This window comes from Pseudorasbora parva, chromosome 5 (assembly GCF_024679245.1).
Source record: "Pseudorasbora parva isolate DD20220531a chromosome 5, ASM2467924v1, whole genome shotgun sequence".
NCBI classification, from domain to species: domain Eukaryota; kingdom Metazoa; phylum Chordata; class Actinopteri; order Cypriniformes; family Gobionidae; genus Pseudorasbora; species Pseudorasbora parva.
In genome coordinates this window covers 22,816,115-22,934,636 of record NC_090176.1, presented here as the reverse complement: position 1 = coordinate 22,934,636, position 118,522 = coordinate 22,816,115, and the positions used below count along the sequence as shown (strand labels likewise).

General features: G+C 37.5%; 2 protein-coding genes across 3 annotated transcripts; one reads left to right on the top strand and one right to left on the bottom strand.

Annotated features, from left to right (window-relative positions):
• The first annotated feature begins 11,409 nt into the window (after positions 1 to 11,409).
• LOC137075210 (secreted phosphoprotein 24) lies at positions 11,410 to 17,294 on the top strand. The gene is made up of 5 exons (XM_067443533.1): positions 11,410 to 11,450; positions 14,328 to 14,429; positions 15,057 to 15,184; positions 16,486 to 16,611; positions 16,715 to 17,294. Exons 2-5 carry the CDS (start codon positions 14,378 to 14,380, stop codon positions 16,934 to 16,936), a joined length of 528 nt encoding a protein of 175 aa, XP_067299634.1. The 5' UTR covers positions 11,410 to 11,450; positions 14,328 to 14,377; the 3' UTR covers positions 16,937 to 17,294.
• An 88-nt stretch (positions 17,295 to 17,382) lies between these two features.
• Positions 17,383 to 114,176, bottom strand: raph1a (Ras association (RalGDS/AF-6) and pleckstrin homology domains 1a). 2 transcript variants are annotated; one of them, XM_067443517.1, is made up of 16 exons: positions 113,897 to 114,176; positions 84,751 to 84,807; positions 55,628 to 55,747; positions 55,107 to 55,209; positions 52,572 to 53,197; positions 48,920 to 48,994; positions 42,211 to 42,288; positions 36,548 to 36,707; positions 30,777 to 30,898; positions 29,174 to 29,239; positions 28,908 to 29,051; positions 24,455 to 24,565; positions 22,612 to 22,710; positions 22,375 to 22,495; positions 22,088 to 22,227; positions 17,383 to 20,948 (listed from the first exon to the last, which is right to left on the bottom strand). In XM_067443517.1, the coding sequence occupies exons 3-16, from the start codon at positions 55,745 to 55,747 to the stop codon at positions 18,840 to 18,842; spliced, it is 4,074 nt and encodes a 1,357-aa protein (XP_067299618.1). In that variant the 5' UTR covers positions 84,751 to 84,807; positions 113,897 to 114,176; the 3' UTR covers positions 17,383 to 18,839. The 2 variants fall into 2 exon arrangements, with proteins under 2 accessions (XP_067299618.1, XP_067299619.1); XM_067443518.1 differs by lacking the exon at positions 48,920 to 48,994.
• Between the last annotated feature and the right edge of the window lie 4,346 nt (positions 114,177 to 118,522).

Genomic DNA, 118,522 nt, shown 5'->3' with positions numbered 1-118,522 from the left:
AGATGTACGTAAGATTGCTGGAGGTTTGCACAGTCAGACGCCCACAGGCTGTTAGCTGCAGAGACGGAGAAGAGCAGTTATTCTGCTGTAACGCTTCAACCACAATATCTTTAACATATTTAGGCTACATCTATGCATTCACTCAGCGTTATATCATTATTAGGATTTTTTTATTTTGCTGTAAGGATACTATAGAATATCCTTGCAGCAAAAATTGCAACCACATAAAAAAGAGAGCAAGATATCAAATGAGCAGCATTGTTTATCCGCAGTTTGGGGAGAAAAATCGTATTTATAATCTTATACAAAAATCAGTATACAGTGCATCCGAAAAGTATTCACAACACCATCTTTTCCACATTTTTATGGTTAACATTCCAAAATGGTTTAAATTCATTATTTTCCTCAAAATGCTTTGCTAATTATTATTTTTTTAAATCACATGTACATAAGTATTCACAGCCTTTGCCAAGACACTCAAAATTGCACTCAGGTGCATCCTGTTTCCATTGATCATCCTTGAGATGTATCTACAACTTGATTGAAGTCCACATGTGGTAAATTCAGTTGATTGGACATGATTTGGAAAGGCACACGTCTGTCTATGCAGGTCCTTCTCAAAAAATTAGCATATTGTGATAAAAGTTCATTATTTTCCATAACGTAATGATACAAATTAAACGTTCATATATTTTAGATTCATTGCACACCAACTGAAATATTTCAGGTCTTTTATTGTTTTAATACTGATGATTTTGGCATACAGCTCATGAAAACCCAAAATTCCTATCTAACAAAATTAGCATATCATGAAAAGGTTCTCTAAACGAGCATATTAACCTAATCATCTGAATCAACTAATTAACTCTAAACACCTGCAAAAGATTCCTGAGGCTTTAAAAAACTCCCAGCCTGGTTCATTACTCCAAACCGCAATCATGGGTAAGACTGCCGACCCGACCCTGTCCAGAAGGCCATCATTGACACCCTCAAGCGAGAGGGTAATTTCTGAACGAAAATGGAAATGCCAAAATGCCTGAAGTCCAGTGTCAAGTACCCACAGTCAGTGATGGTCTGGGGTGCCATGTCAGCTTCTGGTGTTGGTCCACTGTGTTTTATCAAGGGCAGGGTCAATGCAGCTAGCTATCAGGAGATTTTGGAGCACTTCATGCTTCCATCTGCTGAAAAGCTTTATGGAGATGAAGATTTCGTTTTTCAGCACGACCTGGCACCTGCTCACAGTGCCAAAACCACTGGTAAATGGTTTACTGACCATGGTATTACTGTGCTCAATTGGCCTGCCAACTCTCCTGACCTGAACCCCATAAAGAATCTGTGGGATATTGTGAAGAGAAAGTTGAGAGACACAAGACCCAACACTCTGGATGAGCTTAAGGCCGCTATCGAAGCATCCTGGGCCTCCAGAACACCTCAGCAGTGCCACAGGCTGATCGCCTCCATGCCACGCCGCACTGAAGCAGTCATTTCTGCAAAAGGATTCCCGACCAAGTATTGAGTGCATAACTGAACATAATTATTTGAAGGTTTACTTTTTTTGTATTAAAAACACTTAGCTTTTATTGGTCGGATGAAATATGCTAATTTTTTGAGATTTTTGGGTTTTCATGAGCTGTATGCCAAAATCATCAGTATTAAAACAATAAAAGACCTGAAATATTTCAGTTGGTGTGCAATGAATCTAAAATATATGAAAGTTAAATTTGTATTATTATATTATGGAAAATAATGAACTTTTTCACAATATGCTAATTTTTTTAGAAGGACCTGTATAAGGTCCCACAGTTAGTCCATGTCAGAGCACAAACCAAGCCATGAAGTCCAAGGAATTCCAAGACAGGATTGTATCGAGGCACAGATCTGGGGAAATGTACAGAAACATTTCTGCAGCATTAAAGGTCCTAAATGAGCTGATCAAGAATCCAATGTCTCTCTGTGGAGAGAGGAGAACCTTGCAGAAGAACAACCATCTGCAGCACTCCACCAATTAGGCCTATATGGTAGAGTGATCAGACGGATGTCGTCACTCAGTAAAAGGCACATGAGAGCCTGCCTGGAGCTTGCCAAAAGACACCTGAATGACTCTCAGACCAGACATCTGGTCTGATGAAACAAAGATTGAATTCTTTGGCCTGAATGGCAAGCGTCATGTCTGGAGACTTTTTCAGTGTCAGGAACTGGGAGACTAGTCAGGATCAAGGGAAAGGTGAATGCAGCAATGTACAGAGACATCCTTGATGAAAACCTGGGCCCGTATTTATCAAGCGTCTTAAGTGCCATTTTAGTCTTAAGTGCTGAGAATTCATAGCCTGACAAGCCAGACCCACATCAAGATGTTACCCTCTGCACACGATAGGATAGCGCTACAACCAACCAGACCAACGAATGTGAAACAGAAGCTTGTTGATAGATTAAACATTCAACGTATCCGGTCGGCTAAACTCTGAACACATCTTCCCTTTTTAAGAATGACTTCAGTGCCGTTCTTTGTTCTTTTCTCAGAGAAAAGCTTAACTCCAAGTCTTCCAGAATCGCAGTCAAAGCTGATTCGAAAGACCGCCGCCGTTTGCCAGTTTCTGTGTTTACTAGAAGCACGCAAACGCAACTCAGCCGTCATCATTATGGCCCCGCCCGCCGACTCTATACATGATGTGATTGGCCCGTCCAGATTGTGAGGAATACAGCTCAGAAGGGTATTGAGAGTTCCTAGACGACACTTGTTCTAATCATTAGGGCATGTTGTAGTCCAGATTAAAGCATAAAAATGTTTAAGTTTGAAAATAAATAGCCTATTAAGTCTTTAAGTATTTATTTGGTGCTGTGATGAACAACATTGAGATTACAAAACGAATGGCTGTTTTAAAAACTACAGGCGTTTTTTGTTTGTTTGCGGTGTTTCCGGAGTAATCGCTGCATTCTGCAGTTCATCAGCGCCCTCTGCTGTCACTGAGCGGCACTTCACCAGCGCGTCTCCTTCACTCGTTCATGTGCTTCTCATTTACACCTGAGCGCTTCCCTTTGACGCAGAATACAGCGTGTTGAGCATTTATACGGTTGATGGGCAAAGTATTCTTGAGTACATTATTAAAAAAAATATAAATTGTTAATAAATTATTATTTACGATATTTTAAAGTGCCCACGATAACAATATCGTGCATATTCATTATCGTGATAAATCGCATTATCGAAAATCGGCACATGTCTAGCTACTGCTAAGGTTTAATCGCATACAATAGTCCATAAACTGAATCATGTCCTCATAAACTGCGAGTAAACACACAAATGTTGACAGGCCACTAAATACAGTACATACCACAGAGACGGACGTCCTGCTGTTGTTGCTTCTCCTGTTCACTTTATTTCAGCCTCCGGATCTGATTCTGGATCATATATGTATTAGTTGAATCTGATTGATAGCCATGGTTTATTAGAGTAACATTTCCTTCTCCACGCTTGAGGACGTCACCGCTTTGCTCGTCATTCTTTAGCTCCGCCCACACGATACACCTCCAGCCGCTCGTTTTTTTCGCCCGGAAAGACTCGGTACAGCCTATCTTTCTTTTATAAATATAATAAAACTAAAGACTTTTCGGAGATATGAAGGATGCAATACTACTCTATAGGTACTCAAGATTGACATGAGAGCGAGCTGCGCAGAGGACTTCTTCCCGGCAGTCAAAGCGGCATTATGTCGTGAAAGTGCGGCCTCAGAGGAAGACCGTGCGGGTTTAGGGTGCCATTTGGGACAGGGCCTAAGATGCTTGATAAATACGGGTCCTGCTCCAGAGTGTTCTCTGGACCTCAGACTGGGTTGAAGGCTTATCTTCCAACAGGACAACAACCCAAAGAACACAACCATGATAACAAAAGTAACTCTGTGAATGTCCTTGAGTGGCCCAGCCAGAGCGTAGACTTGAACCCAATTGAACATCTCTGGAGAGATCTAAAAATGGCCGTAAATGGTGGAAAAGGTATTTCAATAAAGTATTGAGCAAAGGCTGTGAATACCTATAATTAATAATAATAATTTGTTACATTTATATAGTGCTTTTCTGGGTACTCAAGCGCTTTTACATTTAGAAGGGGGAATCTCCTAAAGCATGACCAATGTGTTGCATCCATGGATGATGCAACGGCAGCCATATTGCGCCAGAAAAAGCCCACCACACACCAGCTTATTGGTGGAGAGGAATCAAGAGCGATGAAGCAAATCAGTATATGGGGATGATTAGGAGGCCATGATGGACAGTGGCCACTGGGAAAATTTAAGCAGGATGCCGGGGTTAAACCCCTATTATTTTTCCAAAGGAAATCCTTGAATTTTTGAAGACCACAGAGAATCAGGACCTCTGTTTAACGTCTCATCTGAAGAACAGTGCTTGTTACAGTATAGTGTCCCTATCACTATACTGGGGTGTTAAGACCCACACAGACCATAGTGTGAGCACCCCCTGCTGGCCTCACTAACACCTCCTACTTATGTACATATGATTTTTCTAAATTTTAATACATTTGTGAAAATATCAAACACACTTTCACATTGTTGTTATGGGGTATTGATTATAGAATTTTGAGGAAAATCATTTAATCCATTTTGGAATAAATCCATAACATAAACTGTGGAAAAAGTGAAGCGCTTTGAATACTTTTTGGATGCACTGTACATGTTTAAAATGTTTCTGAATGTTTAAATGTTTAAAACCAGTGGGCTTTAAATAAAATAATTGCATTGTCATATTTCCATGGGTAAATGCACATTAAATGAAAGTCTATACCTACCTATATTTTAACTGGGTAGTTACAGACTTGCATATGACATGGACAATGTCCACACATTAACCACACTAACATGCATTCAGATAAGAGTTTACTATACTATGCTAGAAAAGCAGTTCCCAAAATAAGGGTTTTGTTCATAAACAGGTTGGCAGGATGTCATGTTTTTTATGTTGTAATTTATTTCACAAGTGATTAGTTATATCTGTTAGCCAAAACAATTGTTACCTTTAACATTTTCATTCATTTTATGAATTGTTTTATACATTTCATTATATAATAGAGTATTCTGGATTCTGGTCTATTATATACTATGGTCACTTTTTTAACACTTCACAGTGATCACAATGTGGGCTAAACTGGATCATTTATTGTTGCATTGTGTTACGTCCCCAGTTGTTTGTGCTTGTGTGTGTGCTCTTCTTTTTCTCTCTCTCTTTCTCTCTTTCCCTGTCAATTTCTTAGACACACCTAGCCTTATACACGGAACGGCTGATTGGCTCAAGAAACGTTCCTCGTCCGAAACGGGTGTGACGTCATGACTCCCGCAGCGAATCCTGTCCCGCGCCAGAGCTTAAAAGAGCGACAGAGACGGACGCGAGGGCGGCTTGATTTTCCTGTTTCTTTGTGTATCTGCCCGTTTGATTATGTTTGTTAAGTTAGGAATTTGGTTTAGGTTTTGACGTGGTCTGTTAATTCTTTCCTGGGCTATTTTTGGGTGCAGCTGCCTACCTTTGTGGACCGTGGGAAAACTGGACAGGTAGCATGTCACGTGACGTACATTTTGCAATACCCAGTGATCAATGTATAGACACACTAGTTTAGAAGTGAGCACCACTTCTGTATGTTTTGATTTGGTTAGTGAGAGTAGGTAAGTTAGGGCGTGGAAACGCTGAAGACTTGCTTTACTTAATTTTCTTTTCATCAGTTAGGTTAGAGGTTGAACTTGAGTTAGACTTGGGGTTTTCCTTTTTGTTTTGTTCTTTTATTTGGTGCCACTGTTTGTCTTGTTTTCCCCGGTTTAAGTTTAGGTTTGTTATATTTATTGTCTATATTCCTTATTGTTCTTTCTTATCATTATTACTATTATCATTATAATTTATTATCTCACGTCTGGGAAATACCTTGATTTTATTCATAATAAATCGGGTTTGTTCACTAGTAGTGTGACAGCGTTTTTGTTTTACCGCCACCACGCACACACAGTGGTCATAATTTCAATGTTGCTAATTCCACCCTTAGACAGGGATGAAAGATTGTAACAATTGGCATAAGATACATTCAATGACTACATCTCTCAAATTACTTCATTACTTTAAAAAAACAAGTTCAAATACTAAAAATAACAAATAGAGCAATTTGCTACAGTAATACCATACTGAAATAATTTTCAAATAAAAAAAATGAAATACTATGAAAACAATTATTTGATTGCCTTCTATACAATTCAGGGATAATTTGTAATATAAGCATGGACAATGTAATATACACCAATCAGGCATAACATTATGACCATTATCACCATATGAGATGAAGTGAATGACACTGATTATCTTTTCTTCATATCACCTGTTAGTGGGTGGGAATATATTAGGCAGCAAGTGAACATTTTGTCCACAAAGCTGATGTGATAGAAACAGGGAAAATGAGTAAGCGCAAGGATTTGAGCGAGTTTGACAAGGGCCAAATTGTGATGGCTAAACGACTTGGGTCAGAGCATCTCCAAAACTGAAGCTCTTGTTCCCGGTCTGCAGTGGTCAGTATCTATTAAAAGGGGTGAAATGAAGGAACAGTGGTGAATCAGCGACAGGGTCATGGGCGGCCAAGGTTTATTGATGCACTAGTGGAGCAAAGGCTGCCCTGTGTGGTCTGATCAAACAGACAGCTACTGTACATCAAATTTCCCAATTAGTTAATGCTGGTTCTGGTAGAAAAATGTCAGAATATAAAGTGCACCTGGTCTGATGAATAACGTTCTCTTTTACATCATGTGGATGGACGGGTGCATGTGTGTCGTTCGCTTATCTGGGGAACACATGCAATATGGGAAAAAGGCATACGGAGGCAGTGAGATGCCTTGAGCAATGTTCTAATGGTAAAACTTGGGTCCTGCCATCCATGTGGATGTTACTTCGACACGTACCATCTACCTAAGAATTGTTGCAGACCATGTACACCCTTCAGAAAGAATTAAAAGAGTTGAACCTTCAGAAAAGGGTCAGAAAGAGCTGCATTGTGTCTTTGTAGATTTAGAGAAAGCATATGACAGCGTGCCAAGAAAGGAGCTGTGAATTGTATGAGGAGGTCTAGAGTGGCAAAGAATTATGTTACGAGTGGTCCAGGTTATGTGTGAGAGCAGTCGGACAGTGGTAAGGTGTGCTGTAGGTGAGACTTCACGGTGAAGGTGGGACTGCATCAAGGATCGGCTCTGAGCCTTCTTGTTGCCGGGGGAAATGGACAGTCTGACAGATGAGGTCAGACATGAATCTCCATGGACTATGATGTTTGCGGATGACATTGTGATCTGTAGGGAGAGCAGGGAGCAGGTGGAGGAAAGTCTAGAGAGGTGGAGGTTTGCTCTGGAGAGAAGAGGAATGAAGGTTAGTCGCAGCAAGACAGAATACATGTGTGTGAATGAGAGAGAACCAAGTGGAACAGTGAGGTTACAGGGAGAATAGGTAAAGAAGGTGCAGGATTTTAAGTACTTGGGGTCAACAGTCCAGAGCAATGGGGAGTGTGGAAAAGAGGTGAAGAAGCGTGTGAAGGCAGTTTGGAATGTGTGGAGAAAAGCAATGTAGTGAGACCAGCAATGTTTTATGGTTTGGAGACAGTTGCACTGAGGAAAAGACAGTAGGAAGAGCTAGAGGTAGCAGAGCTGAAGATGTTGAGGTTCTCTTTGGGAGTGACGAGGATGGATAGGATCAGGAATGAGTACATCAGAGGGACAGCACATATGAGATGTTTTGGAGACAAAGTTAGAGAGGCCAGGTTGAGATGGTTTGGACATGTTCAGAGGAGGGAGAGTGAATATATTTGTAAAAGGATGCTGAGGTTAGAGCTGCCAGGCAGGAGGTCAAGGAGGACCACCAGGGGAAGACCAAAGAGGAGGTTTATGGATGTAGTGAAGGAGGACATGAAGGTAGTCGGTCTGAGAGAAGAGGATACAGAGTATAGGACTAGATGGAGGCAGATGATTCGCTGTGGCGACCCCTAAAGAGAACAGCCGAAAGAAAAAGATGATGTACACCCCCTTTCATTGTAACGGTATTCCCTGGTGGCTGCGGCCTCTTTCAACAGGATAATGTGCCCTACCACAAAGCAAAAATGGTTCAGGAATGGTTTGAAGAGCACAACAACGAGTTTGAGGTTTTGATTTAGCCTCCAAATTTCCCAGATCTCAATCCAATCGAGGATCCGTGGGATGTGGTGAACAAACAAGTCCAATCCATGGAGGCCTCAACTCGCAACTTACAGGACTTGCTATTAACTTACAGGATCTGCTATTAACATCTTGGTGCCATATAGATACCACAGCGCACCTTCAGGGATCTAGCAGAGTCCATGCCTCGATAGTTCCGGGCTGTTTTGGCAACAAAAAGGGGGACCAACACAAAATTAGGAAGGTGGTCATAATGTTACTTGATCAGTGTATATTAGAGTTTAGATTCTCTGCCCGAGCCCGAACCTGACCCGAACCGACCCGCGGGCCGGGTCAGGCTGAGATTTCCCTACACTCTCCTCGGGTCGGGTAGGGCCGGGCCCGTGATCAAGCGTTTTTTTTGTTTTTTAATCATTAGCCTACTTTACTTGTCTAATTGGGTGGGCAGAAAGCTATGCTATAATGAGAAATTATATATACATATTTAGCAAAGTAAGAACTAATACAACAACTAAGAAACAAATGTGTAGGCTACAAAGTTGCACAAGTCAGGATTAGTGTAAAAATGCGCGTTAAACTCACAGCTCGTGCAGTGATGGAGCGCAGCATTATAAACAGAAACGCTCTGAGTCAAGAGCTGCTCGCGTGAACACTGCACTTTGCTTAATTAAATATCTTCGAATCGTTTCATTTAAAAGCGGTAATTTCAAGCTTTCTATACGCATATTTCTCATGTCTGTGAGGCAAGTATAGCCTGCTGAGTTTCGGTTTATTTATGAGACGCGCGCTCCAGTTCATGAGCAATGAAAACAATCACTCCCACAACTTCACCTCACGATTATAGTCTGCTATTTGCTTTTTATTTATTAAATCCAGGCAATTGGCCTAAGAAACCTTTTTTAAAATTAAGATACAATTTAAACAAAATGAAATAAATGCTTTCTACACAACAAAACTTAATATTAAACTAAATATAACCACCAAAATCATTTCTGACCCACTCGCATCTTTTCACTCATCATAATCAGATAAAATGTAAAAATAATATTATAATATTTAAACATAAATATGAAGGAAAAAACACATTGTTTAATGGCAACAACAAAGTAAGCTACAGATAAATGTCTGAGCTGGATTTGAGCAAACATCAGTTTACCGGTGAGCGGTTCATGAGCGTGCGCCTGCGGATTATTGAGCGGAGTCAAGTCAGCTTTATTTATAGCCTATGGCGCTTACAATGATGATCGTTTCAAAGCAGCTTCAAAGTGTTAAACATGAAAATATTGCAACAAAATGTTATTCGGCTGTACAGTCGCTGTGGAGAAAACCTAAAACTAAATGTAGTTTTATCATGAGCCTCACCAGTCCGCTTCGCTGCGCTTTGCTCATTACAGGCTCGTTCTCGTCAAAACGCCCACGTATTGAAAAATGGTCGGGTTTAAATCGGGCTCGGGCTCATAATTACAGTTAATGTGTCGGGCCGGGCTCGGACACAACGTGCACGGGCTCGGGTAGGGTCGGGCTTGATTTTTTGAGCCCGATCTAACCTCTAGTGTATATGACAGAGCATTCTAGAGAGAGCTGTCTTTTCTTTTCTTTTTTTTAAAAGAAATTTTACAGGATAAATATTTGTATAATGTGAAACTTGTATAATGTGAAATTTGTATAATGTGAAAACTTAATTCACATCTCGAATCACCTCATTCTTCCACAACTCATAAAACAATGACCTGACTTTAACTGGTAGGTTAAAGTCAGGCCATTGTTTTATGAGTTGTGGAAGAATGAGGTGATTCGAGATGTGAATTAAGTTTTTTGATAGTTTTAGTGCATTTTTGATGCGAAATGTACTGCTATGCCAAGTTGAACGTTTGTTTGTAAGAAGAACTGTGTGAAGAGTTTTGAAAAAGTGACTTAAATATTGAGAAATCTGTCCTAGTTATTTTAAAAAATAAAAATGTAATTGTGTAGTCTTAGTTGTAGATTCACTGATAAACTCACCCTATAGTGTGAAAACATGCCTTGCTACTGAGGCATGTTATTATAAATGTCGGTTCAAATAAGAACTCTGCTTTTTTTTTTTTTTTTTTTTTTTTGCCTAGGCAGTGAACATAATGCACAATAGCTTTTTTTAATATCAACGGCATTAAAGAATGTGCATGTGCTGAAATTTAGCACAAAAACAAACAGACTGAGAAATAATCCCTCGAGTAAAAAGTGAAAAATTCATTACTGTTGATATTATATTAGATAAATTAGGAGTGTATCTTTTTTTATCACAGAGATCCAAGGAGTGAAATTGTGTGAAATCAGTATTGGGGATAACACATTACAAGTTACGTAATCCGATTACTTTTTAAGTAACTAGTAAAGAAACGCATTACTTACAACACAATATCTGTTTATTTTTCAAATAAGTAACAGTTACTTTATTTTCTCCATTATGTACTGACGAGCTGTCCTCATTTTGAATGAATCCTGAAGGTTAGAGGAATTATGTGCACTGTGTGAACATGATGGTTATTGTAGTCTAGACTACATATGTGAGCATGCATTTGCTAATCTCACTTGCACAATATTTAGTATTCCTCAAAATGAATAAAATGTGTGAAGTGCAAAATCAAAAAACTATGCAAACCTCCAGTATTTAAATGTTAAATAAATATTTGGCAAGGCTTAGTTCACCCAAAAATGAAATATATGTAATTAATTATTCACTCTAATGTTGTTCCACACCCGTTAGACTTCCATTCATCGTTGGAAAACAGTTTAAGATATTTTATATTTAATCCGAGAGGGTATGCAAGTGTATGCACACTGTAGTGTCCATGTCCAGAAAGGGAATAAAAACATCAAAGTTGTCCATATGTGACATCAGTTAGTTAGTTAGAGTCTCGAAGCACCGAACATACATTTTAGTCCAAAAATAAGAAAAACTATGACTTTATTCAGCATTGTCTTCTTTTCTCTAAAAATTCAAACGGTCATGAATCAGTGTATTGATTCATGATTCGGATCGCGTGTCAAACTGCTGGAAAATCATGAATCAATAGGCTGATTCATGACCGTTTGAATCTTTATTTGAGGTTTGAAAACAAACGCGGAAGAGAAAACAATGAATAAAGTCATAGTTTTTGTTATTTTTGGACCAAAATGTATTTTCGATGCTTCAAGAGATTCTAACTAACTCATGTTATAGGCCTATGGACTAGTGATGATTACCTTTCTGGACATAGTAGTGTGCGAACAGAGGTCTGGGTGTGGAACAACATTAGGGTGAGTTAATGACATTTATTTCATTTTTTGGGAGAACTAACCCTTTAAATAGATTCCTCTTCCCAGCGCTGATTTAAGCGAAGAATCAAAAACCGGCTGATTCATGAATCATGACCAACACCACCACTGTGCTGCAGAGACGCAACTGTTCTGCTTTGTTGGTAAAAATTAGCAAAAACCGTCAGACCAATGCTGGGTTTAAATGTTTTCATTAATATCCTTACGGTTTATTGAATTGTATCAAAACATTTGCAATCATGATTCGTGACTATAAAAACAGCTAGCCTAGGCTACTCGCAAGATTACCTGCTGTTTCATATAAAAACATAAAAGACAAAATCTGACACCCATATGGAAAATAGGCTATTGCATTTTGCAGGCACTATTCATTTTCGTCAGTTGCCATTTCCGACACGCACGTGTACGACGCCAACGCCAGACTTGCTGACTATATTTCTCCAAGACTGTCTCGTTCTATGTAGATATTTTAATAGTGGTTTAATTTGACAAATAATGTGACAAAAAAAAAAAAAAGCCAAAACTTAGGGTAATCACTATACCTTGCTTGCTGTCACCACCAGTGAATGCCGGCCACTCCGCTTATTTTGCGCGTTCGTTGGCCAAGTCGTGTCGTCGAGTGATGCAGGTGTGCAGTGCACTAGTGATGTCCGGTTCGCGAACGAATCGTTCTTTTTAACCGGATCTTTATAGTGAACCGGTCGAACCAGTTCACCAAATCGAACTGAATCGTTCTAAACGGTTCGCGTCTCAAATCAGGGCTGATCCCACAAATACTGTAGATATTAACTTTCTGCCATCAGTGACAGTCTCTCAAACTAGAAATAAAACGAATATCTTGAAGTAGATGCTGTAACTCCAATCGTTAGCTGAAGTGAGGCATGTTTTGCTGAGAGATCTGATGAACTCACGAGCAGCTGATACTGAGCATGCGCGTGTAACCGAACGTACCGGTTGTCGGATCCTCGGATCAGCAGTACAGAATCAAAACCGTTTCTATCGGACACGTTCGATACTGAGAACCGATGAGCCGATGAGCTGCGCATGCGTGTTATTTGTTCAGAGGAACGAAATGCAGTTTAAGTGTATTTAAAACTAATCACGTTTGGAAACATTATAACAAAGCTGTCACTGTATTATTTTAAAGTTTTGGAAACAATAGATTGTAAAACGGTCAAATTAAACATTTTTTGTTTTATCAATAATGCATGATATTTTCAGGAACAGCTTTTATCTTATTTAATTTCTAAGTCGATAAAGATTTTAAAATACATGTAATCAAAACAGTAGGTTTGATATTCAGCTTGCAGCAGTTCGCAGCTCAGCACCCTGTGCTCAGCACACACACACACACACACACACACACACACACACTGATACAGCGGTTCTCGAGTCAGATCGACCGGTTGCAACTGATCACCGGTACAGAATCGAGAACCGTTTCTATCGGACACGTTCGATCTTTCAGACATGTTCGATTCTGAGAACCGGTGAGCTGAGATACTGAGCATGCGTGAGAGCGTCGTAACTGAACTGTTTCTCTCGGACTGGGACAGCTGATGCTGATAATACATGAGCCCGGGTGAACACTGAGGATTTGTGTAAGTAGGCCTATTATGTCAATGTATGTTTATTTAATCCGTGTAAAACATCAGTGTTTGTACGACAGTGACAGTGACAGTCTCTCAAACTAGAAATAAAACTAATATCTTGAAGTAGATGTTGTAACAATCGATTCAGTTCGATTTGGTGAACTGTATTTAGAGCTGTTGCAAAACATAAATGAAAAAATGTTTCCAAGATGATGATGATGTCAATTATAATTATTACTATACTAAGTTTTGATTACAAATACTTTATATGGATGTGTTTGAATGTATTTTCATCCGCCGGGATGATAGAAATGACGTCATTACGTAAAGACGTAAAAGAACCGGTGATCCGGTTTTTTGAACCGGATCACTGAAACGAACTGTCCGAAAGAACCGGTTCGCGGAAAAGAACCGAACTTCCCATCACTACAGTGCACGTGCTGCGAAAACCAATGGGTGGAGCTTGCTTGACGCCTCCCCTGGAGCGTAATGAATTCTGTGGTAGGCAAGGTCACGAAGGGCTCTACACTATGGGTGCGTCTCAATTAGCTCCCTAGTTCAGTTGTCAGGGCACTGATCAGGGAGTCAGCCCATTGAATTATGTCCTGATCAGTGCCCTGACTAGTGAACTAGGGAGCTGATTGAGACGCAGGAGCTATGATTCTTCTTCTTCTTCTTCTGGCTTTTCCTTTCAGGGGTCACCACCGCGAATCATCTGCCTCATAGTTCTTTCCTCTGTATCCTCTTCTCTCAGACCGACTACCTATATGTCCTCCTTCACTACATCCATAAACCTCCTCTTTGGTCGTCCTCTTGACCTCCTGCCTGGCAGCTCTAACCTCAGCATCCTTTTTCCAATATATTCACTCTCCTTCCTCTGAACATGTCTAAACCATCTCTACCTGGCCTCTACACTACTGGACACTACACTATGGCTGTCCCCTTCAAATAATGCCCTTTTGGATTCAGCCTCAGCGTGTTTGTTTGACGGCGCTGCGCAAACCGATTTTAAGTTGAACACACCTACTGGCTCTGCATTCAGAAGCCACTGCTCCCTAAAACCTGTGCCACATTTACCACCACATACAGACATTGTGAAATAATCATCTAGCATTTTCATACCGTAAATCACAATGTCCGCAGGCATATGAAGAGTTCAATTAAAACTGCAAAAGCATTTCATTTGAGGTTAAATTCAAGGCAGGGCTTGCAACATCGCATCTTTGGAAGATTGTTAACTGAAAACTGCATGAAAATATTCACATAGAAAGAACAGAAGCGAGTTACCAAAGAAATAAAGAAAATAAGGAAAGAAAAATGACATCAACCTTCATTCTGCTGCTCTTCATTCAGTGCTGCTGTGTCTCAGGTAAGAAAACATTTATGATTAAAGTTCCTAAAATGAGGATAAATACAGAATCAATGTAAATGTAGTCATGTATGATCTCAGTTGTTCAGCAACATTTATAGCTTTAAGAAGTCATTAACAGTGCTTAACAAATTATTGCACATTCAAACAGAATAATGTCTTGAACATATATATTTTTTCTATTTTCACTAGCTACTATTTAAAGGTTTGAGGTTAGTAGCCTAAACTTTTTTGAAGAAATTAATACTTTTAGCAATAGATGTATTACATTAATCAAAATAAATGACCACAAGTTTCAAATAAATACTGCTCTTTTTAACTTCATTTATCAAATAATCCTAATTTTTTTTAAATAATGGTTTCATGTAAATGACTATGCTGCAGACTGATAATTTTATATTGATAATGTTTGTTTGAGAACTTTTTTAATTAAATAAATGCAGCATCCTTTCAATATATATATATATATATATATATATATATATATATATATATATATATATATATATATATATATATATATATATATATATATATATATATATTAAAAAATGTTGAACAGCATGTATGTCATTAACAAGCCCAGAATGTTATGCATGGAGTGTCATCATTTACTTTATTAAACAGGACAGCTTTTGATGAGATATAACTTCAGTCCTCTGGCTGACCTGGCATTGAAGGTTTCTTTTGATGAAGTCAACAGGCAGTCCAGATATTTCAACCTGCACAGGCCAAATAACAGAGTGGTCCGCCAGGTAATAATGTACTGCAAATGCACACATGCTTCACACTCACCAGCACTCTGCAGGACACATGAGATGGAGAGATTATTATTTTTTTTTTTAAAGGAAAAAGTATTTATATGTAGGCTAATTTGCAGCCTCAGGAATCCTCTCAGAAAAAGTAAAGCAGTTTCACATAGTAGCCTACCGCCCTCTAGTGGTTATTTGAATAAAATTAAAGTCAACAAAGCTACAACATCCTTTCAAATGTTAGTTCAGAGAAAGTTTTGTCATCATTTACTCTCCCCCATGTCATTCTAAACTGACTTCCCCTTTTTTTTTGCTGTCAAACATAAAATAATATATTTTGAAGAATGTTGGCAACTAAATAGTTTGGGTTTTCATTGATTGCATTGTATTTTGCCTATACAATGTAAGTCAGTGGGAACTGACAATGTCGTACAAGTTTGGTGAGGTTCCAAATCCACTTATCGAATACAAAACAAAGTGTAAAAGATAATTTTCCTTTTCACACACCTAACAGCACTTAGAAATAAATAGGCTAATAGTAATAAACATTTTATATTTTGAAAACCATGCAGCGATTTCTACCTTAATCCGACTTAAAGGGATATCCCTTTAAATCTGATTAAGGTAATTAAGAAATCGCTGAAATTACTCAATTTAAGGGTGAGTAGCCTACCTAAATCAGAATTTAAATTTCGGGGTGAATAGTTCACCCCAAAATTAAAATTCTGATTTACTCACTCTTAAAGGGTTAGTTCACCCACAAATGAAAATTAGATGTGTATCTGCTTACCCCCAGTGCATCCAACATGTAGGTGTGTCTGTTTCTTTAGTAGAACAACAAATGAAGATTTTTAACTCCAACCGTTGCTGTATGCCAGTCATATAATGGGGTGAATAGGTAACAAAACAGACACACCTACATGTTGGATACACTGGGGGTAAGCAGATAAACATCTAATTTTCATTTTTAGGTGAACTAACCCTTTAAGTTGTTCCAAACCTGTATGAGTTTATTTATTCTGCTAAACACAGTTTTTTCCCTGTATGATATGGTTGCTCTGTCTGCTTTGTTACAAACATTCTTCAAAAATGTTTTGTGTGTGTGTGTGTGTTCAGCAGAGGGTGACTAAATGACAGAATTTTAATTTTTTGGTGAACTATCCCTTTAAATCATACTCGACGTAAACACAAATCGAATTAAGACGTGGAGTAGGCCTTTCTATTTTATTTGCATTATCGAAGTGCATTAAATGCGGATTATAAATGAATGGATTAATGGACTCTTTTGATCTTTGTCCTCTAAGATCACACTGGTACGTGATAATACGTATGATGTCCTGCTTGATTTCGGAATAAAGGAGACAGTCTGTCAGAAATACACCAGAAGAACATACATGGACAGTTGCCTTTTCAAACGCGGACGTTTTGCGGTAAGACAACCCGACTGTCTTCTGGTTGTTGCAGGTCAGATATAGCCAACCCTTCACTAAACTCATACTACGCTATTTCTCACCTTTTCTTCTCTTTTTCAAGTCTACGAAATTGTGCTCGAGTCTTGTGCGTATTGGCAGCATGTTTGCAGCTCCTCTGGGCATCAGTTGTATTGCTAATACAGCTGCCGCACTTGGGTCCAGCTCAGAGTCCAGCAGTGAAGAGGTCATTATCCCGAGCACAGGACGGGCTCCACTGGGCTCTTTCTCTCCAGGAGTCATTCTATGTCAAGGAGAGTTGGACTGTTCCAGATTACTGCTTTGATTTCATAAAATGTTATTAAAACAGAGAGACCGACCTCTTTGATGCTTCAAACCAATAACCTGTTGTAATTTAAACAAGATGCATTTTCAACCAAGAAAATACTATAATCATTTCCTTATTTCTATGTGCACATTTCTGTGGTAAACACACAAGGACTGCCTGTTATGAAATAATTTTAGGCCTAGTAGTTAATTGCTGTGGTATAGCCGTAATGTCTTGAGTAACATTCTTCCCAAGAAACATTCCTTTACAGTTTAATCACTCACATAAACTTGTGCAACACTTAAGTGTATATTTTAAAACCGTATGCATGTATTATAAAGTTTATTCCATGGTCCATAAAGGACTATCCTTGTTATTCATTGTAAATCAGAGGGTTTACCATAATAAGCTTTTAATATGATAAAGAACCATCAAAATAACAAGAACTTGGACAACATTCCGTGTGATTTACACATTTATATTGTTCAGTTTAAATGTAACAGACATTTACTTCCCCATTTATTTAACTAAAGGTTCCTGACTTTAAGAAACCGCATTAGCTCTGTATTTCTCCCTGTAAAAAGATCTGTTTCAACATTTCACTGCCATGTTTAAGGAATACGTTTTTTTTTTGTTTTCATATTATTAAAAAACTTTTTATTTTATTTTTTAGATGTAAAACCAACAGGTACACATTTTCTCAACCTACACATTTAAGTTTGCTAGATGGATGATAATGAGAGTAGGCACACAGTGATTTTTTTGCATTGTAACAAGTCAAGCAAACTTGACATGACACCTTTTATTTTGTGGCTATGATCCTAAAACCCAACAAAGTGTGCAATCTTAGGCAACCATACAATGGAAGCATGCATGCTAAATTAATGTCAGTACATTTTGACATCGCCGTGACATGAGAAATAGATGTTCCAGATATGTGACACATTAATACAGCACTGTGTGTAGACATAGGTCAAAATAAGGAGAACGACATCACTTCCTACTGTGTGTTCACCCATGCAGAGCTAACGCACATTGATAAAGTCAGGAACTGCAGCTGTATGTACAGATAGATCGCAATGTAACCAATATAAACAGACAGCACATCCGATTCCAGATACAGACCAGTTACACACCAAGCTATACTCAAGTGGTAACGGGCTCATTTTCATCGTTGTAAAATTTGGACATCTTCATGAAAAGTAAGGGTCCACAGCGACACAACATAACAGATTTATCAATAACAATGTTTTTTCTTTCTTGACATTTTAGTGGAAGGTTCAAAAACCATTTAAATTAAACGTGGAAAATTTGGTAGAATACTTCATTTAGAATGTATGCTACACCATTGCAATTCCCACATTGGGATTTGCACATCTAATGACAAGCAAGGGGGGCATTATTACCAGGCCCTCACTATTTTTCTGAGAGTGGATCAACCAAATCACTCAGACAAAGTGCGCGCACGCACACACACACACACAAGCATCGGTTCAACAACCCTGATTTTCTATTCACGTTTAACGTTTACAGTCAAGGGTTTCAAAACTAAACTTTAAAATAAGAATATATTTCAGGTATTAAATAATTTCATATAAAAAAAGTACAAGTTCCCTCCCACCCCAGAGTTCCACATATATATATTTTTTATACATATACATTAGCCCCTTTCCTCACAGCAGTGTCCATGCAGTACCTATAATAACGTCAGTCTCTTTATCTCAGAATTGTTTTATATCTGCTACACTTAATAGCAAAGCGACACAAACACGCAGAGAAGCTTATGTTATAGATGGTTTGGCTTTTTCATCTTGTGGCTATAATCTGGGGTTAAAATTAGTATTTTGAATGCAGACATTTCAGCCGTTGAAGATAAACAGAGTGGAAAAGGAAAGTAGCATATCCAAACTGCACGTCCCAACTACCAATCGCTTGTCAGTTTAGTGTTTTGGTCCCGTTTGGGTGGAGCCGGCGGAGGACCCCGCCGTAATGTTGCATAGCCTGAGATGTTGGCGCTCGTATATCCGCCCTTTTTCTGCTGGCCCAGCAGCAGCTCTGGAGGAGGGGGCGGAAGGGCCATATCGTCCATGGTGGCTACTGGCTCCAGCTTGGCTGAGATTCGTGAGGAGGTGAGGGAGCCATGTCGAGTCATGGACTTCCTTTTGAGAGTTCTGTTGAGGTCTTCCAGAAAGTTGGGCTGGATGGACAGATTTGCCTTGGGGGATGTTGGTGGTATCTGAGAGTTAAAAGAGGACAGAGGCATCTGTTGAGGAGGTGGAGAAAGGGCAAGTGGCTCGGGTGGGCCACTGCTGCGGCGATGCATAGACAGAGGCGGTGCTTTCTTCAAGGAGCTCTGTTTCCATGAGGAAGTGGAGCTGGAGGAGAGCTGGGGTTGAGGGTTCACCACAGCCACTTTGGGAGCCCCAGTGTGCAGTTCTGATGGGAGAGGTGGAGGAGGCAGGAGTTCTGAGTCTGGCGGTGGAGGGGGAAATTCACACTCTAGAGGAGGGGAGGGGAAGTCTGAGCTGGACTGGTGATATTGACCTTGCTTCCCCTGGAGAGCCAGTGGCAGATTAGCCAAGTTGATCTTGCCTGGTTTTGGTGGGGCCCGAGGTCCTGCAGAAGACTCCTTGGAAGGTGATCCTGTTGTAGAGGATGGAGTTGAAAAGGAACTGGGTGGGGCTTGACTAGTTTGGGCAAACATGCTGACCAGATCCTCCACTTTCTTGGACTCCTGGTACTCAACAGAAGAGGTGGATTTCACGCTGGAGTTGCGCTGTGGGGTTGGAGGTGGTTTTTTCCCTCCTGAACCAGTAGAAGAATTTGATGATGTTGATGGGGACTTCTTAATTGGTGATCCCACCTTGCTAGAAGGCTGTGGGGCAGGAGGTGGGCTTGGAGCAGGAGGTGGAGGGAATTCAAGGGTACTCTCTGGTGGAGGTGGAGGAAATTCGGGAGATTGTGGTTGAGCCTGCCCACCTGGTTGCCATTTTGGTTTGGTTTTTACCACAGGAGGAGATATGGGACATTTGGAGCTATCAAGAGTGTCAGGGAACTGGTTTACAATCTGCTTTACAAGTGATTGGGTGGGAGAGATGGGGGCAGATACAGATGGAGCTTTGGAAGAAAGGCTATATTGCTTTGGAAGGGTCGGTGGAGGTTGATTGGGACTGTGACCACTGGACAGACTCTGCTGTTTCTTCATGGTGGCCGAAGGAGTTGGAGACAGAGAAGGTGGCACAGGGGAAACGGGGGAAATGCCATGGCCAGGTTTTGGAGCGGTTTGGGGTGGAAACCCACCAGTAAAGGTTTTAGGTGGGGCAAGTGGACCTGAATGATGAGATGGCAGAGAGAAACACATTGGAGGTGGTGGAGGGGGCTCTTCATCTTGCTGGACAGATGAGAAGTCATAGGCCATATTAGGGAACTTCTGTGCTAAGAACTGCTGGAGGCCATTGGTGCTGAGGGGAGGTGGGTATTTCAACTGTTCTGGGGGTGGTGGTGGAGGCAAGTAGCCATTACTGTGTACGTGAGAGGGTGGTGGCAGCTGGTCTTCCTCTAGAGGTGGAGGGGGAGCGTAGTGGGGGCTGAGAGGGGCGTGCTTCAACACAGCCATGGCTGACCCTGGCACTGGCATCTCTGGAGGAGGAGGTGGTGGTGGGGGCGGAGGATCACTGTTGGCAGTTTCTGCCAAATTATTCAGAACAGGTTTGAGACACTGTGCAGGTGGCGTAGGGGGAATAGGTTGCTGCTGTACTACCAATAAGGGGGTCTGTTTGTAATGATTTGGAGCCTGGGAGATATTTTGCAGCCTAGCCAGGGTGCTGTATTTTGTGAACTTAATCGGGGTAGAGTGGTGCGTGGGGTTGGGGAGTGGGGGAGGTGGTGGAGGTGGCGGTGGTGGAGATGGGGGCGAGGAAGGGGACACTGGGGACACACCGCTATAGCTGCTACGAGACTGGATAGACTGGGGAAGTTGTAGAGGGTAAGAAGCTCTAGCAGGGTGTGTTGGTGGGCCATCCATTCTCATCTGTGGATATGACAAAAATCGTTTAATTAAAACAGGTTGTTGAATGATATGTATTTATTAGTAGTGTGCAAGAAGATATTCAGCAGACAGTGCAATTAAAAGAGTGAAATGACATTAAATGTTATAAAGTCTTATTGGAGAAACCAATAACTGTTAGTATCGAGATCTGTTCTTTCAAACTCAGACACTTTTGTTCTTACAAAGTCAGTTAATTGAGTTCAATCTAAAAATCACCAATTAAGACAACTGCAATTCAGTATGTGCATCACAAAGGAGGAGTTAATCCCTTTTCCTGTTGTGCTTACCTTCTCTGAGAATATGTCCCATTGATAACACACACCAAACCAAAAACACTCCAACCATTAAGTAACAGGTTATTTAAAATACAACACCAGTGCACTGTCAGTTAAGAGTTAACACAAACTATTACAACAGGTGTCTTACACCAGTCCCCAATTACCCAACATTCACAAAAATAACCGAGATGAGCCGCCCGCCACACACATCATATCAGTGGTTAGTTGCCTTAGAGGTTCACATGTGAGGATTATATCAAATATAAATGGCTAGAGTGTGAGGTGTTACCACACTCCTAACCTCAATCCCCACCAGTGTATAGCCTTTCCAGACTTGACATTCTCATCCTGGGTAGACAAACAGAGAGGGGACCAATTACAATGGAATATGACTGGGGACTGTGCGACATGAGTGTGTTGTCCCACAATCACGTAAAGGATCTTTATTGTGACTCAGATTGTCCTCGTCCTCTGAGTATTACAATTTAAGTAAATTGGACCTACAATTAAAACACTGATGCCATCAAACCAAAATAAGCCTTATTGTTTTCCTTTCGTTTGGAGTATGCATTTGTTCTTTCAGGTTTTTAGTGTGCTATACAAATAAACGAACATACTTTGTGTCGTTCCTAACAATGCCATTCAGCCATGACTGAATTCACAATGTAGTGATGCACAATGGCCTCTTGTACTGTATAGCTTACATAAAGTATAATAATGGAAACAACTGATTTTTTCTTCTTCAAATGGATTAGGATATAACAATGACACCATGATTGAAGAAACAGAAGCGGAACGAAGCAGAGCAAGTAAAGATTTAAAATTAATTTCTTCAATGGTCACCTTGGGTTCATCTGACTGATTGCCTCTCTTCCAGGCCTCAGAGAAGATGGAGCTGACCACACTCTGAGAGCGCACATGACCAGAGGATGTAGTCTCTGACACGCCACTGTCTGATTGGCTGGAGTGGTTGGATTGAGATTCTATAGGCAAAAAAAATATAATGTATCAAAAGTTGAGTAAAGAGGTGAACATAGAATCCCAATAATCTGTCTTATAGACAGTAAACATCAAGTACTGCCTCATATCTCAGGTTACCTATATTTCTGCTTGTGCATTGCTGAACTCACCTGGTAGACTGGAGGAGCTCGATCCAGACTTGATACTGGAGCTGGACAGGGAGGACCAATCATGAGCAGCCTCTGTGCGTCTCATAGCTTCCTGGTAGTTCACATACAGCTGCTTGCCATACTGCATTAGAAATCACATAGATTTAGCCACAAAACCTAGCATTATACATATATTATACATGCATACATATTAGATTATACACTAAGCAGGGGGATGTCATTATAACAAGATATTACCTTAGCAATGCGTATTCCGTTGACCCACTGATGCAGTGTTCTGACATCGTCACAGCACAGATACTTGATGTACTGTGATTTCTTCTGAATCTGAGGGTGCTGTGGGAGGAAATCAAAGACATTACCTCTCGATGCATTTATTGTATTTCTGGAAAGCATATAGCAATAGTTTAATATCCTCATATCAGTACTGTCAAAGACATATCAGCGCATTTCCATGCATCAAACTATAATCGTTTGGCTCTCCCACAGACCGCCTACAGTTCATTCACTCAATTTCTGAAACACAAAACTTGATTACCTAAAAATGTTTCAAACTGATTGATAGGCCTTTATGCAATTTGCTAGAGTCGGGGTTGCACTGGTGCACCAGTTTAGAAACTATCAGTTTGACACAATAAACACTTCTTTGCAAAACTTGCATCAGTGAATGATATGACATCATATTTTCAATGACATTTTCCATGCTGGTATAATATTGTGGTATCAAGCATTTTAGATAACCCATCTCTAAATACAAGTTAAAAACAACAACAAAAAGTGCTTCAAAATGGTTTGTCAGACAGACTCTTCCTGTCTAAATAGGCGGTTCTTCACACGAATAAACGGCAAAGTGGTAAACCCTTTATGCTACTCAAAAATCTGGCTACACGAGACCTATATGAGGTCAGACAAGTTCAAAAGAAAGCCAAACACTGACCAAAAACAGTTTTTATTTATGTTTATCTCACTTCTGTGGCTGATTTCCCTCTGAGGGCATCTGCACAAGCTGAAAAAAACATGTCGTTCAGTCTAGATTTGTAAATTGTAATGCAGACTGTGATCTGGCTTTTGCAGATCCCAGCACTTTAAACATTTTCTGACAAAAACCTCTTATCGCTGACAATTCAAGTAGCTTATGATAAAGATATGCAAGGATAAAAGCTTTTTTTCTTTTTCTTTTTTCACTACTTTCAAATAACTCTGTTGTCATTTAAGTAAATGCATTTTTAAGAACACATGGCTTTAAAATATCCTTTTCCTTATATGGGTGTTAACAGCGATGATGTTTTTGTGGACGAGCCTACCTGGAGACAGAAAATGACAATTCTGCAGTAGCAATCTATGGAAGCCACGGAATAAAAGAATAATAAAGGTAATTTCAATTTTATATCTCACAATTCTGATTTTTTCCCTCGCAATTCTGAGTTTATATCTCGCAGTTCGGAGAATAAAAATCAGAATTGCAACATATAAACTTTTGTGCATTTTTCTTTTCCTCAGAATTGCTAGTTTATATCCCACAATTTTTGTATATCCCAGAGTTTCTTCCCCCTCAAAACTGATATAAACTCGCAAATTGTGAGTGGTATGCGTTATAAATGTTGTTCAATGTGAAATATTATAGGTTTAAATATTATTTCATGCTGTAACTGTAGTGCTAGTACATAACATCCCCAAATAACTGCATATGTGAATATGATGTAGACCTATTGTTTACATCTAAATCATGATTTAATAGACTAATCATCACAGGTTTCATCAGTCCAGTTTGTGGCTTGCAATCTTAAACGTAGAGTTTTAAAGAACGTCTTCGATCACAGTATTCCATAAAAATATAAATCCGATTCTGATATCCAAAGGCACAACAAGACTTTTTTGTCCTCTTATTCAGTGGATTTTGCCCATTTTCCTCCACTTGTTACCACTGTTTTTCTGTGCACACATAACCGTTACGTCTGCTCCCAAAAGGTCTATGAGGAATGAAAACTTTGAATGCTTTTGATGCTTTGAGTGAATGCTTTTTAGACTGCTTAAAATAGAATGTCTGATACAATGCACAAAGATGTTTGCTGTAACTCACCTTCAGGACCATGCAGTAGTCAGTTGGGGCTTTATACTTGCTGCGGTAGTCCTGACCCAAGTAAATATTAACATGATCCAGCTGCAGGAAGCAAACCAGGTCTCTAGAGGCCTACAGGTAACACCGGAAAACAGGCAAAAAAAAACCACGTTAGAACAAAGGATTTCTTGTAAATGAATCTGTAGTAGGGACTGCAGGTAATAGCTCTATTATCTTATGCTCTTACTATTATCAGAGTGATCTATTTTAAAATTACTTTAAAAACATGCCACACAGTTGACCTGCTGACAAAATAATTCCTTTATTTCTATTGAGCCAATGAAAATTATCTTTTCAATTTAAGCAAAAATAAAAAAATAAAAATGCCTAAAGACCTGAACACTACTTCACTGTTAAATCCACTAGAGGGAGCCCTACATTAGCAGAAAGTTACATTGAATTCGTGCATAGAAACAGAAAAGACAGGTTGAATTGCATGAATGTTTTTGTTTTGTTTTTTTGAAGCATTAAGATTCTGAACTCAATGAGTCTTCTTCTGAGTCTCATGTAGAGTCAGACAGTCATTTGTGATAAGCATCATCAGTGTTAAGTCTGAAACCGAATGAGTATGTTAGGGATGCAGATGGGCAGCAGCTGTCAGACCCAGAGTGATGACCTGAGGATGTACAGCAGCTGCTCTTTTATCTCTCTCTCTATCACCCTCTGCCTCCCTGTGGTTTGTAGATAATGAGCAGTCACTGGCCTATGTCTACTCTGAACTTGACCTCGTTAGCTGATCTCTAAAGATGGAAGAGTTAAGCGGAGACGATGGGCCCTTTATCTCCTGAAAAGCACAGGAAACATGAAATGTGACTGACAGCAAGTGTGTTCATGCGTCAGAAGACTCAGAACTCAAATCTCATTCACGTAAAGTGTGTATATACAGATATGGTCCATCAATGATGTCTGGTACCTAATCACGATGCACTTCATTTGCATATGGCTATTTACATAAGGGTATGGAGCTGGCCAAACCAGTGTTATTTTAAATTATGTACTATTATAACATTCATTCATTTCTCATTTTCAGTTTTTAATTTGAGTTTGCTTAAGTAATTTTGTTAAGTGCTCATGTCATTTTTATGTATTTATTGCTTTCATTATATAATAATACTGCATTATTACTTCAACATGTTTACTTCAATGAGCTGCCAAGAAAGCATTTTTAATTTTCATTTAAATTAAGTTTATTTTATTTTATTTCAGCCTCATTTGAATGACTGAAAACAATTATTAAAAGATTTAGTCAACAACTGCAGAACACTAAAAATATAAGATTTTCATTGAATAATGATTTTGATTTCAGTCTGAAATCACAAAGAGATTGTGTATTATCACTGCTGTCTAAGTCAGCTCCACCTACTTTATAATGTAGTTTAAGCACGACAGTTCTGGCAGGTCACGCTAGTCAAGCTTGCATTAGCTGAGTGTGAACTGATCAAGTTTACCTATATGAATATGATGTCTATCACAGCATACATATATATAAGCTCCTTCAGTACTATCAGTTTCTCCAGACCTCATTTGCCCTCCTCCATCCCCAGCTCCTCCTTTCATCCCCTTGATTCAGACTAAATTGCCAAATTATTTTGTACATGAAATATTGACATTAAAGGAGACATACTCCTACATTTCATTTGTACAGAGAGCCTGGCCATTCTCCATTGACAAGCATTAACTTCCTTGGAGACGGGTACTGAAGTTTAAAAATAATTGGATCTGCGCAGAGCCACTCTGGATTACTAACCAATTACTAACGTTTGGTCTTGACATATGTCATCTCAATCCATAAACTGTAGCGCACATCATCATCGTTCTCAGTCACTCCCTCTGTTCGCTGATTGGACCGGTTAAAATTTGATCAGAGAAAACCAGAGAATATACCGCAATCCCAGACGGAATACTGCAGGAAAATGAAAATTGAGCAAAAGTACTTAGGAGGGTGGAGCCAGGCTAACGTATTATGCCCCTTTTCACAAGATGTAAAATAAGTCTCTGATGTCCCCAGAGTGTGTGTGTGAAGTTTTATCTCAAAATACCCCACGATGACATTGACGTTAAACGATGACGTTCTATAGCCTGTAAAAAGTGCCACTTTTTGTGGTAAGCAAAAACACTGTTTTTGTGTATGTCCCTTTAAGTGCAAATGAGCTGATGCTCTCTGTCTGTTCTTTCAAGAAGAGGGCGGAGTTTCAATAAGTTAGGCGGCAACAACAACAACAACAATATAACAATGGTGTTCAGTTCAAACCGGACTCGGACAATAATGCCTGCAGAAACAGAGATTAAATGCTGCAAGGAGATGGAACAGACTTAGACCTGTTTTAACTTGTGTTCCCATCTGGCTTTTAAGTTGGATCACAAATAGATGGTACTGATCCATCCCTGAGCTTTAAGTTTTTAGCAAAACCTTACTTGAATTGCCCCTTGTTCAGGCAATACCTGCATTGTCCTTTTTTATTAGTTTTCTGGGTTGGTAGATGCACCAGGGGCTGGATTATAGCAGTAAAAATGTCATGCTATGTCCCCTTTAATGATATCTGCAACACATTATGTTGGTTCTGTTCTTTTTACCATAAGTTTTTTTTCTTCTGCTCTCAATGTTAGGCTGCATGAATGCGCAGGGAGTCCTGGCCCAGAACGGAACCATACCGCCAATCTAAACTGTATGTTAATTGTCAATCATCTTTGAGGATAATGTTCCTGACAGAAATATGTTTGTGTTATACTTGTACTTATAAGTATTCACAACACAAAAGTGCAAGCATAACACCAACATATGTGCACATAATCCTACATCTCTGTCATATGTGCACATAATCTTAATTCCACTCGTCAACTAAGAGATATCTGACAACATATAGAGGGATTCTGAGATTATGCAGCAGATGAGCATCTCGGGTCTGGGAGTGGGAGTGAATCCGCAATGGCTATATGTTCACATGCACACCTTTAATTTCAAACTTAATTTATTTATTTCCGACTGATGAATCCTTAAGAACTTAATATTTATCTATTTCGGGTCCTGATTAGAAAACAACAAACATATCAACTGTTGTACTGTGCTTATATATATATATATCAAACTGTAAAAACAGCCATTCTCATGCACAAAATAAAATGTCTGCAGATGAGAGTATGAAGTGAGGACTGATGGGACATTGTTTTGTTCCACTTCACATCTGATAAGTGGTTGGAGAATTTTATGACATTTTATTTAAAGGGGATCTAATGCTATTTCATGCATTCTGACTTACACTGTTAAAGAGTTGGATTCTCATGCTAAAGATGGGCCAAATGTATTTATCATTTCTGTGCCAAATACACAAAGTTTTTTTGAGAACGGCCCTGTATGACGTCATAAAAGGAGGAATTCTTTGTATGGGTACTTCTCCCGGATGAGCGTGCGCACATTTACCAGAGCGAGAGCAAAATTTTATTTTTTAGACCACAAAATCAACAATGTCACTAAAGAAGTGTGCTTTTGGTTGTGAGGGAATGATAACCTTGTTTAGCTTCCCAAATAACCCAGCATTAAGGAAACAGTGGATGCAGTTTTTTTTCCCCCAGAGCAGCAACGGAGTGTGTTTGTTTGCAGACGATGAGTGAAACTGCATCAAAATGCCAGGATGTATTTTTTGTGTGTGTGCTCGTGTCTTTAGCTCCGCCCACTGCACGTCTCCACAAGTTCGGCTGTTTTCAGAAAGAATCAGTACAGTGTGTCTGTCTTTTATAAATATAATAAAACTAAAGACTCTTCAGAGATAAGAAGGATCCAATACTACTCTAGAAATACTCAAGATTAACACAAGACTGGCAGAAACTGTGTGTGTGTGTGTGTGTATGTGTTATGTAACCTTTAACAACAACTCCTGCTCATTCCGTGCATCATATGTCCTTATGCCATTTCTTTGATATTGCACATCCTCTCCAGTTTTGGTTTTCAATCCGATCAAGTGTTTACATGTTCTCTTGGTCAAATTAGAAAAGGAATAAACCACTCCTTTCAATCTGATCGAAATTTCATTCAGATAGAGCTCAATCGGATTATTTAGTTGCATTTAAACGTAGCCAATGTAATCTAAAATCAAGCACTTTTCAGTCACTTTTCATCAGAGAACTTATTAGTGCTGACTGTATTTGGCTCTTTACTAGTTAGTGTAAGTATATATACGGAGCCCCTAAAGGGACCTTTGAAAAATTAAAAATGTACAGCTTTGTACATGAAATCAGTATTACATGTGGAGCTCTCTCGAAAACGTTTTCTACGTTTTTACATTCCAGCTGTCGAGATTGTCGAGCATGTTTTTGTGTGTCAGTCAGAAAGTTTGTGTGTGTGTTTATCAGTCATTGAGTGTATGAAAGTGAAAAGATAATGAATTTCAGAGCAGACAGAGACAGACTCAAAACTGACCTTCGCTTTACCCTTTGGCACGTAATATAACCCAGAGGCCCGTAGCAGGAAGTATCGCTTCTTCCAGGATTTCTTGCCGTCGTCTTTGAGCCAGAGCACCCCTTCCATCTCAGGCACACTGATGGAGCTTCCACAAAAGCACTCCTGCTCAAAAACACACACACACCGTTATCAGTGAGTGCAACATGTCTGACATGACCTAAATAAGTCATGCTGTTTAAAGCACAAGAGAGAATGTGTACAAGTAGGTTCACATTCTGCCTCACCTCCAACAGAGCCTCCTTATTTCTGTCTGCCATTTCACACGTCTCCTTACGCCCCAGCAAATAGTTCTGAGGAAACAGATGATTTAGGGAGATATTAATCTAATATAAGAACACTATCTGTGACTATCACGGATTTACAGGTACATATACCAAAGCATTAGCCAAAACAAATCTTTATATATTTAAATGTGTTATTTTAGAAGGCATTCAGCAAAGTGCAACATAACAAAACGAAGCAGTTAAACACATGGATTAACATCTTGTGTTCAGGGTCGCATCGAGAGACTGGGCAGTGAACACACTTTAACCAGCCTCTGCTGAGATCAATTATTCATTACAGCTCAGCATTTACATGACATTGACCTACATCAGCCCCACGTGCCGATAAAACAACTGATCCATAGTGCACTGATGAACTAACCTATTTTACTGTCATTCTATATTACTAATACACCCTTTGGTGACAGAACTGCACAAATCAATTTCAAGAATTACTTTGAACATCACACTACTTCATTGCATGGGCATTAAGGGACAATTCACTCAAAAATGTAAATTCTGTAATTCTGAAAATGTACTTTTACTGAAGCCTTCATATTAAACAATTTCATGCACAACACCAGTGAATAACTAACTTACACTTTGATTTAAAAGTTTGGGGATTGTACGTTTTTTTTTTTGGTAAAAATTTAAACTTATATTTAGCAAGGATGCATTCAAATCATCAAAAGTGACAGTAAAGATATTTATAATGTTACAAAAGATTTCTATTTCAAACAAATGCTTTTCTTTTTAACTTTCTATTCATCATACATCACATTTTCCCAAAAAATATAAAATAAATAAGGAGCTCAACTGTTTTCAACATTGATAATAATAAATGTTTCTTGAGCAGCAAATCATCATATTAGAATAATTTCTGGAGGATCATGTGACATGGAGTCATGTGACATGATCATGTGACATGGAGTAATGATGCTGAAAATTCAGCTCTGCCATCCCATTTTAAAATATATACAAATCTATTTTTAATTTATTCTAAAATGTAAAGGCACACTCTTAGCTACATGTAGCTAGGGAATTAGGGAAAAAATACTATGGTAGCAAATGGTTGCTCTATCTCCTTGGTTACAAAAAAAATTCCACATATCTTTGTTTTTGTTCAGCAGAAGAAAGAAACTCTTACAGGTTTGGAACAACATAAGGGTGAGTAAATGATGTCAGAATTTTCATTTTTGGGTGAACTATCCCTTTAAAGCAACAGTTTTTCATATGTAAAAGTAAGGCCCCTCTGCTGTTGGGAAGAAGGCACAATAATTAACATGATAAATATAGCTGGCTGACTTTTCCACCTGTGACATGGTTATATTCAGATGTTAAATATCATAGATTAAGTTGCATGTCCACCTTATAAATAATCACCATATTTAAAATGAAACAATCATATTTTAAAATATGATATGAATTAGCATAAGAGACTATTTTCAATAACTTTTGAACAGTAGTGTATATTTCAAAATGCTACTGTATGCTTTGGAAGACTTGAAATGTAGTGGCCAAGGAACTAAACAGATGTGGTAACTATTGAAGGATTTAGCATTACCTGAGGGTTCTTGAAAAGCGCATATTTCTCAATGCGTTCAATGAACATCAGTCTGTTGGTGCTGTCCCTGGTCCAGTTTAGCAAGTTCTCCACCAGGTTCTCATGATCCTCAAAAATTCTTTCTGGAAAAACAAATATGTATACGAAAAATTATTACAGACATAAAGACATGTATAATAAAAATGTGACTTGCTGTTCATAAATAAATGGGAACAAGTACTTTCACTTCTTCTTGAAAATTTTTCCTGATGTGGGAAAAAAAGTGATTGTAAACTAAAGATTTAGTTGTCCGTTATCTCTAAATAAGTTAACAGGCCAACAAGAGCTCTGATAGTCAGTGAAGAAAAGTGACATTTATCCAAGCGACTATAAGCATTGCTGGCCAGCTCTCTTTACTCTCTATAAAGAGAGAAAGTCCCCTGAAGACATTTATGTAACAAATTTCATGCACTAGACAAATTTAAAATAGGTCAAAACCTAAAACCCACTGAGGTAAATAAAATCGATTTATACATGGGTGCTGCAAGTTCTATGAAATCAAACATATTATATTATTATTTAACCAAAACTTTTTTATATATATACATTATTACATTTACATTCACACATATACATTTTTTTATATAGGCCGTTGTGCTGAGCCTAATGTTTGCCTTGTACATTCAAAAGTATCCTGTCAGACATGAGATTCTTAAGACAGTCAGTCTATAAAAGGCAAACCCTTCACAAAGATTAACAGTTCATTAAAGATGATAAAAAAAAATGAAAAGAGTGAAACCACTAATCTGACAGATTAGAGGTCTGTCCATTAGGAAATGAAAGCTACTTGAGGAATTAATGATCACTTCTATTCCTCTTGATCATAATACCAGGATTACGCCAGATTCCATCAGATTCAACATGGTTAAAATAGTCCATGTGATTCAGTGGTTCAACCTTAAAGGGGTGGTTGCATGCAATTTCACTTTCTTAACTTTAGTTAGTGTGTAATGTTGCAGCTTGAGCATAAACAATATCTGCAAAGTTACAGCGTTGAAAGTTCAATGCAAACAGAGAATTTTTCTTTTAAAGTAATAGCAGTTTATTGCCTACAAAAACGGCCGGTTTGGACTACAACGAGCTTCTTCCAGGTTGGTGATATCATAAACCCTTGCTGGTCACCACAGGTGTGACTTCTGCCCGTAATGGGAAGGGGCGTGACGTTTCTGGACAACCTGTGCTTGGCACTTCAGCCAATAAAAATACATGAAACTACATTTGGCCATCTAACTAATCTAAGACCATTGCGTTTTTAGGAAGGGTGGGCTTCATAGAAGCAGGAAGCAAACGAGCCGTTCAAAGGACAGTGGAGACAGCGGTGTGGAATAAAGGTCAAATATAAGAAAAAACATTAAGACATGTTATACTGCGCCCCATAAAAACAACCAAGCCTAGAAAAACCTTGGAACCACCCCTTTAATGTTATGAAGCGACGAGAATGCTTTTTGTGCGCAAAACTAACACTAAATGATTAAATGTAAATGTAATATTCACAGTGCAGAGATTCTGAGTTATATGGCAGAACAGCAGTTTACTATTGGACAAGCACGATCACATGCATGCGTTGTGGTGTTTATGTGAATCACGTAGGAGAAGAGCTTGTTCAGTAAAGTCGTTATTTTGGCTTGTTTTTTGCGCACAAAAAGTATTCTTCCCACTTCATAACATTAAGGTTGAAGCACTGCAGTCACATGAGCATGTTTTTACTACATTTCAGGACCTTTAAATTAGTCATTGTGTTGCTGCCTATGTGGGGTCAGAAAAACCTCTCGGATTTCATCAAAAATATCTTTATTCGTGTTCCGAAGATGAAGGGTGGTCTTACGGGTTTGGAACGACATGAGGGTGAGTAATTAATGACAGAATTTACCTTTTTGAATGAACTAACCCTTAACGCTAAATGAGTGACCTTTAACCTCAACATGCTCAATGCACAAAAAAAGTTTGCCAATAAATGTACAGTTTGACTATAAGCTGACAGCAAGACAAATAATTCAAGAACAATATCAAAATTAAATACAACAATGCACTGAAATACGTGAAGGCGTATTTTTCTCATGAATATACGAGTGTGCACATACACTCACTCACAAAATACCTCCTACAAAAGACTGCTGCTCATTCTATTAAAGGGATTTAGCATAGACCATCCGGTGGATATTCTACATGCAACCACTGTATCTCCTTGTCTTCCCCACTCTGCCTTTTTTGCCCTCCACTGAAAGAGCAGAGAGTGGAAAAACAGAAGCCCTGGAGATGTAGGCTACGGCCACACGCATGATCGCTCAGGACCTACATAGAGAGCAGCCCAGCACATGAGGCCTCTGACTCACACATACATATCAGACACTGCAAAGTAGGGTGCAGTTCAGTTCAAGGCATGTTCCCGGTTCAGTACACCTCTATCAACAACATTTCGATTCATCACTCAGAGCGTACAAAGCACACAAAAAGTGTTTAGAGTAATATCTTTACAATGGAAGTGTATGGGGTAGTGCATTCAAAAATTTAGGGTCAGTAAGATCAGTAAACCTCAAAACTAACATTCAGCAAGGATGTTAGCCTAGAAATCTAGACGAAACCTATCGGCAGCAAATATAATTTGCAGCCAGGGCTTCTAGCAACTCTCCGTTGACTTGCGAGCTGAAAAAACCAAACTCTGGTCAGGCCAATCACATCGTGTATAGAGTCGGTGGGCGGGCTTAACGTAATGACGGCAGAGTTGTGACGGTTCGACGTGCTACTTGAAAATAAAGAACCTGGCGAACAGCGGCCTTTCGAATCGGCTCCTGTCGCGACTGGAAGACTTGAAGTTAAGCTTTTCTTTGAGAAAAGAACGGCACTGAAGTAAAAAAAAGAAAGATGTGTTTGAAGTTTTGCAGACTGAATACGACAAAAGTTGAATTATCAACTAGCTCCGCTTCACCATCTTCATTGCTCTGGTTGGTTGTAGCTCTATCTTATTGCGTGCAGAGGGAATTTGAAGGACAACCGTTTATCCTGCCCCACGGATTGAGCCCTGCCAATGGTGTTCCACATCTCAAGTGATGTGGGTCTGGCTTGTCAGGCTACAAGGATATATTAACTTGATCAAAATTGACAGTTAGGACATTTAATGTTATAAAATATTTATATTTCAATAATGTTTCAAATTCTATTTATGATATTCTTTTGAACTTTCTATTCATCAAAAAATAGTAAACAAAATGTATCAGAGTTTCCACAAAAACTCAGTTATTATCAACATTGATGCAATGTTGGTAACACTTTAGTTTTAGGGTCCAATTCTCTTTATTAACTAGTTGCTTATCAGGATGCACATTGGCAGTTTAATTGTACTTATAATGCTAATAAAGGGGTAACACTATTTTACAGTGTCCTGTTACACAATACCTGTAGTTACTATAGAAATTGAAATAAATTGTGCATAATTACTTGCAACTAACCCTAAACCACAACCTAATCCTAACCCTATAGTCAGTACATGTAGGTAATTAATAATATTTAGTACTTATATGTACAATTATACTGTAACAAGGACACCTTAAAAGAAAGTTTAACCGAATCATATGACACTGAAGACTCGGGTAAAAAATGTACCATCTCAAAACTGTTATTTTAAATCATAGTAATATTTCACAATATTAATGTTTTTTACTAGCCTAGAAATCTAGACGCACCCTAGCGGCAGCAAATTTAATTTGCCCGCAAGTGTGGTCTAGCAACTCTCAATTCCTATCTGAGCTGTGTTCCTCAGAATCTGGACGGCCCAATCACATCGTGTATAGAGTCGGCGGGCGGGGCCATAATGACGACGGCCGAGTTGCGTTTGCGTGCTCTAGTAACACAGAAACTGGCGAACGGCGGCGGTCTTTCGAATCAGCTCTGACCGCGACTCCGGAAGACTTGGAGTTAAGCTTTCCTCTGAGAAAAGAACAAAGAACGGCACTGAAGTCATTCTTAAAAAGAGAAGATGTGTTCGGAGTTTTGCTGACCGAATACGGCGAATGTTTAATCAGTCAGCGAGCTCCCCTTCACCTTCGTTGCTCTGGTTGGTGTAGCGCTATCCTATCGCGTGCAGAGGGATTTTGAAAGACAACCGTTTATCCCGCCCCTCGGATTGAGCCCTGTCTATGGTGAGTTTCCAGACCAAACATCTTGATGTGGGTCTGGCTTGTCAGGCTAGTTTTTTACTGTATTTCAGATCAAATAAAAGCAACCTTGGTGAAGCATACTGTAAAAAAAAAAAAAAAAACATTAAAAAAATCTTAGAGCCCAAACCTTTAAACAGTAGTGTACAGTAGCATGTTAGAGTATGAATTGCTGGGTGGTGGGATTCAGGTTCATACAATATTAAAACATTTTCATAAAATCAGTTAAACCCAAAATTTCCGTATGCCTTCCACAACTGTCCTGAACATCATCAATTCTACTGCCTCAAATAACAATTTCTAGTATTACTAGTGTGAAATGAATGGAATTAGTTATAGTAATATTTCCCTGTCTCTAGTGCTACCCCTCTCTCAGACCGCACATGATTGTATGGGATAATCCTATTGGGATTTCAGATATAGATTTTGCTAATCTATACTCGTTGCTAATCTGCAGCGATCAAATAAATCAAATAGGACTGCTGTTATGTTTTTGAAGACCAGCGAAAAATAAAAAAAGATGTGCATTATCATCCAGATGTCGTTGTGCTTGATCTGGGGCAAGCCTGACCACATGACTTAAATCCCTTTTTTCACTTGTCTTTATTGATTCAATCTCTCTTTAGATGATACTTCAGACTAGTGAATGAAGGAAAGGTCTACCACATAACATGCCACAGCATGTGCACTACCTGCCAGACCACTTATGCGTTGACACACGGGTAATCAGTCTGCCTTGTTTACAAGACTCATATACATAAATGATACAGGCTCTTAAAATGATATTTAACGGTTTGTTTTAGCAATTAGCATCAATTTAGCATCAATTAAACAAGATATCTACATGCACACAATTGTATATTCTGCTTTGTTTGAAGTGTTCAGTTAGTTAGCTTAAAGTCGAGAAGACTCTTTTGCTCAAATATACAGTTAAAAAAGTAATGCTGCAAAATATTACTACATTTTTAAATAAACATTTTCTATTGTAACATATTTTAAAGTGTAATTTATTTCTGCGATGGCAAAGCTGTCAGCATCATTACTCCAGTCTTTAGTGTCACATGATCTTTCAGAAACCATTCCAATATGATGATTTGGTGCTCAAGAAACATAATATCACAATCATGATATTATTATATTTCATAATATCCATGTTGAAGACAGTTGTGCTGCTTAATATCTTTGTTGAAACTGTGATACATTTTTTCAGGATTCTTTGATGCATAGAAAGTTAAAAAAAACAGCATTGAGATCTTCTGTAATACTACTTTGTCGATTTAAAGCGTCAATGCTAAACAAAAGTATTAATTTCTTCATACAAATATTACATTATTTTTCTTTACATTGTCAATGTCCACTAATTCCTTTGGTGTAGCCTATAAAACCTTTCGCAGAGATTTTTTGTGCCACTATTTGAAAGAAAGACTAGTTTACTCCATCTTGGTCCAATCCTGTGGTACCAATTTCAAATTTATTTTAAACATCCAATTGTTGGTCCATTTTCATGTCAGTTATAGGGTTGTTCCTAGCCAGAACAAGTCACAATGAGGACCAAACACCGGTCTGTCCTCTGGCTCTTACCCATCTGGAGTTCAGAGATGATTTCCACGAGAGACCAGTCCAGGCTATACCCGCAGTGAGATTTGTCCAGCAGGTTGTCCAGCACCTGACGCACAGTCTGTCTCTCATCCACCATCATAGTTTTTGAGCTTTCATCTGATAGATGCACTCGGATCACCAACTGAGGGGAAAGACAGGACATAACAACAGTTGTGTTAAGGGGAGCCGCTGGGGATTCTGAGCCCCCAAGCTAACGTTCTGTGTGTGAGGTTACAAATGTTTGTTCCTTTTCTACATGTGTTTTCCAAAAATGCACTTCACACAAACAACATTGTTCATGAAGTGCTGAAATGTTAATCACTTATCACTGTAACCTCATTATGTTCTATAACTTTTAGCATAATGAAAAAAAAATACTTATTTACCTGACCATAAGATAATTAGAGTTTATTTTCCTAAATATTCAAGGTAATTATCTACATAATTAAATTTGCGTCTTATCGGGTCCATTTGTTAAAATATTTTTTTTTTTAAATCCGAGACCCAGGGGCGCTAAAAAAAAAAAATTACAAAAAAATGTCCTCATCTAAGTTTTGCACCTGAACCCGCTTAATTCTGGGATGAGACTTCAGGTTCTCGGATCCAAGTGGACCCATGAAGACCTCTACAAGGGCTCTTAGAATCGTCCTATTCTGGCATTTTATTGGGGGATTTTGCCCTTCCTAAGCATCTAAGGCAAACATTTACCTCAGCTCTGAAAAAACCCCCAGCAACAATATCAACTGGGGTGCATTCCAGAAAGCAAGGTTAACTTGGCATCACAAATACCTTGAACTCCCGGTTGATTAATCAAACCCAGCTTACTCGAGGTATGCTGCTTCCAAAAACAAGTCCAAGAGTAAGTTACGCCAACCCAGAGTATGCTAACCGTGAACACACACAACTTCTCAACAGAACAATGAATCGATGATACACCATAGAAACGGACAAGTGCGCCATACTACTTCTTCTTTTGTTTAATGGAGATTTACATAACCTACTTAATGCACATCACCTATTTGGTGGTTGTGCAATTGTTTTTTCAATCTTTTCGTTTAATAAGTAATCTTTATTCACTAAGAATAAGGAGTGTAATGTTTGTTTGATGCTAATTAATTGAATGCAGATCCATGTGTGAGATGATAAAATAAAATAAAGAATAAATATATCTGAATAGACTTAACATTTAAACATTACCTTGTTATAATAGAGCATTATAATAAATATATAATATTGTATATTATAACTGTAACTACACAAGACGTTTACTTATATTAATATAACTGTTAATTATATAACACACATTTGAATTCCTCTTACTATTATTATGCCTCAGAGCAGGTTATGTTCAGAGAGTGAGTTGCTATGGCTGCTTACATACCCTGAAAGTTACCTCCATTTTTGGAACTGAAAGTTGATGTTATCCGCTTACTTACTTTTAAACATACCCAGGTATGGGACTTAACCTGCTTTCTGGAACACACCCCAGAACAAAAAAATAAATTAAATTAAATAACCCTTCCACATACATATTCTCATAATCCTAGTAGTAAAAAAACAAAAACAAAGTCTCAGCAACAAAAAAAGCCTGTGATGATATAAACCAAATAAGAATCTCACCCCCCTCTCTATGACATTACACACTGACCTACATTTTACATGATTGGTCAAAAGCCACAAAAAAACACTCTGCTGAAAATGCCAGAATCTACACAGGCCATTAATCTAACATCTACTCCAATCTATTGCAACTAAGCCACGTATACAGTCATGTGAAAAAGAAAGTACATCCTTTTGAATTCCATGGTTTTATGTGGACATAATAAAAAAATCACCTGGACTTTAGCAGGACTTTAATTCAGGAAAATACAACCTCAGATGAAAAACAACAGGACATATTATGTTTCATGGTTTATTTAATGAACAAAAAAAAAAAAAAAAAATAGGGAGAAGCAATGTGTGACAAACTAAGTACACCCTATGATTTAATTCCTTGTAGAACCACCTTTACCAGTAATAACCTGAAGTCATCGTATTTTTGCCTTTATCCAGTCTCTCACGTTGTTGTGGATGAATTGTGGCTCACCTTTACCTTCACCATTTAGATTTGTGGGCAACTGTTTATGCACATCTCTCTTAAGTTCCTGCCACAGCATTTCAATTGGGTTGAGGTCTGGACTTTGAGCAGGCCAGAGCAACACCATGATTCTTTTCTATTTACTGCCATTTTGGTGTAGATATGCTGGTTGCATGGCCCAATTCTGGCCAAGCTTTAGCTGTCGGACAGATGGTGTCACATTTGACTCTAGACTACTTTGGTGCCCAGATCATGTGGCTGCCCAAATCATGTCCAAATCATCACCACTCCACCACCGTGCTTGACAGCTGGTATGAGATGTTGTGCTTTGGTTTTTGCCAAACATGACAGTGTGCATTATGGCGAAACATCTCCACTTTTGTCTTGTCTATCTAAAATACATTGTTCCAGAAGTCTTGTGGTTCAGATGCAACTTTGCAAACTTAAAGGGTTAGTTCACCCAAAAATGAAATTGATGTCATTAATGACTCTCCCTAATGTCGTTCCACACCCGTAAGACCTCCGATCATCTTCAGAACACAGTTTAAGATATTTTATATTTAGTCCGAGACCGTATCCAAGTGTATTCACACTTTACTGTCCATGTCCAGAAAGGGAATAAAAACATCATCAAAGTAGTCCATATGTGACATCAGCTGGTAAATTAGAATCTCTTGAAGCATCGAAAATACATTTCGGTCCAAAAATAACAAAAACTACGACTTTATTCAGCATTGTCTTCTCTTCCTTGTTTGTGTTTAAACCTCAAATAAAGATTCAAACGATTGTGAATCAGTGAATCGATCAATGATTTGCATCGCCAGAGTCACGTGATTTCAGCAGTTCGGCATGCGATCCGAATCATTGATCTATTCACTGATTCACAACCGTTTGAATCTTTATTTGTATTGTAAAAATGTATTTTCGATGCTTCAAGAGATTCTAATGAACTAACTGATGTCACATATGGACTACTGTGATGATGTTTTTATTCCCTTTCTGGACATGGACAGTATAGTGTGCATACACTTGGATACGCTCTCTGACTAAATATAAAATATCTTAAACTGTGTTCTGAAGATGAACGGATGTCTTACGGGTGTGAAACAACATTAGGGTGAGTCATTAATGACATCAATTTCATTTTTGGTTAGTTTCAAAACTTCTGCTTTAAAAGAGGTGGTGTTCACACTTGCTAATGTTCAGTTAATCAAAGGCCTTTGGTAAGCAGCGTCTGACTGCTACTTAACCTCTTCATTCCTATGGAAGCAGTAAGGGTGTCCTCAGTTTGTCAAACATGGCATCCCCATTTTGGCCTAGTTTTTGGTAAATAAACAACGATGCACTTATTTTAAGACCTGCTAAGGAGCAGATTATTATTTTTACTATGTCCTGACATGTAAAACCATAGAATTCAAAAGAGTGTACTTTCTTTTTCCATGACTGTAAATGGTGTTATTGTTGATACATTTGATTTATTTCAACCAGTTCTTTCTAACTGTCATTTCAGCAGATCTGATTCAATAATCAATTTCCCTCATTGCACAAAGATATACACAAACATATTTATCGGATTAGTGAGCAATCCTTTGCGCAATATCTAAAAGTGACAGCTTCCTCCCTGAGCACCACTGCAAATCCAGTAGCTTGTTAGTTTCTATTTAGCTTTTATTTTGGATTAACTATGGATTTAAGGAGCGCATTTATAGCGATTTCACTCTAAGGGAGCAGCATTTAAGGAGACACAAGCTCAGATTTTGTACTGTGTGACAGTGACCTGACCCAGAAAACATTCCATCAGGGCTGCTGACCCACACACACGCACTGAGGGACAGTAAGGCCACGCGGGCGCGCGGGCGCACGTGCACAGACACACAACTAATCTCCTCAATGTGTTTAAGTTGTCTTGATCATCCTGTCTTGGCTGTTTGTATCAACACAGCCATGTTTGACCTCCACAGATAACAGCACAGAACTCAGGAAGTCCTGACACAGGACATCAATTTATGACTGCACGTATATATATATATATATATATATATATATATATATATATATATATATATATATATATATATATATATATATATATATATATATATATATATATGCAGACTATATCGAACATAGAAAGACACATACAATAAAGTCTAAAGTCCAATATTATTTTTAACAACCAATGCCTAATGATTATTATTGATTATAGTGTCCAATAAATGATATGCAGAATCAAAATTATGAACAATATTGTATTTTTTTTTTGGACAGCAACTAAATAATCATTATAAAACAGATAGTTCTGGTCTTTTATAATGACTGACTTAGCTGGGCTCAAAGCTGTTGTAAAATACTCTATAAACACACACCTGTGACACACCACACTCACTGCATCAGTATTACTGCTCTGCTGTGTCTGTGTCATTGCTGAAGTAAACTAATTTGACTGGTGGAAAAACTATTGCATTATAATTTGCTCTACATTATGCTTAATGAATAACTGTTATTCACTGTAAACCATGGCTTTTTGAGGCGTATTGCTTTACTTGAAAACAATAATACAACTTTAGTTGAACATGTGAATATCAGATATCTTTTTGAAAAATAATTACAAAACAATTTTGTAATATTAAACATATTAATCATATTAATATGTTATTGTTTATATATCATCATCATCATCATCATCATCATCATCATCATCATCATCATCATCATCATCATCATCACCAATAATAATAATAATAATAATAATAATAATGTTATTGTTTATATTTGTTCATCTTAATCATAATCAATAATAATAATAATAATGATAATAATAATAATTAATTAATAATTAATAGTTATAATTAATAATTAGTATGTATTATCACTATTATTATTATGAAAGACCGTTAAAGTTAAATGTGTGACTTTTGGTTAAAAAATATCAATATTACTATATTACTATCAAAAAAATAAATAATAATTATTACTATTTATTATATATTTTATTACTAATATCAATAATAATAATAATAATAATAATAATAATAATAATAATAATAATAATAATAATATTATAATGAATAATTATTTAGTGTTTTACTACTATAAAAGAATCATTAACCAAAGTAAGAAAAATTCATATTTTTATAGTTGCACTGTTATTTTTTGTAATGTTATTTGTATTATTTTATCATCAATAATTAATAATCATTATTTTGTGTTATTTATTATTTATTATTATTATTAATAATAATAATAATAATTACAGAACCATTAACCAAAGTAAAAAAAATAATGCTCCTTTAGAGCCAAATTACTTGGACATTTCTGTGAATATGTGCTATAAAATCATTTCCCGGGTCCCACGAGGGCCTGATTGTGCTGTGTAAGTGTGCTGCATTACACTGAGCTGACCCACTTCTACATACACCACTGCACATGCTGAAGCTGATATGAAAACTACTGTGGAGCACAGAAGTATAAACAGTTCAGGTTGTTAAACTGGAAATATTTGTGAGCGATCTTGCATCAGTACAGTTAAGATCTGTGTATGTAAACAAAAATCTACTTATCATCTCACCTTTTTAACCTGTGCTTCCTTTATCTTTTCCAGGGCTACTCGGATCTTCTCAGCTTTATGTTTGGCAGCTTGTTCCTCCTAAATACACATAAAAACACAGTCACCACATGAAAATACACTCTGATTGTACTGTAATGATGGGAATGGGGTTCCTCATGAATGACTTCCTATGGTTAAACATTTGGACATTTGATGAGCAAACCTCACATTTATCTGACTTTTCCAGCAAGATGCCATTGTAAAAAGGGTTATTTTTGACCGTAAAGAGAACAGTAACTTATTTGGTACAACGAATAAAGAGGAAAATAAAGGCTTAAAAACAAGCAGTACTAAGACATCTGTTGGTAAATACAATCTGAGCGCTCTTCTCCTGGCGTTCTTCCCATTTGCATTGGGTAGCCCTTTAGCAATCCCTAATACAGATTCACATCAACAGATTACAGAAAGCTGCTTTTCAATAGTCACATTTAGAGTTATAGGTCCAGTCGAACAGAAAAATATCCCATTGTAGCAAGTCTGAAGCTGGTCCACATCTATTCATGACTGTTCTGGCCATTGCTGAGGTGTGCAGATCCATGCTCAGAGCAGTTTAACGTCCATGTAAATCCGTAATGGTCAGCTGTAAGATTACTGAAATGACAGGAATCTTTTTCCAACAGCACAAATGATTCCCAGAGAGAAGCTTGTCTGCCCAAGAGCGTAAAGCGCACATACTACAACCAGCGGAGAGGTGGAGGATGGGCAAAACTAGCTACACTCTACTACCTCTCGTCTACTGGCTAAGCTCTTGCTCTCTCTCTCTCTCTCTCTCTCTCTCTCTCTCTCTCTCTCTCTCTCTCTCTCTCTCTCTCTCTCTCTCTCTCTCTCTCTCTCTCTCTCTCTAAAACAAAGAGATGATCCCTCCCCTTTTACTGTCAGATGCACTTCTGTCAAGTCCTCCTCTCTGTCTCTGCGTGTGTATTTGTGTGCAATTGCTTTAGTCTGGGCTTGGGATTGTGCCGAATCACAGTGCATTATCTTCTCACACTGCAGTGAATAACACACAAATACACACAAGAAAACAATACAAGGGGACAGGAAGACTGACTGCAGCTACAGAATCATCCTAAAATTTGGACACGCATGCCTTCCCGTTTTAAATAACAAAATGGCAAATAAGGGAGGAATTACAGCTGAAGCCTCTTAAGAGTACACATCCTCCCCTGACTAATGCTGAGCACAATGGCTACAGTAATATTAAACATGCAATTAGCATCATATTCATAATCAGAGCCATACATTTACTCTTGCTTATATTCATCAGATTAAGAGATTTTTGTCCCTCCACTGAAAGTTAATTTCACCAAAAGCTTCAAAAAGTTCATAAAGAGATTATAAAAGTAACCCATACGAATCAAGCAGTTTAATCAAGTCTTCTGAAGAGGCACAATCAGTTTATCAATTGATAAAAGGAGTAGATTTATTTAGAGTAGAATGAATGAGTAGGCCTTTATTCACATCAACACATACAGTACATAAGTCTGCTCAGAGTAAAAGGAAGCTCAACTGCAATTGCTCGATTCTTTTACGACTTTTTGAAGCATCAATATTTTGGCGAAATGGACTTTAAATGAGGGACAGAAATCTCTCAGGTTTGATTAACAATATCTTTATTATCATTTCAAAGATGAACAAGTAACATGAGTGAGCAACTGCTCAGAGAATTTTAATTTTAAGGTGAACTATCCCTTTAATTGGGTAATGGCAATAAATTAACATATTTACATGGTGTAAAACAGTCTATTTTTGGAATGTTTTGTCAAATTTTGATTATTCTTGAGCAAGGGTGGGACAAAACATCAACAGGGCAATATATCATTGTCCTTCTCCGTGCGATATGAGAATCGATAAGCTGGCGCCAAATATCAATATTTTAATGAATAAAATAACGCGCTCTAAAGAGATTTCCCTGCTCGCTACTTCATGGCTCCTCGAGGTGGCGCTCACCACATCAATAAGGGAAGCCTGAACATCAGTTAACTAGCCTAAGAAAAAGACGTTTTTAACAGGATAGCAGACAGCTGTGTGAGTAAAATAAATGCTACTGCCACGTTTAAGTCCAAAGTCTGGAAAACCTCTACTTAGGCAAGGCAAGGCAATATTGTACATTGATTATCGCAAAATTGCTATATCGTGATATTATTGGTATGCTGAGCCATAGAGTATCATATCCTGATTCCCACCCCTGTTCTTGACCATGTAAATAAAGTGTATGGTCTATTTGAACTTAAATGGTACATTTTTGTAAGGATTAAAAGAATCTGTGAGCTGAACCATCAAAATAAACCCTGACTAATATGCATGTGTGAAACTGTATCGTTTTATTTTCATGTTTCTGTGGCATGAGCTCACCGACTCATGTAGAAACAGGATATCGCTGACACATATTAACATGAAGCATGTCTCCACATATTTTTCTATAAGAATGGCCTGATCGGATGTTAAGAATCCAGATATCATTAGTGGCTTATAATAGTGATAGTGAATACCACTATTGAATTTCAAGGCCTCAATTCCAAAACTGAATGACCCTTTGTTTAAGAAGGAAACAAAATGGTGCTAAAGCAGCAGCAGAAACTGCCCAGCAGCTGTTCTCCTGACCCATAATTCTACATCACAAACCACCTGGCTGCAGAAACTACAATTATCTATATTACTCCAATATCAAGGCTTGTACAGGATCCAAGGTTTTTCGGAAATTCTGAGACAAGTGCAGCTTGTGAGCAGTGAGAGGAGAGAGAAAGACATCTCTGTGAGCAGGTGCGTCCCCTGAGGGCAGACTTACGGTTATCAGTGACTCAAATAAAAGTGGAGAAGAGGCGTATGGTGAGAGACATAAACCCAGGAGCTGTAGGTGTTGGCACCTCACATTATGAACGTCAGCGTAGTGCGTCACAAACAACAGCTGAATCTGAAGACATTTTTACAAGACTGTGAAGTTTATTTACATAAGGATAAAGCAATTACCGTGATAAGAACGGATTCATTTGATTAAAATTAATTTGCACCCCATTGTGAAAAAGAAGTGTGCTTGATGTGCAAATCTTAAAAGTATCTATACTTACTTGCAGATAATATTAATGAAATAAAAGGCCACTTTTACGACTGTTTCTCAATACATTTAAGTTTTAAAAGTGCACTTTTTAATGATACTAAACAAAAAAATTACTTTAAGTACATAATTTTTGTTAAAAAAGTAAAAAAATAAATAATAATAATTATGTGTTGACTAACAAAACATGCACATGTGAAACACTCAATTATAATTTAAACTGTAGTGTGTTATTTGATATTATTTTGAAAGTTCAATCATGACAACCCTCAAGATTTAGATTTAGCATGTTATCAAATATGGCAATGTTAATGTATTTGGTCTTAGCAGACTAGATCTACTACGCTTCCGCAAAACCAATATGGCTTTACTGCTAATAGATACACAGACACTCAACAGACATGAATCCTGCTCTAGGCAGGTGGAGCTGGGGAGGTGGAGGGTTTTAAGGGAACTGATAGCACGCTGCAGGACTAGCCTACAGCAAACACTTAACCAGAGTATAATAATGTTGATCAAGTGATCTGATTGGCTGAATGATCAGCAGAGGCCAATCAGTTTGTGCCATATGTGGTAATGGTGCGACTGCTTGCAGATTGCACGTAAATGACCTATCAGCCTGTGTCCTCTACAGTTATGAGATTGAACTAGATTTCATTTCATAGACTTCATTAAAAATTGGCAATTACATAGTCTAGAATATTATATCCATAATTAGAACTCTTTTTAAAAGTATGCTAAACTGTACTTCTTTTTCACGAGGGCAGTGATGAACACACCAGTGTCAGAATAAGGAATGAAAATCTAGGTGATGAAACCTCCCGAGTGCAAAGAGGATTAACAGCACGTTCACTCAACTCCTGCAACCAATCAGATCTCCTCATCCGACTCCAAGCCTTGCTAATGCCGCCACAACAAAGCTGACACACACTTCAGTGTCCACAACAAAACAGCAAAGAACAACACAAGAAATGACAGTCCAACTTCACTTTAAGCACATTTGTAAACCGATTTCTAAACTGATTGAAAGTCAGCATGACCTTTCTCAGTGAACGGTTTATCCAACCCGATCTCAAAGGAAAATGTATTTTTAATGAGGTGCCGATTTTTTGTGAATTTCTACATATGGTTTTTGGTAAGCATGGTGGTTCACCCAACATAATCAGTGGGGTTTCAGCAGATTGTAGGAATATGCAATCATCAATTAGCCAAAATATAAAATGGCTTCCATGAGTTTGTGTTAGGTTTAACACAATGAATTTGATTATCAGGAGTGGACGGCACTGGACAGGCTTCCATGGGTCTATAGGCGACAGAAAAGTTTAACAGGATAATCCGATCTGTGCTAAGAAAGCTTAAATCCCAAACACTGCTTAATGGAGGTCTGGTTTACAAACTGCTTTTGTTGAGCAGGTAAATCCTCAAAAAAAAAAGAGCAAACAAACACTGGTTGCTTGTGGGAGCGCAACACTTCTGTTGTAATGGGACTGCAGCCTGCTGTTACTGAAGAAACTCAATCTCTTCCAAGAATCCATCTGTTGCGCTGATCATTATGTCACTTGCTACCTTGCGGGTCCGTCTGCCACCTGTCCACAGCTAAACGATCTGAGGGTGTACCTATCTAAAAAACAGGTACATACAAACCCTGAGGGAGCTCACTGTCATCACTTACAGTCATTATCACAGATGTTGTGTTACATAAGCAGTGACGAAACTAAGTTTCCTTCCATAATAACAGAAGCAATAATCTAACAGCAATTATAAATCCTCCATTTCCAGTTTTCATCCTCATGTTCTAGTATTATACTCTTCTCAGATGTCCAAATGTTTAACCTCTAAATGGAATGAGCTCCACAAAATCCCATATTTAATTATTTGATTTGGACACGCAGTGCTGAAGAGCTGCCGATAACGCGTAGCTCGAAACGTATTTCAAAACATGCATGCATGCTCTCCAGATATACCTAAAGAAAGTGCAAAACATAGTGCATAGTGCAAAACAATTTGCTTTCAAGAGAACATCTCAGATGTTACAGAGCCCCTAAGGGAACATGGTGATGAAGAAAAAAAAATTAGATGGGAGGAAAATTTATACTTCAACGCTTTTGCATTCCCCCAGAAAATGTGTGATTTGCTTGCTAAAACTATAAAATTCTCTGGCAAAAGTATAGTGTTCCCTCAAGAAATGTTGTGTTTACTCACAAAAGCATTAAAATACAATTTTTCCACCCATTTTATACAATTAGAATCACCAATTTCTTAAGTGAATGCAAAAGCATAACATTTTATCTTCCCAGCTTCCCTCCAAGCTCTTTAGGGGCTTAGTACAGATGTAGCGTTATGTATCCCAAATAAATGAACATGATGAAAACTAAAGGTCTATTCACACGCACAACAAGATTGTCAAATTAAACTATAAAACTCCATGAAACTTTCTACACCAAATTAATACGTTCCAATTTGACACCTATTTAAAGGGATAGTTCACCCAAAAATGACATCATTGATCCTTAAGCCATCCTGGGTGTATATGAAATTCTTCTTTCAGACGAATACAATCAGAGGTGTATGTATATAATATATATATATATATATATATATATATATATATATATATATATATATATATATATATATATATATATATATATAAGAGCATCCATCCATTATAAAAGTAATCCATATGGCTCTAGCAGGTCAATAAAGGCCCTTTGAAGCGTATCGATGTGTTTGTGTAAGAAATATATCCATATTTAAAACGTATAAAGTAAACATCTAGCTTCTGTCCAGACAATCTTTCCGTATTCAACATACGAAGAAAGTGTAACACCTCTCACAGGTCAAAGCGCTTACACTACATCCGACGTAAGTTGAATACAGAAGGTGGTCTAGAGGAAGCTAGATATTTTACTTTACAAAGATTTAAATATAGATATTTTATATCTTACAAAAACCCAACAATTTGCTTCAAACGGCCTTTCTCCTAATTACATTTTTTTGGTGAAATATCCCTTTAATATTTATGAATTTGCCAGACACCTTTATCCACAGCTCATTGCACATTCGAGAATAATGCTTACTTTGGCAGGAATTAAATCTGTAATTTTGGTATTTATTCACATATACAAGCTTTTTTTTGAGAGTGTTGTGCACAAAAATATTAATGAATATTTTAGATTTTTTTTACTTATCAGGCTTGGTGTGAATAGGCCTTAAAAATTTAGAGCACTATGATCAACAATGCAAACATGGAGAGTTTGAGTTAATAGAGGTCTTGAACATTCCTGTTTTGTTATAGAACACCACAAATATTGTGTGTGATGTTAAGTATCCATGCACATCATTTTGCATCAACCATTTATACTTATTCCCCTAATGTGCTTTTATTTACTGAATTTACTTTTGATTTACTGTATGTAATGAACCAAAATAAAACTGAAATTATAGGAATAAGGTTACAAAGTTTTGTTTCATTAGAAGAGTACCCTTAACTCAGAGTCTTAACTCAAAGACAAGTGATGGAAGAAGAATGGGTGAAAATGATGCTGGCATGCATAGAGGGGTTAGGAAGCCACTAAGAGAAACTCAATACATCCAGAGGTGGAAAGATGGCATCACCTTGGTCAGCAAGTGAGAGGGCTTTCCTGCAATGCTTTGCAGAATGAGAGAGGTCTCCCTGTCCAGATACGAGTGCTTTGTGCAAAGAGAGAGAGACAAGAGTCATTAGTGCTTTGATTAATAAACATTAATGATTTTCCATAGTGTGAAAGCATAGGGGAAAACTGTGAGCAATAATCACTGCAACTAGAAAGAAAATGGTCCATTTCAAATAACATAAGATCACATTTTTCTATGGACAAATCACAAAAACCACTGTGGTTTGATATAAGATGCATGTGGTATTAAGTGCTAAAAGCAGTTTTTTTTCTTGCTTTTTTAAATAGTGTGCATGATTAAATTAAATGCTAAATTAATAAAATATAATAATAATACATTAAAATAATATCAAAAGCATCTGCTAAATGATTAAAACATAATTAAAAAAACAATAGAAATAAACATTTATAATGCATTTTATGTAATTATTGTGACAAAAACAGTTCTGTATATCACTTAATGCACACTTAAAGAACTTTATAGGTATCATTTCAGTTGAGCTTGGAAAAAAAGACTAACTGGCTTGGCCGTTTTAGCCAATCAGAACACTTCAGAAAAGTTTAACCAATCACAAAACACTGCATTTTACATTTTCATATTTGTTTATATGACTTTGGAGGGTTTGGGAAAATATATGTGGTTGAAGGGACAGGGCGGTGTGTCCAGGTTTAGCAAAAGTTTGCAAACGGCTGAATCACTTATCTATCATCTGTAGGTCAATCATGTTTGTCAGTAAAAATCTGTGGGATAGAAGGATAGATTAGTGAAATCCCTCCACATCAATCTGCTGAGAGACTTTTCCACCACAGAGGCAAAGGAAGCATGCAGCTCATTGACTGCGTTTCAGACAGCTTTAAATAGCAGTGATCTGTGTGCCTTCCTAAATCATTTCATCTGTGACCACACCACACACTCATTCTGTTCCACAGATTAATTCACACAAGCTGCCAGACAAACAGCAACAGGGTCAAAATACTAATCGCCCATCAAGACGTTGGAGACATTTCTAGATTAAATAAAAGAGACATCAATTATTCTGAAATGTTAATTAGGAAATTGAGAGATGAAAACACGTCGACGGTCTGAGTCTGTGGTAGTGTAGTGGGTTTAATGCGAAACTCGATTTCGGGGACCAAATCTGCTCTTCCTGTCCGTTTTTAGGTGAAAAATCGGATCTATTGGAGATGTCCAATAGATTACTTAGGTGCACCGAAAGAACACCATAGACAGTAATCAACATGGGAAAATCTCACAGTAAAACATGCAGCTGTGAAAAATATAATACACTGGTGCTTTTCCAGATGAGCAGTTTATCTATGTATCATCTTCTTACTCTTTTAATTCTTCTTATAGCTATATCATATTTGTTTCTTTTTTTAATTCCTTTTAAAACCATTTGAATTGTCCATGTTTTCATTTTGTGATTATTTAAATTCCCTTTTCTGTGAAAAGCACTTTGAATTACCATAGTGCATGACATGTGCCTTGTATTGCCTTTCCTTGATCATTTACTCACCCCCATGTCATCCAAGATGTTCATGTCTTTCTTTCTTCATTCGAAAAGAAATGAAGGTTTTTGAGAAAAACATTCCAGGATTTTTCTCCATATAGTGGACTTCAACGGGGTCCAATGGGTTGAAGGTCCAAATTGCAGCTTCAAAAGGCTTTTTGTAAAGGCTGTTTGATTTAGTCTTTGCACTTTCTCTTTGTTAGAGGAACACTCCACTCTTTTGAAAATAGGCTCCTTTTCCAACTCCCCTAGAGTTAAACAGTTGTTTCACCGCTTTCAAATCCATTTAGCCGATCTCCGGGTCTGGAGGTAATTCTTTTAGCATAGCTTAGCATAGATCATTGATTCTGATTAGACCGTTAGCATCTCACTCAAATATGACTGAAGACTTTCAATATTTTTGTACTATTTAATAGTTGACATTTTTGTACAATTTAATTTTGTACTATTTAATACTTGACAAGCTATGCTAAAAATCTGTAGTAACATTGTATACCGAGACTGACGGAAAAAGAAAAGATTTTCTAATAATCAAGGAACTGTTGCCGTACCACAGGTGCAGCATGCAGGTGCTGTGTAATATCCTAATATCCTTGATTATTACGCAGGAATGCGAATGTAGTTCCTAGCCCTATTGGTCTAGAAAATCACAACTTTTCTTTTTCCGTCAGTCTTAGCACACGTTGTTACTCCAGAAAGTATTGAATAGGAAAAATATTAAAAGTCTTTGGTTCTTTTTTAGTGAGATGCTAACGGTCTAATCAGAATCAATGATTTATGCTAAGCTATGCTAAAAGTGTTACCTCCAGACCCAGAGATCGGCTTAATAGATTTAAAAGCGGTAAAACACAGCAGCCTATTTTCCAAAAAAGTGGAGTGTTCCTTTAACACGGTCGATATTTCTGCCTACATCATGTGACCTTTCCAACTAATTAAATAATCCGTGGCGAATTGCAGAGCTAGTGCAAGATTTTGCAGCATTTCTGGTTACAAAGTATGTTTATTATTATTATTTTTTAAATTTCCAGTTATAGATAAGAGACCTTATTCCTCTGCTGGGATCATTTATTGCCTTTTGAAGCTGCGATTTGGACCTTCAACCCATTGGACCCCGTTGAAGTCCACTATATGGAGAAAAATCCTGGAATGTTTTCCTCATAAACCTTCATTTCTTTTTGACTGAAGAAAGAAAGACATGAACATCTTGGATGAAATGGGGGTGAGTAAATGATCAAGGAAAGGCAATACAAGGCACATGTCATGATAATTCAAAGAAAATGTAACTGATAACTGATGCATCTGAGAAGTCTTCATATATTTAACCATAATCACAATGGGTTGAAAGTTAAACCTTTAAATATTTGGGTTAGACTATGTCTAAATACAACACCAAACTTCTGCAAAATCACTTATCTGTGTAATTAAGTCTGTAGTGAGGGTAAAAGCCGCTTTTATTTGGTTTTTCAGTCAGGGATAGAAACTGCTCTCATTTTAATGCTTAATCTGCCCTGCTAGGGGCTTGATGAACTCGGCTCCATTCCAAAACCTAGTGAGCTGCCAACAAAGGCTGCTTTTTAAGCGCTCCAGAGGCTAGACAGCCTAATCAATGCCAATAATATTCAATATTCTCAACCTTTTGGACTATCTCTAACGTACACAGTGATAACTTTTTCCAGTTTTTTCAGGCATTTACTGGAAAGAATTAAAAACAGTTTATTTATTTTTACCCCATAAATATTTTAGAGCTTAGCATAATTAGAGAAATGTCCTTCATTATACAAATGCCAACAGAATTTTTAATAAAATAAGATTTTATTAATTTGCATGACTTCTCTAAGTCTAGACATGACACTTTTAAAAATAAAGCTACTATATATAGGTTTTTCAAAACAGTGGGAACACTACCACTTCAACAGTCTCTTTTCTTCACACAGGAACAAAGTAAAATAAGAAATATCTTGATGTTACGATTTTAGTTGGCTTATTTTAATACTTCTTTTGTCTTATTTGAAATGATTGCATGTATCCTTCAAAGAGAGCAGATAATGCTCTCTCAGTGGTAAAACTCTATTTGAGATATGAACAATATGAAGCATTGTTTACCTCTGAACTCGGCTGGTCCTGTCCGTCCTGTAACCCGTCCTGCTCAGACTTGGGTTTATCAATGTCCAGCGAGTCCATGCTGGACGCAGAAGCAGAGTTGATGCTAGAGCGAGAGGAATGGACAAAAGACCGCACCTCATGCTCAGTGACTGTACCCACGGACCCTGTCCTGCGATGATGATGATGGGAGGTCGGCCGCCGGACAGTGGCGGAAGAGTATGGCGCTGAGATCGCGGAGCCAAAGGATGTGGAGCTCTGCCTGGCTGCTTCGTCCATGCTTTGGGAGGCCTTTTCCAGCTGGGCTGTGATATCATCCAGAGAGAAGTTGGATGCCAGCGAGGGTCTGCTGGAGGTGCTGCCCACTCTGACCGTAGACGCTGGCGAGGCACGGGTACTGCTGCTGGTGCTGCCGCCACTGCTACTCGCCCCTCCGCTGCCGCTGCCCGTGTGCTTAGCGCTGTGACTGCGGCCGGCCGGTGGCTTCTGACGGACTTTAGGGTCACTGGCCATTCCGAGGCGAGATGAAGCGCTGCTGGGCTTGCCGATGGTGCTGAGCTCCTGCTCGATGGAACAGAGGTCCGCCATCAGAGCATCCAGATCCACTGCGTCACCCTGATTCAGTGCCTCTGTAAGTAAACAAACATTCACACACAAACCAGCTAATTTAAGCATGCCAATATTTATTATGACTAAGTAAGATGTTTATATCTCAAGGGCCTTGAGTTCCTTTGTATAACCAAACAGCCCAGCCAAACTGGCAGAATCTGTGCAAGTGAGAATTCACAAAAATGGAAATGGAAACAAGTAAACTCCTCAGTAAATCCTGTCTGTTTTGGGCGGATGCAGAGTTCTGTGATCATTTTATATTTTCCTAAGGGAACTTTTCTAAAATCATCAGGACTTCTTGAGGGGTGTATCGATTCTGAAGTAATTATTACTTTAGTGTGGGCTATACATGTAAAAATGATTTTGGAATACACTACCGTTCCAACATTTGAGGTCAGTGAGACTTGTTTTTGGATGAAATTAACACTTTTATTTAAGCTGATCAAAAGTGACAGTAAAGAAATGTATAAAGTTGCAAAAGATTTGTATTTTAACAAAATTGCTGTTCTACTAGACTAATATTAATCAAATAATACCGAAAAAATCCGGTATTACAGTTTCCACAAAAATATCAAGCATCAGCACAACTGTACTCAACCTTGATAATAATAATAATAAATGTTTCTTGAGCAGCAAATCAGCATTTTAGAGGGATTTCTGAAGGAACATGTGACTGAAGACCTGAGTAATGATGCTAAAAATTCAGTTTTCATCACAGGAAATAAGTGACATTTTTAAATACATTAGAACAGAGCATTTTAAAAGTGATTTAAAATGAAGTCAGAGATTGGAGAATATGTAGGTGCTTCTTCATTATATCATAATGGGTCTCATTCACTAATAATAGCGTGGATTCTTTCATATTTGTACGCACAGGAGAACTTCTCAAGAAAAATCTCCGCCTGATTCACAAAACGCTCGTACGCACATACATTTATTCACAACCTCGTTCTGATGTTAGTGAATTTGGAGTATTCTAAACGAGTGGCCGTTTGTACAAGGCTAGTAAATTTGCATAAAACACCCAAATAATGGGAGTATATGAAGAAATATGGAAGCCATTTAACTACTACATCAACAACAATAATATTGGTCATTTATTACAGGAGATGTAAATTTGTATAAGTGTTTTTTAGTTTCTGTGTCGCTTTGCAGAAAAATGTAACTAACGTGTAAAGTACAGTAATGTATTTTTGGTTTTAGGGTATCTTGTGATATTTGTTTTGCATTTAGATCGTTTCTTGTTTGAGACTCTTGTATATTTCTATATGGGAGGAATGAGTGATGTGTTCTATTGTTGGGGTGGGAAATAACTGTGACAAATTGGAAATGTGTTTCCCTGTTACCTGTCTTGCATAATTAAAAAACAATAAACACATTGTTAAAAAAACATACAAACAAAAAAAATACATCCAAATCATATATCTGCGTTATTCAGAGAAACCTCACAGCTGAAGCTAAAAATGCAGATTCTCTTACTCTTTATCATTTTATACATCATTTTATATATGGATCATATGATACAATGAATGCAATATCTTTCAATGTAATTATGGTCATGTTAGGATGAAATGTAACTTCTTAACATGATTATAAAGCCATACAAGTTACTTTTGCGTATATTGCGAAGAAAAACAAATATTGCGAAATCTTTGGTGAATTGTGATTTGTTCTTAAAATCGTTAGTATGGACATTTTATGCACAAATTATGTGTATGCGTGCTTAGTGAATGAGACACTGAATTTCAGGGAGAGACCATAATGATCCTTATGGTATTGACAAAATACCATAATGACATTAAAATGTGTATCAATTGTGGAATATATAGTCCCTGACTGAGGTCATAATGATATTAGAATATTAACAATATAACACTGTCAATAATAATAGAACAGAATTTTGTAATGTAGAGTGTATACTGTGTATACCGTTGATGTTATAAATGGAAAAGCGGTAGGCCATGTTGGCCATGTTTGACTCTTGTCGGAGAGGTGCTTTCTGCATCTTCTCTGGTCTCCCATCATCTAGACTCTAAAGAAAGAGAAACAAAGATTGATGAGACTTCATAAATACAGTAGGTTCACCTGGCAGTACTGTTACTGTTAACACTGTGGAGGGATTTCAAGACTGTCTGATTCATTCAAAAATACAGATTATCACTGATGTAATTCAGAAAAAATACAGATTACTGAAGTCATTCATTCTTAATACATTTTGCTGAATAACATTCAAACTAAAAAAGAAGCTTAAATAGTGAACTAAAATGCATCTATGCTGCACAAAACAAGTTAATTGAAAGATTGACAGATTCTTCATGCTGCTTAAAGCCTCATGAGTTGTGACATCACAGACCTAATCTATACTGACAACCATGACATAATCATTTAAATTATCACCATCACTGCACCTACAAGGTACACATCTGCAGGTTATCATCTCTCATCCTCACCTTTGTGAGTTTGTCGAGCTCTCCGAGCCATGCTCCAAACATTTTGTCCAGGTCCTGGTCCTCTTTATCGCTGTCCTCCTCTGCAGCGTGATCCAGCTCATCATCTGAAAACTGCTCCATCTGAAACAGAGCGCAGGACTGCTCAGAATTCATACGAAATAAGACTTTTTCAGCTTGTTAATCAATTCTCTCCCAGCAGTCAATCTTTTTTATCCTTTAAAACGAATCTTTGATCACCAAAATGACACATTTAAACAGTTTTCCTTGAGAAAAAAAAAACCTCATGCCTCAAAATAGCTTGAAGGTAACTCTACAGCCATGCCTCATTTAGTATTCGCGGTTCTATGAACATGTAAATTAGCCCGACATCCACTCACACAAGCTCCGAGATCTACTCACTGACGATCACGTTACAAGAAACACCAGCGATTTCAAACCCCCTTTTTGAGACTGTCTTTGGTTCACTGGAGTTTTAATGAGAAGATACTCAACAATGGTGTTGACTTATGAATTTTCACACGGTTTGTCTAAGCATATAAAAAACACCATATAGACATGTCTGTAGAACAAACGGTACACAGTAAATTAAGCCTTTAAGTTAAATATGGTTAGGATATAAATTCCCTCAAACTAGAGCTGCAGGATTCGGGATAAATTGAGAATCACAATTCTTTTGGGTTCAAACAGATTCTCCCACAATTCTGAATAGACAACTAAACAAAATAACATGACATTTACTAGAGGTTCTGACAAAATCTTAATAGATGCAGTCTATTTAAAATGTTTAATTAATCTGAATTATTTATTTATTAAAAATAAGGTTTGAATGAATGAATTAATGAATGAATAAATAAATAAACAAAATAATCAATAAATGAATGAATGAATGAATGAATGAATGAATGAATGCATGAATGAATGAATGAATGAATGAATGAATGAATGAATGAATGAATGAATGAATGGTCTTTGAACAAATCTCTTGACTGAATGAGTCAATGACAAATAGTCACTTGTCGCCACCTGGTGACGTAACACAATGTAACCGATACAACCACCAAGTTACTTTCAAAACGAGATTTGTTTGATATTGATCACTTTCTTAAGACATCAGGTGTTTATATCCAAACTATAAACTTTTATCCAGTTCTTCTGTGATAATATAAATACTTGTAACACAGATACTGTGATGTTGAAAATCCTTTATGTGAAGCCGTTTCATGCCTATACATTAAGGGTGTTTCCTCCGAGGAGGCAAGGGAGGCAGTGCTTCTTCAAAAAATTGTTTGAGAAAAGAATCCATATAAAAATAAAAATAAAATCATTGCAAAACTTACAAAATGAGACATTAAATAAAGTAAAACTCTCCAACAGCAACACCAGCAGGTACAGTTAGATCAGTAGTCTGGATCTCTCTTGCCTCCCCTGAGCCCATTGAGTTTTAAAAGAAACCTTAAAGAGTGCGGAGGGTTTGTTGGGGGGAAACTGAGAATGAATGAGGGAAGTCATGTGAGAGGAGGCAATGCCTCCATCGTGCTGAGTGGATATGATGGGGTATGACTGGCTTGTGTGATTAATCCTGCCTCTTGTTTCCATGCGTGTTAGCATATGAACAAAATGATGGCATGTCTTAAACGGGAGGACTAAATAAAAAGTAAGCAAACAACTCAGTCACCTAGATATCAGCTTTAAGTCACAACAAAAACTTGAAATGGCCTATAAAACAAAAGACTGTTGTGGTTAATAGTGAGCATTCAGCTTGGTGAAAGTTGTTACACCCATGTTTAACAGAAAATAAAATTAAATCACTGTCTATCAATTGTCACACAAATTTGACATAACCTAAAACTGCTGCTTTTGTTAGGCTCGTGAGATGCCTTCTTGAAATCACACGCTGCCCTCTGCTGGCCATGAGGACACAAAGCCTGATAATACATGACAGACTGCATAAAATAATGTTACTCAAGGCTAATGTTGTCACTATTGTAAATTATGAAGTTCTTATGTAACATCACAAGCCTGTTTTTTCTTTGAACTCATCACTCAAAGTATGAATGATTTATGGATAACAAGAATCCCATCCTGTAAAATCTAACACTAAGCAGGACAGATGGGGACCTGGTGTGTGTGATGTACACATCTGAATACATCAGAGTCTTTTCATCATGTTTATATCAGATGGTTTGGAAATCATCCTCTCCCGTTGTAAATGGTTTTGGCAAGCTTAGCAGCAAAACATTTCAAATGCTGTTATAACACAGAGCCATTAACACTCTCCAGTGTCTAATGTTTCTGTACCAAACATCAACCCTCATAACACACTTTAATAAGCAGTTTCAAGTTTAACTTGTTCATTGAGGCTACAATGAACAAAATAAGCACTGTGTGTAACAGAATGAAAGTAATCCTCTTACGTTATTAAAATTCTTCTAAGGTACTTTGGTTTGAAAATGTCCCATCACTGGTGAGGAAACCTCGTGGACCGACTGTACCAGGCCACAGAAATCTCCAACGTAACCATGTTACGGAAAGAAAGAAAAAGATATGGGCTATTTACAGTTTTGTTGGAACATTTTCCAAGCCAGTCGTTCTGAAGCCAGCATTCCATAGGTTATGTACAATATGCAGGGGGGGTCATTTGCAGTTTGGCAACCCTGTAATTGTTGGTCAAACATGCAGAAGAAAACTGGCCAGTGGGATGATAAAGTGCTAGCCAGATGTTCCAGAGTTTAGATCTTCATCAGAACAGCCGCCAAGATCATTAGAGATGGAGACCAGAGACCACCACAAATGTCTTAAACACACTAGCAGAGCTGAAGAATGATCAACATCACTACATGTCCAATGACCACCTTTACCAAAACAAAACAAAATCTTCTATATTATGGTGTTATCATTGCACAGTAATGGTATCATAAATCATAATACCATGGTAGTTTGATATACATCACGGTTCAAATGTTTGGGGTAGATAAGATTTTAGTGTTTTTGAAAGAAGTCTCTTATGCTCACCAAGGATGCATTTATTTGATCAAAAAAATAAGTAAAACAGTAATATTGTGAAGATTTTTAAACAATTGTTGTCTATTCAAATATATTTTATTCTTGTGATGTAAAAACTGAATTATCAGCATCATTACTCCAGCCTTCAGTGTCACATGATCCATCAGAAATCATTCTAATATGATGATTTGATGATCAAGAAACATTTATTATTATCAATTTTGAAAAGATTTGTGCTGCTTAACATTTTGTTTCCAATAAAACAGAATTAATTTGTAATATTAATATTTTGTAACATCATACATGTCTTTATGAATGTTATTTTGTCTTTTAATGTCTTTTACTGTTATTTTTGCTTAATATAAATATACAATGTATTATAATATATAAGGTAACAATGAGCCCATGCTGACAAAGTATTAGGCTAATTAGCATATGAACAAACTTATGGAATGGCATAAATGGGAGGACTAAATAAAAAGTAAGCAAACAACTCAGTCACTTAGATATCAGCTTTAAGTCACAACAAAAACTTGAAATGGCCTATAAAACAAAATGACTGTTGTGGTTAATAGTGAGCATTCAGCTTGGTGAAAGTTGTTACGTGTTAGCAGAAAATAAAATTAAAGCACTGTCACAAATTTGAGAAATAAATGTTAAGGGCTCTCTTAATTTTTTCCAGAGATGAAAAAAAAATGATATATTTACACACATGCATATATATACATACATACGCAAATACATACTAATACATATATATCTATGATTTATGAGGTAAAACAAATCATTTTGAAGAATTTCATGGTACATCTCCATTAAAAAAGAAATTTTAAAAGTCAAGGTATACGCTACTCTTATACAGTATAAGAGTTGTCAGCTCATGTGGATCAGGGTTCGAATCAGCCCTGGGCCAAATCACAACCCCATTCCTCCTCTCGCTCCTTGCCCCATTCCAAAAGTTTCTACTTTTTAGTGAATACAGTCTAAAAAGCCCCCTAAAAGCCTCAACTACAGAGTGACTGGTTCATGCTAGATTCTAAACACGTCAGCCTTGAGTTTCTGGAAAGTTTTCAGATTCAGATTCCACTCCTCACATATCCTCTTGGCTTGTTTCCGCGGGCCAGATCTTCCGAGCTATATCAGCGATTGTTTATGTTTAATCTGTGGAGAGCGAGTGAGCGAAACCAGGGAGAGAATTAAAGGGAAGCGCCTCAAGGAGCTGTGCTACAATTAGCTCCCTGCGGTTAGCAGCCCTGTGATTTGGGCCTGGACTGGCAGGCCCGGGGTGTGGGCCGCGCTGCGTACGGTACAGACACTCAAACTGTGGTCCCTGCTGAGACACACTGGAAGAAGGACGAGGGAAACATAGTGTGTGTGTATATGTGACAACATCATCATCATCACCAGAAGGTCTGTGATCGCACGTGCTGCGAAGTCATGCCACGGTAGTCTAGTCTATTAGATGCTGGACCGGATTGCTTGGCTCGCACCTTGTCCGTTTTATGCAGATCCCGTCTGGAGAGACAGCGGCCACGTGTAGCGTCAAGCCTGCAGAGGAGGCATCTGTTTCACATCACTGCCTTACACATTCCACACACAGCAAGCTCTTCGCTCTGATGGAGTAAAGCAGGCGCTCCTGCTGCCTCCTACACGGGAGAGCTAGCAGTGTTAATATTTATTAAAAACAGCAACATGTGTCCTACCAACACTGCCACGCTCTCGATGGGTTCACATTCTGTGAACTTTTTGCTTCCCATTTCAGAGCCCTTCAAAATAATTAACATCAAAAGAGATTTTAAAACAAGCTACTGCAAGTGCACCATTACCTTGATGCGTCAACTAGAAGCAATGAAGATTTCAGGGTGCTGCCATATTTTCCGGAAAATAAGCCACACTGAGTCAAAATGTTCAGAGAAAAAGAAACACGATGTATAAGTCCCATTACATTCATACAATACTGGTAAACAAAACACTATAAACACTATAAATGTGTATTTTAGTTTCACTCACTTCACAATAAATCCTTTAAATTTAAAGTATTCCGAACAGAACAGGTATGCAGAAAAACATAAGTATAAAGCAAAAAAATTATAGTAGCATTGATCATAAATAACAACACCAAAACTAAATTGGAACTAAAGGTGTGAGGGAAAATATATTGGGCTCATTCGGCATGAATCCAAATGTGCAAGCTTTGTACCTGTTTTACATGTTTAATTGCACTATATAAGTCACTTTAGAATGTAAGTTGCAGCACATTTTAACTTCCAGAAAATACTGTACTTGGTAGGTTGCTGTTGAGGAGTATCTAGTTCAGATGTATCCAACCCTGGTCCAGGAGGGCCAAGGTTCTGCAGAGTTTAGCTCCAACTTGTCCCAACATACCTCCCTAAAGGTTTCTAGTAATCCTGAAGACATTGAGTTGCTGGTGCAAATTAATTTAATTGGGGTTGCGCCTTCAGGAGCAGGATTCGACACCCCTTTAGTTCCTAAAGAAGGATTCCAAAACCACAAAGGAGTCAGGTGCTGTACTGCCATCTAATGAGTTTTCTCTGTCATCAAATCTTTCCACCTTGTGTATGTCGTACCAATGTATAGACACTTTTGTTGGTCTTTCTGTCTGGCTTCAGATATTTTCTGTTTTCTGTCTTGGGCCATACAGGTACTGGTTTTCTATTGGTAAAGCACTATTATAAGTGTTTTACATTGTCAAATTTTAGCTCTTTGCATCACAAAACAATACTAGTGTGTCTATAGACGCGGCAGCCAATGAGTGCAAAGATTCTCTATTATGTTCAGTGAACCACCACAGGTCACGTTAATTCAACATGGCGTAATACATTGAGGAGGTGACCGCACCATACGTAATTAAACAGAATAATATTTTTTGGAATAAAACAGAAAAAAAACCCTACATAATAGATATGAATACAGTCTTTATCTCATGTGAGTGACACCATTCATGACAGAACACAAAAACAAATGATTTCTAAATGTGTAAACCTTTTTAAATTAGCACCTTACTACTGAATGCACCTTTAAAGGGTTAGTTCACCCAAAAAAGTAAATTTATGTCATAAATTACCCACCCTAATGTCGTTCCACACCAGTAAGACCTCCGTTCATCTTCAGAACACAGTTTAAGATATTTTATATTTAGTCCGAGAGCGTATGCAAGTGTATTCACACTATACTGTCCATGTCCAGAAAGGGAATAAAAACATCATCACAGTAGTCCATATGTGACATCAGTTAGTTAGAATTTCTTGAAGCATCGAAAATACATTTTGGTCCAAAAATAACAAAAACTACGACTTTATTCAGCATTGTCTTCTCTTCCTTGTTTGTGTTCAATCCTCAAATAAAGATTCTAATGGTTATGAATCGGCGTATTGATTTATGATTCGGATCGCCAATGTCACGTGATTTCGGAAGTTCGGCCGTTTGACACGCGATCCGAATCCTTAATCAATTCACTGATTCATAACCGTTTGAATCTGTATTTGAGGATTGAAAACAAACAAGGAAGAGGAGAGGGTGTGGAACGACATTAGGGTGGGTCATTTATGACATAAATTTCATTTTTGGGTGAACTAACCCTTTAAATATGAGCAGAAATATTTGTGTTATCAGGTTAGCAAACATATTTAGCTCCGCTAGCATCTTTCCATCAAGTGGAAAAAAATAAAATAGGCAATTATAATGAAGGGCAGTTTAGAAGTTACACATCATTTTAATTTTTACTGATAACAAATCATAAACAGCGATGGAAACATTAAATATGAGGACTTGTAGCTGTGTGTAGGAGGACAGTGTAATGTGAACAGGAAGTGTGCAGGATGTAATGGATTCCTCATCCCCCTCGCGGCTTGTTGTGTAAGCCATCTCCTCAAGATGAGAGCCACGCCAAACTTATACCATGTCACAACAAACACACACTCCCTAAAGCAGTTAATCAAAAGACGTGATTCATTGTGCTCAATGACATTTTAGATTATGTAACAAACAACCCATCAAATCCTTAACTGATCCTAGGTCAGAAAACAGCGTCGTAATCAAGAACGAGCTCAAATCTCCACTCAAAGCTGCAATTTCATAATCAACCAACCTACCAGAGGAGTGCCAGAGGAATCCAGCATCTATCTGAGATGTGGATTTGCTAAGTACTCTGATAAAGGAGCAGCTAAATCCTGAAGAATGTATTTAATGGTGATTACTGTTGGGCAGCTCCAAAAGATGTGCTATAACGTGCTAGAAATACCAGTGTATTTATTCAGTGATGCAGCCTGACACCAGTGGACGGCAGGAAATCGCATGACCTCTCGACACACCAATGAGACCAATTGTAGTTTGTTACTGACTCAAAGGCTGCCCGCTGTCCAACACAACATTTGAAGGCCCTATATAACATAATATTAACGGAACAACAAACAGTCATATACTTTATATTAACTAACTGGTAACAAAAACTGGGAGTGTCTTTAGGTAAATTAACCACAACTCATTTTCTGATTTTGTAGAATTTAAAGGGGTACTTCAGCGCTGGGAAGATGAATCTGTATTTAAACTGGGTCATTAATGTAGTAGAAATGTGAAATTATTTTTGAATTTGGTGCTTTCTAGACTGAGAAAAGACAGAACATGTATTTTTGTCTCATGGGGATGAAAGACTACAATTCCCAGAATGCTTCGCTGCCCTGTGAGGCCATTCCCAAAGCCACCAACTGGATTACTGTGACTGAGTTGGAGAAGACACTACTAAAAACTGAACATGTCTGTTCAATATAATGAGTGAGTTTACTTTGCATATCGTCAATTTGCATCATAGGAGGAATTTTTCCAGAAATAAAATGCATAAATCTCGTCTCAGTGGGATATGAGGGGGGAGCACGATCATTTGAATATACTCCAGGGTTTCCACTGATACAAAGCCATATGCTAATCGCTGAAGTAAACCTTTAAAGGCCTGCTGAAATCATAATTTAAGCTTTTTAGTTTTTAGTATGACTGTAAAACTGGCTTTACCAAACAGAAAGGCTCTAGTCAAACTGCATATAAACGAAACGCTATTGGCCGTTTCAAAAAAGGGGAGGAGCTGCTAACAGCTGGAGCCATTTCAGGGGAAATGACGTCAACACATTGAATAATGCGGCGCGGGTTCAAAGCACTTCAGTGGGCCTTAACTGTATAGTTCAATAATAATAATAGTGAATGAGGGAAAACAATGTTTTTATATTCACATTTTGATTGTATATTGATAGCATTTTATTACGTTATATTGTTTTAATATATTAATAATAATAATCATAATAATATGTTGATAATATGATGTTGATAACAATAGTGTTGGACGCAAAGCTAATTACATACTGACATAAGCTACAACTGATAAATTTTTAATCAAATTACTATTATTACAATTTATTTTAATTTTATAATGATTATATTAATTAAACTTATATTTATTTACCCACAATTAGACAAAAAACTCCACAAATATCATCACCACAAGCATTCCTGTTATGGTCATCATGGAAAATAATGAAAATAATCATGGAAATTAATTTACACAATGCATTTATTTTTCATAATGAGTAAAGTAATATTGCATTTTTAAAACTAGTATTTCTAAACACTGCTTAATGTTACAAGGCAGATTATTCTCATAACCTTGCTTGTATTCTCAGATGACGTGTCTTTCCCATGATCCTAACTTCATGCTGTTTGCAAATGGACAACAACTGTGTGAATTGTGCTTCCCACTGCCTGACCTTATAATCTTTGATCTCTGGGTCAGAGTTCAGTATGTGCATTAAAATCAGTCCATGAAACCCTGGTGTCTGGGATATCTTTTAAACTGGGAATGCTAAACACTAAGCATCAATTTATGCCATCATCAAGCCCAACAGTGAAAGCATAATAATGTCATTTAAAGTGCAGTTCTGGGATGTGTGGGCCTATCAGAGGCATTAAGCTCAGAGTTAGTCTCCTCTAAAGAAGCAAGCCTGTTAAAAATGGATGTAACGAGGCTTTGAAGTGGGGTTATGACCCCTGTACATTCTTCACACAACACATGGTGGGTTTCATAGAAATAAAGTGTGTGTGTGTGTGTGTGTGTGTGTGTGTGTGTGTGTGTGTGTGTGTGTGTGTGTGTGTGTGTGTGTGTGTGTGTGTGTGTGTGTGTGTGTGTGTGTGTGTGTGTTATTAATAGGAGTATGGTAAAGCCTGGAAAATCAGATAGACTAACACAAACCACAGACCGCAGCTCATCAACAGAAAGCATCACCATATCCGTCACCTGTGCATCAAATGACCGTACCGTAGTACGGTCTTACTTTTACTTTTAGTTCTAAACACGAGTCCACAAATGGTTTCTATTAAATAAGAATAAATCAACAGCAAGATGATACCTTACTAATCAAAAGTTTGGGGTCAGTAAGATTTTTTTTTCTTTTAAAAAAAAGTAAATAATGAAAAAATGTATCATGGTTTCTACAAAAGTATTAAGAAACACAAGTCTTTTCTACAAAAATATTAAGCAACATGTCTTTTTTTTTACATTGATGATAATAATAAGAATTTTTTCTTGAGAAGCAAATCATCATCATATCATACGACTTGAGTAATGATACTGAGAAAATTCAGCGTTTACCATCACATGAATAAATTACATTTTTAAAATATATTCAAATAGAAAAAGAGTTATTTTAAATTGTAATAATAATTAACATTCTTTACTGTATTTTGGATCAAATAAATGCAGCCTTGGTGAGCATATACAAGGCTTCTTTTAAAAAAATTAGGATCAAACTGGTCCTCATTTCAATCATGTTGAAGGCATTACAAGTCCATGACCAGAACATAAAACACAAGTCCATCACCAGCTACAGATCAATAAAAAGGGTGAATTCCAAATGGTTGATGCTACTAGTTTGTACCAAATATCACACTGGGAACATCTGTAATTAATTTGAATTATTATTAGCATTAATTAAGTTAAAATAAAAAGGAAATGACCAATTCCAATTAATCAGTACTACCATCATTTCAGTTGTTTCTCAGTGAGTTTAGCTTAGGGATGCTCATTTTCAAATGAAATTTCCCCCACATTTTGGGTGCATTTGATTAAAAGTATTCCTCTAAAATCATCATCATTACCTTATGTGACATTTGGAGGCAACAAACAGCTTCAACAGCAAGTGTGCATGAAAGCTTCCAATTATACGCCAACATTCAATGAATTTCCTGAAATGTGATCTGATGTATGAAAATTCACAGTCTTGGAAGGAACTGTGGACACGTGGCTCAATCCAAGCAATTCTTGCCCTTTTGCATCCATGCAAACCTCATCCAACCCCAAATACTGAAAAAAATGAGTTAGCAGAGGTGAAATTTACATGAGAAGCCAAATGGAAAAAATAAAGAAAACATTAGTGGGACAACTAAAGGACGTGTACAGGAACTGCCAAAAGCTAATAAGATTGTGCTTATGAAAAAAAGGACTGAATGGTCATTCATATGATGTAGAAATACAGTTTACCATGGTGACTGATGAGCAAGTCTGAACTCTTTGCTTTAATGATGATAAAACCTGATTCAATTCTTTAGAAACCATTAAAGCAGCATTTATAAATGTAATTTCTTGCCCCTCTCTTTTTGAAATCGTTTTATTTAATAAATAATCATTTTATAAAGTACTGGAATTGAAGGCATAAAATGAAGATGTTAAAGGCATTGTAGGTGTTTTGTTTCAGATTGTTTTTGTTATACTGGTTAAAAGTCTCTTCACAGTTATATACTGTACATATTATATATATATATATATATATATATATATATATATATATATATATATATATATATATATATATATATATATATATATATATATATATATATATATATATATTGCGCAGACATCATATATCATCAGCACGTTTCATGCTAGACAGTTAGACATACAGATTTCAGCCACCAATTACAGTTCCTCTTTAACCAAAAAAGGCTTATATTCACCCCATAGCTACTGTAATTTGGAAGAGATGGAAAACTGTGATGTTATATTCAGAGTGGTTCGTGACATAGATTTATGTATTTCAAGGTCAACACTATCAATGGCGAAATTAATCTGCAGCAGTCAGGTGGTACAGGTCAGTGCTCTAAGTTGCTAAAGTGGCTAGTTCCCACTTACCTGGCTTTCAGCGGATCATGTGGGACTTTCAGGATAACTTTACATCAGATAATTCATATTCATGAGCCAAACTGATGGTTCATATTAAATCCCTTTACTTTTCTGTTCTTAAACCCAGTCAGAAACGTTATGGGAATAGAAAAACCTAAAATCAGTGCATTTAGAGAGTATTTTCCATTCATAGGTCCAGCATTCATCTGATACAGACGTGGTTTATTCCAAAAGCTCAGAGCTCTGTGTCCTTGGGGGCTGCTTCAGTTTGCAGATCTCTGGTTTATTCCCCCCAACATCAGGAGTAATAAAGATACAGAGGTGGATTTGGTTTGTTGTTGGGCTGAAGTACAGTAACTCTATGGTGACTGGGCATAGTTACAATGAAGCATCCACCTTCCATGTGGAGCATGAGTGGAAATGTTCCTCCAACCACACCACCAACTCAAATCAATGACTCTCAGTAAAACACAGAGGAGCATTTAAGAGCGTTTTCCCACGACTACGGCACAGCTGTCATCCTCAGGGATGGGTGACTCGGGACACGACCGCAGTAAGCTCTTCGCACGAGGCAGATTCCAGCTGAGTTGTGGTGAGGATACAAGCAGAACGTAAAGGCAGAAAGAAACTGCTTCAAATAAGATCCAGATTTTCCTTCATTCCCTCAGCCTTCATCGCAAAGAGAAAAACAAATGTACTCGTGGTGAGGACGAGCTGGCCTCAGTCATTGTAGGAAAAAATGAAAATGAATCAACAAGAGAGTCCAAGTCTCAGCTTAGTATTCCAGATGTGAGCGAGGGAGCATGGAAACACACAAACACAACACATTCTCTTGCTTGCGTACAAAACCACACTCAAAAATAGACCAAAAAACATCAAACTGGGGGGGGCAAAATGGTTGACAAGCCAGGTTATTGGGTACACATGTAAAGTTTGAAAATATTAAGCTTTTCCTCCCTGCATACCTCTCATTTCCTCCCTGTTCATCTCCGTTCTTCTTTGCAATTTGATTGCGATTACTCCCGAGAGAAAGCGAGGAGTGTCAAAGGCAGAGAGCTCGAGACAGTCTTCTGCATAGTCAACATAAACATTACCAGGGCAATGTTTAGACTGAAGTTCAGGGCACAGTGGTTTTGCGATTAAACTGTCTGTGAGTAGGCTCTTTATAAACGTTCAAAACAAAAAAGAAAGAAAGACAGGGGGGAGAGAGAATACGAGGAAAACAGAGGAGTTTTATCTCTTTCAGTATCAAAGGAAGGTCCCCTGGCGAGCAACCGTTTGTGGACACCACACACACACCAGCATTTAGACGGAGACCAAAATAGAAAACTAATCTTAAGAGAGGTTTGTGGTTCTCACGGACAAATAAAAGCAAGTGGCAGCACTATCAAGGTCATCACCAAAGATCAAGTAAACGTTGACTAAATAAACATTGGAGAACATTTCCAAATTCTTAAGAAAGATTGTTGTTGGGTCAGTGGCAAGAGTGTTCATACGCTGTAAAAAATTATTTATCGCCACATTTTTTTTCTTTCATCAAATCAGATTAGATAATAGATATGGTTCAGATAACAATATTTTGTGTTTCTGTTGATTAAACCCATCTCCCTTCATTGTATTAACTCAAATTTGTAATTTCAATAAACTTACATTTTTAACGCAACTTTACGGTGGCCCAGTAGTGCAGCCGTACTAAATTAAACCACAACACAACAAAATCACCACAACACAAAGGAATTAAATCACAACACAATGAAATCGCCACAACACAAAGGAATTAAATCACAACACAATGAAATCGCCACAACACAAAGGAATTAAATCACAACACAATGAAATCGCCACAACACAATGGAATTAAACCACAACACAACGAAATCGCCACAACACAACATAAACAAGGCACAACACAACGGAAAAGAGCCACAACTAGGGTTGGGCATCGAGAACCGGTTCCAACTTGGAACCGTTTAAAAAATAACGATTCCATTGGAAGCGTTTAGAAAATGTATTTTCGGTTCCGATCTTCGGTTCCAAGCGCGCAAGTTTTGGTTTCCATGGCCACCTGATTTCCGGTGCTTGCGCCCGCTTGTTCATGGAAGCCCGGTAAGCGGCTCTGAAGTGTGGATTTATTTCACTTTTAAAAGCCTGGGTCGGCACAGTGCAACTAGTGTTGTCAAAAATATCGATACTGAAATATCTGAAAAGATACGATAGCCTGCTCAGCCTAAACAATCGATCCCAGCTGCTCTCCTCTCCTCTCCTCTCTGACCGACAGCGAGTTGACACGCAGCCGCATATTCTCACTCAGCCGGTTAACCTCTGAACACGACGGACGCGCGTTCTGCTGGACTTTTCCTTACGACAGCGTGTTAGTGTGTGTGATCGGTCTGAATTTCGCGCGGGATTGCACATAATTCTACGAATCCCCGCAGATTTCAAGCTCACATCTGAAGCGCACACACACACATAGCCTACCGTAATAAAGCCGCCCCTGACATACAAGTGCAAATATTCGCTTCTTTTTCCAGCTTATTATTGGTCAAATACACTCAAACAAATTCTCAGTGCACATTTTGAACAGTAAGTAAACACAGTCGGAAACAAGCAGTTCTTAAAGGGACAGCAGTCATTTGTTATTCAAAGTCAAACTACAAAAAGACAAACGATCACACTGCCCTTGACTGATCAACTTGTCTAACTTTAATGGTTTTATATGAAACTATTTAAGTTTTTGCAAAAACATTATCCAATGTTATTTTAAATTTGTTTAGCCACTTTGCGTTTTTTTATTCAGTTTCTTACCTGAATGTTAGACCTACCTGAAAAAATAAAGCAGTCTATTTCATTTATATCTTTTATTCTATTGTATTTATTTGTGCTATTTTTTGTAATATGTATCTTTGTTTATTCAATTTACCATTCAAAATCAAGCTTACTTGTGCTGTGTGTAAACTATTGCAACACAATTACCCCGTTGTAAAAAATACATTGAGTTAACAAATATTTGTGAGATAATTTTAATAGTAATTGATCAATGTTTATATATGAGAAAAAGCTTAAAAGCTTTATCATATAAAGTGATCTCTTCAGAAGAAATGTTTGATTGCCTAGACTTTCAAAAGACAGACAAAAAAAATTATATAAAAAATATCTAATTGACAGTATATGCAGCGTTTTTCCCCCGTTGTATTGAAAATAGCATTGAATATCGATGTGACATGTTTTGACTCAACCCCTCAAAGAATCGGAATCGAGAATCGAAAAGAACGGAATCGAAAGTAAGAATCGGAATCGGAATCAGAATCGTTCAAATCAAAACGATTCCCAACCCTAGCCACAACACAACGGAAACACGGCACAACACAACGAAATCGCCACAACACAACGGAAACAAGGCACAACACAACGAAATCGCCACAACACAACGGAAACGAACGACAACACAACGGAATTAAACCACAACACAACGAAATCCCCACAACACAACGGAAACAAGGCACAACACAACAAAATCACCACAACAGAATTAAACCACAACCCAACGAAATCGACACAACACAAAGGAATTAAATCACAACGAAATCGCCACAACACAATAGAAACAAGGCACAACACAACAGAAACGAGCCACAACACAACAAAATCGCCACAACACAACGGAAACAAGCTAACCTAGAAATCTAGACGCACCCTAGCGGCAGCAAATTTAATCTGCCCGCAAGTGTCCTCTAGGAACTCTCAATACCCTTCTGAGCTGTATTCCTCACAATCTGGATGGGCCAATCACATCGTGTATAGAGTCAGCGGGCGGGGCCATAATGACGACGGCCGAGTTGCATTTGCGTGCTTCTAGTAAACACAGAAACTGGCGAACGGCGGCGGTCTTTCGAATCAGCTTTGACTGCGATTCTGGAAGACTTGGAGTTAAGCTTTTCTCTGAGAAAAGAACAAAGAACGGCACTGAAGTCATTCAGTGGCTCGTTTCTGTTGTGTTGTGGTGAATTCGTTGCGTTGTGGCTCATTTCTGTTGTGTTGTGGCTCGTTTCTGTTGTGTTGTGGTGAATTCGTTGCGTTGTGGCTCATTTCTGTTGTGTTGTGGCTCGTTTCTGTTGTGTTGTGGTGAATTCGTTGCGTTGTGGCTCATTTCTGTTGTGTTGTGGCTCGTTTCTGTTGTGTTGTGGTGAATTCGTTGTGTTGTGGTTTAATTTAGTACAGCTGCACTACTGGGCCACCGTACAACTTACACTTACTTTAAGTTAAACCAACAATAATCTGTAGTGAAGTGAAAATATAATGAATATGAAATATCATGAAAAAAATAAAATAATATAAAATGGAGAAAATGAAAGGAAAATTTTAAATGTTTGCTTGGCAACTAACTGAAATAAATAAGTTTAAGTTACAAAAAACTAAAATTGCGATCACATTTGATACGAATGTCAAACGCATATAACAATATAACTCAAACTAATGACTAAAAACAGAAAATATACAAAAATATGAAATAATGCTGACCATGACAAACAGTCATGCAGGGGGTCCTCTCTATGACGTCACTTCCTGTTTTAGGTTTTTGCATGTAGGTCGCGCCACATGACTTTGGAAAAGTTCTTCATATCAGTATTTCGTGAAGCAGTTTTCTTAAAACTTTCTCTCTTTTTTTTACTTTATGCCCCCTAAAAATTTCAGAATTATCTTCTTATCATAGAAGAGCTGTATTTAAGTCATTGTTGAAATGGATTTTACTGTATTTTTGAATAAATTAATAGATTTAGAAAAACATCACGAGACCAGACGTAACAGCTTTCAAATGGTAAGTTGCATAAAGTGCATTACACATGGTGGCCTGGCAGTGTGAAAGTCTCCTGCTCAACAGATGGCACAGTCAAACATAAATCATCTAAATCAAGTCAGTGCAGGTTGTAAGAAACCACATACAACAGACACTGAGGTGCAAGGATGCTGGTGCTCAGCCAATGTCGCTGTTTCTGGCAGGATTCCTACATATGGGAGCGATCATAAGCCCTATTCCCACTGATTAGCACTACTATGGCACTGAGATCCTTAAGCATTATTAAAGCAGCCATTTATCTCTAAGACAGACAGAAAAACACAAAAGTATGCATGTGACTGAGTGCCACGTTGTGTTCAGGGAAAACGGATTGAAAATGTGAAAGAAGAGACTGAAAAAACCCCAAGAAAAAAACAAGAATCCAGTTGAGGATGTGTGGTGGAAATGTTTAAGACCTCTCCAGTGGGAGCATTTTGTCCAAGACTGATGGAATATGTCCTACTGAACAGGTCTGACAAACAAAGTCATGATTGCCTTTCCATTTACTGCACGAGGCCTGAATGGTCTTTTTTTTCCACTCCATTTTTTTTTTCACTCTCAGCAAAAGTTTACATTTGATGCCTCGTTCTTGTGAGCGCTACATTCCAGTCCATGAGATCAGCTGCTGTAAGTTTCAGTTATACGCTAGACGCCTAACTGCAGTGTGTCTTTAGTAACATGATGTTCTTTCACACAGGCCTATAAATCTTTATCAAAAGCCAACAATAGTGTGTCAATTTGTCATCAAATATAATAACTTGCCTTTTAAGAATAAGAAAAAAATCCCAATGAATCTGGTTTCTAGCTTCCATGGCCTACGGTAAGACTTTTCTCATTCAGATCTGTCTCTATTCGAGCTTGGAAGATCCACTTTTCATGATCCAATCAAGTCCTGATTAGTACAAAATTCTGCCCTACATTTTTTTTCTCCCCAAATGAAATTTGTGAAAGTGAAAGAAAAGGAAAATGTTCTTTTAGGGAAAATTTTAAAAAGCTGGGGTAGAGTGATTTTAAAGGGGTCATGAACTGAGAAATACAATTTTCCTTGTGTTTTTGACATATAAGAGGCATATAAGTTTCAGAAGTGAGAACTTCCTTGCTAGTGCAAAAGCAGCTTTTATTTAAACCAAGCCCAGCAAATGACTCATTGTGGAATGTGCCTATCTATAGGTGAAAGACTGCTTCTGCAGAAGATAATTAACGCCTAATTCATCATTGCAACTTTGGCCCCGCCCACTGGCATGTTAGTGAGATGACGAAGAGAGCAAAGCAAAACAAAAATCACTGACTGTGCTGAAGATAACATTATACTGTTTAAATTATATATATAGAAAGTGATCAAAGGACACTAAACTGCAATTGAGTTTATCAGAGTTACACATGTCATAGTTAACTATTTCATATGCAAATACATTAGCCAATCATAGCACAGGGTGTTTACATTGGCTTCTCACAGCAGACACACCTCTTCAAACAGCGATCAAATCAGAGGGCTAAAAGGATGAAAAATGCCTTTATTTCTACATTATGACAATTTTTAATGTACTAATCATACTAACATTATAAGTGCACTACAGTAAACATTACAAAACAATAAAACAATGCAGATAATGACCCCTTTAAAGACACTTACCAAGGTTGCAAGACTCAAATCTGGACAGAGACCAAGTGTACAACCTTTTTCACTGGGTTCAATTGTGGCTATTCATATTTCATGACCAATGACACAAAGAAATGGTTGAGCTAATGATTTGCTATCTGCTACTGCTGGTCAGAGGAAGCTGGTGTTAGTAGGCAGGATTTGTTTTACTCTATAGGCCTTCTAGCCTGGATGCCAGCCGAACTTAGCCCCACCCACAATTCTTTTAGGTCGGGCAGTTCGGCCTGAACTCGATCCATAGAGGAGTAATTATCTCCAAACAGAAACTGTTCGGACCAATGAAATCATCAGGGCGGGCTTTAGACGATGACGGACAGATGATAAACAGTAACGTTATCATGCATGTCATCAAAGGGGCTTGGATTATATTTGTTTGAATCCTAAACGGAGAGCTTGTTTGCATTCACCTTCACAATTTCTCTCAGAAATGATGATCATGTTAGGTAAGTACTCTGTGTATCATTAAATTATTTTATTTTTTTACAACACCGGCAAAGATTGTTTATTCCAGCGCACGTGTAGACAGGGTTGCCAAGTTTTTACAACAAAACCCGCCAACTACTAGCCCTAAACAATAGCTTCTCGGGGGCTTCTCCGGGAAAAAAAGGCGTTTGGGAGGTAAAATGTGTGTTATTTTGGCAAGGTTGCCAGCTAAAATTCGCACTCATGGGTCTATATATCACATAATAGTCGCTTAAACCTGCAGACATAGAAAACAACCCGCGGAATAAAAAGCGGCATTGGCAACACTGTGCAGTTGAGCTCTGTTGACATTTGAATGACAATGCATCACTTCGTTGCTCTGATTGGTTGTAGGTCTATCCAATTGAGGTCTTTCCTGGTTCGGTTGAAACACGCCCCATAATCACAGCCCAATGGAGAGTTTCAGACTCATATTCTGACTAGAATTGAGTATGACCACATCAGGCTAGGCCTTCTGATTTAGGCAAACATTCCAGGAATTGCAAAAGATTTGTTCATAAAATAACAACCAAAGTAAGAATTACACTGGAAATTGACTGTAGGTAGACAGATAAGGTACACAAAATTGGCCATTTCTCTGGAAGGCTCTGAAGTCACACTCATGCTGTTACGTAACCATGCGCTGTAACTGCTGTGTTCAATTGCTGTGTAATGTACCAGCCCTGTGTAAAAACAGCAGCCAGTCTGCATGACCTTTCAGAGCTAAAGACAGAACATGAAAACGGTCTCGCTACCACCCGAGCTACACCCATGACAAATCTGTCACTGGACCGCACACTTTTCCAATAAATAGTTCATTCTGGGACATTCTGGAAAACAGTTCAAAGGGTTGTGTGATTATTTATGGCTACTATACAGTATATGGAGGATGTTTTAAAAGACCACATGGAGTCAATGTTTTGTGGATTTTAGTCCATATGTGCTAGCTTTGAGGTCATATGTATGCTTTTAAAGTTGACAAAGTTGTTTGCCAATTTAAAGTTTAGCAACATTTTCTATTTCAGGAAAACAGACCAAAAATATTGATGACTTGTATATGATATTATAACTGTGAGCACAGGCTATTGTCAGTCAGTCTGTCTGTCTGTCTGTCAGTCAAGCAATCCATCCATCCATCCATCCATCCATCCATCCATCCATCCATCCATCCATCCATCCATCCAATCAATCAATAAAATCAATAGCCTAGGCATTCAATATGCCTGGCTCAAACCTTCCGTTTCAATTGGAAATCAACGGGAAGATGGGAAGTGGGAAGATTTTTATTTTTATTTTGTATAAACGCACACACAAGCTCAATATTTGTAAACACAATTATGTGGCAAATCAACCAAACTGTTTGATCATACATTGATTCAGTATGTTCATTTAAAAAAAAAAAAAACATCTTTGAAGATGTTTGAAGAGTTTTTTTTCTAAGGAATGCACCGGATTAAATCTTTATAAAATTAAAGTCAGAGTCAAATAATATCTCAGCGGCACCACAAAGTCTCCATTGTTTATTACCTCTAGAACCAAGTCATCCAATCACAAAGCAACATCTAGAGCTCAACACAAAACCTTGCAGTGAGCAGACAGATAGTAGAGCTGAGCAGGAAGAACGCGAACAAATCATTCAATTTGTCACACGATCCATGTAAAAATGTCTTTACGCTAAGTGCAAAACTTGCAGTACAAAGCAGAAATCTGTGATGTCCCCGCTTCCACAATGAAGGCATAAAGAAACCCATGTGCCAATTAAGTTGGAACAGGACTTTGACTCTTAACAAGTTGCAGGTTTAAATTTTCTACAGACTTGCACAGACTGCACTATTTGCTACATAAAAGCAAGAATTTCAGTGCTCCTTTGCTGGAATGGGGAACATTAAATCCTCCGTTCAGTTCCCATCTCACTGCTCTCATTATTGTGAAACTATCGTCAATGTTTCCCAACTTGATGCCACTGCAGAGCTCCAGAGTCTGTACTAAAATAACCTTGTGAGTTAATAGTAGGAGACGTGTATTTATTCAGTCAGATGTGCCATGCTTCTGTTGCCTGTCATTTCCACAACCCAGACCAGGATAAACAAAGAGCTATCCAATACTCTCCCTGGTCAAACGCCTCTGTGAGGCTCATGGGAGAAAATGGGCAAACCTCATGAAGTCACATACGCGCACGCAAATCATTTAACAGCATCTTCACACGCAACCAACAGAAACAAAACTTACATTTGACATTAGGCTATAATTTGGTTTTATATTTTACAGATGAGAAATGTCTACTAAGTTGGTTTGTTAGGGTGGAAGCTTATACGAGAGGTTCATCGGCCAAAAAAAGATGAAAACAATGAAAAGAGGATGATTCTTTTAAACAGAAGCTATGGAGAGATGAAAAGAGGTTCTTTCCCGTGTCTGCAAAAGCAGGATGCAGGTCATTAATCAATGGTGTGTGTGTGTGTGTGTAGGAGGGCAATACTGTTGATTTGTAGATAGTCTCAATAGCCTATTTTTTTCCAGTACCAAGAACAATTTTATTTCACCAGAAAATCAATACAATAATAGCTATACGGAGATTTCTGCCATGAGATATATGTTCCTAATGCTTCAAATCAGGAAAAAAGACAAGAAAAATGCATAAATATTAATGTAATATAAATTCATGGTTTTAAACTAAAAAAAAAACATGTGAAAGACGAGGAATGACTAAACAATATATTTATATTACACACAAAATATCTTTTTTTTTTATGGTGGTGGGGGTGACTTCCAATTATTTTTCAAAAGTTTTAAATCAGTTTTAGAAAATATTTTTTAAAGATGTTTTTAGTAAGATATGATTTTAAAAGAAGTCTCACCAAGGGTTGCTTTATTTGATCCCAAAATTGTGAAATAATAGTTTTCACTATTTGAATATTTTAAAAAGCAATGTATTCCTTTGTTGTCAAAGCTGCATTTTCAACATTACTCCAGTCTGCAGTGTCACATGATCCTCCAAAATGAATAGAAAAACGAGAAAGCCTATATAACATTATAAATGTGTCCACTGTCAATTTTGATCAATTTAATGCATCCTTGCTAAATAAAATATAAGTATTAAAACAATTTTTACTGACCCCAAATTTTTGAACAGTAGTGTATAATGTTACAAAAGCTTTCTATTTTAAATAAATGCTGTTGTTTTGAACTTTCTATTCATGATCCTATTCATTTTTAATCATAGTTCCACCCCATGATCTCACATAGGGACTCAACAAGCCCATGCATGGGCAGAACCTATTCTAAATATTCACAGCTACAACCACCCTTATAATAGAAAAAGGTCCCTATCAATCTCACCCAATTGAAATAAACTAAAATACTGTCAAATAAATGGTGTAGATACTAAATATGGGAATCCACTGGTAGTGATAGTTTGTGGTGTCTAACCCTAAAAAAGCTGCCTGCCCATGACCAAATTAAACACTGGAACCAAAGCTAGGCCAAGAATTCTGACCATTTGTCTTGTCAATCACGTGGTCAGTTCACATTAGCGAGAGTGCTCCGGATCGAGAGGAAGAGGTACAAAAAGAAGATGTGGAAGCAAAAGGAGGATTCAAAAGGTCCTAAAATCCTGCAAACGAGTGACAAAGCATCACTAATGTCATCATTCACGCACAACAGAGTGCTGCAAAAGGGAGACGTGCATAGAGACTCCCAACGCGGGCTTGGCAACACACACAATGGGACAGTCTTCACACACAGCTCTGCCAATTAGAAGCAGGAGGGGGAAGAGCAGAGGATCCAAAACAAACTCCAAATTGACAAATTAGCTTGCAGATTAGCCTTTCTGCAATCCCGATATAGAGAGGTTAGATGCACATGCAAGCTCAGTTCAACTCATCAGACTGATCATTGCTTGCTAAAAAGCACCAAGTAAGATCTTTATTAAATGCAAATCAAACTCTTTATGCAAGACATGCAGCCTCATAGGTCTACACTCTAGAAGCCCCTTTATACATCTCAAGGCCAAGAAAGGTGTGGCGTCTGCCAAGGACACATATTGGCGATTCCCCAGACTTCACAACCAGCACGGATGCTACAGTTCTTCAATCCTAGCTGCACAGTAACAGGGTCACACCTGCACAAAAAAACACAAAACAAGTGCTTCAAATCTTACCATACGGAAACACAGGAAGTCATACTCTTAAGTTCACTAGCTAAAAAGTCACAAATTGTCTAACACAAAGTAAACCAGGAGCCAGCAAAGCCTCACTAATGTCAAGGCCATATATTTAACCTCTGGGATACGGCTAAGGCATACACTCCAGCTGGGATAAAAGGGGGCAACACTGCCTGCCTCGGGGCACTTAGAGAAATGAGGGGCCCTAATTCAGTGACGGTACAGAGACAGATCTGAGGCAGTCTAGCTGATGCCACCATTAAATTTAATGAGTAAGGAGAAAGAGGGGTTTTCGCATTTGACAGTGAATAAAATTATAGATGACAATTCTGGTGCAGGACAGTCCAGCTGAGACTCCATTTAAGCACAGCAGGGGGGTCTGTGTTCATCCACAGAGACATAATGCAACACACTATGAATCAATACTGTTGCCCATTCTCTTTTCAAGTAAACCCACAGGCTTTGAACACGGGCCAGGCTGGCAGAAGACACATCACAATGACTTGCAGTTCATCGACAGCAATGCTGAGCCTGATTTTTAGTTCATGCAAACATGGCCCAGAGCCGGTCAGAACCGTTTTCAAATGTAGATCACTTGCCATGCTACACTGGACACATTAAATACTGTTAAAAGGATGTAGAGAGCCTTCATTTGCAGCAAGAAAGCAACCGGAAACAGTTTACATGTATACATTTATTTTGACAAAATAAAATAGAAAAAAAAGTAATACGTTAAAAATAACAAATTAAATAAATAAATACATTAAATAGGCATGTGACCCTAGACCACAAAACCAGTCATACGGGTAAAAATTTTGAAGTTGAGATTTATACATCATCTGAAAGCTGAATAAATAAGCTTTCCATTGATGTATGGTTGGTTAGGATATTAAAATATTTAGAAAATCTGGAATCAAGAGGGTGCGAAAAAATTTAAGTACTGAGAAAATCGCCTTTAAAGAGTTCCAAATAAAGTCCTCAGCAATGCATATTACTACTAATAATCATTTTTAAAAATAGATTTACAGTAGAACATTTGCAAAATATTTTATTTTGACCAATATGTATTGTTGGCAATTGCCACAAATATACCTGTGCAACTTATGACTGGTTTTGTGGTCCAGGGTCACATATTAGAATGATTTTTGAATGATCACGTGACTCTCGATAACACGAATAAATGTTATTTTTTAAATATTTTAAAGCAGTAAACTGATATAAACTGATAGTAATTATATTTCACAATATTGCAGTTATACTATATTTTTGATCAGCTTTTGAGAACAGATGAGAGGTTTCAAAAACATTTTTTAAAAATCTTACCAACCCCAAATGCTTGAACGGTTTAGTATAATATAATATAACATAATTTAATATATAACAAAACATTAGAATGGATTTCTGAGTGTCACTCAAGTAATGATGTTGAAAATTCAGCTTTTCCATCAAATTGTAAAATACTAAAATGGTAAACTGTTATTTTAAATTGTAATATTTCATAATATTGCAGTTATACTGCAATAATATACAAATTAATGCAGCTTTTGTACACAGAAGAGACTTTTCAAAGACATTTAAAAAAAAAAACGTACGAACCCCAAACTTTTGAAAGAATTGATAATATAATAGAATATAGTATAATTTGTAATATAATAGAATATATAATACAGAGGAGGGCAGGAGACATTGAGTTGGTAGATAAAAGCACACTGCAATCTTCCACTACGTGCTTTCCTGTGGGTGTACTGACATCATTCCATCACTTCCTGTACCCACTTGCTCTTTTCTTATCTCCAAGAATCCAGTACAATCAAAGCAGTCAGTGTGTATGATGCTGAAAGGTCAAGGTGGAAAAGAATTCAGTAGAATAAGTCTGTTAAGGTCAACACCACTTCAGGATCTACATTTGAAAGTGCTTGTGAGTCAGCCAAAGGCCATTCTTCCAGACAAAAACAAAGATCCTGGTTTGTACATGTTATGAATAGATCAAAAATATCACACCCTCTCCAGAGAGCTGCATAATAGGCAGACACACCAACTGGCCCTTGGAAATGAGACATTTGGATAGAGTGACCAAAATTTAGCCTAGAGATCCTGGAGATCCTCCATTGTTTCCTGCCTTAGTGCCACATAAATGGCACTATCCATAACACGGGTACAAAATAGAAACTATGTTTCAAAAATGGCTTTGTGAAAAGAGGTCATTACATTTTAGAAAATGTCCATCCATCTCAGGAAGTCAAACTAAATAGCTATAGATCTATTTTAAATGGGTAATGTTATAGGGTACAAAAGTTTCAGATTGAACCTAAATTAAGCTTTCACTCGCTAGAGACAAGCCTGTTCGCGTGCTGAACTTTACCAGTGTTGAATTTATAAACATACATAATATATTTTTATAAAAAATATTTTTGGTCTTTGAGATTCTTGTTTTTTCCCCTTGTACAATAACATTGCAACGGGATTGAATTGTGCAACAATAATAAAATGTATTTTCTACACTGAACAATTTCAATTCAACAAATTACATACAATTAAGAAAATGGTTTTAACTGTTAAGACTTCTTATGTTAATTGTGAATTTCTGCATTGATTTGTGATGTAAATTTGTATTAACCTAAATATTTTATCTAAGATATCTAAGGTCTTTTTCCAAAATATTAATGCATTTGTTGAAAAGAAAAAAAATCAGGTAACCTTTTTTTAAATTTTTTATTTGTTAACATTAGTTAATGCATTAACATTTTACAGCATTTATTAACATATTATTAATATGTTAATGTTAGTTTTAAAAGTTAGTTAACACTGCATTATCTAATGTTAACGAATACAACTTTTGATATTTAAAATGCATTATTAAATGTTGAGATTAACGTCGACTCATTTTAATGTTAACACTTCAGTTTAGGGTGCAATTCTCACTACTAACTAATTGCTTATTAGCATACATATTACAAGGATATTTGCTGTTTATTAGTACTTGTAAATCACATATTAATGACTTATTCTGCATGACCATATTAAACATCTTTAACACTGTAAAAAAAACTAAATTCATAATTGATCACATCATTTGTCAAATCAACTTAATATCTTATGATAATAAATGTGGTTCAGACAACATATTATTTTGAGTTTCTGTCAACTTGTCTCCTTTGTTGTATTAACTCAAATGTTTTATTTTAATTAACTCATAATTAAGGCAACCAGGTAACTTGCTTTTTTAAGTTAAACCAACATTTTTTACAGTGCAATACTTAAACTTAACAACTACAACTACCGTACTAACTATTAACAAGCAGTGGTGTAAAGTAACGAATTACAAATACTCTCGTTACTGTAATTGAGCAGTTTTTCTCAGGAATTTTACTTTTTTAAGTAGTTTAAAAACAGTGTACTTTTACTTTTACTTGAGTACATTTTTAGTGTATTGCTGTATCGGTACTTTTTCCCTAAACCTGCTGTCGCTACATTATGTTTATTTATTTTCTTGTCAACATGATGTTTTCCTGTATGTCCATGTGTCCCACGTGTGACTCCCGTCAAATCAACCATAGTGACGAGAATGAGAGGCACGTGCGCTTTATGAAAGGGGGTAAGTGTTGGCTACTGTATGATGACTGCAATCGTCAAATTGCCTTAAACAATTACTAAAAATTGACCGCAGAATATTACATTTTCCAATACATGCACACATGGTACGTGTTCTGTTAGCGCTGCACAAGCTCATGGCGCCATCTGCTGGAAACATTTCATTTAGCTTGATTGTTTGGCAGGCTTCAGTGCATCAGGCATTAACCGATCGCACTGCTAGATTTGTGTCCCTTACATCGATTTCGTTGACATGTAAACGTATTAACCTGCTTTCTGTCAGCTTATTAAAACGCATATTTGAATGTAATGTATTCTCATGTGGCGATTGAAAATTGTAGTCCATGTATATAGCAAATAACTTTCATAAAACATCAGATTTATATGTAAATCTGTTTTTTTTTTATTGCAAGCTAAAATAATCTGTGTGGAAAATTGTTATTCTATTCTGCTTTCTTAAGTTTATTCTTTTTACAGAGAAAACATCTATTGAAATTAAAGCAATACAATGAATGGGGCTTGAAAAGAAATAACTTTTTTTTTAAACGTAGAATTGTTAATGTACAACCTTTTTTAATTAACCGCAAGAAATCCTCTACAGAATGGTTGCCATAAATGTGACCAGATTATTGGTTTCTTTCTCAAATATTACATGGCTGTATTTTTAGTGCTAGCAGTAAAATAAAAATAAATAGTCAAAGAAATATTGAAATACTGTTGGTGATCTCAGCCTTTTTTGTTCTTTCTGAGAATCATCCATAAAAGAGTAAGCTACATTTTTAATTAGCAGGGTATAAAGTGGAATAACATTCATAGAATAATACTCACTACTCGCTACTCTTGAGTACTTTTAAAAAGGCTACTTTTTACTCCTACTTTGAGTAGTATTTAGGACAGGTACTTTTACTCTACTTGATCTACATTTTTTGACAAGTATGCTTTTTCAGTATTCTTTCCACCACTGTTAACAAGCAGTAATTAGGAGTTTGTTAAGGCAAAAGTCGTATAGTTAATAGTGAGAATTGAACCCTAAACTAAAGTGTGACCATTTTAATAAATGCTGTAAAAGCATTGTTCTTTATTAGTTCATGTTAACTAATATAGTTGACTAATGTAAATAAATTAAAGTGTTACCAAAAGTCTGTATCCGTATTATGGGTAGTGCCAGATAGAAGAAGTCGTCTGCAGTGGGCCTGAGCGATCCACGCGATTGGGTCATGCCGGCGTTAGGAAGCAGCTGAACTCGCAAGCTGCTATACAGATGCCAAAAACAGCACACAGTGGGACAGTACGTCTGCCTGGGAGCAGCACATACTTTCAGATTCTATTTCCATCTAAACCTAAACAATTAGAAATGCAACACCTTTGCACAGGCTGTGTGGAAAGCTGCTTCTTCTGCATCTGGGGAACAAAAAACATCTCAGCCTCTCGTACTCCTCTGACAGCCTTTACCAGTCAGTCATGTAATTACAAAAACAAATAATCATTTTAAAATATCTAATATTAGATATAAAAATATATTACGGAAAAGTGCAGTTTAACTATGCCTGAGAATTAAAAAAAAAAAAAAAAACAAATTCCACTAGGTACGATACATCTTGTTCCTTAGACAAATGGTCTAGACACCTAATGCAGAGCCAAAATCTCTTTGCCTCCACCTCACTGATGGGGAAAACGACACTTTGTGTAATTATTGTTCTTAGAAATACGAGACTGTAAAGTCTTCGCTCGTGCAGTGGTGGGGCCCCAGGGGCCTGACGTCCTCTCCCACTGTCCCCTCTCATTAGCCCTGAGCTAAAGCAGGCGCTCTGAGGAGATGACCACACTTCTGAAACTCCCTCCGAGATCAGACATGAAGAGAAAAGAAGCACTGAGGTTTCCTCGAGGCGGGGTTCGAGGGGTTAATGATAGTGTGTGGAATGTACGGCAGGCGGCAGGTCTCAGACCTGATAACAGGGCAGACGACACACAGGGATGTAATTCAGGATCAGAGTCCCAGAGGAGAGACGGTGTCTACTGTTTCCATACATCCCCACATGCTTTCACTTTTCAAATAGAAACACCAATGCAGACAGACTCTGTGGTGAGCGCACAGGAGGATCCGAGGCTTAAAGCAGCGTTATTTGAGATTTCGCTAACTTCCGGGAGGCTTTAAGGGTTGAGTGTGTCCACGGACGTTATGTTCCTTTCCAAACATGCATCGCATGTCTATGGGAATATTCAGAGTGTTATTAAAAAGTACAAGGAATGTTTAAAAAGCCACTCACAGACGTGGAATGAGACCATAACTTTGTCAAGTTCATTGTTTTAACCCCATTTCCAGAAAAGTTTGGACCTTTTTCGTAAAATGCAATAAAATCAAGATTTTGATTTGTTAATTCTCTTGAATAGATGTTTAACTGACAACAGTACAAAGTAATGATTTCCAGTGTTTTCACAGATTAATTTAACTGTATTTTGTGAATAGGGATGAAAAAAAGTATCACAATAACGTTTTTCATATCAGTCGATACCGATGATCATATCGTTACATGTCAAATCTTTATTTACTTCAAGGCTAAAAGCAATATTTTTTGCTCCCAAGTGAAAGTTGTAGAAACCAGACCATTAACTGAAGTTTTGTCAGAACATGACAAACACTTCACGTTTTTCAATTCTTTACACTTTTCCAGTCATTTTTCCTTAACAAAAATACATTTCTAAATATAAAATTTAATTGCTGCAAGAGCAAACAACTGATATCATTTCAAGTCATGAAACAGGTTTGTGTTGCCTGACTTTGAAGGGGTGTATCTTTAGCACAGTTTGCAGTGCATGCTGCAATATTAATAATATTACATGTTTTGTCTCTTAGAAATGCACATTTGACAGTAGCTTGAGTTGACAGTAGATGCTGTTGAGTTGACAGACAATGAAGTTGTTACAATTTTTAGAGAGGTTTCTGTTTTTGTTAATCAGAAACATCTCAAAATTGTAATAACATTTTTATATGGAAAAATGTAAGTATTTTATTAAAATTAACCATTGGTCTTTCTTGGAAGCATACATTTAGATAACCACATTATAAATCATACTTATATGCTGATGACGAATTAATCTCGCATCCTTAATTACAAAAGTCCATCCCTTGAGATTGTAATATCTAAACATTAAACACATTTGTAAAATGTAAAGGAATGTTGGTATACGAACAACAGTCATCTGTTTTTAGTGCTAGCAAGAGAAAGCATACCTTTGGTTCTGTGGCAGTGCCAAGCTGATTTCTGAAGGGAAAAGGTCCTCAATCAATCTGTGAAACAGAAAAGACTAATTAATATGTATTCTTAACTAATTATAAAAGTTGCCCTGGCTCATCATTCACTTAGACCAGAATGAGAACTAAAAAACAGTCCACTTTAACCATCAGATCTGCAGGTTAAGAATACATTATGCAGCTGCTGTAACTGGGGTGACAATGCAGCCCTGACAACATTGAAAAATTTAAAGGGAAGGATTAATGCAGTCAACATTCATAAGCAATCTGATATGACCACAAAGGACTGGCAAAAAGGTTGCTAAATGCAACATGGCGCTAGTGGTCATGACAGAACCTGAGCTGTTACAACACCAATATTCAATTAACGCATAATGCACATATAATGCAAGCATAATAGGTGTTGTACCATAAGATAAAAGCTCTGACGGAATAACATTTCAAGCAAATTGAAACTGATTGATCATATTAAAATCTCCACGCAAGATCACAAGATGTTAACATGGGTATGGCTTCTAATCTAAAGCAGAAAAACAAATGTCAATGTCAACTTTATAACACAATTATAAACAACAGTTGACCAAGGTGCTGAAAAATATATCAAAATAAAACCATATACAACATAACAAATTACAAAAAAGACCAGAAACTATGTATCATTAAAAACCAAAAAAATAGATATGTTTTGAGTTTTGCTTTAAAATCGTGTAGTAGTGTAGAGGCAATTGTAGAATAGAACAGAATAGAAACAGATAGGCTGTTCCAAAGTTTCAGTGCAGCGACTGCAAAAGTATGATCACCTCTCAACTTTCTAGCCTATTTAGCAGTCTCTGGTTGAATGACCTTAGAGACCTTCCTGGATTCTTAACATATAGTAAGTAATCCGTTCAAGGATTTAATAACCAGTAAGAACACTTTAAAATCAATCACCGCAAGAAAAGAGCCTTGAGGGACTTCACAAGTAAGTCAGTCATTAACTCTTTTCATCATCAGTATTTAAAGTTAAAACCTTTGTATTCTGCTGAATGTATAAGGGAAAGATTATATTTAAAATGACAAATTAATTATTATCATCTTAATTATTAAATTTTTTAAACCTAAGTCTCCCAAATAAAAGGTTGTTCCTCCAGATTAAGGGAAATTCTCTCACTTTTTAATCATCCTTGTGTTATCATGAGATTGATTGATTTTATATATATATATATATATATATTATATATATATATATATATATATATATATATATATATATATATATATATATATATATATATATAAATCCTCTCTGTGAGTCTATATAATGCCACTGAATGGGTACCACTCAGTTGACGCTTGAAAAACCACACACACACACACACACAAACTGTTGGCCGTCCATACAACCCCAGTGGATGAACCAATGTCTTCTGAAGCAAAACAATGAAAACACATCTAAAAACGGGAAAGAGCTTTGCAACTGACAAACAGATTTGTCAAGAAATCTGAGGTATATTTTATAGACTGCCAAAAGCTACAGAAAAGAGAAGCAAATGGATCGCTGCAATTCACAAAGAAACAATGTGACTATCCAGCGAAACATGGATTTGCAGTTATCATTTTGTGTCAATATGTTGAAATTGGGCATAAAATCATGCCCAATAAATTATATTGGTATATATTGTATTGACATTGACAACTCATCAATTTAATATTTATCATCATATATTCTGCCTAATTTGACATTTTTGCACAAACACTGACAAAAACTATACATGTTTTAGGGCTGGACGGTATGGCGATATTATAACATTGACATAAGTGATAACCTGGATTAAGACCTATATTTTGTATTTATATAAGGCATTAACAGGCAAAATTTGCCTTATGTAGTTCCCCCGTCGTCGAAATCAGGCACATATAGATGTCAGGAAACATGATCCTGGCTGCCAATGTCAATACCCAGGGATCACTGGATCTTTGGTAAGTTGTAAGGAACACTTATATAAAGTCCAATCTTTAATTTAAACAGAAAATAATTTGTTTTACTCACTTTTTCACAGTTTACCCTATTAACAGTCATGCAGCAGTTCTTCTGCAACTCAGTCTGGCTGACGGGGCTTGTTCCGGTGGGAAAGTGATGTCAATGCATTCACCCTATTGCAATCTATTACACCCCATGTGTTCAGAAGGTAGCAACTATTCACAATTATTTATTTTCATATGCATAAATTATTCAAACGAGAAACACACAGCATTTTAAGCTCAACAGTTTGACTTACAATTGACTTATGCTTATTTTGTTACTAATGCATATAAAGTCAATGTGGCGTGTCATTTTTTGACACTTTTAAATATAGAGGAACATGTAAGTTATATAGGAAGTATAGCATGTCACACTGTCGGATACTGCTGTCATTGCTTGGCATTTCATGTCAACGACACAATTACTGCAAGTAGGGCTGAGGAGCTTATACAAGGCACAGACCATATACAACACCTCAGATATGTTTAAAAAAAAACTATATATTTCCTATAAGGTATACCAATGACTAAATATTATCAAATACTAATAAAATATTAAATGGTGCAAGATCCGTCCTAAAAGGTAATTGTTACCATTAGCTTAGGCTTTAGTGCCTCACATTCTCCAGAAATGAAGTTGAGTCAAATCAACACCACCCACTATAAATAAACAGTCAACTGTAGTGGTGTGTGTGGGTCAGTGGGTTAGGCTATTTATACATAGAGAGTGGGGCTGAAATGCTTTGATACACTCTCACACACCCTTCTTCATGTCTGCTACACAGCTGTTCACTAGACAACTGTCCTGGTTGTACTAAAAAAAGACTAGCTGGCTAGGTTAACTTCCCAAAGTAGTTATACACTCATCTTCTTGCCATAAAAACAAACCAAATCTTAAGTCAAGCAAATCGAAACCACTCACCAATTCACAAACACACTTTCTGTGCACCCAGCGAAAAAAAAAAAAAAAAATCACAACCATTTGCAATTCAAATTCAAGGATCAGCTCTCTGCGGCAGGAAGCTACATAAAGACTAATGTTATGAGCTTGCTACATCTCGTTCATACTGATGGGCACGAGAAACAAAAGAGTGATTATCACTGTGACCTCCTCCAACAGCGGCCCGCATCCTTCTGTCCATGCCCGCGAAAACTGATACACTTCCCTTTTCTAATGATTAACAGCTGAGCAAAAGAGAGATATGATGATGCTAGGAGGACAAGAGCTGCAGAGCACCGTGCACATAATGCACTGTTGCAGTACACAGTGGCAGGTTGGCGGTATGACGGCAAAGGGATGCTGGGTTGGGCCGCAGGACATCGGCGAGGAGCAACAGAGCTGTCATACAGCATCAACGCAAGCAGCAAGCGCACAGTGACCTAATACTGCCTCACCATTTACACGTGACCGCACTAGTGAAAGGATGTAAGCCATTTAGGCTGCTTTCATTCTGAAAGACAAAGACAATGCTTTTTTTAGAAGTGTAAAGCTTCATTGCATCATTAATGTAGAGCTGACTGCAATATTCTGGATAAATTGAGAATCACATATTTTTCTTTTTCAAACAGAGATCCCGATTCTCCCATGATTCTGGACAGACAACTTAACAAAATAACATTTACTAGAGGTTCTGACAAATGTTAATTGCTGCATTCTATTTAAAATGTTCAATGAATCTGAATGATTTGACCTCACTCAATGACTTCACTGACTCTTAAATCACATTAATGGATGAATCTGCGTTTTTGAATGAACATCTTGAACGAAATGATTCAATGACAAATACATTTCTTAAGTCACGTTTCGCCACCTACTGGTGTATCAATAAAATCAAAACAATCATTCATTTGAAGCGCTGTTGCATACAAAATGGGATTTACGACAGTGTAAAAAAAAAAGTCACAGTCTGAAATTTTTCAACTTGGATGTTAAAGTTTGGAAGTTATTTTAACTTAGATTATGCTAAACTGTTATGCTAAATGAGTTGCCTTTTGTGTAACTTATAAAAAAAAAAGTTCAACATTTCTAAAATCTTATCTTATGTTGATGAGTTAAAACAATGTAAAAACACATGTTGTCATAACTTATTGGACAAATAATTTTTTACAGTGTATTTTGATCGTTTCTGTAGACATCAGCGTTTAGCCAATGTCCTAACCATAAACTTGTATCAATGTTCTTCTGTGATGAATATTTGTAACAGAAATAATGATACTGTGTGACTGAAAAGACTTCGTGAAGCTGTTTCCTACCTATACATGACAGCTGTCTGGATCAGCGGCAGCACCAAAATAGGTCTTAGCGTTCGCTGTTTGTTCAAATGGCCCCACTTTATATTAGGTGTGTGTACTATGCACTTACATCAAAAAATAAGTACAATGTACTTACTGTGTTCAAATTGTATTGCAAAACACCTTTGCTGATATTGAGGTGGGATATGGGTATAGTTAGGGACAGGTGTGGTGGTGTGGGTCAGTTTAAGGGTAGGGTCAGGTGTAAGGGAAGTGCCAACTGTGTAATTACAAATGTTACTACAGAAATTAATTACAGATGTAATTACATGCAGGTATTTTTAAAAATGTAAGTACAATGTAAAAGCATGTATGTACACAATAAGTGCATTATATCAAATGATTAATTAATATGTTAGCACGTACACTGTAAAAAATTAAATGTTCAATAAGTTATGACAACATATGTTTTTACATTGTTTTAACTCATCAAAATAAGTTAAGAAATGGTAAACTTTTTTTTATTAGTTATACAATATGTAACTCATTTTTTAAAGTCAGCTTAACATAATTTAAGTTGAAATAACTTAAACATCCAAGTCGATTGTACTGCAAAAGTTCAAAATTTGCCTTTTTTTTTTACAGTGTAGTAGTTAAGGCCAGCTAATATAAAGTGGGTCCATTCAAATCATTTTAGGAGTGAGGTCATTTAGGAATCGTTTCATGGGTGTTTGAATTGAAATGAACTGAAATTAGTGATGGTACACTATTTACAAAGCATATTTGTATTACTTGTGCCAGTCAGTGTACTGATCTATATGACGCTCAGTTTAGCCAAGAATTCACTTTCAAATCAAGAAGCTTTCTGTTGGTCAACACTGCAGAATTCACATGGTCAACTTGAAGCGAAAATTGCTGTGTGGAAATCTTTCGCCCACATGCGCAGCTTCCTATTGAGGTTACTCTATTTCAACTGTGAAAACTATGGCATAAGTATGGCTGCTCCCGTGATTTTACATGGATGCTTCCATGTAAAATAACACAGCTTTTATTAGGCTACTTCTATGGCTGAGTCTTTATCACATGCAAGTGTGCGTAATTGTAAAACATTTTCAAAGGTAATATTGGTTTAATACCCAACATGTCCCACGACAAAATGTATTATTTTACAAATCCTTAAGAATTCCTATACAAATGGTCTAATGAGATCCAGCTTGGTGATTAATGAGTAAAAAAAAATACAACAGCATTCTACAGACTGATGTTTAATAAACACTGTTAGTCACAGCAGCTTATATCAGGTCATGCTTCCCTATTTTCATTTGCAGATGAAGCAGGCAGCTGTGTGTATTTGTTATATTAATGTGTGTGTGTGTGTGTGTGTGTGTGTGTGTGTGTGTGTGTGTGTGTGTGTGTGTGTGTGTGTGTGTGTGTGTGTGTGTGTGTGTGTGTGTGTGTGTGTCTGGCCATACAGCTCTCATTTCAAAGTCAGAGCTGTAGAGAGGAACCGCTCCCCCCTCCGAACAGACACAGATTAAAAGAGGAACGGAGGGAGCTGCTGACAGCCTCTGACTGCACCGCCAGGGGCTTTAGTGTGTCACCTGTCTCTTCAACCTCCAGGGCTACGTTTGGAATTGAAATAATTAACCTGGCAGAGCCTGTGAGCTGCTGGTGGTGTGGAGGGATGCAGTGGAGAGAGTCAGAGTCATTATTAGGTCAATAGGACTTGCAGAAGGAATGGACCAGAGGCCATACTATGGCTTTGATGGGTGTTTAAATGATGAAAGCCGCTACACACGCGCTCTCTCGCTCTCTTGCTCTCTCTCTTTCTCTCTCTGAAGCCCCAGAGAAAAATTACTCTCACCCATTCAAGAAAACACTCTAGTATCATAGCTAGTGGTGATAATTAGAACTCAAGCAGCTCACAAGAGAGAAAAGAGTACTGCAACCCAATGTTTTTCAATGTACAATCTATGGCATTTCAGTAAGCAATGCTTGTAACAGGGGATTGTTTGCAATCCCAAAAAACTATTTCAATGAGAAAAACTATAAAGATTTAATTAATTATGTCAAAATCATTTTTTTAAAATCTAAGCACATTCTTAGATAGGTCACTGTGACAAGCCAGAGGGCAGAACAACTCATTTGCAGTGTTTGCGAAGGCAACCATCACTATTACTCATACTTATTTTTGGAACCCCCCAACCCCATATTAAACACAAAATGTCTGACCTATAGCCTACTGCAATTTTAAACAGTTTTTTTTTTTTTTTCTGGAAAAAAATAATACTTTAATTCAGCAGAGATGGCTTCCACAAAATATCAACAAATGTTTTCACCATTGACGATAAATGTTTTTTAGCAGCAAATCAGCCTATTAGAATGATTTCTGAAGGATCATGTGACACTGAAGACTGGAGTAGTGATGCTGAAAATTCAGCTTTTCCATCACAGGAGTAAATTACATTTAAAATATATTAGAAAATGTTATTTGTTATTTAAAATTGTAATATTATTCTACAATATTGCCATTTGACTTTGTATTGTATTTTTCATCAAAAATCTGCAGCCTTGGTGAACATAACAGACTTCTCTCAAAAACATTTTACTGACCCACACTTTTGAACAGTAGTAGTATTTTTCTTTTAACTTATCCGACTTATGCCTTTAGTCTGGTGGCAAATAAAAAAAATGCAAAAATGTCCCATAAACTTACCATATCTAGATACCAGAATATCTTTGGCACTCGAGGGTGGATGGCGGTTTTAACTTGGGCCTATAAGCAACCACCCAAACACCCAAGCAACCACATAGCAACACCCTTAAAACAATCTTTTTAAATACACACGCATTTGACTGATGCTGCAATCCAAAATGACTTACAGTGACTTCAAATTAGGCATTTTAATTGGCCTGTGTTTGTTCATCTTAGAAAATCTTAGTGTGTTTTTACAAATGTATTTTGCTTTGCTTGGTTTGTTTGGTCCGGACCGAAAAACAACAACATTTAGTCCTGGTCTGCTTAAAACAACCTAAAGATACCAAACCTAAAGGCATAGGGATATCTGATACACAACTGGTACACAACTGATTGGTCAGCTTTTATTATGTATATATTTTGCAACAAAACTTACCGAACATCCAAAACAATGCCGTGTGCAGGACTAAAAGTGATTGTTGAATACTACCAGTCAAAAATTGTAGAACGGTAAGATTTTTAATGTTTTTAAAGAAGTCTCTTCTGCTCAACAGGGCTGCATTTATGTTTAAAAATACAACAACAAAAAGCTGTAATATTGTGAAATTTAAAAGTAAAATAATAGTTTTCTATTTTAATGTTTTTAAATAATTTATTCCTGTGATGGCGAAGCTGAATTTCAGCTGAAGCTGATAGTGTGGCCATCTTTTCAGTGGTCTCGGTCTGCTTGTTTGGTGTACACCAGGGTTCAGATGGCAGTGTTCACACTTATTCACATGATCCGCACTAACAGAGCAATCGCAGCAGGGTTCATTTGAATCCAACCAAACATGCCAGGAGTGAATATACCCTCAGAATGCCCTAATGGCACCACACTAGCATACCCTCATTAATGCAATTAATTTCTTAATTTATTTCTAAATTAATTTAATGCATAATTTCTCATTAATGCAATTATCTAATCAACCAATCACATGGCAGTTGCTTCAATGAATTTAGGGGTGTGATCCTGGTCAAGACAATCTCCTGAACTCCAAACTGAATGTCAGAATGGGAAAGAAAGGGGATTTAAGCAATTTTGAGCGTGGCATGGTTGTTGGTGCCAGACGGGCCGGTCTGAGTATTTCATAATCTGCTCAGTTACTGGGATTTTCACGCACAACCATTTCTAGGGTTTACAAAGAATGGTGAGGGAAAAAACATCCAGTATGCGTCCGTCCTGTGAGCGAAAATGCCTTGTTGATGCTAGAGGTCTGAGGAGAATGGGCCGACTGAATTAAGCTGATAGAAGAGCAACTTTGACTGAAATAACCACTCGTTACAACCGAGGTATGCAGCAAAGCATTTGTGAAGACACAACACGCACAACCTTGAGGCAGATGGGCTACAACAGCAGAAGACCCCACCGGGTACCACTCATCTCTTCTACAAATAGGAAAAAGAGGCTACAATTTGCACAAGCTCAACCAAATTGGACAGTTGAAGACTGGAAAAATGTGGCCTGGTCTGATGAGTCTCGATTTCTGTTGAGACATTCAGATGGTAGAGTCAGAATTTGGCATAAACAGAAAGAGAACATGGATCCATCATGCGTTGTTACCATTGTGGAGGCTGCTGGTGGTGGTGTAACGGTGTGGGTGATGTTTTCTTGGCACACTTTAGGCCCCTTAGTGCCAATTAGGCATCGTTTAAATGCCACGGCCTACCTGAGCATTGTTTCTGACCACATCCATCCCTTTATGACCACCATGTACCCATCTGATGGCTATTTCCAGCTGGATAATTCACCATGTCACAAAGCTCAAATAATTTCAAATTGTTTTCTTGAACATGACAATGAGTTCGTACTACAATGGCCCATACAGTCACCAGATCTCAACCCAATAAAGAATCTTTGGGATGTGTGCCCTGGATGTGCATCCCACAAATCTCCATCAACTGCAAGATGCTATCCTATCAATATGGGCCAACATTTCTAAAGAATGCTTTCAGCACCTTGTTGAATCAATGCCACGCAGAATTAAGGCAGTTTTGAAGGCGAAAGGGGGTCAAACAAGTATATGGTGTTCCTAATAATCCTTTAGGTGAGTGTAGTTGGAAACATTTGGGATGTTTCCAACATCCCAAATATCACCCTGCAGCCCAAGACTGGTTTCCCACTGAAGCTAAGCAGGGCTGAGCTTGGTCAGTACCTGGATGGGAGACCAAATGGGAAAACCAGGTAGCTGCTGGTAGAGGTGTTAGTGAGGCCAGCAGGGGGCGCTCACCCTGTGGTCTGTGTGGGTCCTAACACCCCAGTATAGTGATGGGGACACTGTACTGTCAAAGAGCACCGTCCTTCGGATGAGACGTTAAACCGAGGTCCTGACTCTCTGTGGTCATTAAAAATCCCAGGATGTCCTTCGATAAAGAGTAGGGGTGTAACCCCGGCATCCTGGCCAAATTTGCCCATTGGCCTCTGTCCATCATGGCCTCCTAATAATCCCCATATCCTGATTGGCTTAATCACTCTGTCTCCTCTCCACCAGTCAGCTGGTGTGCGGTGAGCGTTCTGGCGCAAAATGGCTGCCGTCGCATCATCCAGGTGGGTGCTGCACATCGGTGGTGGTTGAGGAGATTCCCCCCTTCTATATGTAAAGCGCTTTGGGTGTCTAGAAAAGCGCTATATAAATGTAATGAATTATTATTATTATTATTATATTGTAAGAACTCAACTGAACAAAATATATAACACTGGCCTAGTGGTTTTTGGATATTTTGCAAGCTAAAGCGGCCTTTGTCTACTGTCAGTAGTGTAATGATGTATGAAGCACAGCTCACAGAGTAATCAAAGTTTGCAGTCGATGCTCTGAATCTGTGCAAAATCAGTGTGAGGAAAACTTTCGTCCAAACACAAAATTCCTGATTTCCTGGATTCCTATTGAATGTATTGAATTACATTTTGGAAAATTTCTGAACAATACAGTACATGGGACTGCACCTTAAATGTGGCTACTCCAGCTGTTGCAGATATGCAAGTTACATTAGCCACTGACGGAGCGCACATTCTGTGACCATGTGACTCTTGTAAAAAGTGTGAAATGGCTCTTGTTGCATATAAGACACACATAAAGAAAAAAGGAAGGAACGTGGTCCATCTAGACTTAGAAATGTCTCTGGCCAGTGACATAGATGAACATAAACACAAAAATATGACTCAACAACCACCCACTACGACCTCCAACAAATCTCACACAAAAGCCTCTCTGTGTACTTGTCTTTTATGGGAGGGTTATGCTTTGAGTGGCCCAACTCCCATGACCACATGTCAGGCTTTCCTATCCAGTAGCCTAAACTGGGCCACATGGACAGAAAGTCAGTCGCACCACCTTCCCTGAGAGCTAGCTAAACCGGGACGGCCTTTGTGTTAGTGTGGCCACTGATGAAAATAGCATCAGTCAATAAGGATAAACAAGAGACAATCACTTATACATAGGATCATAGCAGGAAAACACAGCAACAAGAATGGACAGATTAAAAGAGGTGTTAAAATAAAGCTGGTGGAGAAACAACACAAAGCAGGAACAAAATTGGTTGCAGCCATTTCCTCCTATACAAAAATAGAATCATATCCGGAGGATGAAGCGATGTTATAGAGAAACTAGCGAGCATGTACAAATGGGATTTCTAACGGCATCAGCAGAATGTGTCAGTATTTCAGAGTAAAAACAATTTAGATTCAAATGTCAGAAATGTAAAGACTCATAACAACAGAGATCACTTCCTGTTTTTCCCTCTGGGTGGTAGATAAAGCATGAGAAGATACCTCATCCATATCGATCTCTCTGCAGGCTATTGGCCTTTCCCGGAAATGCTGCAACTCAGTGCACTGGGATCTGCCGGTAGACATGGCATGGCGTTGTGAGGCATTATTCATAACCATCTATACGCAGATAATGAACATTTGTAATTCATAAAATTCTATTAATTAAGAACGTCCAGTTGTATTTTTTTGTTTGTTTTTTCAAACACTCACTTAAAATGAATCACTAAAATACTACTAACTTAATAATACTTTCATTTTCTTTTTAGTTTTTTTTAGACAAAATATTAATACATTTTAATATCATCTATTCACCAGCGTCAACATAGAAATAATAATCAGCTTTTTGGTACTGGACAAAATTTGAATAAATCGCTTCTTCCACAGCATCACGCACACGCACACGCACATGCACACACGATGAATATAGCAATGAAAATGAAAGCAAAACACAAATGACAAGCTATTCCAAACGAGCAAACGCCTTAGGCATGAGTCTACTGAAGACCCATCATATGAACTCCAGATCTGCTTTGAAATTCTATCCCATATCCAGGAGGAAGGAGCACAAATACGTGAACCATCTCTACTTTCACACTACAGTAGCAATCTGTGTTTATCACCTTTATACAAATAATGGTGTGCATTTCTAGGTTTAATCGCAAAGGAGCCCATTAGTTTCTGCGCACCACTGATACCTTTTCATTGTGCAGCAATCAAACTCACATTAAGTTTTGACTACAGTCAAAGCTTCGCATGAAACTTTTGCTCACCAGCCACGGTGGTTTTCCAAAGATACTAGCCACAATTTAGACCGATACCTTGGGGAAAATGCCTTATATAGATATTTTTAATATTCTCTGGTACATTAGGCTGATGACACTTTAAGACCTGACACACGGATCTATTTTACCAGAGTTCCCATGAAAATATTGAAATTCTGGAAAAAAAAAGTAAAAAAAATAAAGGCTAAAAAATAAGAATATATCATTGTGCTGTCGTGCCGAAACCTTGAATCTCTACATTTCGTCATTGTTCTATAAAATTAATGCTACTGGTCATCCATTACATCTGTGTATGTGGGTTTCACTAATATATTTAACAAACAAAAGGCATTTAAAAGAGGTTGTGACTAAACCACTGGCTCCTCAAGCTATCAGTCAAACCTCATAACTCCACCGCCTCCATTTAGAATGTGTCAGTCACAGTTTGGAGATCTCAGCTTGTTTGTTTGCAATGCATGGGTAAATAAAGCACTGATGTTTGAGTAAGGTACAGCATTTTCTTTACTCAAGAAACACTATCTCCATAAAGGCTAACGGTTTTTGTATTTGAAGAGCGGAGAATCTTAGTCTGGTATTTGCCCTCAAGTTGAAGCAAATGTACCGGTACTGTTTTAAATATCTGTGCATAGCTTCCTTTGTATCATGAGATTTTGAGCATAAGATTTCAAAAACAAGAAAACTGAGCGCCTGTCCAATGTTCCCATATAGCGACAGTTAAAACGTAATGCAAAACACTTACTGCCTTATATGCGGCTGTTCCAGTGAAAGACTAAATATATGTTGTTCGCTGGTCAAAATGCTATGGCTATGTAAATTTCTTGTTTTATCATCATCAATATCATCATACTATTGTGTTCCTACCTGACTTAAGCTCAAGTTTCTCATTAAATGGGAGTAGTACTTTTAATATAATATCTAGTTTCTATATGCCATTTGAGGCAATTAATGTTTGTGCAAGGACGTGGCAAAACAAGGTTGGGAGACATTGCATTACACATGCTGTTACACATGCATTTTCTTTCCCAACTGTTTATGTTCACTTAAAGGTGGGGTAAGCGATATTTGAAAAACGCTGTTTCAAAAGTTGGTTGGACCAATAAAACTAGACACAACAATAAATGCAGTCAATCAGCATTAGGAGGCCTATGGCGGTGGAGGAGAGAATACGAGCAAGAGGAAGATTTGAAGCAAAAAAAAAAAAAAAAAAAGCTCACTAGAAAATGAAGGGTTATGATCATCTTTCCAATGCTGCAGTGAGCCAAGCGCAAAGGCCTGAAAAACAGATGCAGAGGTTGCATGTTTAAGCTACATGCGTGACTAAGTTTTAACTTTTGAGTGTCATTTTTTGTCTGGAGCTGTCACACTACAGGAGTTTTTAAATCCTATCCGATTGTAAAATCTGGTTGCAGCACACACTTCAGGAGAATCTTTGCAGATTTTCTCCCCTCAAATCTTAAAAATGTTCACACTACAATGTTTGAACATCGAGGAGCATCACTATAATAATGTTTTGCACAGTTAAAAGTTTACGTTGTTATTCAGTTTTTGTTATATTCTAAAATGTCATTAATGAACCGGTTATGTTCATAAGTGAATTGTTGTTGTGGACACCTATTTTGAAAGGAAGTCTGAACTGTTGTGTAATGATGTAATGTGTGGAAGGGAAGGAGTAAACAAGATAAAGTTCGCTACTCCTGTCTCGTGTGCTTCGTTCATTGTTTAAAGGGATCCCCTGGTGTTGAGACTTGTATGGCTTAATATAACATAAATGATGTCTCTTACTGAATTATGTAGTAGAAAACCCATGAAAGATCTACGTTATTTTAAAAATCGATTTTATATTTGGACCATGGGCGGCGCCATTTTGTTTGCGTTCTAGGTTGATGACGTAGAGTGGTTGAACTCCTCAATCAGCTGGCATTACCCGTAGCTATTTTTACCAACTCGAAAATTGTTTCAGAGTTAAACAAAACCAATGAATTCCTTTGTAATTATACTTAAAACACACTCAAACATACATGTGCACACAAACTCACCTACACAAGTCACAAACAGATCGGCGGGCGCGCACACGACAGGCTCTGTCTCAATCGAGATGTTGGGCTGCTCAGTCTCCACGACAGGGGCTGAATCTGAAATCGACCCTATACCCTTAAATAGGGCATTATTTGAAGGGACGGACATTTGTAGTGTTGTCCGACACCAGTGGACATGTTCGAGTGCAGTCATTCAGTCTCACGTTCCACCGCAATAACGAGTAAAGCCGATTTACAAACAGCTGTCCGACTTCACTCACTCAAACATACATGTGCACACAAACTCTCTCTCTCACACAGACTCACACACACCCCAACAGATCGGCGCGAACACACACACACACACACACACACACACACACACACCCCAACAGATCGGCGCGAACACACACACACCCCAACAGATCGGCGCGAACATACACACACACACGCACGCACTGCGCGCGCATACATAACCCTCAATCTATTCCCTGTGTTGATATCCTGTTCAACACATCCTGTTCCCTAGATAGACTGTTGATAGTAGATTAACTATAATGCCTAATGTAACCAGCAGAGGGAAATATCTAGGTAGGACGATGGGATAAAGTAACGTGAGGAAGAGAGGATGTTTTGGTGATGATGCATGCGATTGAGACAGAGCAGTCAGGTGTGTGTGTGCGCGCCCGCCGATCTGTTTGTGACTTGTGTAGGTGAGTTTGTGTGCACATGTATGTTTGAGTGTTTTTTAAGTACAATTACAAAGCAATTCATTTGTTTTGTTTAACTCTGAAACAATTTTCGAGTTGCGTTGTGGTAAAAATAGCAACGGGTAACGCCAGCTGATTGAGGAGTTCAACCACTCTACGTCATCAACCTAGAACGCAAACAAAATGGCGCCGCCCATGGTCCAAATATAAAATCGATTTTTTAAATAACGTAGATCTTTCATGGGTTTTCTACCACATAATTCAGTAAGAGACATCATTTATGTTATATTAAGCCATACAAGTCTCAACACCAGGGGATCCCTTTAATAACTACTGACATATACCCCAGAACTCTCTGGTCTCTCTAGGCTTCAGTCACTGTTGGAATACTCTTCAATCTGGCAGCAATATCAAAATATATATTGTGATAAATATCAAAATTGAACAATATGGAAAAACATATTGTGATCATATTTGTTGCCATATCGCCCATGCAGCCCTAATTGCACCCTTTATGACTTTAGGACTGAGGGCATGTGCATGAAGCTGTCTGCTGTGTCAGACATTTAAACTCAGTAAACACACACCCCTCTTCAGCCACCCACTGAGAGTCTGGGATGGTGTAAGGAGGGTCTAGGCCATGACGACACAAAGGAGGTGAATCCTCATAACACACACACACGTGCACACACACACGCACACGGACACAGACTGCAAACAGGGGCTTTAAGAAGGCTAGTGTAGTCTAACAAATTATATATTTTAAACATAATAACAGATACATTTAAATATTTTACATTAACAATAATTACATTTAAATTTTGTTTAAAAATAGTAACAGGCAACAATATGCTTAATCCAACTTATGTGAAAGAGGACAGCTTTAGTCCTCGATACACGTTCCTTTCCCTTACTAAAGACTTTCTGTCTCAATTTCTCCATTACAGCTTTCAGAGAGATTGGAAATTTCTTCTGAACTTTGGCCTACATCTTAAACTTTTCTGACAATTTTCAGAGAGCTTCCACAGAATGACGCTTCCTCCTGACAAAAGCAGGCAAAACCTTTTTTTTTAAATACATTTTCAATAAACAAAAACAAAAAACAAAAAGTTTCATTCTGAACAAACTTCAACAATGAAGATCCAGGATCATTTGCCTCTCCTTTAGCTGGATGTGTTATAGGGAAAAACAGCTGGGATGTAATTATGTCTCTCCTTGCATTACGACAGCTGTTCCAGACATGTCATAACACGATCAAATGATTTTCGGTAAGGAGTTCACTCTTAGAGCTGGATATATAGAGGATACGGTTACTCCCAGAGCTGAAATTTACATTGAATTATGAGAGTAACTTGTAGCTTGGGAAGCTAAAGTTTCAAACTACAGTCAAGCTACCCTTTTGTAATAAAAAAAATCTTGATTTTAATGGTAAAAGACTGTAAAATACTATGGTGAAAAACAGTTAATTGGTTAATAGAAAGTTTCTGTACTATATATGATGATATACTATATAGATATGACCTTACATTTAATGTTATTTTACTGTAAAATACCGTTACATTTTTGGAAGTGAAAGAGAACAAGTCACTGTAATTTACAGTGGAAAAAAAAAAACGTAAATTGAAATTCCTGGCATGACACTTGTATTTTTGTTGAAATAACTGTTTCTTAGTTTTTTCTAATCAGTTATGTACAAAGTTTAATGTTACATCTAATGTTGATTAATTAGTGTTCACTGCATTTTTACGTCGTGTGTTACCAGGATGGTGTTTAGTGTTTGTGTCAATGACACCGTGGACCTGAAAAAGCTGCTCTTGTTGTAATGAGCTTTGATTCATCATGTGTCTGTGTTTGGTGGTTGTCAGTATATAGCAAAGGTCCATAACAGATAATATATTCAATAGGTTGGTAATTTAACATTATTTCAGTTAATGAAATAAGTTTTTCTTACTGTAAACTTTACTTATATCTGTAAAACCTAAAATCTTGCTACTGTATTTTTTCACTGTAAATTTCTGGCAACCACAGCTGCCAGTTTTTACCGAAAAACAGCAATTTTTTTGTAGTTGCAATAAAAGTTAATACAAAAAAGTAGCTAAACGGTATATATAACATCTCTTTAGAGGGGAAAATTTTGTTAACATGTATTTCCCATACTGATCTCAAAATTAATGAAACATGAATTTAAATAACAGTCGAAAAGCATTAAAGTTCCTCAACTCAAAAGGCAAATGAATTGTTTTGAATGCGTATTCATTAACATGGACGGTCTGAACGAATCCATTAAAATGAATCATACAAAATTCTCTCTCTCTTCATCACTACGTCAGACAAATTAAAATACTGCCAATCTCTACATTTCTCATTCACCTTCAACAAGAGTTTGACCTTAACCAGCTGACACTGCTCACAGATTGAGCTAGTAAAATAAACGCGCAATGAATCAACAAACAGAGAGGGAAGAAGAACATAAACCTGCATCCTGATCTCCATCCTCTCATTCTTCCCCCGGTCCACCACACAGGGAATAGAGCAGAAAGCTTGGCACGACGGAAACGACAACATTAGACGAGTGAACCAAAAGCAAATGAGGTTAGATTTTCCAAGCGCGGATTTCAACATTATATCAACTCGCCAGAAAGTTTCTTCTATTCATACTCTTTTTTTTTTTTTTTTACGATCAAGGCTTTCTGGCAAGTCTACAATTTTGCTGCTGAGAGATCACAACTTTTTATTTAAACCACTATAAATACAATAACAAACTGGGTTGCGTGGTTACATCAAGGTAAGATCTAAGAGATTCAACCACTTACAGGTCAAAACAGAACAACTTGTGAACGCTCGGATTGCATCAACAAGGCCAAGCAAAGATTTGTTTGAGCTGATATTTGGGAACACAGATAACTGTGGTATTCACGCAGTCAGAGACACGTCTGCCACTATTTGAGCTGACAGAGAGACCGCACAGCAGTGATGGTTGATGCTCTATCATGCGAACTCTACCCACATTGTCACTCTCTCACTTCTCTGAACACACTTGGCTGCCTTACGAGAGTAGGTCAGGACTAACACAGTGGGTCGCTAGAATTAATAGCCAACCGCTAGCAAGTCGCTTCTTTGGTCATGTTGAACAAAAATAATACACTCTTGCTAATATCTAAAATATCCTATAAAACCGACCCTCTTCTTGTGGTGTTAATGAAATATATAGTCTGACACTTACACTAATTCTAATAGGGGTGCAACGATACACTCTTAGAAGAAAAGGTTCTATATAGAATCTTAAAAGGTTCTATCGGCGCTACGTAATCAGAACCCATAAAAGGTTCACTGCAAAAAATGCTTTTCTTACTTAGTATTTTTGTCTTGTTTCTAGTCCAAACATCTAAATATTCTTAAAACAAGAAGTATTTACTAGACAAGCAAAAGTTGTCTTGTTTTGGTGAAGAAAAAAAACTAAAAATTAAGAGTTTTTGCTTAAAATAAGCAAAATAATCTGCCAATGGGGTAAGCAAAATAATGTTGTTTTAAGATTATTTTACTTACCCCACTGGCAGATTATTTTGCTTATTTTAAGCAAAAACTGTCTTAATTTTGAGTTATTTTCTCCCAAAACAAGACAATTTTTGCTTGTCTAGTAATTGTTTCTTAATGTAAGAATTTTTACATATTTAGACTAGAAACAAGACAAAAATACTAAATAATAAATGCATTTTTTGTCAGTGTTCTATATAGAGCCCTTTTTAAGTGCCAAAAGGGTTCTTTCTTGTCATTATACAACATTTTTAGCATTAAAGGTTATTTTGAGTATACTCAACTATACTTCTATATAGAACCTTTAAGGGTTCCAAATATGTAGTGCCGATAGAACCTTTTCTTCTAACAGTGTACATTCGATACATATAACGATATTGTCAGGATATATATATTCTTGAATTTAGATATTCTCTAAGACATATGGTAAAAGGTTAACAAAAAATGTACTGTTGATCAAAATGCTTAATTGGTGACGCCAAATACAAATTTTCATGATTCTGAAGCTGAAAATACTATGCTTGCATCTATCACTGAATAGATAGGCTACATGTAAAATAATGTTGGCCACTTTTTACTGGTAACATAAGACAATCTATCGTGGATAGTGACAATCAAACGTTCAAGTTTACAGAGTTTTAGTGTCAGTATACATTAAGCTTTATATATATATATATATATATATATATATATATATATATATATATATATATATATATATATATATATATATATATATATATACACTGTAAAAAAATTTTTGGTGGTTTTTGTTGGTTTAAGTAAGTAAGTAACCTGGTTGCCTTAAAATTTTTAGTTTATTGAAATTAAAAATTTGAGTTGATACAATGAAGGAAATTAGTTTAATAAATAGAAACTCAAAATATTTCTGTATCTGAACCACATAAAAAATGTGATAAATCATGAAAATAGCACAATTTGGCATGTTTCACTGCGTCATCAGAAATAACACACACATTATTACCCAATATGCTGACAAAATCTTTTAATAATCTTTTAATAAAGGTTGTGGAATCTCAAAAAAAATTCATTGTATTAACTCAAAATTTTAATTTCAATGAACCAAAAATTTAAGGCAACCAGGTAACTTTTTTTTCTAAATAATTTTTTACAGTATATATACACACATAAATATACACAATATATACACATAAATCTTAATGTATACTTAGGGCTGGACAATAATTCAATATCAATATATATCGCGATATAATTTTTTTCAATAACGGTGATATGATTTTTAAACACATTTCCGATATTTCGATAAATATATAACAGCATTCCTCACTGACTGACGTTCAGGGCGCAGCCGTCAGAAAGAGCAGAACATGATTGGCTACTTGCATGATGACGTACACCACAGAGACGCAGCCAGTGCTCAGCAGTAGGCTGATAGATCCAACGCAGCAAGTTTTACTTTTAGCTACAAAAAGAGTTTCCCTGACTGCAACACAAATGTGACTGAACGAACTTCCACAAGTAAGGAGAAAGAAATAGTTGATAAGAGAAGAAAGACTAACGTTAATTCAGTGGGGTGGAAGTGGTTCGGCGTGTCCCCCGTACTTTTAATAAAGTGTATTTTTATCCCCCGCACTTTTACTGGGTCTCACCGGTCCTAGTCGACCCGCTCCGGGCGGGATTCCAAACGGCATTACCTGGAGCGAGGGCGGGCAATTTAACAGGGACGCTAAAGACCGCTTTCTCTAACCTCGGTTGATTGCGCGCTTCTTAAGGTCACGGGCAAGTGTATACATAGAAACCAACGTGAATACATCAAGATTTAATTTCAGAGACAAAAAATTATCTATGCATGACCTGTCATTTTATTCGTATCTAAATATGAGGAGGACGCTCTCACAGAAAGTCCAAAAGCGGATTCGCAGAGCTAACGTTACTGTCACGCTGGAGCTGCAGCTGAAGGACGTTACATACAAATCGTTATGAGCTGAAAGGTGACGATCGACAGTCAGACGATTGCGACAATATATGAAAACAATGAAGGAGCATCATGAGCAACAAAACTGTTTTCAACACTGATAATAATCATAAATGTTTGTTGAGCATCAAATCCTAATATGAGAATGATGAGTGACACTGAAGACTGGAGTAATGATGATAAATTCAGCTTTGATCACAGAAATAAATGACACTTTACTATATATTCACGTAATGAACAGATGATGTAGATCAGAATAATATTTCACTGTATTACGTTGTTTACTGCATTTTTAATTAAATTAATGCAGTATTAAATATATGCTATAATTTTGCATAAATGGAAAATAGAGCGCTATGAATTGTTCTTCACTGAAATTTAAAACTTCTTCCTTATTGAGAAAATGCTCAATAAACTGCGTCTGCGGCATAGGAGCACTGTACGCTGTGAAGCAGATCCACCATCTGAAGAAGATCCCTCCGCTAGAATATTCTGAGTCAGGCTGAGTCCTGGCTGAAGCACTTTTGTTTAATCTATATTAAGAATAATATAATCAGCCTATATTATAGTTTAAACTTAAAGATATTAATATTAATAAACTGAGAGTCTTATGTTTATTTGATGTTGATTTCACATTTCTTTTTCATATAAAGGCTAAATACAAATAAAAGGTGAACATTAATTTATTTGTACTGGTTTTATTTCTAAAATATTATATAGTTTTATAGGAGGACTATTCATAGACTTGGCAAATACATTTTTCAGAAGTTTGTAGGTACAGACATCCTTTGTGGCAGTTCTTAGTAGTTTTTTCTAAAGCTTTTATATAATTCATATCGATATCGGAATTATATCGTATCGACCGAAATTAAGAAAAATATCGTGATATGAATTTTGGCCATATCGTCCAGCCCTATGTATACTGACACTAAAACTCTGTAAACTTGAATGTTTGATTGTCACTATCCACGATAGATTGTTGCATGTTTGTATTGCAATATATTGAGGCACAATTATTGCACCCCTATATTCTTATGTTACTAATATGAGGTATCTTATATAAGGGCTCTTTTTTACTCTCTATGTCTTTGGTTGTAATTTGTGCAGCTTTGCATTTAATAAAACAGATGATGGATCTAGATTAGAAAGAGAATATACTTAATACATTAATATATTAAATGAGAAGCTTTGTTAATTAAAATGTTAATGTATTATTTTCATTTATTAAAGGGGTGCATTTTAATGTTCTCTGAGGTCCACTTACAATGTTATCAAGATTTTTAAGTTAAAAAAAATTCCTAATTTACATGTAATAAGCTATGTTCTATCCTGTTTTTGACCATCTCTTTCAAACATTCGTTTTGATAGGCGTGCTGCATTTAAGACTTAGGAAGTAAACGCCCACTGTTTTCATATTAAAATAAGTGCCAATTATTGACAAATTTACCAATAACTGACAAACGATGACTTGGGGTGTTTTATGTAAACAGAATTATGATTGTACCATTGTTTGTCACACTGTCATTCTTACAGGCTATTCATAGTTCATTATTTTTGAACGAGTGAAAAACCTGCATTGTCGTTTGCAGAGTCGCGTTTAAAAACGTACTATTATAGTACAATGACCCCTTATATGCAAAAAGATCCAAGAAAATTTGATTTCTCAATACATGACCACCTTCAATACAAATTAATTTAGTTTAATTTAGTGAGTTATCATTTTTTTATCATTAAATTATTATCCATCATTGCTTAGCTTCTACAAAAAAAATTAAGCTGCAAAAAAATAGAAATGTTTTCTTCATTGATTAGATGATTTTTGGAGGATCATGGGACACTGAAGACTGGGGTAATGATGCTGATAATTCAGCTTTACCATCACATTTTACAATATAGCTATTAAAACAACATTATTTTATTCACAATTTTACGGTTTTTACTGTATTTTTTTATCAAATAAATGCTATTCCAAACTCAAATCCTTGGTGCCAATGTTTCCAATTTGGGTCTCTCAAACAAACAGATTACATCATGTGATGCCACTAAATTACACACAACATCTTACTAAACGGTTCTTTGCCTTTTACTGGAACCAAATCTGCACACTGCCGGAGGAGGAGGAGGAGAGCCGATTGGCTGAAACATGTTGAAATACTGAAATACACGTGGCTGAAATACACCCATGTGTATTTACATTGGGTGAGGCATTGTTCCACCTATCCACCAAAACAAAAGCTGCTCAGGCCGCCACAGTATGAATCATCAAAATATCATGACATACAAACTACTTAGATATGAACAATATACCACCTTTCATCACCAAATGCAACTGCTGACAACTTCAACACAGTTTGATCAACAGCACTGACAGACAGACAGACAGACAGACAGACAGACAGACAGACAGACAGGCAGAAACAACTTAGAACTTACAACAATATTAGAAAGCGCCAAAGGCAAATCTGCCTCACCACAAACACATTTTAATCTCTCTATCAACATTGAGCATCAATAATGTGGAACAACCATTAACAAGATTTATTACATGGAATACTTGATTCTGGTTGGTCAATCATACTGCTGTCAAATAAATCATTTGGTATGACCACTGAATTGCATAACACACCTTAGAGTTAAGGCTTTTTTTGTTAATGAAATGGGGGTTTTACAGTATTATGGTCCCATATCACATCTGAGAAATACGGTGTCTACTCATTACTACTTCACCTCTTTTTGGGTGTTCCAACAAGACACATTTGCTTCGCATTGGGGTCCTGATTATTCCATCTGGTTTATTTTGTAATGAGCAGTTGACTGTACATTATCCCTTAATACGGTGCCTCATAATAAGAATCACATGTATTGCATTTCTGAAGCAATCCTGAGGAATGCAAGGGTAGATAAACGTCTGTCAGTTATGCACAAAAGGATGACAAACAGCACACACTGAGTGTTCCTTCACACTCATCTGATGGTAGTCTTTGAGCAGAACTGATAGAACACTGGTTATTCATTTCTTCTTTCCCTTTAGCCCGTGTCCTGTGGGAAACAGCCAGTCCTCTCAGAGGGACGTGGGGAGGAAGGCTGCCAAGGTCAACTGTGTCCATAAAATCTTGGCGGCAGTATAATGTGACACTTAATCTCATTGACTGTCAGTGGCTAAAGGAGCTCGAAGGAAGGCTGCAGCATGTCAAAAGACCACTCCACTATCTGTGGTCTTAAAGGATTAGTTAACCCAAAAATCCAAATCTGTCATCGTTTACTCACCTTTGTGTTATCCAAATGAATATCGTGCCAAGTCATACGGGTTTGCAACAGCATGAGGGTGAGTGTGGTGAAATTCTTCACCCTCATGTGAAATTTTCAGTTGCGTGGATTCCTAATAAAATGAACGGTTTTCATCTGTCAAATTCCTTAAATGGCAAATGTGAACACACCTAAAGAGTTTGTCAAAGAAGATTATGAAATAAGTCAAATATATAACACTCAAGGCAGGATCTGAGGTGTAGATCTTATTTAATCAGCCGTTTATAAAAATGCTGTTAATGACAGAACAGTGGGTGCAGCCTCTAATGATGGCAATTAAAATAGCTTAACTCAAAAACTAATCACGCTGTCAGCCCAAATCTGATTATTTGTGTATTATTTGTGTGTTCTAAAATTATTGATGTCCACCACACTGTGTATCACAACTATTTATATATACAATTTGTTAAAAATCAGATTTGGACTGACAGTCTGAATGTCAGGGCATTACTTTAAAGTTGTCCTGAACTGGCTTTTTTATTTTTTTATGCTGTTGTCTGAGGTCAAGTTATGACGTTCACAGGGTTTTTACATCCAAAAACATCATAACTAATAAGTAATAGGCTATTTTTTACACTGGTTTTGAGGCTCTCTCCTGAACTCTGGGTTTTGATGGGCGTGCCGCACTGGAGACTTAGAAGTAAACGCCCTCGGCTAGGATTGGAGGAGATTTGCATATTTAATGAGCTTCAACTTCCTTGTCAGTTCATGGGAGGGATTGATTTGAAAGCTGCAACCAGAATAAATCTCTGATAGGGCTCTCAAAACATATTTATCAAACAAACACAATGATTTATCTCTAATCCACCCGTGAATGATTTATTTTTTTATTATTTAGCCAGCCTGATTGGTGGATATAAGCGCAAACCACAAACACACGTGGGCGCATGCTCTTCAAATTTAAGTCAAGAGACTGAACAACGTAGATCAAGAAATAAATGTTATTTCACTATTTAAGATTCACCGGCCTGCCGACATGCTTACGTTTTGGTTGCCCATCTGGAAAACACATAGCCCCAGGACATTGGACTTTGTGAGCCCTGGCCCATACATTTGAATAGGATTTCAATCCACATATAAATGTAGCTTGAAATGGATTCGTAAAAAAATTGCATGCAATTTTTTACTATTCACAATTGCTTAATCTGATCGGATAAGCACACAAATCTGAAAGTAGCCTGTCTAACGTACATTCTGTTTTCTGTGACATTTCACGGTATTTGAAGACCCAACTTGCAACACAGCATTTCATCAGGTAGAAAGCATGACAAAGAAGCTTTTTGGAAAGTGTAATTTCTGTGCCATTAGTATCTCCAGTCCAAACGTAATTGCAAAAATGAGGTTTGCTTTCAAACTAGCTTTTCCAAACCTATATGCCATTGGTCAATCAGATAGTCCTGTCCCCAAACTCACACAATTGGTGGGCACATGCTGCTGTGCTGGTCAAGATGTTCAAACAGACAGACCAATCTGTTAAAGGACCACAGAACTACAATATGTTCACTTTTTAGGGGAAACAATCTACAAATGGCTTATTTTAGGTGAAAATATTGTAACACTGATACACATAAGTCGGCATGACATGAAAAATCATCTATTTTCTAAATGCATGTTACATATTTTATCGAGATCAATTCTTCCATGTATGTGTACATTTTTCTAACTCACAAATAAAATGCCTTTAAACATTGCTTAAACTCTTTCGTAGCGGTGGGCGATATACTGGTAGACACGATTAACCGACAGAAATCGGTCAACCGCTTGGGACTTTGGACTTCACTATCGTGATTACGTTCACATGACATTGCTGTTTTGCACAGTCATGAAAGTTTATCATTTGATGCGTTTTTAAGCATCCAAGCTTAAAAGCGTGCATGTAGCAAATTATCTCATTTCAGTATATGCATGCATTCTCTGAGAGACTGTTTCTCAGCGCTGTCTGATGCCGCTAGGAGCGTGCAAGAACTGAAAGTGCTTTTTGCTGACTAATCGGGCTTGAACGTTTAAATCTACTTACCTATGAGTCAAAGTGACCATGCATTTGCAAGTAACCAGGCATTTAAATAAACGAAAATAAACAAAAACACATGTACAGTGGGTACGGAAAGTATTCGGACCCCTCTTAATTTTTCACTCTGTTATATTTGAGCCATTTGCTAAAATCATTTCAGTTTATTTTTTTCTCATTAATGTACACACAACACCCCATATTGACAGAAAAACATTATTTTTGACATTTTTGCAGATTTATTAAAAAATTAAAATGGAAATATCACATGGTCCTAAGTATTCAGACCCTTTTTTCAGTATTTAGTACAGGGAGTGCAGAATTATTAGGCAAATGAGTATTTTGACCACATCATCCTCGTTATACATGTTGTCTTACTCCAAGCTGTATAGGCTGGAAAGCCTACTACCAATTAAGCATATTAGGTGATGTGCATCTCTGTAATGAGAAGGGGTGTAGTCTATTGACATCAACACCCTATATCAGGTGTGCATAATTATTAGGCAACTTCCTTTCATTTGGCAAAATGGGTCAAAAGAAGGACTTAATAGGCTCAGAAAAGTCAAAAATAGTGAGATATATTGCAGAGGGATGCAGCAGTCCTAAAATAGCCAAGCTTCTGAAGCGTGATCATCGAACAATCAAGCGTTTCATTCAAAATAGTCAACAGGGTCGCAAGAAGCGTGTGGAAAAACCAAGGCGCAAAATAACTGCCCGTGAACTGAGAAAAGTCAAGCGTGCAGCTGCCAAGATGCCACTTGCCACCAGTTTGGCCATATTTCAGAGCTGCAACATCACTGGAGTGCCCAAAAGCACATAGTGTGCAATACTCAGAGACATGGCCAAGGTAAGAAAGGCAGAAAGTCGACCACCACTGAACAAGACACACAAGCTGAAACGTCAAGACTGGGCCAAGAAATATCTCAAAACTGATTTTTCTAAGGTTTTATGGACTGATGAAATGAGAGTGAGTCTTGATGGGCCAGATGGATGGGCCCGTGGCTGGATTGGTAAAATTTATATTTATATATTTATTTTATATATTATTTTTATATATTTAAATTTGTATTTATATATATCTCTATATATCGAAATCACAATGGGGAAGATCTGTTGCTGCTTCAGTTGTTTTGGTCATTGTAAATAATTCATGCATTTTGATAGTAAATTGAGAGCATGAACGAAATGAATCTCCCTCTCCAACAATTTGGCACTCAAACACACACAGATGAAGCCATCTCACTGCCTGGTGGCAGCTGCCAATGTTTCTCAAACAACAGTGGTTGAGAGGCTGTAAACACTTTTAATCTTTTACCCAATATAGGCAGGTTACAATGTAAGCAGTGCTGTTAGAAGGGAAGCCAATGCAAGGGGGCCAAATCTGCCATTGTTGTAAGACAGTTCACATTGATGTGAACATAATACCAGAACTAAACACGCCTAAATAAAACATTGGATCACAATGCAAAGCTCAACAGGCCATGTGTACAAACACTCTGACATGAGTCACCTCGTTCCACCTTTACATGTTTGCAGTGTGATGAAGACGGGTGGGGGGGTTATGACAAATCATTCTGATGACATATCAGGCTCTGGTCTAATGTCTGTTTTATCCAAGGGAGCAGACATCTGCATCGAGACAGACGAGTGCCATTCATGACAGAAACTAAGCCGATGACAGATCACACACACCTGACAATACATTTGGGCTGCTATTGAGCAGATGTCACCTAAATGAGCTGATTAAAGTTGCCACGAAGTCCTCCCTCCCTCACGAAACATTAGCAATATTGCACTTGTGCCGCTGCATCGAAGATTGATGCACGCGGTTGACCTGCTCCTGCCCCAACAAAGGACGTCCTTTCGTCCGAGACTCGTGGGACGCTGTTCATTTAAATCATTTCACTCCCTTTCAGCCGAGCTGCCCGTTTCCTCTTCGCCCACTCTTTTCCTACATCCCGAAGAGCTTCGCAGTCGTCTCCAGTTTCAATACTGAGAGTGGACATATAGCGAGCCGTCAGATTGCCACTCATGCTGCAAAGGTCAGCAACACAGAAATCCTACTGAATCTTTAACAGGACTCTTTTACGATCACTTAGAACAAAGAATCTGTCAAGCAGAAAAAGATCCAGGGCGCTAGACTCTCTGCATCTGGACTCCAGGGTCCACACAGCCAGCATCCACCCTAGTTTCACAATCACCTGACGTCATTCTGGTATAGTAGGCCAGCTCTAGAAGGAGCAACCCAGTGGGAATGGACACTGGCTTACTGCTGCACATATGGTGAGAAGTATTGAAAATTAATTCTGCACATACCACTAACAATTCATTTTAGGGGCACTCATAGAAATAGCAACACTGAAGGAAAAAAAACTTTATTCTTATATAAATAGCTAAACAATTTCATTGTTTCAATTCACTCTCAGCAAATATTCTACTGCTCCCATTGGATTAGACTGAAGCAACAGCAGTCTGTTGCAGGAGAAATAAACCTCAAGTTTAATGCATTACCAGCAGCAAGCGCAGTAAAGCTTCCAAGATCTGAGGTAAAGAGCTTGCAAAGAACATTTCCTCTATACCAATGATACACATTTCAGATCTGAGCTCTTTCAGTTGACCTCTAGCCTCTATGCATACTGAAGCCATCAAATATGCATATGAAAGATGATACTATATACATTCTTATAGACAGTTATATGATGGTCATTTGGAATCTACCGTTAAAGTAGCATAAAAAGAGTAGCATAAAAAAGTAGAATAAAATACATGTGTGTGTGTGTGTGTGTGTGTGTGTGTCACAGAAAACTATTATATTGTGAAAACTATTATATTTTCAGCATTATTACTCCAGTCTTCAGTGTCACATGATCCAAATTATTATAATATCCAGATTTGCTGCTCAAGAAACATTTTCTTATTATTATACATGTTGAAAATTATTAACATTTTTGTGGAAACCATAATACAATTTTTCAGGATTCTTTCATGAATAATAAGTTTAAAAGAACATTAGCTTGAAACAAAAATGCTGTGTAAAAATGTAAAAGTGAACTATTTAAATAAATATTTTCTGAATTGATTATTATTATTATTCTATATTTTCACATTGTTGGCCAAAATTGGATTGATCATGATACATTTTTGTTTTTCTGTGAATTGTTTTAGTGTTTACATGCTGAAAATCTATTTAAAGCCAGGATATTGCAGTGCAGAGACTGACTTTCTGTAAATAAATATTTTGAAATAAATGGATACACAATCTCAGGACAAGCTGGACAAATATGTCTGAAAAATAGGCCCCATTGCACGGGCACCAAGACTGGCACTAAACCCACAGCTGTGATGGCAAAGGGTGGAGCCTGAAGATATCTCTCTCTCTCTCTCTGTGTGTGTGTGTGTGTGTGTGTGTGTGTGTGTGTGTGTGTGTGTGTGTGTGTGTGTGTGTGTGTGTGTGTGTGTGTGTGTGTGTGTGTGTGTGTGTGTGTGTGTGTGTGTGTGTGTGTGTGTAGGGGAGGTCCAATTTGGCAACAGCTCATCTGTTTGCAGTATGTGTTACTGCAGAACACACTCAACCAGGTACAATGAGGGGGGAAAAGCGATAACAGCAGAAACAAGACAAATAGCTTCGTCAAATGAAGGTTTGCCATCTCAACCACCCTCAAGATCGGGAACAACAGCAGATGTAGGCTATTCAGATAGATGGAGGTGCACCCCATCCCCTATTTGACAGACTGATCAATCTCGCCTCATTATTCCTGATTCTTTATTCTATACTGCAAAATCTGACAAATCAGCATTTTTAAAAGATGCCGTTATTCGTTTCAGTATTTTACTATCGAATACAACGGGGGTGTTTTTACACAAGGAGCAGCCCTGGTATTCAGACATGAAGGCACTGCACAGCTGTCTGAATTTCAGGGCTGTTCCCTGGATTTTCCTCTGTGTATCCCTAATGAGCTAATAATACACAGCCAGCGTGAAACACACAAGCAAATGCTTGTGCTCGGTTCATTAATGTCTTTATCTCAGAAAGAGGTCGCATGCTGCAGCGAATATAAATAAAGAGTAGGCGCTTACTGTCGCAAACCAGCCGACGGTTCTGCGGCTTCTGTCTTGTCCGAGGGAAACGGTAACAATGGAAAAAAGACGCTGATGTGTTGCGCAAATCCAGCGACAGAATCCCAGGACCTCTTGCGTTTAAATCGGGGTTTCGCTGCCCGTGCCGTCCGCTTATTAATGATGATGGTGGTGATGGTGATGAGACGAGCGAGCCTCCCTTATCTCTCCAGCTTCCATTCCCGTTCTGAGCTGCGGACCGATGCGCGTTCCTGGCGTCTCCGTTTCCTGTCCAGCCCCGAAATCCATGTGATTGCGCCCTACCCGTTGTGACGTCATGCAAGGAATGGAATACGACTCACTTGCGTTTTGACACAATGGATCTCCCATTAAAAATTCAGAATATGCTACATATGTAGCCTACCCTGTGCAAAATGTCTATTGACATGCATTTCAACAGTAAATGGGAAATTTTTATTGATTCATTATTGATCTCGCATATTAACGTGGCGTCCCTGACGATATGACATAGCCTATTATAAGCAAAACACTAACGTTTTTGATATGATTATGATAGCCTATTTAATTTCTTAAATATGTCCTAATCAAAACACTATAGTTTTTATGTTTATGATATTTACATTTATTTAGCCTAGGTGGTAAATAATAAAACATTTAAATTTAACCAATTAAGGTGAGTGAGGTTAAAATGAATAGGCCTAGGCTACTTTTATTCAGCAAGGAGGCATTTAACCGATTAACAGTAACAGTACATTTTTTAGAACGTTACAAAAGATTTCTAAATCAAAAAAATAGTGAACTATTTTTTACTTTCTTCAAGAAAATGTTTGTTGAGTACCAAATCATCATATTATAATGATTTCAAAAGGACCGTGATAAATCAGCTTTGGTGATTAATTTAAAATAAATGTTATCTATTTGAAATTATATATATATATATATATATATATATATATATATATATATATATATATATATATATATATATATATATATATATATATATATATATATATATATATATATTCATTCAAATAGAAAACATTTATTTTAAATTGTTTTAATGTTTCACAATATTAGATTTTGCTGTATTTTTGATCAAATACATGCATCCTTTGTGAAATAAGAAACTGAGATGAACGTATAGATAATAGTAGTTGGGGGATTCAAAGGGGTATGAAATAGGAGTAGATGAGTATGAAGACAAGAAGGCCTGCAGCCTGACCACATCAAACGTGTGACTCATCAACGCTACGTGAAACTGAGACCACTACAATCTCAGCATGACCATATTTCTGTGGTCTACATCACTGTCTCGATTCCCAGTGAAGATGTATGTGCACTGTATTAGAAATGCTCTGTCTGCATGCATTCAGTAAAAGAACAGAGCAAAGATTAGAAAGCCACTTAAAAACTGAAAATTATCAAAATAATAATAGAATACAAAATGTTATTATAATATTTATTATATGATATTAATTAAGACTATATTCAGTGAGGAAAATACGTATTTGAACCCCCTGCTATTTTGCAAGTTCTCCCACTTGGAAATCATGGAGGGGTCTGAAATTGTCATTGTAGGTGCAAAAAATCCAGAAATCCCAATTATATGATTTTTTAACTATTTATTTGTATGATACAGCTGCAAATAAATATTTGAACACCTGTCTATCAGCTAGAATTCTGATCCTCAAAGACCTGTTAGTGTGCCTTTAAAATGTCCACCTCCACTCCATTTATTATCCTAAATTAGATGCACCTGTTTGAGGTCGTTAGATGCATAAAGACAACAGTCCTGTCCACCCAATACAATCAGTAAGAATCCAATTACTAACATGGCCAAGACCAAAGAGCTGTCCAGAGACACTAGAGACAAAATTGTACACCTCCACAAGGCTGGAAAGGGCTACGGGGAAATTGCCAAGCAGCTTGGTAAAAAAAGGTCCACTGTTGGAGCAATCATTAGAAAATGGAAGAAGCTAAACATGGCTGTCAATCTCCCTCGGACTGGGGCTCCATGCAAGATCTCACCTAATGGGGTCTCGATGATCATAAGAAAGGTGAGAAATCAGCCCAGAACTGGTCAATGACCTGAAAAGAGCTGGGACCACCGTTTCCAAGGTTACTGTTGGTAATACACTAAGATGTCATGGTTTGAAATTATGCATGGCACGGAACATTCCCCTGCTTTAACCAGCACATGTCCAGGCCCGTCTTAAGTTTGCCAATGACCATTTGGATGATCGAGAGGAGTCATGGGAGAAAGTCATGTGGTCAGATGAGACCAAAATAGAACTTTTTGGCCATAATTACACTTAACGTGTTTGGAGGAAGAAGAATGATGAGTACCATACCAAGAACACCATCCCTACTGAAGCATGAGGGTGGTACCATCATGCTTTGGGGGTGTTTTTCTGCACATGGGACAGGGCGACTGCACTGTATTAAGAAGAGGATGACCGGGCCATGTATTGCGAGATTTTGGGGAACAACCTCCTTCCCTCAGTTAGAGCATTAAAGATGGGTCAAAGCTGAGTCTTCCAACATGACAATGACCCGAAGCACACAGCCAGGATAACCAAGGAGTGGCTCTGTAAGCAGCATATCAAGGTTCTGGTGTTGCCTAGCCAGTCTCCAGACTTAAACCCAATAGAGAATCTTTGGAGGGAGCTTAAACTCTGTGTTTCTCAGTGACAGGCCAGAAACCTGACTGATCTAGAGAAGATTTGTGTGGAGGAGTGGGGCAAAATCCCTCCTGCAGTGTGTGGAGACCTGGTGAAAAACTACAGGAAACGTTTGCCCTCTGTAATTGCAAACAAAGCCTACAGTACCAACTATTAACATTGATTTTTTTCAGGTGTTCAAATACTTATTTGCAGCTGTATCATACAAATAAATAGTTACATACAAAAAAAAAATCATACGTTGTGATTTCTGGATTTTTTTTATTTTTAGATTATGTCTCTAACAGTGGACATGCACCTACGACAACAAATTCAGACCCCTCCATGATTTCTAAGTGGGAGAACTAGCAAAATAGCAGGGTGTTCAAATACTTATTTTATATATATATATATATATATATATATATATATATATATATATATATATATATATATATATATATATATATATATATATATATATATATAGACATGCTATAGAAAGTGAATTTCACAGCCTTGTAATTTATATCCAGCTGGTGCTGGAGACACAGTGTGTGTTCTGCCATTTAGTGGTAACATATGTTACTGCGAGTAATTCAAAGCTAGTTTAAAAGGTACAATATGTAAGATTTTGGAATTAAAATATACAAAAGACACTAGAACAATATTATATGTTTTGTTGGCTTGCTTACTTACATTATCCCAAATGTTTCCATGATTGTTTAAATCCTAAATTTAACCAGGACATGAACCGTGTCTGTGTGTCACCTATCATACCTGCGTTACCTTTGATTTCAAAACAGATATTTCGTAGAAACACTAAATAAGTTTTAATATATTATGTATCTTATTAGACAGGTGAGCAACTGTTTGGATACATTAATCAACAGAAAACTAATTATTAGCTCCTTTCACACAGTTTTAACTGATAAATTACCGGTAACAGATCATGTGTGAACAGGACATTTTCAAAAATACTGGTCAATTTTTTACCAGTGAGAGAAGTTGTAAAATTACAAGTAAATTACTGGTAATGTGCTCTGTGTGAATGTAAAATCAGAATGCGTTGGCGTAAGAAGTCTGCTTTGGGCCAGTCATAAAGACTTAAGAAGACATGATAACTGTCATAAACCCTTTTCTTGTTTAACCTTCATGAACTTTCTATTTTTTTTTTATCAGTCACATGTTTTCCTTTGTTCCAGTTTCCCAATCCTTGTTTGTAACTGGTTGCTGATTAACAAGTCTTCACCTGCTCATCATTTGTGTTCAGTCAGATAGTGAAACTTCTGCTGGACGCTGGCTGAGTATATTAACTTCGCCTTATGGGTAGAGGGATCATCTTTCACAGTGGGTGAGGTAGAAGAGGATCCCGCCTCCAGCATCTAGCCCCACTTACCATCCATCACCACCCCAGAGATAGATCCAGCAGCAACACCCACTGTGGAGAACCAGCCAACACCTGTTACATAGCGTGAGCCAGCAGCCTCGTCCGTTCGGGAAGAGAAGCCTCAGGTCTTGGTTGACCAGGTGTTGGGTGTCTCTGCACCCAACCTTCCTCTCCTGTTTATTTCATCAGAGCCACCCATTTAGTCGACCCCACCTTCACTGGCTCCCCTCGGCCCTTTGGCTCATCCAGTAGATACGCCATACAACATGGATCCACCTTGGGACTTTGAGTCACCATTAACCACCAGCTTTTCCAATGGCTCCTCGCCCCCTTGGCTCCGCCCCAGGAACGTCATCCCTTTGGCTCCAATGGGCTCTCTCATCCCACCGGCTTCACCTGGGTCAGTCATCGCCACACCATCGCCACAGACTTTCAGGCAGTCTGCTTTGCTCCAGCACTCCACTCATTCGGCTCCGTTGGGCTCCTCCATCCCTCAGGCTTCATCAGGGTACTCGCGCACGCCGGAGTCGCCCAAGTCAACCAGCCGCCTTGTGTATTTAAGTTCCTCTTTTT

Excerpts from the sequence above, each read along its gene's own strand:
- LOC137075210 (XM_067443533.1), top strand. The coding sequence starts at position 14,378 with ATGACATCAACCTTCATTCTGCTGCTCTTCATTCAGTGCTGCTGTGTC. Across the intron at positions 14,430-15,056 it reads TCAGTGCTGCTGTGTCTCAG|GACAGCTTTTGATGAGATAT; the intron begins GTAAGAAAACAT and ends TTTATTAAACAG. Across the intron at positions 15,185-16,485 it reads ATAACAGAGTGGTCCGCCAG|ATCACACTGGTACGTGATAA; the intron begins GTAATAATGTAC and ends TTGTCCTCTAAG.
- raph1a (XM_067443517.1), bottom strand. The coding sequence starts at position 55,747 with ATGGAGCAGTTTTCAGATGATGAGCTGGATCACGCTGCAGAGGAGGAC. Across the intron at positions 30,899-36,547 it reads CATCTCTGAACTCCAGATGG|AAAGAATTTTTGAGGATCAT; the intron begins GTAAGAGCCAGA and ends TTGTTTTTCCAG. Across the intron at positions 22,228-22,374 it reads GAGCTCCTCCAGTCTACCAG|AATCTCAATCCAACCACTCC; the intron begins GTGAGTTCAGCA and ends TTTTGCCTATAG.